General features: G+C 37.4%; 2 long non-coding RNA genes and 1 pseudogene across 2 annotated transcripts, besides 3 other annotated features; 2 read left to right on the top strand and 1 right to left on the bottom strand.

The window, feature by feature from the left end:
• Positions 1–51,428: 51,428 nt before the first annotated feature.
• Positions 51,429–57,754, bottom strand: LINC02737 (long intergenic non-protein coding RNA 2737). The gene is made up of 4 exons (NR_135097.1): positions 57,698–57,754; positions 55,169–55,251; positions 54,099–54,109; positions 51,429–51,683 (listed from the first exon to the last, which is right to left on the bottom strand). It is a non-coding gene; the product is annotated as a long intergenic non-protein coding RNA 2737 (long non-coding RNA).
• Positions 57,755–59,302: 1,548 nt separating this feature from the next.
• On the top strand, positions 59,303–122,898 carry JRKL-AS1 (JRKL antisense RNA 1). The gene is made up of 5 exons (NR_047481.2): positions 59,303–59,450; positions 116,146–116,247; positions 118,717–118,830; positions 118,936–119,124; positions 122,804–122,898. It is a non-coding gene; the product is annotated as a JRKL antisense RNA 1 (long non-coding RNA).
• Positions 77,888–78,682: an enhancer, noted in NCBI's record as "H3K27ac-H3K4me1 hESC enhancer chr11:96220661-96221455 (GRCh37/hg19 assembly coordinates)". NCBI's record gives its function as "activates a minimal SCP1, AML or CMV promoter by ChIP-STARR-seq in naive H9 embryonic stem cells {active_cell/tissue: H9 hESC(naive)}" and the evidence as "EXISTENCE:reporter gene assay evidence [ECO:0000049][PMID:30033119]".
• On the top strand, positions 91,487–91,607 carry RNA5SP346 (RNA, 5S ribosomal pseudogene 346; annotated as a pseudogene).
• Positions 92,665–93,164: an enhancer, noted in NCBI's record as "H3K4me1 hESC enhancer chr11:96206179-96206678 (GRCh37/hg19 assembly coordinates)". NCBI's record gives its function as "activates a minimal SCP1, AML or CMV promoter by ChIP-STARR-seq in primed H9 embryonic stem cells {active_cell/tissue: H9 hESC(primed)}" and the evidence as "EXISTENCE:reporter gene assay evidence [ECO:0000049][PMID:30033119]".
• Positions 93,165–93,666: an enhancer, noted in NCBI's record as "H3K4me1 hESC enhancer chr11:96205677-96206178 (GRCh37/hg19 assembly coordinates)". NCBI's record gives its function as "activates a minimal SCP1, AML or CMV promoter by ChIP-STARR-seq in primed H9 embryonic stem cells {active_cell/tissue: H9 hESC(primed)}" and the evidence as "EXISTENCE:reporter gene assay evidence [ECO:0000049][PMID:30033119]".
• Positions 122,899–123,109: the final 211 nt, after the last annotated feature.

Raw genomic sequence — 123,109 nt, 5'->3', positions numbered from 1 at the left:
TTATTATATAATATATGTTATATTTATAATATATATTATATTACATTTATAATGTATAATATGTTATATTATATTTATAATATATATCATATTATATTTATAATATATATTATATTTATAATATATATCATATATTTATAATATATGTTATATTTATAATATATATTATATTATGTTTATAATATATACTATATTATCATATATATTATATTATATTGTACTATAATATATTTATTAAGTAATATATATTAAATTATATTTGTAACATAACATATAATATTATATTTATAACTATATAATATATTTATAAAAATATATAATATTATATTTATAACAATATATAATATTATGTTTATACATTAATATATAATATTATATTTATAACAATATATCATATCATATTTATAACAATATATAATATTGTTTATACATTAATATATAATATTATATTTATATTATAATATATAATATTATATTTATAATATACTATATTATCTTATATTTCTAATATAATATATTATATTATATTTATGCTATAATATACATTATAATATATCATATTATAATATATATTATAATATAATATATATAATATAATAATATATAATATAATATATATAATATAATTAATATTATAATATAATATATATTATAATATAATATATATTATAATATATGTTATAATATAATATATATTGTATTATAATATTAATTATATTATAATATAATATATCTATAATAATATAATGTAATACATATTATAATATATATATTATAATATGATGTAATATATATTATAATCTAATATAATATATATTATATTTATAATGTAATATATACTATATTTATAACGTAATATATATTATATTTATAATATAGTATATATTATATTATATATAACATATATTATATTTTGTATATTATATAATATTATATTTAATAAAATATATTATATTATATATTATATGTAATATATTATATATAATATATAATTATATATTATATATAATATATTATATATAATATAATAATATATATAATATGATATATAATATATATCATATTATATAATATATAATATATATTATATTATAGAATATATTATGTATTATATATATTATATGTTATATAATATTATATATGAATTATAAAATATATATTATTATAAAATATATAATATATAATAAATTATATAGTATATATACTATATATTATATGTAATATATTATAAATTACATATAATATCTATTGCATATAATTTAATATTATATATAACATATATTACATATAATATAATATTAAATGTAAAATATATTACCAATTATATATTATATTTAACATAATATGTATTCAATATAATGTATTAAAATTAATATAATATATATTTAATATGATATATTATGATTATTATAATATCTGTTCAATATAATATATAATGTAATATATATTGAACATAATATATACTTAATATATTATATTGAACATAATATATACTTAATATATTATACTGAACATAATATATATTTAATATATTATACTGAATATAATATATATTTAATATATTATACTGAATATAATATATATTTAATATATTATATTTCATATAATATATACTTAATATATTATATTTCATATAATATATACTTAATATATTATATTTCATATAATATATACTTAATATATTATATTTCATATAATATATATTCAATATATTATATTTAATATATTATATTGAATATATATATTTATTATATGTAATATTATATATATTTAATATATTATATGTAATATTATATATATTTAATATATTATATGTAATATATATTTAATATATTATATGTAATATATATTTAATATATTATATTTAATATATATTTAATATATTATATTTAATATATATTTAATATATTATATTTAATATATATTTAATATATTATATTTAATATTATATATTTAATATATATTATATTTAATAAAATAGATATTTAATATAATATATATTTAATGTATTGTCTTTAATATATTATAAATTTAATATCATATATATTTAATATATTATATATTTAATATATTATATTTAACATATATTTAATATAAAGTATTTAATATATTATATATTTAATATAATGTATATTTAATATATTATATATTTAATATAATATATATTTAATATATTATATTTAATATATTATGTATTTAATATTATATATATTTAATATATATTATGTTTAATATCCTATATATATTTAATATATATATTTAATATCTTATATATATTTAATATATATCATATTTAATATCTTATATATATTTAATATATATCGTATTTAATATCTTAGATATATTTAATATATTATATATATTTAATATATATTATATTTAATTATATATAATATAATATAATTTGATATAATACATAATATATAATATAATATCTTATTTATATATTAATATAATATGATAATATATGTTATATATTATATAATAAAACATTATTCATATATTTATATATGAATATATTATTTATATTGTATTATGAATAATATAGTATAATAATAACATATATCATATAATACATCATATAATATATTATTTATATTATATGATATATAATATAATATAACAATAATGTATATTGTTATTATATTTATATATTATATTTATATATTGTATATTATATTGCATATATTTATATATAGTATGTTATATATATTATTTATATAAATTGTATATTATATATATATTATTTATATATTGTATATTATATTGTATATATTGTGTATATTGTAATATATTGTATTATATGTATATCTATTTATATATTGTATTATATTATATTTATGTATTGTATATTATATTTAATATGATATATCATATTTTATTTAATATAACCTATCATATATATAATATGATATATTATATTATATTAAATTTAATATATCATATATATTAATTAAATATAACATATTAGAGTAAATATATATTAATTGAATATAATATAGTATATTAAATGTAATATATTGTATTAAATATATATTAATGATAATATATTGCACTAAATATATATTAATGAAATAAAGTATATTACATTAAATATACATTAAATAAATATAATATATTATATCAAATATATATTACATATAATATAATATATTATATTAAATATATATTATATAAAATATAATATATAGTAAATATACATAATACTAAATGTATATTTAATATATATTATATTATATATTTAATAGAAAATTATATTAAATAACATATATTTAATATAAAATTATATTATATAGCATATATTTAATATAAAATTATATTAAATAACATATATTTAATATAAAATTATATTAAATAGCATATATTTAATATAAAATTATACTAAATAGCATATATTTAATATAAAATTATATTAAATATAATATATTATATTTTTATTATATATTTATATTGTATAAAGATAATATATATAACATATATATTATATATTATATATTATATTATTATATATTAATATTTTATATAATGAATTAATATATTAGTATATATTAATATATTATATATTATATTGTTATATATAATATATATTATATATTAAATATAAAAATAATATATCTTATAATATTACATATTATATATTATATGTAATATTATTGTATATGATATATTATATATAATATTATTGTATATGATATATAATATATCATATATCATATATTATATCATATAATATATCATATATCATATATTATATCATATAATATATCATATATCATATATTATATCATATAATATATCATATATTATATCATATATTATATAATATATCATATGTTATATCATATATTATATAATATATCATATGTTATATCATATATTATATAATATATCATATATTACATTGTTATATAACGTATCATATATTACATTGTTATATAACGTATCATATATTACATTGTTATATGACGTATCATATATTACATTGTTATATGACGTATCATATATTACATTGTTATATGACGTATCATATATTATATTGTTATATATTATATTATATATAATATATGTTATATATAATATATATATTATATGTTATATATAATATATATATTATATGTTATATATAATATATATATTATATGTTATATATTATATGTATTATTATTATATATTTAATGAAATATATATAATATATATTATATTAAATATAGTATATTACATTTAATATACTATATGTAATATATATAATATTTTATATCTATAATTAATATACAGTTATATATACAATATTATATATGTGATATAATATGTATTATATATAATACATATACAATATATTATATTATATATTATATAATATATATTAATTGTATGTATATTATATATAATATAATATATAATTTATGTGTTATATTATATATTAGATATATTTTTTTAATTTTTATTTTTATTATTATACTTAAAGTTTTAGGGTACATGTGCTCAATGAGCATGTTAGTTACATATGTATACATTTGACATGCTGGAGCGCTGCACCAACTAACTTGTCATCTAGCATTAGGTATGTCTCCCAATGCTATCCCTCCCCCTCCCCCCACCCCACAACAGTCCCCAGAATGTCATGTTCCCCTTCCTGTGTCCATGTGTTCTCATTGTTCAGTTCCCACCTATGAGTGAGAATCTGTGGTGTTTGGTTTTTTGTTCTTGCGATAGTTTACTGAGAATGATGATTTCCAATTTCACCCATGTCCCTACAAAGGACATGAACTCATCATTTTATGGCTGCATAGTATTCCATGGTGTATATGTGCCACATTTTCTTAATCCAGTCTATCATTGTTGGACATTTCGGTTGGTTCCAAGTCTTTGCTATTGTGAATAGTGCCACAATAAGCATACGTGTGCATGTGTCTTTATAGCAGCATGATTTATAGTCTTTTGGGTATATACCCAGTAATGGGATGTCTGGGTCAAATGGTATTTCTTGTTCTAGATCCCTGAGGAGTCTCCACACTGACTTCCACAATGGTTGAACTAGTTTACAGTCCCACCAACTGTGTAAAAGTGTTCCTGTTTCTCCACATCCTCTCCAGCACCTGTTGTTGCCTGACTTTTTAATGATCACCATTCTAACTGGTGTGAGATGATATCTAATTGCGGTTTTGATTTGCATTTCTCTGATGGCCAGTGATGGTGAGGATTTTCTCATGTGTTTTTTGGCTGCATAAGTGTCTTTTTTTGAGAAGTGTCTGTTCATGTCCTTCGCCCACTCTTTGATGGGGTTGTTTGTTTTTTTCTTGTAAATTTGTTTGAGTTCATTGTAGATTCTGGATATTAGCCCTTTATCAGATGCGTAGGTTGTAAAAATTTTCTCCTGTTTTGTGGGTTGCCTGTTTACTCTAATGGTAGTTTCCTTTGCTGTTCAGAAGCTCTTTAGTTTAATTAGATCCCATTTGTCAATTTTGGCTTTTGTTGCCATTGCTTTTGGTGTTTTAGACATGAAATCCTTGCCCATGCCTATGTCCTGAATGGTAATGCCTAGGTTTTCTTCTAGGGTTTTTATGGTTTTAGGTCTAACGTTTAAGTCTTTAATCCATTTTGAATTGATTTTTGTATAAGGTGTAAGGAAGGGATCCAGTTTCAGCTTTCTACATATGGCTAGCCAGTTTTCCCAGCACCATTTATTAAATAGGGACTCCTTTCCCCATTGCTTGGTTTTCTCAGGTTTGTCAAAGATCAGATAGTTGTAGATATGCCGAGTTATTTCTGAGGGCTCTGTTCTGTTCCATTGATCTATATCTCTGTTTTGGTACCAGTACCATGCTGTTTTGGTTACTGTAGCCTTGTAGTATAGTTTGAAGTCAGGTAATGGGATGCCTCCAGCTTTGTTCTTTTGGCTTAGGATTGACTTGGCGATGCGGGCTCTTTTTTGGTTCCACATGAACTTTAAAGTAGTTTTTTCCAATCCTGTGAAGAAAGTCATTGGTAGCTTGATGGGGATGGCATTGAATCTATAAATTACCTTGGGCAGTATGGCCATTTTCATGATATTGATTCTTCCTACCCATGAGCATGGAATGTTCTTCCATTTGTTTGTACCCTCTTTTATTTCATTGAGCAGTGGTTTGTAGTTCTCCTTGAAGAGGTCCTTCGCGTCCCTTGTAAGTTGGATTCCTAGGTATTTTATTCTCTTTGAAGCAACTGTGAATGGGAGTTTACTCATGATTTGGCTCTCTGTTTGTCTGTTATTAGTGTATAAGAATGCTTGTGATTTTTGTACATTGATTTTGTATCCTGAGACTTTGCTGAAGTTGCTTATCAGCCTAAGGAGATTTTGGGCTGAGACAATGGGGTTTTCTAGATATACAATCATGTCGTCTGCAAACAGGGACAATTTGACTTCCTCTTTTCCTAATTGAATACCCTTTATTTCCTTCTCCTGCCTAATTGCCCTGGCCAGAACTTCCAACACTATGTTGAATAGGAGTGGTGAGAGAGGGCATCCCTGTCTCACGCCAGTTTTCCAAAGGAATGCTTCCAGTTTTTGCCCATTCGGTATGATATTGGCTGTAGGTTTGTCATAGATAGCTCTTATTATTTTGAGAAATGTCCCATCAATAACTAATTTATTGAGAGTTTTTATCATGAAGGGTTGTTGAATTTTGTCAAAGGCCTTTTCTGCATCTATTGAGATAATCATGTGGTTTTTGTCTTTGGTTCTGTTTATATGCTGGATTACATTTATTGATTTGCATATATGGAACCAGCCTTGCATCCCAGGGATGAAGCCCACTTGATCATGGTGGATAAGCTTTTTGATTTGCTGCTGGATTTGGTTTGCCAGTATTTTATTGAGGATTTTTGCATCAATGTTCGTCAAGGATATTGGTCTAAAATTCTCTTTTTTGGTTGTGTCTCTGCCCGGCTTTGGTATCAGGATGATGCTGGCCTCATAAAATGAGTTAGGCAGGATTCCCTCTTTTTCTATTGATTGGAATAGTTTCAGAAGGAATGGTATCAGTTCCTTCTTGTACCTCTGGTAGAATTCAGCTGTGAATCCATCTGGTCCTGGAGTCTTTTTTGTTGGTAAGCTATTGATTATTGCCACAATTTCAGCTCCTGTTATTGGTCTATTCAGGGATTCAACTTCTTCCTGGTTTAGTCTTGGGAGAGTGTATGTGTCAAGGAATTTATCCATTTCTTCTAGAATTTCTAGTTTATTTGTGTAGAGGTGTTTGTAGTATTCTCTGATGGTAGTTTGTATTTCTGTGGGTTCGGTGGTGATATCCCCTTTATCATTTTTTATTGCATCTATTTGATTCTTCTCTCTTTTTTCTTTATTAGTCTTGCTAGCGGTCTATCAATGTTGTTGATCCTTTCAAAAAACCAGCTCCTGGATTCATTAATTTTTTGAAGGGCTTTTTCTGTCTCTATTTCCTTCAGTTCTGCTCTGATTTTAGTTATTTCTTGCCTTCTGCTAGCTTTTGAATGTGTTTGCTCTTGCTTTTCTAGTTCTTTTAATTGTGATGTTAGGGTGTCAATTTTGGATCTTTCCTGCTTTCTCTTGTGGGCATTTAGTGCTATAAATTTCCCTCTACACACTGCTTTGAATGTGTCCCAGAGATTCTGGTATGTTGTGTCTTTGTTCTCATTGGTTTCAAAGAACATCTTTATTTCTGCCTTCATTTCGTTATGTACCCAATAGTCATTCAGGAGCAGATTGTTCAGTTTCCATGTAGTTGAGGTTTTGAGTGAGTTTCTTCATCCAGAGTTCTAGTTTGATTGCACTGTGGTCTGAGAGATAGTTATAATTTCTCTTCTTTTACATTTGCTGAGGAGAGCTTTACTTCCAACTATGTGGTCAATTTTGGAATAAGTGTGGTGTGGTGCTGAAAAAAAATGTATATTCTGTTGATTTGGGGTGGAGAGTTCTGTAGATGTCTATTAGGTGTGCTTGGTGCAGAGCTGAGTTCAATTCCTGGGTATCCTTGTTGACTTTCTGTCTCGTTGATCTGTCTAATGTTGACAATGGGGTGTTAAAGTCTCCCATTATTAATGTGTGGGAGTCTAAGTCTCTTTGTAGGTCACTCAGGACTTGCTTTATGAATCTGGGTGCTCCTGTATTAGGTGCATATATATTTAGGATAGTTAGCCCTTCTTGTTGAATTGATCCCTTTACCATTATGTAATGGCCTTCTTTGTCTCTTTTGATCTTTGTTGGTTTAAAGTCTGTTTTATCAGAGACTAGGATGGCAACCCCTGCCTTTTCTTGTTTTCCATTTGCTTGGTAGATCTTCCTCCATCCTTTTATTTTGAGCCTATGTGTGTCTCTGCATGTGAGATGGGTTTCCTGAATACAACACACTGATGGGTCTTGACTCTTTATCCAATTTGCCAGTCTGTGTCTTTTAATTGGAGCATTTAGTCCATTTACATTTAAAGTTAATATTGTTATGTGTGAATTTGAACCTGTCATTATGATGTTAGCTGGTTATTTTGCTCGTTAGTTGATGCAGTTTCTTCCCTAGTCTTGATGGTCTTTACATTTTAGCATGATTTTGCAGCGGCTGGTACCGGTTGTTCCTTTCCATGTTTAGTGCTTCCTTCAAGAGCTCTTTTAGGGCAGGCCTGGTGGTGACAAAATCTCTCAGCATTTGCTTGTCTGTAAAGTATTTTATTTCTCCTTTACTTATGAAGCTTAGTTTGGCTGGATATGAAATTCTGGGTTGAAAATTCTTTCTTTAAGAATGTTGAATATTGGCCACCACTCTCTTCTGGCTTGTAGGGTTTCTGCCAAGAGATCCGCTGTTAGTCTGATGGGCTTCCCTTTGTGGGTAACCCGACCTTTCTCTCTGGCTGCCCTTAACATTTTTTCCTTCATTTCAACTTTGGTGAATCTGACAATTATGTGTCTTGGAGTTGCTCTTCTAGAGGAGTATCTTTGTGGTGTTCTCTGTATTTCCTGAATCTGAATGTTGGCCTGCCTTGCTAGATTGGGGAAGTTCTCCTGGATAATATCCTGCAGAGTGTTTTCCAACTTGGTTCCATTCTCCCCGTCCCTTTCAGGTACACCAATCAGACGTAGATTTGGTCTTTTCACATAGTCCCATATTTCTTGGAGGCTTTGTTCGTTTCTTTTTATTCTTTTTTTTCTAAACTTCCCTTCTCACTTCATTTCATTCATTTCATCTTCCATCGCTGATACCCTTTCTTCCAGTTGATTGCATCGGCTCCTGAGGCTTCTGCATTCTTCACGTAGTTCTCGAGCCTTGGCTTTCAGCTCCATCAGCTCCTTTAAGCACTTCTCTGTATTGATTATTCTAGTTATACATTCATCTAAATTTTTTTCAAAGTTTTTAACTTCTTTGCCTTTGGTTTGAATTTCCTCCTGTAGCTCGTAGTTTGATCGTCTGAAGGCTTCTTCTCTCAACTTGTCAAAGTCGTTCTCCATCCAGCTTTCTTCCATTGCTGGTGAGGAACTGCGATCCTTTGGAGAAGGAGAGGTGCTCTGCTTTTTAGAGTTTCCAGTTTTTCTGCTCTGTTTTTTCCCCATCTTTGTGGTTTTATCTACTTTTGTTTTTTGATGATGGTTATGTACAGATGGGTTTTCGGTGTGGATGTCCTTTCTGTTTGTTAGTTTTCCTTCTAACAGACAGGACCCTCAGCTGCAGGTCTGTTGGAGTTTGCTAGAGATCCACTCCAGACTCTGTTTGCCTGGGTATCAGCAGTGGTGTCTGCAGAACAGTGGTTTTTCGTGAACCACGAATGTTGCTGTCTGATCGTTCCTCTGGAAGTTTTGTCTCAGAGGAGTAACCGGCCATGTGATGTTTCAGTCTGCCCCTACTGGGGGGTGCCTCCCAGTTAGGCTGCTCAGGGTTCAGGGGTCAGGGACCCACTTGAGGAGGCAGTCTGCCCATTCTCAGATCTCCAGCTGCGTGCTGGGAGGAACACTGGTCTCTTCAAAGCTGTCAGACAGGGACATTTAAGTCCACAGAGGTTACTGCTGTCTTTTTGTTTGTCTGTGCCCTGCCCCCAGAGGTGGAGCCTACAAAGGCAGGCAGGCCTCCTTGAGCTGTGGTGGGCTCCACCCAGTTCGAGCTTCCTGGCTGCTTTGTTTACCTAAGCAAGCCTGGGCAATGGCGGACGCCCCTCCCCCAGCCTCACTGCTGCCTTGCAGTTTGATCTCACACTGCTGTGCTAGCAATCAGTGAGACTCCGTGGGCGTAGGACCCTCCGAGCCAGGTGCAGGATATAATCTCCTGGTGCGCAGTTTCTTACGCCCTTTGGAAAAGGGCAGTATTCGGGTGGGAGTGACCCGATTTTCCAGGTGCCATCTGTCACCCCTTTCTTTGACTAGGAAAGGGAACTCCCTGACCCCTTGTGCTTCCAAGTGAGGCAATGCCTCGCCCTGCTTCAGCTCACGCACGGTGCACTGCACCCACTGACCTGCGCCCACTGTTTAGCACTCCCTAGTGAGATGAACCCGGTACCTCAGATGGAAATGCAGAAATCACCCGTCTTCTGCGTCGCTCACGCTGGGAGCTGTAGACCGGAGCTGTTCCTATTTGGCCATCTTGGCTTCTATCCCTATTATATATATATTATTTATAACATAATATATCTTCAATATATATTATTTATAACATAATATATCTTCAATATATATTATTTATAACATAATGTATCTTCAATATATATTATTTATAACATAATGTATCTTCAATATATATTATTTATAACATAATATATCTTCAATATATATTATTTATAACATAATATATCTTCAATATATATTATTTATAACAATATATCTTCAATATATATTATTTATAACATAATATATCTTCAATATATATTATTTATAACATAATATATCTTCAATATATATTATTTATAACATAATATATCTTCAATATATATTATTTATAACATAATATATCTTCAATATATATTATTTATAACATAATATATCTTCAATATATATTATTTATAACATAATATATCTTCAATATATATTATTTATAACATAATATATCTTCAATATATATTATTTATAACATAATATATCTTCAATATATATTATTTATAATATAATATATCTTCAATATATATTATTTATAATATAATATATCTTCAATATATATTATTTATAATATAATATATCTTCAATATATAATTTATAATATAATATATCTTCAATATATATTATTTATAATATATCTTCAATATATATTATTTGTAATATATATTCAATATAGATTATATATAATATATATTTTGGAGGCAGAGCTTAAAACAGTTGTTCTGTGCTACCCAGTGAAATAATATTATATATAATATAATATATCCTGAATTATTTGCTTTTTTTCCATCTCCAATAATCTCATGCTAGTACAAATCACCACTCAGCTCACCTGAACAACCACAGGGCAATTGGTCTTCCTGTCTTCACTCTTGCTCTCTTATAGTAAATTTTCCCACTACCAAGATAAATCTGACCATACCACCACAAACTTAAAACTTCGACTTTTCCCCATTGCACTGAAAGTAAAATTTCCACTTCTTACCATGAGCTATAAAATTCTATATAATATTACCACTGTCCAATTCTGTAGCTTTATTTTTTACCTCTCTCTTCCATGCTCACTATTCTTCAGCCACACCAATCTTCTTTCAGCTCCTGAAGCACACGAAGTTATTTCTCACCTTTGAATATTTACACTTGCTTCTCCCTCTCTCTGGAACTCTGTCTCTGAATGGTGACCCCTTTAGTCATGTCAGATCTCAGTTAACATAGCACCTTCGCAAGGACACTTTCCAAGGCCCCTTTATCAAATATTGCCACTTCCTGGCTCACTCTATCACATTACCCCGTATTATCTTCACAGCACTGGAATTATTTTAGGGAATTTCGGTTTTTTGCTTTCCTGATCACTATTGGATTTCTCCAGAATAACATTATATCCATGACAACAGGAATCTTGCCTATCTAAACCATATCTTTATCTTAAGTGCCTAAAACATTCTGGAAGATACTAGTTGTGCAATAAATATTTGGTGATGAATTAACTTCAAGCTTACTAGCATTTCATCACATCTATAAAAGAGAATACTAGAAACAATCCAGTCTAAAGCACATGTGCAGCCATTTCCAATCTTCCTTTAAAATTTTCGCTTTTGGGTACAAATATTTAAGAAACAGAGAGCTGATTTATCTTACCCTACTAGAACCTTAGCCTGAGCTTCTATTGCATGATTTCTAGATACACCAAAACCTCGTGTTCTTCCTACTTCCACACTATATTGTATCTTCTACACCTTCAATGTATCTTCTACATATAAAATAAGGTCCAATTTCATCATAATCTGCTTCCCAAGCTTCCAAAATCACACCTCACTATGCTCATATCTTGTTGGTTTCCAAAATTTACATTTTGCTTATACTGTTCATTTGTTCATGACCTGCTCTTACCCAAACCTTAGTAACTTTTAAAGGCTAAGTTATTTCACAAACTCATAAGACTTTCAACCTGTTCCAGCCTCCACTGATCTCCTATTGCTTTGAACAACACTTGCAGTGGTGATGAAGAATAATATCCGTATCATTCCTTTGATACTAACTTATTTACTGCTGTGTTTTATGACTCAACTGTTTTATGCAACATTTTCTCATTCACTCATTCATTCGTTCATTTGTCATAAACTAGTGCTAGTCTTATGCTGGATGCTAGAGATATATAAATATCAATACTCTTAAAGAAGTCATTAATAACCCACTGGAAGTGAATAATGCATTGTGCTATGTTCATTTAATCTTCACAAAGACTCTGGGAGGTAGTTTGTTGCTATTTCCATTTTACAAATGAGAGCATGTGTTAAACAAAACTTGCCTAATGTCACTCAACTAATAAAAGATTCAAATATAAGGAGCAGGTTCTGAGTGACCACAAAGTCCATTTTTCACGCTGCCACTCAGCAAATGTTTTTCAAATATTAACATAACTTTTACATTATCTTAAAGAGATATATTAAAATGTTTTATATGTCAGTACAACAATACTGCAGAAGCAGACTCTCTTGCTGTAGAATAAAGTAAAATAATGACAACAATAAGAGCCATGCATTCCAATTAAAAATCAGAAAAGATATGCTAGTGTTCACTGGCAAGTGTTCACTAGCACTCTGAAGGAATTTGTTATTTTACATCTATTGACCGACCTGGTGTTCCACAAGACATAAGCCCTCCCTGGAATCTCCCTCCAGTCTGACTAAACAGCACTAGAGTTTAGGTTTCTAGAATACTAGCAGCTTGAATTGGAAACAGTCTCTCTGAATCTTCAAACTCTCCTGAATCAAAGAGTTTCCAGGGCCAGTAGATGGGTTAAGCAGAGAAAATGTCATGAGGCTAAAGGCTTTCTAAGTGTTCCTGCAGAAAGGCTTGGTATGAAATTTTCTCTTCCCTTGGCTGAAAGAGAGCCTGGGAACCAATATTTAGAGTAAGGATATTGAAACAGTGAATGTGTCCTTGATGGAATGAAGAAGAAGCTCAATAGACAGACGAATGGAGTGCTCTGAATCCTGAATGCCAGGAAAGTTTAATGAAACTGGATTGCAAAAAATGTTGCTCTTAGTGTCTTTTAGCAACCAATACACTTGCTGCTATCCCACAGCCCAAGTGAAGAGAGACCACTGCATTGTAACATCCACAGCAGCACCTCTACTTAAGATAGTCTGACGTTTTAACATCAGCAATGAAAGTTGGTAGTTACAGGAAAAAAATTTATTCAATGAACTAAGAGAAAATAACTCTCCATCTAGAATTCTATGATAAAGCAAAACTATTTTTCAAGAATGAAGAAAAATAAAAATATTTTCATATAAACAAAAACTGAATAAATTTATCAAAAGACCCTCACTAAAAGTATTCTCTAGGATGTTATTCAGGCAGAAAAAAAATAATTCTACATATGAAACCTGGAATACAACAAGAAATGAAGTGTAAAGAATTGATAAATATATGCGTAAATACAAACTGACATGATCATACAAAAAGAGCAACAATGTTTAATTCGTAAGGAGAAGAGGGAAAACAGAATGAACCTAAAGGATTTGACATACATATTGGACTAATTATGGCATATATATTGGGAGGGTAGTAATCTGAGTTAGTGTTCTAAATGTACTCAAGCTATGCTTGGGAAGGCGTGAAAGGTACTGGTTTAATTTCACAATTTGCTAACAGGCTAATAAATAAATATAGAAATAATAACTTCTTAACAGGCAGAGCAGAGAGTTGTAATGAGGAAAAAGACAGAAAAATAATTGGCTATCCAAAATAACAAAGGAAAAATAAAACAAAAAGAAAAAAATATTGAAGAGACGAGAGAGAAATAGCACAAAACAAGATTTTAGAAAAAATTCTAAATGCATCAGCAATATCAATACTTTTAACTCACTTCAATTAAAAGACAAAGATTACTTCATTTAAATAAACTTTAGCTATATATATATATTTTTTCTATTTAAGTGTCTTCTTTATTATAGCCTTAATAACAATCATGTTACCATATTCCGTTGAACATTGATTTTAAGGCAAAAGACCCAGAGGAGGTAGCTGCTTCTGCCTGCTTCCTACACCATCCCGCCCCTACCCCAGTGGTGTGCTGGTAAACATTTAACAACCAGATCTGGACGAAAAGAACAGGGGCCCTGATCTGCAGCATTAACCAATTCGCGTGGCATAAACACTCCGACCAACCAGATGTCTCTGAAGGCAGAGCTGAAAAGGGATGCACACAACCAGTTGTCGGAGACATACAGCCAGCTCTGGCATAGCACAGCTGCAACTCATGAAATGTCTAGAATAGTTCAAGTTGCATAACAGAAGATTTTTGTCTCTGCCTGTCTTCCCACTTCTACTCCCACATCCAGGTGCCAACTCTCTCCATTTATCTCAAAAGCAAATGCTCCAAAGGGGAGAATCTGATTCTATCACCATTCTTTTTTTATTTTTTAAATTATGCTATAAGTTCTAGGGTACATGTGCACAACATGCAGGTTTCTTACACAGGTATACATGTGCCATGTTGGTTTGCTGCACCCATCAACTCGTCATTTACATTAGGTATTTCTCCTAATGCTATCCCTCCCCCAGCCCCCTACCCCCCAACAGGCCCCAGTATGTGTTGTTCCCTGCCCTGTGTATACATGTTCTCATCGTTCAGTTCCCACCTGTGAATGAGAACATGTGCTGTTTGGTTTTCTGTCCTTGTGATAGTTTGCCGAGAATGATGGTTTCCAGCTTCATCCATGTCCCTACAAAGGACATGAACTCATCCTTTTTTATGACTGCACAGTATTCCATCGTGTATATGTTCCACATTTTCTTAATCCAGTCTATCATTGATGGACTTTTGGGTTGGTTCCAAGTCTTTGCTATTATGAATAGTGCTGCAATAAACATACATGTGCATGTGTCTTTAAAGTAGCATGGTTTATAATCCTTTGGGTATACACCCAGTCATGGGATGGCTGGGTCAAATGGTGTTTCTAGTTCTAGATCCTTGAGGAATTGCTACACTGTCTTCCAAAATGATTGAACTAATTTACACTCCCACCACCAGTGTAAAAGTGTTCCTATTTCTCCACATCCTCTCCAGCACCTGTTGTTTCCTGACTTTTTAATGATTGCCATTCTAACTAGCATGAGATGGTATCTTATTGTGGTTTTAATTTGCATTCCTCTGATGACCAGTGATGATGAGCATTTTTTCATGTGTCTGTTGGCTACATAAAAGTCTTCTTTTGAGAAGTGTCTGTTCATATCCTTTGCCCAATTTTTGATGGGGTTGCTTGATTTTTTTCTTGTAACTTTGTTTAAGTTCTTTGTAGATTCTGGATATTAGCCCTTTGTCAGATGGGTAGATTGCAAAAATTTTCTCCCATTCTGTAGGTTGCCTGTTCACTCTGATGGTAGTTACTTTTGCCATGCAGAAGCTCTTTAGTTTAATTAGATCCCATTTGTCAATTTTCACTTCTGTTGCCATTGCTTTTGATGTTTTAGTCATGAAGTCTTTGCCCATGCCTATGTCCTGAAAGGTACTCTCTCTGTTTTCTTCTAGGGTTTTTATGGTATTAGGTCTAACATTTAAGTCTTTAATCCATCTTGAATTAATTTTTGCATAAGGTGTAAGGAAGGGATCCAGATTCAGCTTTCTACATATGGCTAGCCAGTTTTCCCAGCACCATTTATTAAATAGGGAATCCTTTCCCCATTTCTTGTTTTTGTCAGGTTTGTCAAAGATCACATGGCTGTAGATGTGTGATGTTATTTCTGAGTCCTCTGTTCTGTTCCACTGGTCTATATATCTGTTTTGGTACCAGTACCATACGTTTTGGTTATCGTAGCCTTATAGTATAGTTTGAAGTCAGATAGCGTGATGCCTCCAGCTTTGTTCTTTTTGCTTAGGATTATCTTGGCAATGCTGGCTCTTTTTTGATTCCATATGAACGTTAAAGTAGTTTTTTCCAATTCTGTGAAGAAAGTCATTGGTAGCTTGATGGGGATGGCATTGAATCTATAAATTACCTTGGGCAGTATGGCCATTTTCACAATTTTGATTATTCCTATCCATGAGCATGGAATATTCTTCCATTTGTTTGTGTCCTCTTTTATTTCATTGAGCTGTGTTTGTAGTTCTCCTTGAAGAGGTCCTTCACATCCCTTGTAACGTGGATTCCTAGGAATTTTATTCTCTTTGTAGCAATTGTGAATGGGAGTTCACCCATGATTTGGCTCTCTGTTTGTCTGTTATTGGTGTACAGGAATGCTGTGATTTTTGCACACTGATTTTGTATCTGAGACTTTGCTGAAGTTGCTTATCAGCTTAAGGAGATATGGGGCTGACATGATGGGGTTTTCTAAATATACAATCATGTCATCTGCAAACAGGGACAATTTGACTTCTTCTTTCCCTAATTGAACATCCTTTATTTCTTTCTGTTGCCTGATTGCCCTGGCCAGAACGTCCAACACTATGTTGAATAGGGGTGGTCAGAGCGGGCATCCTTGTATTGTGCTGGTTTTCAAAGGGAATGCTTCCAGTTTTTGCTCATTCAGTATGATATTGGCTGTGGGTTTGTCATAAATAGCTCTTATAATGTTGAGATACGTTCCATCAATACCTAGTTTATTGAGAGTTTTTAGCATGAAGGGCTGCTGAATTTTGTCAAAGGCCTTTTCTGCATCTATTGAGATAATCATGTGGTTTTGGTCATTGGTCCTGTTTATGTGATAGATTATGTTTATTGATTTGTGTATGTTGAACCCACCTTGCATCCCAAGGATGAAGCCAACTTGATCATGGTGGATAAGCTTTTTGATGTGCTGCTGGATTCAGTTTGCCAGTATTTTATTGAGGATTTTTGCATCAATATTCATCAGGGATATTGGCCTAAAATTCTCTTTTTTTGTTGTATCTCTGCCAGGCTTTGGTATCAGGATAATGTTGGCCTCATAAAATGAGTTAGAGAGGATTTTTTTCTATTGATTAGAATAGTTTCAGAAGGAATGGTACCAGCTCCTCTTTGTACCTCTGGTAGAATTTGGCTGTGAATCCATCTGGTCCTGGACTTTTTTTGGTTGTTAGGCTATTAATTATTGCCTCAATTTCAGAGACTGTTATTGGTCTATTGAGAGATTCAATTTCTTCCTGGTTTAGTCTTTGGAGGGTGAATGTGTCCAGGAATTTATCCATTTCTTCTAGATTTTGTAGTTTATTTGCATAGAGGTGTTTCTAGTATTCTCTGATGGTAGTTTGTATTTCTGTAGGATTGGTGGTGATATCCCTTTTATCAGTTTTTATTGCATCTCTTTGATTATTCTCTCTTTTTTCTTTATCAGTTTTGCTAGCAGTCTATCAATTGTGTTGATCTTTTCAAAAAACCAGCTCCTGGGTTCATTGATTTTTTTGAAGAGTTTTTCATGTCTCTGCCTCCTTCAGTTCTGCTCTGAGCTTAGTTTTTTCTTGCTTTCTGCTAGCTTTTGAAATTGTTTGCTCTCGCTTCTCTAGTTCTTTTAATTGTGATGTTAGGGTATCAATTTTAGATCCTTCCTGCTTTGTCTTGTGGGCGTTTAGTGCTATAAATTTCCCTCTACACACTGCTTTAAATGTGTCCCAGAGATTCTGGTACCTTGTGTCTTTGTTCTCATTGGTTTCAAAGAACATCTGTACTTCTGCCTTCACTTTCTTATTTAACCAGTAGTCATTCAGAAGCAGGTTGCTCAGTTTCCATGTAGTTGTGCGGTTTTCAGTGAGTTTCTTAATCCTGAGTTCTAATTTGATTGCACTGTGGCCTGAGAGACAGTTTCTTGTGATTTGTGTTCTTTTACATTTGCTGAGGAGTGCTTTACTTCCAATTATGTGGTCTATTTTAGAATAAGTTCAATGTGATGCTGAGAAGAATGTATATTCTGTTGATTTAGGGTGGAGAGTTCTGTAGATGTCTATTAGGTCTGCTTGGTGCAGAGCTGAGTTCAAGTCCTGGATATCCTTGTTAACCTTCTGCCTCGTTGATCTGTCTAGTATTGAAAGTGGGGTGTTATAGTCTCCCATTATTATTGTGTGGTAGTCTAAGTCTCTTTGTAGCTCTCTAAGGACTTACTTTATGAATCTGGGTGCTCTTTTATTGGGTGCATATATATTTAGGATAGTTAGCTCTTCTTGTTGAATTGATCCCTTTACCATTATGTAATGGCCTTCTTTGTCTCTTTTGATCTTTGTTGGTTTAAAGTCTGTTTTGTCAGAGACTAGGATTGCAGCCCCTGCTTTTTTTTGCTTTCCATTTGCTTGGTAGATCTTTCTCCATCCCTTTATTTTGAGCCTATGTGTGTCTCTTCACATGACATGGGTCTCCTGAATACAGCACACTGATGAGTCTCAACTCTTTATCCAATTTGCTAGCCTGTGTCTTTTAGTTGAGGCAATCAGCCCATTTACATTCAAGGTTAATACTATTATGTGTGAATTTGATCCTGTCATTGTGATGTTAGCTGGTTATTTTGCCCACTAATTGATGCAGTTTCTTCATAGCATCGATGATCTTTACAATTTGGCATGTTTTTGGAGTGGCTGGTACTGGTTTTTCCTTTCCATATTTAGTGCTTCCTTCAGGAGCTCTTGTAAGGCAGGCCTGGTGGTGACAAAATCTCTCAGCATTTGCTTGTCTGTAAAGGATTTTATTTCTTCTTCATGTATAAAGCTTAGTTTGGCTGGATATGAAATTCTGTGTTGAAAAATCTTTTCTTTAAGAATGTTGAACATATTGGCCCCCACTCTCTTCTAGTTTATAGGATTTCTGCAGAGAGATCCACTGTTAGTGTGATGGGTTTCCCTTTATGGGTAACCTGACCTTTCTCTCTGGCTGCCCTTAACATTTTTTCCTTCATTTCAACCTTGATGAGTCTGACAATTGTGTGTCTTGGTGTTGCTCTTCTCAAGGAGTATCTTTGTGTTGTTCTCTGTATTTCCTGAATTTGATTACTGGCCTGCATTGCCCCTTTGGGGAAGTTCTCCTCAATAACACCCTGAAGAGTGTTTTCCAACTTGGTTCCATTCTCCCCATCACTTTCAGGTACACCAACCAAACGTAGATTTGGTCTTTACACATAGTCCCATATTTCTTGGAGGCTTTGTTCATTTATTTTTACTCTTTTTTCTTTAAACTTGTCTTCTCACTTTATTTCATTCATTTGATCTTCAATCACTGATACCCTTTCTTCCAGTTGTTCGAATTGGCTATTGAAGCTTGTGCATGCATCATGAAGTTCTTGTGCCATGGTTTTAAGCACTATCAGGTCATTTAAGGTGTTCTCTACACTGTTTATTCTAGCCATTCATCTAACCTTTTTTCAAGGTTTTTAGCTTCCTTGCCATGAGTTAGAACATGCTCCTTTAGCTTGGAGAAGTTTGTTATTACCGACCTTCTGAACCCTACTTTTGTCAACTCATCAAAGTCATTCTCCGTCCATCTTTGTTCCGTTGCTGGCAAGGAGCTGCAATCCTTTGGAGGAGGAGAGGCACTATGGTTTTTAGAATTTTCAGCTTGTCTGCTCTGGTTGCTCCCCATCTTTGCAGTTTTAATCTACCTTTGGTCTTTGATGTTGGTGACCTGCAGATGGGGTTTTGGTGTAGATGTGTGTAGATGTCCTTTTGGTGATGTTGATGCTATTCCTTTCTGTTTGTTAGTTTTCCTTCTAACAGTCAGGTCCCTCAGCTGCAGGTCTGTTGGAGTTTGCTGAAGGTCCACTTCAGACACTGTTTGCATGGTTATCACCAGCAGAGGCTGTAGAACAGCAACTATTGCAAAATAGGAAATATTGCTGCTTGATCATTCCTCTGGAAGCTTCATCCCAGAGGGGCACCTACCTGTATGAGGTGTCTGTCGGCTCCTACTGGGAGGTGTCTCCCAGTTAGGCTACAGGGGGTCAAGGACCCACTTGAGGAGGCAGTCTGTCCATTCTCAGAGCTCAAATGCTGTGCTCGAGAACCACTGCTCTCTTCAGAGCTGTCAGACAGGGATGTTTAAGTCTGCAAAAGTTTCTGCTGTCTTTGGTTCAGGTATGCCCTGCTCACAGAGGTGGAGTCTATAAAGGCAGTAGGTCTTGCTGAGCTGTGGTGGGCTCTGCCCAGTTCGAGCTTCCCAGCTGCTTTGTTTACCTACTCAAGCCTCAGCAATGGCAGACGCCCCTCCCCCAGCCAGGCTGCAGCCTCGCAGGTCGATCTCAGACTGCTGCACTAGCAGTAAGCAAGGCTCCGTGGGCGTGGGACCCTCTGAGCCAGGCATGGGAGGGAATATCCTGGTCTGCTGGTTGCTAAGACCATGGGAAAAGCACAGTATTTGGGCAGGAGTGTACAGTCAAGCCAAAGTACAGTCTGTCACGGCTTCCCTTGGCTAGGAAAGGGAAATCCCTGGATCCATTGCGCTTCTCGGGTGAGGCGATATCCCACCCTGCTTCAGCTCACCCTCCGTGGGCTGCACCCACTGTCCAACCAGTCCCAGTGAGATGAACCAGGTAGCTCAGCTGGAAATGCAGAAATCGCCTATATTCTGTGTCTGGTGTGTAGCTGGGAGCTACAGACCAGAGATTTTCCTATTCGGCCATCTTGGAATGGAAAATGCTATATTTTATTTCAAGAGACACTGAAAACTTAAGAAACAAGAAAATGTTAAAGTGAAAGGATGGAAAATATATACGAGTTAAATTTTAACCAAAACAAAATTTGTATTATTTTGTATTATCTAATATAATAGGTAAAATTTGTATTACCTCATTATTAGATTTTTAAACAAAAACATTTCTAAAAATAAAAAGTTTCATATCTTATGAAAGGGTTTGATTCACAAAGAAAATATGGCAATTTTGAACTTACACAGTTATAACTCAGCTTCAAAATATATGAAGAAAAAAACTAATAGAAATACAATAAGACAACTGAGAACTTTTCAGTAAGTGATAGACTAGGCAGACAAAAATCAGTTAAGCTATAGAAAGTTTAAAATAACACAAGAAGTTTGATTTAATGGACATGCATAGAATATTGCATACAACAGTAGGGGATATGTTTGGAAAGTATATCTTTTATCAAGCACATCTGAAACAATTGTATCAGAAATTACAAGTGCTAGCCCATAAATCTGGTAACAACATTTTTCAAAGACTATCATATGAAAATGAGTTATTATTCATGAATTTATTATCATATAAATGATAATTTTAAAAATCAGTAATCAAATTATGATAAGATAACCGAACACTTTTGAGAACTGTAAATATAATTCTGAACAACTCATGGTCAAAGAAGCAAAAATAGAGATTAAAAATATTTATAACCTAAAAATAATGAAAATATTATGCATCATTATTAAATAATCAGGTAACATTGGCTTGAACACCTGTAAAAATAGCTTATTATAATCATTCTGGTAATTTTATTTTGTTTTAAATGACAAAACAATATTGAAAGAAAAGTCTTTTAATTTGTTTTATTTAACATGTCTAGCCACTTGTGACAAAATTACCAAAAAGTCTTTATGTGAAAACATACGAGCTAGGGGGAATAGAAAAGATGTATGCAAGAAAAGGTTATCAAGCATCACATATTCATAACAAGAGAATAGTCAATACTATAGCATAGATGTATGCTACCCAGCTGCAGACACTCAACTGTGCTACAATGATGTTCCTTCAATTTACTGTTCCAACGCTCCTGTCCAAAGCAGTCAATTGTAACAGCAAGCACACAGTGCAGAACTCAAGAGTAAATGGGCAAGAATATGGCATAAAACTCACATTATGATGCAATATGAATAAAATTTAGATTACTAGAAAATCCTATGTGTATGTGCACAAAAATTCCTAATATTTTCTTAGAAAATTTACACACTTAACTATCAATTCCAAAGCATCTACCCTACAACCCTAAGTACCACCCTAATACTGTTTCCCTAAGATCCTTTGGGTGTTCTCTCTTCTAGGTTATGGTATACTTGCCTTGAAGCATGTATGTGTATATGTTTTCCTTGCATTATACAATGAGTTTTTTGCTGGCAAACATCACCTCTGAATTCAGCACAATGCCTAGCACATGGTTAGTACTTGAAAACTTTTGTTTTCAATTTTGTTTTAGAACTTCAATAATCGGACTTCTGGTTTTAAAATAGCCGTGTAGAAACAGAATGGTTTCAACCCCTGCACTCCCCAGAAACAAAAACAAATATACAGTGCAGATATTTGCACCAGCAACAACTGAGAACTCAAATATGAGGATGAGACAGATACCAAGGCCACAGTGAAGCGAAAAAACTGAGCAAACTGTAGAATAATTGAACTTCCACATCTATGACACTCCTCCTCCCTTTCTGCCTGGCAACAAGCAAGCAGAAAAATCTCCCAACTTACAGTTTCCATACTGCAAAAAGTGAGATGAAGGTGGTCAAGCAGCTTTCCCCACATCTTGGGTTCCCTGTTAGAAAGACCTGTCCTTATCCTAACCAGTGGAAAGTATCCTGACTTCCTGAAGAGAGAAATACCCGTGAGGGCAGGCAGAAACAAAGACTATAGGTGGGACTACCTCCCTACATCCCCAGCCCTGGATACTGTTCTGTAACTTGGCCAAAAGAGATAGCAAATTTTTGACAGAGTGAGACCCTCTCTCAAAAAAAAAGCAAAGAAGCATATGATTATTTCAATAGATGCCAAAAAAAGCACTTAATAAAATTCAACTTTCCTTTATGATAACAACGCTCATCAAACTGCATATGGAAGTAACATATCTCAAAATAATAAAGGCCGTATATGACAACCTCACACTGTGAGGTTACGCTCCACAGGGAAAAGTTGACAGCCTTTCTTTTAAGATCTGGAACAATATCAGGATGCCGAGTTTCACTACTTTTATACAACGTAATACTAGAAGTTCTGGACAGAGCAATTAAGCAAGAAAAAGAGAAAAAGGGCATCCAAATTTGACACAAGTAAGTCAAATTGGCCTTCTTTGCCGACAACATGATCTTAACCTAGATAAACTTAGACACTGACATAAAAAAAAAAACTGTTAGAACTGATAAATGAATTCAGTAAAGTTCCAGGATGCAAAGTCAACATACAAAAATCAGTGATATTTATATATGCCAACAGCAAACAATCTGAAAAAGAAATCAAGAAATCCAATACTATTTACAATAACGACAAAGAATGCAAAATACCTAGGACTCAACCTAACCAAAGATATGAATGATCTATACAAAAAAAAACTCTAATGAAAAATTGAAGAGGAAACAAAAAAAATGGAAAATACCCCATGTTCATGAATTGGGAGGATTAATATTTTTAAAATGACAATACAAATTCAATGCAATCCTTATCAAAATGTTTCTATTCTTCATGCATATAAAAAATCCTAAAATTTATATAGAACCATAAAAATCCTGAATAGCCAAAGCAATGCTGAGTAAAAATAACAGAGATGGAGGCATGACATTATATGACCTTAAAATGTACTACAAAGCTATAGTAACCAAAACAGCATGATGATGGCATAAAAACAGACACATGGACCAGTGGAACAGATTACAGAACACAGATATAAATCCATGCATTCATAATCAACTCATCTTCAACAAAGGTGATAAGAACACACAATGAGGAAAGGACACTCATCTCAATAAATGATGCTGGAAAAATGGATAACTATATACAGAAGAATGAAACTTGACCCCTAGCGCACACCATACAAAGAAATCAAATCTAAATGAACCAAAGATTTAAATCTAATACCTGAAACTATGAAATTACAGAAGAAAACATTGGGGAAATGCTCCGGAACGTTGGCCTGGGCAAGATTTTTAACATAAAGCCTCAAAAACACAGGCAACCAAAAAAAAAAATAGGCAAATGGGATTACATCAAGCTAGAAACCTTCTGCAAGGCAAATGAAGCCAACAAAGTGAAAAGACAACCTACAGGATGGGAGAAAATATTTGCAAACTATACATTTGACAAGGGACTAATAACAAAAATATATAAGGAGCTCACACAACTGAATAGCAAAAAAAATCCAATTTAAAATGGGCAAAAAATTTAAAAAGACTTTTCTCAAAAGAAGACATACAAATGGCCAACTGGAATATGAAAAACATGTTGAACCTCACTAATCATCAGAGAAGTGCAAGTCAAAACCACAATGAGATGTCATCTTACCCCAGTTAAAATGGCTTGTATCAAAAAGACAATAACACATGTTGGCATGAACATAGAGAAATGGGAACCCTCATACACTGTTAGGGAGAATGTAAAGTAGTATGGCCACCATGGAGAATAGTATAAAGTTTCCTCAAAAATCCTAGAAATAGAACTACCACATTCTCCAGCAACTCCTCTACTGGGTATATATTCAAAAGAAAGGAAATCAATATATCAAAAAGATATCTCCAATCCCATATTTACTGCAGCACTATTCACAATAGCCAAGATATGGAATCAACCTAAGTGTCCACCAATGAATGAGTAAATAAAATGTAGTTTATTACACAATAGTATACTATTTGTCCATAAGAAAGAATGAAATTGTTTCATTTGCTGCAACATAGATGAAACTGGAGGCCATTATGTTAAGTGAAATAAGCCAGACACAGAACGACAAATATTGCATGCTCTCATTCATATGTGGGAGCTACAAAAGTGGATCTCATGAAGATAGAGAGTAGAATGTTGGTTACTAGAGGCCAAGAAGGTATAGGGGAGGGGGTAATGAAGGAAGAAAAAGAATATAAATGTATTTCTTACCACTGAACTGTACACTTTAAAATGGCAAAGATGGTAAACTATATATGTGATATAATTGATTAAAATAATTAATTTTAAAAATAAAATTCAATAATGAATTAATGTTAAAATTATATAGGATCTCATTCAAGGCAGGAAACACCTTTTTCAGTCTATACAACTGAGTTAATACTGACACAGTGTATAAAAATGTGCTTAGCAATATATTAGGCCTTCAGTAAGCACTCAATAAATGCTAACTGTTGGAACTTTTGATGTTGCTGACAATCAGTGACAAAACAAGGAAGAAATTTTTTAAGCAGGTCTATCAACTACATATCACAGAACAAGGAACTTACATACAATACTCAAAATTCAGATAAATGTGAAGCTGATATTGAAAAAAGACACACTATGAATTCTATATTACTCCATAGCTAGAAGGCAGGAGGCATTATCTAGTTAAATTACAGTTTGCCCAAATCCAGAAATGAGAAGCTCTTCATGTCAGGCTATCTGTGTTGGAGATACTACGAGTAAATTTAATTATACCTGAGGAAAAATTTGGGATAAAATATATGTAAATGTTTTGTTGACCATAAAATAAAATTTATCAACTTGCTTTTGCAAATTTAGAATATTTCTGTCCTATTTTCTTATCTTCCTATTCTTATGTATAGAAATTTCTCAAGTCCTTCTCATTAAAAAATATACATCTCTCTTTCTCTATAAAGAGATATGTTTAATGACATACAATCAACAGATCAAGGAATAATTTTTGAAGAATTTTTTTAGTTATGAAGCATCCTGTATCACAAATTTACAAGCAGATTGTCTAAAATTTTCACCTACAAAACTAACAAATATACTCCATATATTAAAATGTAGGGCTTTCTTGGCACATTAATTTTTTTACTAGAAAATTATTTATAGCATAATGTAGTGGGAAAAATAGTCTTTGGATCAGGCCAACTTGGATTCAAATCTAAGTTAATGTCTTAATCATTAAAAAGGCCAACTGGAATATTCTACCTCTCATGATTGATTTTGAAGATGGAATAAAGTATTAATACGTAAGGCAATTAGGACATTGGTTGCCATCTAAAACACTTTGAAACTTGTTAGCTTTCCTTCTTTCAATAGACAGTAACATTAACTTTTCCAAGGTAGGATCTTCTAAATTTTTTCTTCTAATATAATGAAATATCTGGGCTCCTTTGAGATTTGTGTCCACTTTAGCATCTCAACTTCCTGAACAAATGAGTTAGATCCCCATCTTAAGACAGAATTTTTAGTAACTAGTACAAGGAAAAGTTCTCTAGCCTTAGTTTTATTTTTGGCTCTTTGCAACCACTTTCTCTTAACAAAGCATTTCTTTCTCAGGTCCTGATATGCTTGACATTCATTCAAGGTTTTATGCTCTGACCTGATGTAATTTAATTTACTACAATTCTACTATCAGCGTTATTAGACAGGAACATTTCATTTTCTAACATCTATGTAGCCATTTTTAAACATTTAAATGCTTTAACAATTTTTATTTAAATAATGATTTCCCAGAATAGCTCTTTGTAATAGTTAAGCTTTATTTAAAAGAATGTGGAGAACCTGGAAATAGTCCAAAGAAGAATAGGCAAAATGATTAAAGGGACAGGAAATAAATTATCTCAGAAAAAGCTGGAGTGAGTTAAAAGGAGAAAGCAATGGTATTATATAACCGGTCTGATTCACCAAACCTTCTTACAAATAAAAGTTGGTGGCCTTCGGAAGTTATACTGGAAAAGCCGGCACACACACTTGTGAACCACAAAGGATGAAGGAAGTCTTCCAGGTCTACTTCCAACTCCTGATTGCTCTAGTTTTTTTCTGATTTCTCATAAAACTTAAAGTATAAATAAGAAATGAGAAATAGGTTGCATTATATGACCTAACTCTGATTAAACTGGTGGAAGTTGTTTTGAGAATTATGAATTTTCATTTCTACAATGATTAGGATCTCCTTTTAAAAAAAAATTGGTAGGAGATTAACATCACATTCAGCTATGACTCATCAAGAGGCTAGAATCTATGAGAATTCTGTGGCAGTTAGTTCCTGAGTCTTCCAAGGAAAAGCTTGGAAGACTATCTCTCAAACACACATCTTTATTTTGGGAACAAGGGAAGCTATATATTAATAACTGAGAGAACTCTCTTAGATCTTGTCCCCAGAATCAGTGTCTATACTAGCTATCTCATACTTGCCCTCTGCCTTTTGTCACCTGGGAAGCTATATCAAACAGTTTTCATGCTTTCTGGCTTTCAGATGGGTATATCCAATGGGAGATACTGGCATATCAGAGAGCAGGAGGAGAATGAAATTAGGATATTTTCCCCCTTGACTCCCTTCTGCCACATAGCCGTGGATTGCCTGAGGCTGCATTTAAGCCCGCAGTTCTTCTTAAGTGATGCTTTCCATGTAGGTCTCTCTCCAAATTCTGGTAACTGTTCTATCTCCTTAGTAACCACTCCCCACAGTTACTAGGCCTAGGGCACTGTACTCTCCCTTGGTGTTTTTTTGGTTTTGGTTTTGGTTTTTTAACCCTGGTCACAACTTTGAAAGTAGTTGCTTTCTTAAACTCTGCTCAAATTAACCTAGTTTGAAAGTGCAACCTGTTTTCGTCCCAGGATCCCAACTGATTGAGTACCTCCTAAGTATAAACCTCTACATATACATAGTCAACGAATTTGGATGCTTATTTAAGCTTTTCTTTAAGTTCAATAATGGAGAATTATGTATACTTGTCTATATGCTGCTGAAATGGTCAATAACCTAAAAATAAACTTCAAAGTGTTGTCTGGTTTTAGATTAATACACATATCAGCCCTCATTTTATTTTGCATATCTCCAGATTATTCTGTGTATAAAGTTTAAATAATCATTAGTTGGTACAGTTCTGTGTCTTTCTGAAGCATCTACTCAAAAATAGTTTTGGTTTCCAGGGGTTGAACAGTGTACTGGATGATTTCTTAAATCTTCCTACCAGGTTTGGAAGGAAGATCTCAAATGTGTCCAAATTCAACCAAAGTTCACTGTACTCCTAATATTACCAGGTAATAAATTGGAAACAGGGCATAGCGACAAGGCAAAGATCCAAAACAGAAAAAAATTGTCATTTTTTCTGGCTCCCCTTCTACTTCATTTCCTGGAAAGAGCTCACAATCTAGGAAATGAGGTAGAAGAATAAATAATCAAATATAAGTAAATTATCAGAAACAGAATGCTTCAATATTCATTCATTGAACATTCACCATATGGCAGGCAAAATACTAGGTATAAAAGTGGAAAAGATGAAAAAAGTGGCTCCTACTCTCAAAATAATCAAGATCTGGCAGGAAATCAGACACACAAATCATTGCAATTCAGTATGATAAGTACTTACAGAGGTATAAACAAAAAAAGCAATTACTTTTCATCAGGGACCATTTGAGAAGATGTTATGAAGAAGATGGCACTTAATGAAGATGAGGAACTTGCTTAGGAGAAATCAAAGAAAAAATAATAAAGTTGTTTCTAGAATAAGAAGAGAACTGGTATGAGTGGAACATGAGATGGGGTGAGAGAGATGAAAGTATATGTAGGTATTTGGGGTCTAAAATCTGGAGGAATAGATGGAATATATAAAATCATCACCAAAATCACCACCAAAGGCAAATTATTCATTGGGCTACTGTTACAGTTATAAGAAAAGTAACAATGATGTGTATTCGAATAAAATCAAAATAAAGCAACCAGCAAATGAATTCAGTTTTTCCTTCCTTGTTAGACAATTTATCTGTACTCCTACTTAACTTCTTCCCTCCTATATGGTGAAGAAACAAACAGGTAGGGGAAAGCAAGTAAAAGACCAGCACATATCCAGATGAATGATTTGACTTTCATTTCACAAAAATACTGAGACCCTACTATTTCTGAAACACTATGATAGACACTGAGGGAAGTACAAAGACACAAGATATCCTTTTTGCACCCTCATTTTATAAAAGAAAAAAGAAGAACGCTGTGAAATAACTTGTTCAAACTCATTCAGGTATGTGAAAGCATCCTTAGTAATATTCCACCTACTAGGATGCTGCAAATAACATTGCAAACATTTATCACCTTGCTTCCTTAATTGCTTTGAAAGTATCTACATTTTATAAACAATACGTATCAAGAAATGATATAATTCCATCACTAACTAATACCTATGATAGTAATAAGTGAAGACTCCCAAAATCTTTCCAAGTTGAGGAATATTCTCAGTAATTTTTAAAATTAGCATACTATGTTGACTTTTTTCTTGCAGATATTCTGATCACAGAAACTCTCAGCCAAGAACCAGCAAGAACAATAAAATATTCTCCATTTGCTTTCTGTATTGGTCAGTGCCCAGCCAAGAAAACAAAATTACTACACAAGGTAATTCAATAGAAAGAATTTAATATGAGAAATTAATCATAAAATGTCTGGACTACTGAGAGAACAGCTAGAAGGTGAGGCAACTCTGAGATCAGTGACTGCAGGAACTATAGGAAGGCACTAACAACCCTAACATCCACTAGGGCCAGAGGGCCTAGGAAGGCAGAGGAGTTGCTGAAACTCCAAAGCTTGGCCATTGGTGAAAGCTAGATTCAGGAGCTGAGAATTGAGAGGAAACGGCTGACTACAGGGAGCTAGAACCACTTAACCGTTGCAGTCACTGCCAACGGTGCCTAAGGCAAAGAAAGGGAGAAAAATACCCTACCGGCCTTTAGCACGAACTAATCCCTAGAATGGTCAGCATCATTCTCTACTATAATTCCCTGTATATTTCTCCATCTATGTCAGTGCTTCCCAATGGAAAGCCTAACTGGAAGGCAGCACAAAGAAGCCTGAGAAATGCAGTTTGCAGTGGGCAGTTCAAAGCAGGGAAATGGCAGAGAATGGATCTAAGATCAAACAAGCAAACGACTTGCAGTCTAAAATTTCACGCTTGCTGTTAGTAAGATGTTTTACTCTTCTTGCCCCTCTTTCTCCTTATTTGGATGCCTTTTTCGAAGGAAAGTCAAAGGTTGTGTTCCTTGCTACTCATTTGTGAGGAACCACTGAATACCTGGTCAGTGCCAGGTATATCTAGCAATTATACCTAGTAAGAGACTTTTTTGGAAACTTCTTGCTGGTACACCTAGCAAGGGGTTTATGGTGAAATCACATTTCAAAAGGTCAGAGATTGTTTAGTTGACAATTTTGTATCGTCAAAAAGAGTGCTTAATAGCTTCATCAAGCTGTTTCATGAATATTTGGTCCAAAGAGCATGGCAGTCACTAATAGATTTGGGACATTAAAAAAATCTCCACCATTTTTTTGTCAACTATTTCTTAAAGCAATCTTTCAGACCCAGTTGACCACTCACTCCTGTGAAAGTTAACTGTGCACTCTGATATTATCATAATCCCTAGCATTCCGTGAGCACTTTGGGGTGCCACATATTTAACTGAGCACTTTTTGTCAATCATTTAATAATCACGACCACCCCCATGAAGTAGGTAATGGTAAAACACACAGTCTATAGATTTAAAAAAAAGTAAAAGAGAATAAATGATCAGTCAGGGTTACATGGTTTGGTAAAAAATTACTCTAACCTGGGATTTAAAGACATTAGAACCTTCCTTTTAACCATTACACCTGCTAGTAAAATGCCATACAACATCTATTTGTTTGCATACCTCTCTTTTCCAACAGAATACATGCCATGTAAGGGGAGGATCCTGCCTTTTTGATATTCATATTTCCCTCATTCACCAATGCAGTAGCTCTCCATTAGTGTGGGTTGAATGAATAAAAATTCAATATGCTTTAATCTTTACACAAAAGTGAACAAAGTGAAAGACCAACACAAAAAGTACGTGCTCATCAAAGGTACTAACCCAAAATATTACAATTGCCCGCTTAACCTCACAACAGATTTATTCTAAAACTTAATTTTCTCTTTAGTAACTCTCAAACTATCTAATTTTGAAACATTTATTACCAAAATGCATTTAAGTGCCTATTTGTGCATTCTAAACCCAAGCTCTGCAGATCAATAAAACTCAAATTGCTTTTTAAAAAGAGATTCTAAAACATTTTTAAATACTTCAAAAGCAAGGGTAAGATTACAAATTGAGTTCAAACACAGAAATACTCTGAGAAATATCAAAGAGCTTTCCCCAAACAAGCTAACTTGTGCTTGGCAATTAGGAATTTAGGAATAAAGAACACTGTTAACTAAGTAAAACAACAAGCACAAAAAAATATATACATCTAAACTGGCATTGTCTTTTTAAATCATCCTTTGAAGAATGTACACTTAATTCAGTCATGCTGAAACAGTTGAAATTATTTTTTGAGCTTCATTACCTTCAGAATCCCACCAAAAAAGTTTTGCTCATTAATATACACCTCGCTATTCATTTTCACTATTAGTCCATCAGAATCAGTGGCTACATCTGGTTCAATATTGTATTCCCAGCAACCAGCAGAACAACTGTGAGTCACAGGCAGTGTGTGCGGAATAAAAAATTAAAGAATAAATGCATTCGCACCTGAAAAATACTGAGATATTCTTCCTTCTGAGTTAAAAAAGGGTGTAACTTGATGGAAAAACTTTTCGGCCATCCATTAGCTCTCATCTTCACTTTCATGTCAACCATCCCCTGAGGTAAGCACTATTTTTTTTTCTTTTTTTGTTTACATTTATTTGTTTTAGGAGCCCACTCTCTCACCCTGGCTGGAGTGCAGTGATGCAATCATAGCTTACTGCACTCTCAGTCTCCTGGGATCAAGCTTCCTGCCTCAACCTCCTGAATAGCTGGTATTACAAGTGTGCGCCACCACACCCAGCTAATTTTTTTTTCTTTTTTCTTTTCTTTTCTTTTCTTTTTTTTTTTTTTTTTTTTTTTGTAGAGACAGACTCTTGCTATGTTGCCCAGGCTGGTCTCAAATTCTGTGCCTCAAGTGATCCTCCCTCCTTATCCTCCCAAGGTGCTGGGATTACAAGAGTGAACCACTGCAACCAGCACTGGTGTTATTTTCTTTCTTTTTTTTTTAAGTGTTATTTTAATCTCAGAGGTACATGTGCAGGTTTGTTACTTCAGTACATTTATGTTCATGGGGGTTTGTTGTACAGATTACTTTGTCATCCAGGTGTTAAGCCTAATTCCCATTAGTTATTTTTCCTGATCCTGTCCTTCCTCCCACCCTCCACCCTCCAATAGGCCTCCTTGTCTGTTGTTCCCATCTATGTGTCCATGTGTTCTTATCATGTAGCTCCCACTTGTAAGTGAGAACACGTAGTATTTGGTTTTCTGTTTCTCCATTAGTGTGCTAAGGATAATGGCCTCCAGCTCCATCCATGTTCCTGCAAAGGACATAATCTCATTTGTTTTTCATGGCTGCATAGTATTCCACGGTGTATATGTATGACATTTTCTTTATCCAGTCTACTGTTAATGGGCATTTAGGGTGATTCCATGTCTTTGTAATTGTGAACAGTGTTGCACTAAATATACACATGCATTAGTCTTTATAGTGGAAGGATTTATATTCCACTGGATATATACCCATTAATGGGATTACTGGGTTGAATGGTAGTTCTGTTATTTGATCATTGAGGAATCACCACACTGTCTTCTACAATGGTTGAACTAATTCACAATTCACATTCCCACCAACAGTTAATATGTGTTCCTTTTTCTCCGCAACCTTGCCAGCACCTGTTATTTTTTGACCTTTTAGTAATAGCCATTCTGACTAGTGTGAGATGGTGTCTCACTGCAGTTTTGATTTGTATTTCTCTAATGATCAGTTATGTTGAGCTTTTTTTCATATGCTTGTTGGCCACATGTATGTCTTCTTTTGAAAAATGTTTACTCATGTTCTTTGCCCACTTTTTAGTAGGGTTGTTTGGTTTTTTCTTATACATTTGTTTAAGTTCCTTATAGATGCTAGATATTATACCTTTGAAAGATGCATAGTTTGCAAAAAAATGTTTCCCATTCTGTAGGTTGTCTGTTTATTCTATTGATAGTTTATTTTGATGTGGAGAAGCTACTTAGTTTAATTAGATTCCATTTGTCCATTTTTACTTTTGATACAATTGCTTTTAGCATCTTTGTCATGAAATTGTTGCCCTTTCCTGTGTCCAGAATGCTATTGCCTAGGTTGTTGGGGTTTTTTTAAAAAATATGTTTGGGTTCTACTTTTAAGTCTTTACTCCATCTTGAGTTGACTTTTGTATATGGGGTAAGAAAGGGGTTCAGATTCAGTATTCTGCATGTGGCTAGCCAGTTATCCCAGCACCATTTATTGAATACATAGCCCTGTCCTCATTGTTTGTTTTTGTCAGGTTTGTCAAAGATCAGATAGTTATAGGTGTATGACCTTATTTCTGGGCTCTTTGTTCTGTTCCATTGGTCTATCTGTCTGTTTTTATACAAGTACTAAGCTGTTTTGATTATTGTAGCCCTGTAGTATAGTTTGAAGCCAGGTAGCATGATGCCTCCAGCTTTGTTCTTTTTGCTTGGGATTGCTTTGGCTATTTGGCGCCATTTTTGGTTCCATGTGAATTTTAAAATACTTTTTTCTAGTTCTGTGAAGAATGCCATGGTAGTCTGATAGAAATAGCATTGAAGCTATAAATTGCTTTGGGCGATATGGCCATTTTAACAATATTGACTTTTTCTACCCATGAGCATGGAATGTCTTTCCATTTGTTTGTATCATCTCTGATTTCTTTCATCAGTGTTTTATAGTTCTCCTTGTGGAGCTCTTTCACCTCCCTGGTTAGCTGTATTCCTAGATATTTTATTCTTTTAGTGGCAATTATGAATGGCACTGCATTCCTAATTTGGCTCTCAGCTTGACTGCTGTTGGTGAATAGGAATGCCAGTTATTTTCTACATTGATTTTGTATCCTGAGATGTTGCTGAAGTTGTTTATCAGCTGTAGAAGGCTTTAGGCCAAAACTATGGGGTTTTCTAGATATAAGAATATGTTGTCTGCAAACAGAGATAGTTTGACTTCCTCTCTTCCTATTTGAATGCTCTTTCTCTTGCCCGATTGCTCTGGAAAGGACTTCCAATGCTATGTTGAATACAACTGGTGAGAGAGGGCATCCTTTTCTTGAGGCAGCTTTCAAGGAGAATGCTTCTAGCTTTTGCCCATTCGATATGATGCTGGCTGTGGGTTTGACATAGATGGCTCTTATTATTTTGAGGTATGTTCCTTCAATCCCTCGTTTATTGAGAGTTTTTAACATGAAGGGATGTTGAATTTTATCAAAAACATTTCTGCATCTATTGAACTAATCATGTGGCTTTTGTCTTCAGCTCTGTTACATAATGAATCACATTTATTGATTTGAATATGTTGAACCAACCTTGCATCCCAAGAATGTATCCTACTTGATCATGGTGGATAAGCTTTTTGGTGTGCTTCTGGATTCAGTTTGCCAGTATTTTGTTGAGAAATCTTTGCTTTGATCCTCATCAAGGATATTGGCCTGAAGTTTTATTTTTTTGTTGTGTCCCTGCCAGGTTTTGGTATCAGGATGATGCTGGTCTCATAGCATGAGTTAAGGAGGAGTCCCTCCTCCTCAATTTTTTGGAACAGTTTCAAGAGAAATGGTACCAATCCTTCTTTGTACATCCAGTAGAATTCAGCTGTGAATTCATCTGATCCTGGGCTTTTTTTGGTTGGTAGGCTATTTATTACTGCCTCAGTGTCAAAGCTCATTATTGGTCTGTTCAGGGATTCAATTTCTTTCTGGTTCAATTTTGCAAGGGTGTATGTCTCCAGGAATTGATCTATTTCTTCTAGATTGTCTAATTTATGTGCATAGAGATGTTCATATTATCTGATAGTTATTTCTATTCTTGCTGTGTCAGTAGTAATATCCCCCTTGTTGTTTCTGATTGTGTTTTTCTTAATATTCTCTCTTTTCTTCTTTATTAGCCTAGATAGTGTTCTATCTATTTTTATTAGTTTTTTCAAAAAACCACCTTCTGTATTTATTGATCTTTTGAATTGAAGTTCATGTCTCAATCTGTTTCAGTTTAGTTCTGATTTGGTTATTTCTTGTCTTCTGCTATTAATACCTTTGTGGTTGGTTTGGTCTTGGTTCTCTACTTCTTTTAGTCGTGATGTTAGGTTGTTAACTTGAGGTCTTTCTATCTTTTTGATGTGGGCACTAAATTTCCCTCTTAACACTGCCTTAGTTGTTTCCCAGAGACTCTAGTATGTTGTATCTTTGTTCTGATTAACTTCTTGATTTCTGCCCTAACTTTATTATTTACCCAGAAGTCTCTCAAGAGCAGGTTATTCAATTTCCATGTACTTTATTGGTTTTGAGTGATTTTCTTAGTCTTGATATCTAATTTTATTGCCATGTGGTCTGAAAGAGTGGTGGTTATGATTTCAGTTCCTTTGCATTAGCTGAGGAGAATTTTCCTTCCGATTATGTGACCAATTTTAGAGTATGTGCCATGTGGCGATGAGAAGAATGTATATTCTGCTGTTTCTGAGTAGAGTCTATCAGGACCATTTAATCCAGTACTGAGTTTGGGTCCTGAATATCATTAATTTGCTGCCTTGATCATCTGTCTAATACTGTTAGTGTGGTATTGAAGTCTCCTACTATACTTGTGTGGGAGTCTAGGTCTCTTTGAAGGTCTCTAAGAACTTTTGCTATATGAATCTAGGTGCTCCTGTGTTGGGTGGTTTTTTGAGACAGAGTCTTACTCTGTCACTCAGGCTGGAGTGCAGTGGCACTATCTCAGCTCACTGCAACCTCCATCTCCCAGGTTCAAGCAATTCTCATGCCTCAGCCTCCCAAGTAGTTGGTATTACAGGTGTGAGCCACTATGCCCAGCTAATTTTTGTATTTTGAGTAGAGACGGGGTCTCATCATGTTGGCCAGGTTGGTCTCAAACTCCTGACCTCTGGTGATCTGCCTGCCTTGGCCTCCCAAAGTGCTGGGATTACAGGTGTGAGGCCACCATGTCCGGCCAGGGTGCATATATATTTAACATAATCAGATCTTCTTGTTTAGTTGAACCCTTTACCATTATGTAATGCCCTTGTCTTTTCTGATTTTTGTTGGTTTAAAGTCTGTTTTGTATGAATTTAGGATTGCAACTTTTGCTTTTTTTGGTTTTCCATTTGCTTGGTAGATTTTTCTCCATGCCTTTATTTTGAGCCTATGGGTGTCATTGTATGTGAGATGGGTCTCTTGAAGGCAGCTTACCCATAGGTCTTGGTTCTTTATCCAGTGTGTCACTCTAGGCCTTTTAACTGGGGGTAGTTAGCCCATTTACATTCAAAGTTAGTATTGATATGTGTGGATTAGATCTTCTCATCATGATATTAGCTGGTTATTTTGAAGACTTGTTTATATGGTTGCTTTATGGTGTCACTGGTCTGTGCACTTCCGTGTGTTTTTGTAGTGGCTGGTAATGGTCTTTCTTTTCCATATTTATTGCTTCCTTCAGGAGCTCTTGTAAGGCAGGTCTGGTGGTAACAAATTCCCCCAGCATTTCCTTGTCTGAAAAGGATCTTATTTCTCTTTGGCTTATGAAGATGAGTTTGACCAGATATGTAAATGTGGGTTGAAATTTCTTTACTTTAAGAGTATTGAATATTGGTCCCCAATGTCTTCTGCCTTGTAGAGTTTCTGCTAAGAGGTCTGCTGTTCGTCTGATGAGTTTCCCTTTATAGGCTACCTGACCTTTCTCTCTAGCTGCCTTTAACATTTTTTCTTTAATTTTGACCTTGGAGAATTTGATGATTATGTGTCTTGGGGATGATCTTCTTGTGAATCATATTACTGGGGTTCTCTGCATTTCCTAAATTTGAATGTTGGCCTCTCTCACTAGCTTGGGGAAGTTCCCTTGCATGATATCCTGAAATATATTTTCCAAGTTGCTTACACTCTCCCCAACAGTTTCCAGGACACAAACAAGTCATAGATTTGGTCCCTTTTCATAATTCTATATTTCTTGGAGGTTTTGTTCATTCCTTTTTATTCTTTTTTCTCTATTCTTGTCTGACTGTCTTATTTCAGAAAGCTGGTCTTCAAGCTCTGGGATTCTATTCTCAGTTTGGTATATTCTGCTATTAATACTTGTGATTGCATTATAATATTCTTATATTGTGTTTTTCAGCACTATCAGGCAGTTACGTTCTTTTTCGTATTGGCTATTTTGCCAGTCAGCTCTTGTATTGTTGTGTTGTGATTCTTAGCTTCCTTGGATTGGGTTTCAATGTACTCCTGCATCTCAATGATCTTTGTTCCTATCCGTATTCTGAATTCTATTTCTGTCATTTTAGCCATCTCAGCCTAGTTCAGCATCCTTGCTGGAGGGGTTACACAGTCATTTGAAAGAAAGAAGGCACGCTGGGATTTTGAGTTGTCAGAGTTCTTGAATTGGTTTTTCCACATCTTTGTGGGCTGTTGTTTCTTCTACAATCTTTGAAGTTGCTGACCATTGGGTGGATTTTTTTTTCTTTTATCCTATTTGATGACCTTGAGGGTTTGATGGTGGTATAAGGTGGGTCCAGTTGACTGGAAGATTTTAATGGGCCATGGCTCAGCTCCCAGTTGCTGGAGTGCATGCTGTAACTCTGGGGGACTTGTATCAGGCCTGACTTTGTTCTATGGCTCTTTTAAGTTAGGAATCCATTGCAATGGCAGCACCAAGGTGTTCCCTGACTGCTGGTCACTACACTCTGATGAGTGGTGCCAGCCAAAGCATTTTGTAGTGTGGAGGTAGTGGGATCGTTCCTTGTTCATATGTGCCAGCAGTGATAGTGCAGTGGTGTGCATGCTCATTGGCTATGGCAGGGTGCTAGTGGGTGCCGTTACCTGCCTCCATGTGGGCGTTCACAACAGTGATAGAGGCATCATGGCTCAGTGGGGAGGAGGATCCTGCTGGCGACTGTGCATGCAGTTGTGCTGGTGGTGGTGCCAGCACAAGGACTAGGTCTGGCAGATGCTGGTCTCTTTTTCTTCCATTATTTTTATTTTGTATTGTATGTATTTAAGGTATACAACATGATGTTCTGATATACTTATCTTTATATACATTTACATAAAGAAGTCATTACTACAATCAAGCAAATTAATATAACTATCATCTCATATAGCCCATATTTTCATAGCAATTTGAAAAATAATTTCTCCCTTGTTGGACTACAATAGTCAGTCCACTAAGTCCACTAAGAAAGGTGTCTGCAGGGAGCTTTAAAAAATCAAAGAGCTATAGATATTCCTAGACCTACTAATTAGCACTTTAGATTATAGTGATAAGAAGTGGTAATAATCTGAAACAAAGGGATTTGAAAAGAGTACTTTAATTAGGGGGATCATCCATCTCTACCTGACTGGCACAGTTCACATATCACCTGTGATCCAGACAGAATTATTTGCCATGCCCCTTTCAGTCTCCAAAGTACCTTGTTTTAGGAGGCTAATGATATGTTCACTTCAATTTTAATTCATTAATAATTCAAAACATCTCAAGTTTTCTTCTGAATTGGTTCTGTTCTCTATTTTTCTAAGCAGTTGTTCTTATTTCCCTGACTTCCTTCCTCTTCCATTGCATGTTTATGTTACTGCTATTAAAGTGAACAAGCAATGAAATAAATACTGTTTATTATTACAACAAATTGCCAAAACATATGCTTTTCATAAATAAAGGTGGGATATTGGACTATTTAAACCTCTGTAAATGATCATGAAGGTAATAGGATTTAATGAGCTCTGGCACAAATGAAAATACTCATTAGAAAATACAGCATCAATTTATGGCCAAAAGTGGATAGCTCACAAAACTATAAAGATTTCTAGCTTTGCTTAAACAAAGGATTTTTTTTCAGCACTACAATTTTAAGGCCAATTTTGCCACAAAATTAAGAAGGCTGCAGCACAGTTGATTCATTCATTTCAACTATCTCAGCCATCCATGCAGATTACTCCAGGGATAATGAGACCATGAAATCAGTATTGATCATAAAGACAATTGAAATTAATAAGTCAAGCTCATAAGAAGATTATACACATGACATTGCTTCAGTAGAGAGATAAATATGTATTTCTAATGTGGCTTTATAAGGATGTCTCATAGGTCTTTGATAAAGAATGTTTTCTGAACCCGTTCAGTGGCAGAGTATGTAGGTTATTTCTTTCATTCTCATTTGTTCATTCATTCTTGCACAAACTCTAATTTTCTAATGCCCTAATAAGTGCCAAGCATGGTGAGCACAGATGATAGCAGAGCTATCCTCTAGGAACTCATAGTAAAGTAGAGGAGACAGATCCATGAATATCACATATGTTAAAGAGAAATATGCTCCAAGTGTTTCGCAAGTACAGGAAGAAGTGACTGGCTGCACCAGGGGCGAGATAATGTCTCACCAAAAAATAAACAAACAAAAACACACACACATTTGTCTATCTTTGAGGATCCTCCTTCATCTGCTCAGCTTTCTGCTCTGTCTTCACCTATTCTTACCTTCCCTTCAATTCCTAACCTTTGCAATTTTCCAAATCTACCATGCTTTTTATACCTTCATACCTTTGCACATGAAAATTCCACTGACTGCTGTGTCCTTACCCAATACCTGCCTACTGACATATTTCTTTTAAGATACAACTTAAGCCTTTTCTGACCACAAATCCTGAGAGATTTCACCTTTGAAATTTTTGCCTTATTTTTTCAGTGTGCTTTAGGTTATGGCTTGTATTATATTCACCTACGATTCCTGAGTATCTTGCACAGCACATTGCATAACTATTCATTGAATGAATAAATGAAAATTCGAGCTATATCCTAAAGGGTGCCAAAAAATAATTAAAAGATAAAATGTCATAAGTATTTACTATTCATAAGACCCAGAAATTCCACTTCTAGCTATTTGGCCAGGAGAAATAAAAACATATGTCCACATAAAGACATGTGCGTGAATAGTATCTTATTCAAAATAGGCAAAATTGAGCATATCCCAAATGTCCATCAAGAAATACTATTCAGCAATAAGAAGAGATTAACTATTGACTCTTCTAAAATCATTGATGTATCTCAAAAACATTAAACTGAGAAAAAGAAGCCAGAAACAAAAAATTACATAAGTATGATTTAATTTATATGAAACCCTAGAAAAGACAAGCCTAATTTATAGTGATAGAAAGCAGATCAGTAGTTGCCTAGACCTGGGGATGAGGAATAGGTATTGACTGAGAAAGGCCGCAAGAGAACCTTTGGAAGTAATTAAAATATTTCATTATCGTGACTCTGGTGGTGGCTACATGAATATGTACATTTGTCAAACATTATCAAATTCTACAAATAAAAAGTATGCATTCTATTATATATAAGTTATACCTTCATAAAGTTCATTTGTAAAAATTTTGTGGTAATTTGCATCTAAGGCATGTCAGGTTTTTGGGAGTCTAAAACTTACAGAATTTGGGTAACCTCCTTAACAAAAAATATAAAATTAAGTTAAAGACATTTATTTGGAATATGAACTAAAACCACCAAAAATTATAGATATTAAAAATTTGACAAATACTACAAACATTACAAAATACAGAAAAACAAAATATTGTTTTTATTGATTAATTGCACTGTGCACCTCTAGAGTACCTTTTTCCCTATATTTTTTGGCTACATACTCTTTGATTAACTCTTCATAGAATAATGATTTTCTGTAGAAAGAAAGAAAAGATAATTCTGTCTTTAGCCCAGAAGATTAAAATTTGGTTTTATTATTCAGAGTTTATAAGAGTTTTGTTTAGAATCATGATTCATCATTGAAAATGTCATATGACCTTTTTTGAAGTTGTCAAATTTGGAGAATATGTCTGTCACACTATTTTCATATATGTGCTATTTCATACATATATGCTATTTCATATATGAGCTATAGATACACTCACTGTTTATAGTCATGCTAAATGTTTGTGCTTCTATGAATTCTGATAAATCTTATTTTATGAAATTATCATTTAAAAATCAAAATGTATGGTATATCTATAGTTACATATTTCATTACCAAGTATATTACTGAAAAAAGAGAGTCATTTTTAATAGGATCAATGAGAATCAAATCCTCTACATAAAATTTTGCACCACCTAGTGTTTGAAAAATTCTCCCTAAGTTAGCTTCTAGCTTTCACTTTTAAAATATTGTGTTTTCTCTGCTACCCACACATTCCTTGTACCAAGTACTACAGGGAGCCTTCATAACACCATGAGATCTCTGACATTGCACTCTCCTGACATAAAACAGAGTGAGTTGGCACAGGGGCCAGTAGTAGACTGGAAGCCATTCCCGCACTGACAACTAGCAATAATGTATCTATACTCAGAAGTGACTAAAAGCTACATAAATATCTCACCAAACCCAAAATAAATGTGTCTGCAACTCCATTTGTTCTTAGATTTCAAAAATGCTCATAAGGATTCCAGTGCCAATGACAAAAGGGTGACAAAGGGAAAATTAATTAAAGAAGAAAGAGGTGTTAATTAGGTTCTACCCCATCGCTCTTAGAAGGTACAATTTTGTTTTCAAATTGTTTATAAACATACAACCATATAATTACATTGCTAAGGCTCATTCATTAGCTGCACAGTAAATCCACTAGCATGCATCTAGTAAAATTTCTTATTCATTCATTCAACAAATATTTGTTTTATGGAAAGTCCTAACCAACAAAAGTTTTTCCTCTAATTCTGATAGTTTTGAGAAACAGATCTTGAAAAAAATATGTGTAAACTTTATTTCTAGCAAAGAAAACTTGCAAAGAATTCTTTCTGGACCTACTCATGAACTTAGAACCCTTAGTGAAATTTGGCATGAAGCTGTATAATTCTAAATTGATGATGTAGGTCAAAATGTTTCATATAGAGGACTGAAGAGGCCTGAAAAATGAGTTTCTTGGCCGGCTTCAATCATGATAGTTACATTATATCTGCCAAACATCTGAACATTTCACATGCATCTTATGTCAGGCTCATAACAGCTTCACAGCAACATTGAAAAACAAAATACTTACTGTGTAGCAAGGGAAATATATTTTGTGAGATTTAAAGTCTAGGGACAATGTTCTCCAAACAACTTAAAGAAGGAAATGACCCGTTTTCTGAAAAGATTTTTCCAGCAAGCACTTTTCAAGAGGTTAGACAGCAATCTATATATATACTATATTGATATATAACATATACACATAATCTTTTTTCATTGTTTCTGGGGAAATTATCTTTCTCTCAGATTGTAAAGTGGGTGATAGAAAGTGGATAAGCTGATTGATCAATCTGAGGAGACTAGAATGTGTGAATTGGAGCAATATTTGCAATAAGTCATGTGTTTTTTTGCAATGCCTTGGGAGAGAGCCACACTCTGCTTACTACAGTTTGGTAGCTTCAGCAGGTATTTCACTTCCTTGAAGCTATAGATTTGTTTGAATTAAATTTTTTGTCTTCTTAAAAATTTAGTTAGCAAATTTTATTAAATATTCTATCTCAAAAATGTAGGTTAGCCTTTAAAACCACAAAGTGTTCACATCAAGTAATATCACAAAACGTAGATGCTTCATATCTCACTAATTTTAAAGATTAGAAAAATATAAAGCAAGAAAAATAGCAAGTATTTTCTCCTCTAAAAGAAATATCTTCTTTGGTGTTTCTCTGTTTCCTTCCCAATCCACCCAAATAATGAACTAGGGCCCCTAATTGTGGAATTTGTCTGCACCAGCACCATTTAGTTGCTGCATCTGAAATATATATGTATATACATATACATATATATATATATATATATATATATATATATATATATATAGAGAGAGAGAGAGAGAGAGAGAGAGAGAGAGAGAGAGAGAGAGAGTGTCTGTGTGTGTGTGTGTGTGCACTTAAGCCTGCCCAGGCCCTGCCCAAGCTCAATCCTACCCAAGGAGTGGAGAGGGGCAAGTTATGTCTCTTATTAGAAACTCACAAACCACAAGTAAAGGGAGGTAGACAATAAGTTGCAGCCCTCTTCAGTTCCTGTTTTTAGAAAACCCCACCACTCTTACACATTGTGTCTGGACACACCTGAATCCTGAAGGGAACATAGCTGAGCTTTAAGGGAGGAACCACGCTACATTAAAATTGAAAAGTTGAAATAGCAAAAAGCTTCCAAGCAAATAATTTTTATAAACAAGATTAATGAAAAAGAGGTTGTGATTTTGTATTTTAAATTAATGGAGTTTATGTGTAAATCACTTAAAAGCCTTGCCCTTTAAACACTGGAAGAAATAAAACATTTAATTTAGTAAAGTACCTATTAATATAATGTATACTTGTTCTCTTAAAGCCCCATTTGTCTAGTATCTCTTCTAGAAAACTGATTGGTACTCCAGAGCCCACAAAGAAATCACAGTTCCTTCCAGTGAGTGGTTAACTCATCTTAGCTCAATGCTGAATCTGATGCTTTACAAAATAAAAATAGTAATATCCACAAAAGCTACTACTCCTTCTATGTATGTTACAAAACAATATTGTTGGATGATAGCCCTACTACTACTAATAAAATAATTCAAAAATCAGTTGTAGAGAAGGTAAAATGGCCAACTACATGCAGCCAGGTGGAACAGCTCCCACCAAGGGACTGAGATAACTGGTGTGCTTTTAACAGATCTTCACAGGGAAGATGCCAAGTGGACAGAGGGAAGACACAGAAGCTGGGCTGAAGGGGAAGAAATCTGGGAACTCTGCATGGCTACAGCACACTGGGACTCACTTTTGAACCACAAGAGCTCCAGGGGAATGGGTGAATTAAACTGGCAAGGAACAACCCATTCTTGCCATGAGCCTCTGGAACTCCAGCAGGAGGAACCCCTTGACTACCACAGACACTCAAGTTGTCAGGGAGATCTGCTGAGAGAAGTGGTAGGGGCAGAACACCAGCTGATGAGTAGCTCAGAGGCTTAGTGCAGGAGCATCTGTAGCAGAGCACAGCCAGGGACAGCCGTCCCCCTAGGCTTGACTTGCTCCTATTGGAGACTACAGCCCTAGAAGAAGTCTGACCTGATCTCTGCAGGGCAGTCTTACACATTAGGTGGGGCTGGTCCAACCTGAGCACCCCTTGGTCTGCTGGCCTCTATGGGCAACCCATTCTGGCCATGCCTGTTTACAGGGCAGTCTGGGGTGCCTTGGGGTCTCACACCATAGCTTCTGTGCTAGCGGACCATGCATGACCAGTGGAGAGCTCCAGTGAGGTGGCTCCTATAGCCACAGAGCAGCCTACATGCTTCTTTCCCATGCTGCAGGTTACCCCAGCCCCACAGCATCTCTCCACATCACTTTGCTGGTACATTCTGCAAGGGCAGGTTTTGCTTTACTTGCCTGGCCAGCACATGGGAATGCAGTCCACCCCCAACCCTACCTGCTAACCACCATTGCAGACAAAGCTTTGGCAGGCACAGAGATAGCAACCCCACCCCCATCAGTACCTTACCCTTCCACTAACACTGCATGGAAGACAGCAGATATTCCCACAAACTGAGCAATTATTCCTGCTTGTGGGGCACAGAGAAGGCACCCAGACATGAACAGACCAGCACCCCACCCACAAGCCAGCACCACCTCCAGTGCAACCACCCACACATCTCCAGCAGGCACCCCCTGCCCCCCATCTGTATTGGTCTACCACTGTGGTGAACACCTGCAGAGAGGCAGGCACCTCTGCATGTGTTAGCACTCTGCTGCAGAACAAAACCTCTGAGAAATGTGGGATTATGTAAATAAATCAATCTATGACTCATTGGGGTTCCTAAAAGAGATAAGGAGAATGAAAGCAACTTGGAAAACATATTTCAGGATATCAACCATGAAAAATTCCCCAACCTAGCTAGAGAGGCCAACATTCAAATGCAAGAAATGCAGAGAACCCCAGTAAGACACTCCTCAAGATCCTCCCCAAGACACATAATCATCAGATGTCTCCAAGTTCAAAATGAAAGAAAAAATGTTAAAGGCAGCAAGAGACAAAGGTCAGGTAACCTATAAAGGGAAGCCTATCAGACTAGAAGAAGCTCTATCAAGCTGAAACTCTACAAGCCAGAAGATACTGGGGACCAATATTCAATATTCTTGAAGTCAAGAAATTTCAACCCACAATTTCATATCTGGCGAAACTAAGCTTCATAAGCAAAGCAGAAATAAGATTCTTCTCAGACAAGCAAATGCTGGGGGAATTTGTTACTACCCGACCTGACTTACAAGAGCTCCTGAAGGAAGCAATAAATATCGAAAAGACCATTACCAGCCGCTCCATAAACACAATAAAGTACACAGACCAGTGACACTATAAAGCAACCACATAAACAAGGCTTCAAGATAACCAACTAATATCATGATGAGAAGATCAAATCCACATATATCAGTACTAATCTTGAATGTAAATTGGCTAAATGCCCCAGTTAAAAGGCCCAGAGTTACACACTGGATAAAGAACCAAGACCCATGGGTAAGCAGCCTTTGAGAGACCCATCTCACATACAATTACACCCATAGGCTCAAATTAAGGCATGGAGAAAATCTACCAAGCAAATGGAAAACCAAAAATGCAAAGGCTGCAATCCTAACTTCATACAAAACAGATTTAAACCAACAAAGATAAGACAAGGGCATTACATAGTGGTAAAGGGTTCAATTAAACAAGAAGATCTAATTATGTTAAATATATATGCACCCAACACAGGAGCGCCTAGATTCATATAGAAAGTTCTTAGAGACTTTCAAGGAGACCTAGACTCCCACACAAGAATAGTAGGAAACTCCACTACCCCACTGACAGTATCAGACAGATCACTGAGGCAGAATATTAACAAAGATATTCAGGAGCTGAACTCAGTACTGGATCAAATGGACCTGATAGACTCCACCCAGAAAAAAACAGAATATACATCCTACTCATTGCCACATGGCACACACTCTAAAATTGATCATATAATCAGAAGGAAAATTCTCTTCAGCAAATACAAAAGAACTGAAATCATAACCACCACTCTCTCACACCACACAGCGATAAAATTAGATACCAAGATTAAGAAAATCACTCAAAACAATAAAATTACATGGAAATTGTTATAACCTGCTTCTGAAGGACTTCTGAGTAAATAATAAAATTAAGGCAGAAATCAAGAAGTTCCTTGAAGCTAATGAGAACAAAGATACAACATATCAGAATCTCTGGGACACAGCTAAAGCAGTGTTAAGAGGGAAATTTAAAGCCCTAAACGCCTGCATCAGAAAAGAATTAATCCCAGCACTTTGGGAGGCCAAGGCAGGCGGATCACAAGGTCAAGAGATTGAGACCATCCTGGCCAACGTAGTGAAACCCCGTCTCTACTAACAATACACAAATTAGCTGGGCATGGTGGTGAACGCCTGTAGTCCCAGCTACTCGGGAGGCTGAAGCAGGAGAATCACTTGATTCTGCTGTAAGCCGAGACTGTGCCACTGCACTCCAGCCTGACAACAGAGCAAGACTCCATCAAAAAAAGAAAAAAAAAATAGAAAGATCTCAAGTTAACAACCTAAGATCATAACTAAAAGAACTAGAGAAGCAAGAGCAAACTAACCCCAAAGCTATTAATAGGAGAAGACAAGAAATAACCAAAATCAGAGCTGAACTGAAACAGACTGAGACATGAAAATCAATTTAAGTGATCAATGAATACAAAAGGTAGTTTTTTGAAAAAATTAATAAAATAGAATGCTATCTAGGCTAATAAAGAAGAAAAGAGAGAAGATTCAAGTAAACACAATCAGAAATGACAAGGGGGATATTACAACTGACCTCACAGAAATACAAATAACCATCAGATAATATTATAAACACCTCTATGTACATAAACTAGAAATCTAAAAGAAATGAATAAATTCCTGGATACATACATCCTCCCAAAACTGAACTAGGAAAAAATTAAATCCCTGAACAGACCAATAATGAGCTTTGACATTGAGGCAGTAATAAATAGCCTACCAACCAAAAAACAAAGCCCAGCTCCAGATGGATTCACAGCTGAATTCTACCAAATGTACAAAGAGCTTATACCATTCCTACTGAAACTACTCCAAAAAAATTGAGGAGGGGCTCCTCCTTAACTCATTCTATGAGGCCAGCATCATCCTGATACCAAAACCTGGCAGAAATACCACAAAAAAATAAAACTTCAGGCCAATATCCTTGATGAACATCCATGCAAAAATCCATAACAAAATACTGGCCAACTAAATCCAGCCACACCTCAAAAAGTTTATCCAACACAATCAAGTAGGCTTCATCTACTGTATGCAAGTTCAATACACACAAATCAATAAATATGATTTATCACATAAACAAAACTAAAGACACAAAAAACACCACCACATAATTATCTCAATAGAAGCTGAAAATGCTTTTGATAAAATTCAACATCTCTTCATGTTAAAACCTCTCAATAAACTAAGTATTGAAGGAACATATCTCAAAATAATATGAGCCATCTGTGTCAAATCCACAGCCAACATTATACTGAATGGGCAAAAGCTGGAAGCATTCTGCTTGAAAGCTTTCACAAGAAAAGGATACCCTCTCTCACCACTCCTATGCAACATAGTATTAGAAGTCCTGACAAGAGCAATCAGGCAAGAGAAAGAAATAAAGACATCCAAATAGGAAGAAAGACAGTCAAACTATTTCTGTTTCTGTTTGCAGACAACATGATTCTATATATAGAAAACCCCATAGTTTCAGCCCAAAACCTTCTAAAGCTGATAAACAACTTTAGCAAAGTCTCAGGATACAAAATTAATGTGCGAAAATTACTAGCATTCCTATACACCAACAAGAGTCAAGCCAAAAGCCAAATCAGGAAGTCAATCTCATTCACAATTGCTACCAAAAAATACCTAGGCATACAGGTAACTAGGGAGGTGAAAGATCTCTATAAGGAGAATTACAAAACACTGCTCAAAGAAATAAGAGATGACACAAACAAATGGAGAAACATTCCATGTTCATGGATAGGAAGAATCAATATGGTAAAATGACCATATTGCCCAAAGCAATTTATACATTCAATGCTGTTCTTATGAGCCCAGATAGCCAAGGCAATCCTATGCAAAAAGAACAAAGCTGGATGCATCACACTACCTGACTTCAAACTATATGACAGGGCTACAGTAACAAAAACAGCATGGTACTGGCATAAAACCAGACACACAGAAGAATGGAACAGAATAGAGAACCCCAGAAATGAGGCCACACAGCTACAACTATCTGATCTTTGACAAATCTGACAAAAACAAGCAATGGAGAAAGGACTCCCTATTCAATAAATGGTATGGGGATAACTGGCTAGCCATATGCAGAAGACTGAAACTGGACCCCTTCCTTTCACCACATAGAAAAGTTAACTCAAGATGAATTAAAGACTTAAATGTAAAACCCAAAACTATATAAAGCCTGGAAGACAACCTAGGCAGTACCATTCGGGACATAGGCACAACCAAAGATTTCATGATGAAGATACCAAAAACAATTGCAACAAAAGCAAAAATTGACAAGTGGGATCTAATTAAACTAAAGAGTTTCTGCATAGCAAAAGAAACTATCAACAGAGACAACATACAACCCACAGAATGGGAGACAATTTTTGCAAACTATGCAGCTGACAAAGGTCTAATATCCGGAATCTATAAGGAACTTAAACAACTTTATAAGAAAAAAAAGACCATTAAAAAGTGGGCAAAGGATATGAACAGACATTTTTCAAAAGAAGACATGCATGTGGCCAACAAGCATATATAAAAAAAGCTCAACATCACTGATTATTAGATAAATGCAAATTAAAATCACAATGAGATACCAGCTTATACCAGCCAGAATGGTTATTATTAAAAAGCCAAAAAGTAACAGATGCTGGTGAGGTTGTGGAGAAAAAGAAACACTCATACACTGTTGGTGGGAGTGTAAATTAGTTCAACCATTGTGGAAGACAGTGGAGTAATTCCTCAAAGACCTAAAGACAGAAATACCGTTTGACCCAGCAATCCCAAGACTGGGTATATACTCAAAGAAATATAAATCATTCTATTATAAAGACACATGTGTGAGTATGTTTACTGCAGCACTATTCACAATAGCAAAGACATGGAATCAACCTAAATGCCCATCAACAATAGAATGGATAAAGAAAATGCACATATACACCATTGACTACTATGCAGCCATAAATAGAATGAGATCACATCCTTTTCAGAAACACAGACAGAGCTGGAGGTCATTATCCTTAGCAAACTAATGCAGGAACAGAAAACCAAATACCGCATGTTCTCACTTGTAAGTGGGAACTAAATGGTGGGAACACATGGACACATAAAAAGGAACAACACAGACTGGGGCCTATCAGAGGGTGGAAGTTTGGAGAAGTGAGAGGATCATGAAAAATAACTAATGGGTACTAGGCTTAATACCTGGGAGATGTAATAATCTGTACAACAAACCCCCATGACACAACTTTACCTATGTAACAAACCTGGATGTGTACCCCTGAACTTAAAATAAAAATTCAAAAAAAAAACTTAAAGGGGCACAAGGAGATGGAACACAACTCTCCACTCACTGAGTAAGTGGTAAGTGACTTTCAAAGAAACTTTACACTGGAGAAACAACACACACTACCTTGGCCAGGTGATAAAAGTTAACATCATCAGTGGTAAGTCATGTTGAAATACGTACCCTTGCTAGCATGCTGAGAAGGGCACTTCACCTCTGAAGTCATTCTCTCAAAACCCTTGTCTAACCATGAGAAAAACATCAGTCAAACTCCAACTGAGGAACCTTTTACGAAATACTTGACCAGCCCTCCTCAAAAATGTCAAGGTCATAAAAAAAAAAAACAAGGAAAGTCTGAGAAATTGTCATGGATCAGAAGAGGCTAAGGAGGCATGATAACTACATTTAAGATGGTATCCTGGATGGGATCCTAGAACCAAGAAGGAACACTCGGTTAAAAATAGCAAAACCTGATAAACTGTGAAATTTAACTAATTATAATATACCAATGTTGATTCCCTAGCTGTGACAAATGTATCCCGAAATGTGAGATGTTAACAAAAGAGAAAACTGGTTGATGCAGTATATAGGGGCTCTGTAATATCTTTACAACTTTTCCTAAAATTTAAATCTAGTCTAAAATATAGCATCTGTTAAAAATTTAAAAGTGGTAGAGCTTATATAATTGCCCACATGTGCACAAAATATCTGTGGAAGGATAGGCAATAAACTAGTTATTTCAGTTGCCTACCAAAAAATCAGTCGTATTTCCCCTTCCAGCAGGAAAAATAAAATATAACAACATGGAAATATTTAAACTTTCCATAAGAGAAATCTAAGACTTTTGCTCAATAGTGCCATTTACACACAGGAATGGAAGATTTTTGTGAACTCTGATAATTTATCTTTATTTCTACTTTTAAATTGGGTTTTGTGACTATTGCTATCTCATGATGAAGTAAATGACAAGGTGGGGTATAGTTAAGTAAAACCATGTAGTTTTTCCTCTGCCTTCTTTGATATAGCTCATTGAAATTGATTCTAAGTTCATTAACTACATAATAACATCAAGAATTTCCAAAAGTTTACAAAAATGAAGAGAAATAAAAGCTAATATAAAATTAATATTATAGTAATTTATATTAATTTTCTATTTTAATTTATATCGATGTATTAATTTATCTTTCCCCAAGGAAAACAAGGAACTAACATGTATAAAGCAGATATCATGTGCAAAACATTTGCAATACATTTTCTCAATTCTTGGCACAATACAGGTGAGATTATTCTGGTTTAACAAATGAAAAAGTGAGATTTTAAAAACTTTTTCAAGTAATCTTTCTATGTTATATAGATAATGAATAGCAGAGCCAGAATTTGACAGAATTTTGCTTAATTCAAGATACAGACTTTCCCATCACACTATACTACCTTCAAGAATATTAACCCTGGGAGGTAGTCAAAAGGTTTTCAAGGTTAACTGTTGTTATGTTTTGATTTATTTTGATTTATTTTATAGGTTACAAAGCACAATAGTGGGTAAAAGCTTTTTTTAGACCCCAAAATGCCAAGGTTAGATAGCTTCTTCTCTATTGGTTTCAGTTGCATTAATGTGTTGACTTCAGCAGGTTCACTAAATATCCTCAAGTTCCCATGTTAGCATTTGCTAAGTAATGTGTTCAACTCAAAAGTCCCAATGTGGGTCCTCTGGTGCAATTTTCTCATTGATCATTTTTTCTAAAAATAAAATAATGAGATATCATGGCATTGATATGCATTACTAAGGCAAAGAAAATGTAATTTGCTTTAGGATTTTTTTGTTGTTGTTGTTAAATTATACTTTAAGTTTTAGGGTACATGTGCACATTGTGCAGGTTAGTTACATATGTATACATGTACCATGGTGGTGCGCTGCACCGACTAACTCGTCATCTAGCATTAGGTATATCTCCCAATGCTATCCCTTCCCCCTCCCCCCACCCCACCACAGTCCCCAGAGTGTGATATTCCCCTTCCTGTGTCCATGTGATCTCATTGTTCAATTCCCACCTATGAGTGAGAATATGCGGTGTTTGGTTTTTTGTTCTTGCGATAGTTTACTGAGAATGATGATTTCCAATTTCATCCATGTCCCTACAAAGGACATGAACTCATCATTTTTTATGGCTGCATAGTATTCCATGGTGTATATGTGCCACATTTTCTTAATCCAGTCTATCATTGTTGGACATTTGGGTTGGTTCCAAGTCTTTGCTATTGTGAATAATGCCGCAATAAACATACATGTGCATGTGTCTTTATAGCAGCATGATTTATAGTCCTTTGGGTATATACCCAGTAATGGGATAGTAATGGGATTTTCAAAAGACCAACTGAGAAACTCAAAATGACTCCTCTGAGTCTCTCACACATCCATTCTCTCTTCCATTCATTTGTTTACATACTAAACAAAACTTATTGAGCACATCCTACATACCTGGTACTATTTCTTCTAGACATACAAATAAATGAGACAAATAAAATTTCTATACCTATAGAACTTATATTTTAGGAGATCAGAAGGTGGGGAAGACTGAAGGTGGGGTATTTACTCACCAGCTTCCTCCCCACAGGGATTGTGTGTTGGCTATGTCCCTCCAAGTCGATTGCTCCTTCAGGTGGCCCTCTCTACATAACTACTCTCTCGATGCTAGAGCTTACAGCTATTAACTTGTTACATAGCTGAGGGTACTGCAATACCCTTTATGAGTTATTTTAATTTTGCCCATACCTTTATTAAACTCACCTTATGACCCTGTTGGAGTGTACCGTGTATTTCCCACCCAAGCCTTGATACACACAGCCTAATACCCTGTCTATGGCTATCTTAGAGCTTGTGATTCCTGTATTTTTCCAAACTCTGCCTTCTCTGCTGTCTGCCAACACTTCCAAAAATTTACATGCGGAAGATAGAGGTATGCTAATTATAAGTGTTACATCTTCAGAAAAAGAGATAAAGAACTTGAAAGTGAGGACAAAAGGAGAGCAGTTAACCAAATGATATAATAAAAAGGAGTCAAAGAAACAAGGGAGTTATGGCACTGATATGAAACAGGCTCTCCTGGTTTACTGGTCCCTTCCCAGGGGCCTTTCCCAGGGGATAGTCATATTATAAACCTGTATCTCTCTCTTTATCTCTCTCCCTCCCTCTGTGTGTGTGTGTGTCCCTCCTCTTATGTTTGGCCCTGTCTTCTCTGAAAAGCTCTGGCATTTTCTTTTACAACTGTCATAAAGCTGCCTAAATCTGTCAAGCATGTGTCTGCTCTTCCATGCCGTTCCATCACTTCGTTTTAGGTCACATGCCACTCAAAACAGTGATAATACCTTAACAGAAGAATGCTTGCTAGTAAATGTACACAGAATAACAAAATCAGAAAAATCACCATTTTCTAATCCCAATGTACTATTTGACTTAAACAAGGGCAGTCAATGGATACAAAAAGCATTGGTAAAATGTTGTTAAGGAAAAAGAGATTCACAAATTTCAAAGCATTACACAATGGATTATTTAAAATTTATAAAGGAAAAGATATACTTTTACAATTGGGACTTCTGAGAGTCACCACCTTAAATGAGTGATCAAAATTATCATTACTAATAAAGGAACAATCTGATATATGTCTCAAATGTGACGTGCTTTGAAATACAGATAATCACCTACCAAGCACTCTTGTCAAATTGTTTAACTTGTATCTTACCAAACTCTAGACCTATCTTCCCATTTCCAAGAAAGATAAAGGATAGAAAACAATTTAGTCAACGTAGAAGACAATCAGACGAAAGGACATTTTACAAGACAGCTGATCAAAGCTCTTTAAATAATTAGTGAGAAAAATAATATGAGAGGATTATTCTATATTAAAAGAAAGTTACATATATATAACAAAATCAAATGTGTGCACCTCAATTGAGTCCTATATTTTTAAAAAAGTATCTATAAAAGACATCTGGTAATATCTGGATAAATTTTAAATATTGGCTGGATGATATTATATAATCATTTTTATTTTCTTAAGTGTTATAATAATATGGTTCTATAACAGGTTGTCATTATTCCTAGGAAATACATGGTAAAGTACTTTAATTTGAAAAATCCCAAAGTCTGGAACTTACCTCAAATGGTTCTGGCGTATACATCCAGAAGGGCAGAGGGGGAAGCATGCATAAAAGTAAAAATATATATATTTTAAAATCTGTATGAATGGCATATGGATATCTAATGTTCATGATACAAATGTGTTAAGTATCAGTAATCATAGGACACTGTCTAAAGATATTTCTTTGAGTGTATTTTCTGGAACACCAGTTATGTGATATGTCAGGAAAAAAAAATAATTCCATGGTCAGATATGTTTATGGAAACTGCACAGTAAATTGCTCTTGCAGAAATTCACAATTGTACATTAATGATAATAGTGCATGCATTAATTTCTAAATGCTTCATAAAACTGTGTGAGGTAACCCAGATTACAGTCCTAGAAATTAAAGCACATAAAGGTTAAGCCATGTATCCAAGGTTCAAGATCACACAGCTCATAATGGAGTTAAGATGGGAACCGAGGCAGTCTGGTTCAGGAGCCACAGCTACATGCTACAACAGACGTTCAGAGAAGCTCTGCACTAAAGAAGCTTGCTTAACTCATAAAATACCCAGTACTTCTCATCCTTAATATTTCTATACTTTTTCTGTGTAATACTCTTCAGCTTCCTTTAATATCTGAGAAACTGGTTTATGTCCTGCTTTCAAGGATCATACAGTTGGGCTTGGAGGTAAGACTTAATATACATGTAGCAGCAAACAATAAAACAACACCAACTTAATTGATTAATTGTATAGAACAATCCACAGAGGGTTAGTTATTTAAAGAAAGATCAATCTCCACCTCTTAAACTAGAAAGCTATCTTAGACAGTCTTAATAGCCAAGGAAAAAGAAGACATAATTCAAGAATCATGATTTAAAAACTGACTTTTGAATTACGGTATAAAAAAAGATGGGTTTTACTCTGCAAACTTTTCCTCAGAATTTAAGGCTCTACTTATTATTGGTTTCAGCTTGATTTTTAGCAATTTGAATAACTAACCAAGTACAGTTTTTTTTTTTAGAGAGGTAAATACAAATATATCAAGATGATAAAGAAGACCATTAGATACCCTTCATTAACCAAGAAGAAAGTTTCTTACCTCATCAGCAGCCTTACCATCTACTTTACAGGTATGCTTGCCAAGATTGAAGACCAAATATTCTTTTCAGGCTTAAAATTGCACTGCAAAGAAATGATGAAGAACACTCTTTTCATATATATAAATGTACACTAAAACAAAAATGAGAAAAATGCCATATCTAGAATTTATGTAGAACTATTTGCCTGTTCAAAATACTCACATGTGTATTAGATCATTATGCTAAAACTGGCAGATCAAAGGAAACCATGAGCAGCAACATTAGAAATATATCCTCAGCTGCAGAGAACCGTGTGTTAGTAGGAACACTCACATCACCAATGCATTTTTAAAGCATTATGTTCCAGAAACCTCATAGGAAGAAGCCTATAATAATTTAAAACCGTAAGTCTCTAACAAAGATTTCTTTCCACATCATGAAGCATTCCAAAATTGCTTACCTACTTTTTGATTGGCCCTGAAGTGGGGTTGTGAGCTGTGATATTAAGTTTTCCATTAAATATTGTTCTCAGAAATTAGTTCTAAATTATATATTGAGTCTCTCTCCTTATTTTGATGCCATTCTGCTTCCAGGCCATAATGTAAGCCTCTTTCTTTATATAATGCTTTCTATTTTCCCTACAGATAAGTTTCTGCTACCAGGGATACCTAGGCAAGATTAATATGACTTTCCTACTTAATATAAATCTTTTGATTTGCTGCTGAATGGACTATTCTTCAGGATTGCTATCTAACTTCAAGAAATAATGCTGTTTATCATCTGGTCCTGAAAGCAGCCGACCACATCTGGATATTTTTGCAGTTTGAATTCAGAAACCATGAAATATAAATGTGCTACTATCAGCAGTGAGCAGAAATCAAATGAATAATGTTGGTTAGACAACCGAAGTGGTTTACATTTCCTTTACATTCCTGATATTTTAGTTAAATAGAAAAGACTATTAATGTTACAAGCAGGGATATTTTTGGCAATCAGACTTCAAGCCGAATAAACTCAGGAAACATAATTAAGGATTTCTAATATTTCATGTTTTTTCTTTTCCCCGCAGGGTTTTTGGACCAGAATGGCAGCTACTCTGTGTGACACTGCAGCAAAACGTAAGGCAGTTGTCAAATGTTCATCACCCACATATATCCCTGGATATTAAATTGAAGTCAAATTTTATGAGACTGTCACCTGACAGGATTTAGGCATTTTTGTTTACTTTTCCCATCTTGTATTGTCTATAATAGGATATATGGAAGACTGTCTATAAGCAAATTTATGATGGAGGCATTATTTTGCTCCACTAACAACTCATTAAACTTAGCAATTTTTGGCAAAAAGCAACATGTGGATAAGAAGTAATTAGACCATTTTGCTTATTCAGGCCGTAGACTGTTTCTGAATGCAGTTCTGAGAAAGGATGTTAAAAGTGATTTCATATATTCATTCTTTCTTTCATTTATTTCAAGAAGTGCCTACCCCTGATATAGGTTCTAAAACTTTTCAATCTAAGTGCTTGCCATCATGAGCTACATTATGAATCATAAGGAAGGAAGGCAATCACTAGTACACAAATTTGCAATAACAGCAGCTTCATTGTAACAAGCTTTATAATCTAATGAGAGTGCTTTCGAGGACTGTGCCAATTCAATGTATAATTTAGTCACTCAAAAATACTAAATGAGTATCTTCCATGTGCCAAATACTGTTCTAGACTCCAGGGAATAGAAATGTCTATGACACAGACATGAATATCTAATCCACCCTTATAGAACTTACACTCTGGAGCAGAAACCAACAATAAGGTTTTTTTGTTTTGTTTTTAGATAATAGTAAGTGCAAAAGAGAAAAATGAGCAAGGGAATGAGATATAGTGTCAGTAGGGAGCAATTTTAGTTAGAGTGGCCAGGAAAGCCTCATTGCAAACATGACATGGGAGTAAAGACCAATCACATCAGTGTTGATCTTCATAAGTTATGGCCCTGGAACATGAGAGACAGAAAGGCAGAGATAAGCAAAGTAACTTTCGAAAGGTTCCTAACAAAATGTCACCTTACCCCTGGAAAGAGACCTGTAATGCTGTTTGCATTTTAGCCTTTTAATGTAAGGTTTTATAGTGCAGACACGTAAATATATTCTAATGTAAGCAGTGTTAGTTTCCCCTTCTCTCTCTGTAAAGAATGGTTTTCTCTCAGGGAACCATAGGTGATTTGGACCAGGAGCACCAGAAGCAAACCTGGGCTGCTTCCCAGCTCAGTAGAAACAGACCTACAGGAGACCATCTCCAAATAGTCACAGTGATATGAAAAATCTGGACCTTATCAAATAGATTTTTTACCCGAAGCTAAAAAATTCTAAAACCTCACTAACTGGAACTTTTAGAACACTTCTAGGATTATGCTGTTCAAACTAATCCTGAAGTCAGGTTCAGTACACCACCTTTGTCCTAATAATTCTTTCTATAATTGACATATGGTTCCTGTTCTCTTTTAAGCCACCTTTCCATTGCCCTCAAGTTGCTTTTCTTAAAGAAGTAAACTCACTCATCATCCAGGATGCTGTCCATTGTTTACCTAGGCCCTTGGGCTTTTCTCTTGCAGAGGCAGAGGAGTGAGTGTTGTCTTCAACTGACATCATAATTGCTTAAACAGAGGAGTGGAACCTTCTAAAGTCTTCAAATCCCACCCCCACCCCCAAACACACACATATACTCCTTGTGATACTATAGGATAGCATAAAATAGAAATTAGAAAATCTACTTAATATCTAACGATGCAACCTAATTGTAGAGACACAGCAGCAGAGCCAGTGGAGACAGTGGGATTGTTTGTCCTGACTAGCCAGTGAACTCCAGCCTGACCAAATGACCTTCTAAACTTAATAAGAGTACATACCACTCTCTCACTGCTCAATTTTATAAATCATTTCCTGAATTACTCTTGCATTTGGGAAACTCCTGAAATCTTGCTTTATCTTCCCTTTTCAACCCTGTAATTGTGTTTTACATCTGATATGGCTTCTCTGACCCATAATTCTTAGAAAGGATCAGCACTTGCCTACAGATGCAATTGCTCTTTCTGCTCCTTTGAATTTCCATTTTTATTTTTTTTCTTTCTTTTTTTTTTTTTTTGAGATGGAGTCTCGCTCTGTCGCCCAGGCTGGAGTGCAGTGGTGCGATCTCGGCTCACTGCACGCTCCCCCTCCCGGGTTCACGCCATTCTCCTGCCTCAGCCTCCCGAGAAGCTGGGACTATAGGCGCCCACCACCACGCCTGGCTAATTTTTTTTGTATTTTTAGCAGAGACGGGGTTTCACTGTGTTAGCCAGGATGGTCTCGATTTGCTGACCTCGTGATCCTCCTGCCTCGGCCTCCCAAAGTGCTGGAATTACAGGCGTGAGCCACTGCACCCAGCCGAATTTCCATTTTTCTTAACAAAAATTAACCATCGTCCATTGTCTATCATTCATTTATTCAACAAGTAAGAATTGAGTGCTTACTGTTAGGTTTTGAAGGGAGACGAGGGTTAAAAAAAGACACAGAGAGGGGGCAGCTCAAACAGCAACACAGGTATATTGCAGACACCTGCGGAAGTTGAGGGCCAACTAACTTAGGGCCAGACAGAGCTCACCGCCGCTTACAGGCTGGGGTACTTAATGGGTCTGAGCGGCAGAGATCTGGGCCATATAGCTGGCTGCCCGGCAGGATATTCATAAGATGTTCCCATGATGAGGCAGTTCTGGCTCTTATTCCTCCAGAACGTGGTGTTTCTTTGCACTTTCTCCCAACAGAATATGATAGAGATGTTTCTTTAGTTGAGCCTTTGCCGAGTAGGGTATGATAAGAATGTTTCTTCCGTTGGGCCTTTGCCGAGTAGGGTATGATAAGAATGTTTCTTCCGTTGGGCCTTTGTCTGCCTTGTGGTCAGGTGGGTAGGCAAGATGTTTCTCACAGCCTGAATCTTGGTGAAATGTTTCACTTTGGCCAAGGTCTGCAAAACAGCGGGGGGGGGGGGGGGGGGGGGGGGGCGCTTACAAAATGTTACAGTTTGGAGTAACATTCTTGCCTCCTACTTTACTATAAAAGAAAGATGAGAGTTGTTCATTATGTGGCTGCTTCCTGCTGAATAGGGGCACTGTAGTCAGGGTTTGGGTTTTGAAGTACTGCGTGTCGTCTTCAGAGTTGTTTTCCTGGAGGCGCTGATACCGGACTTGGTGGAGAAGGATGGTATGAATGTGTTTCTAGGTGGCTGCCTGGACAAGGGAGTTCAGCCTTTGGGAGATAAAGCAGAATATAAAGGTGAGTACACAGGAGTAGTTTTTAGTATTATGAGGGAAGAAAACTAAGGGCTCTAAGAAGGGGTTACCAAGGCATCCACTTTAGAAACAATGACCCCTGCCACCAAGAGTTAGTAACTTGATGGATTTCTGCAGCCCTGTCATGGAGCCTTAGGGCCGCGTCATGAATAATGCTGGATTCATTAACATAAAAACAGCATTGGTTTTGGAAGTATACACATATGTCCCCCTTCTCAGCGATTAACAGGTCTAGAGCCCTTTGGTTTTGAAGGACGACTCCCACAAAGGCGTCTATCTGCCTTTGGAGGCTTGTCATGGAAGTGTGCATGTCCTCTAGGGTATCATAGAAAACTGCAGAGATTTTGTTATATAGGGCAGTTGAGGGTGATATCCCTGCTATTCCAGTGCCAAGTGCAGCAGAGATGCTTAATCCTGTTACCAGAGGAATGAGATGTAGAGCCCGCTTAGTGCATGTAGAGGAAGATGAGACAGAAGCTGCTAAAGGAACCTGGATGCTCTGGTTGTTTGGTAGGATGTTAATGTTTGGGGACTGAAATACTAGGGTGCCTGTTCCTGACCAATTGGCCAGTAGGCAGAGATAAGAGTTTGTTTCACACAGAAGAGACTTGGGGTGGACAGGGAAAAGTTGTAAGTGAAGGTAGTGAGCCATGAGAAGGAGGGGTTGAATCCTGAATAAACATTTTGTCCCAACTTTCTGTTTTTCCAAGTTGAATAGTTGGTAGCAAGGGTTGTCCCTGTGAGGGCCTGATAGGGAATATTGATGGGGAAGGAGGTGAAGGCTTTTTGGTTTTGGAGAGAGAGAAAGAGATGGGTTTTGGTAACTAATAGCCATTGTGGTTCTGACAGGGCAGAAGGATAAAGGTTGCAGTTGAGGGAATCATGTGCATTTTTTTTTTCCAGGAAGCACACTTGAGTTTGATACATGGAGAGCTGCACCAGCAGAGAGGGGCAGGGTTGGTAAGGAGGTGTTTTATGAAATCCAGCTTGAAACATGTTTCGTTTAGAGGCCATGAAGTAAAGGAGGGCGACATCCCAGTGTGTGACAGTGTGGGTTTATTTGATGGATTGGGGGAAAGGTGTTTAGCTGAGCAAGATTATAAACAGGTTTTGGGAATGGATTGGCTGAGTAGGTGAGATGCAGGTTTATTTTGGACCAGGTTTATGTGGTTAGGTTAACAGGAAGGGCTGTGATTTGCTGGATTTATGTGGACAAATAAATTTAACAGTTGGAAGAAAGAGGGAAGTGTAACTGATTAAAAGGTAATGTGTGAGGTTGACAAAGGGGCCCCAACTGCCAAAGGTTGGGGGTGGGGACTTAGAGTATCCAACAGACAAAGAAGACAAAAAGAAAAAATAAAAACAAAAACGGAGATTTGAGTAGGAGTGATATCCTGGAAGGTGTCCTGCAGCCATAGCTCCTGGATTAATGTGAGGAACTGGAGTGGTCTATCCAGGGACACGGGAGGGAATACTGGGAAAGATTTGAAACAAAGTATGAGATAAAAGATTTGAAATTGGAGGCAGAGAATGTCATGGACCAGGGCCTTCTGGATCGGCAACTTCTGGAATTTTTGTAAGCGCAGCAAGTCAGTCCTGTGAGGGAGGAAGAATAATTTGGGGATGAGGAAATTTCTGGAAGTGGAATTGGTGGTCTTTTTAGTTTGGAATGGTGTATCCAATATGGATAGGATGTTAGCTTTGCTGCCATGAGAGTAGTTAGGATTACCTGGTGAGGACCCATCCACTTTGGTTGGAGAGAGGAGGAGGAGGAGTCTGTGATTCAGACCCAGTCCCCTGGTTGTAGGGACAGGGAGGAGTGTCTGGAGGATGGGCTTTCAGGCTGGGGCAAGTAAGCATTTGCACACTGTCTTGTTAGATGTTGAGTGAGGTGTAATGCCAGCCAAGTATCCCATATAGAAGGGGGAGGAGATGAAGGAAGATCCTGGAGGATAAAGGGGCATCTGTACATGAGTTCAAATGGGCTTAGGCTGAGGGGCTTGTGGGGAATGGCTCACAAATGCATGAGGGCCAATGGGAGAAGTGAAGTCCAGGTCGTCTTAACCTCAAGGGAGAGTTTGGTTAGTTGTTGTTTCAGAAGGGCATTGGCCTGTTCAATCTTACTGGAAGATTGGGGGTTACAGGGAATATGGAAAGCCCATTTAATGTTTAGAGCCTTTGCTTGCTGTTGGTTAACCTGTGAAATAAATGTTGGCCCATTGTCTGACTGGATGGTAGAGGGGAGTTCAAACTGGGGGATAGTATGAGTGAGGAGAATAGAAGTGACAGTGTGTGCCCTTTTGGTGGTGGTAGGAAAAGCTTTTATCCAGAGAATATATTTACTGCTGTCACAAGGTATTGGACTCTTTTTATGGGGGGGCATGTGGGTGAAGTCGATTTGCCAGTCCTGCCCTGACAGGTGTCCTCAGGCCTGGTGTGCAGGAAAGGAGGTGATTTGATAGCTTCCTGAGGGGAAGTTTGAGTGCAAAGGGAACATGCCTTAGAAATATTTTTGAGATTAGCAGCCATGGTGGGAGAATGTATATAACCTTTTAAGAGATGGAGTAGTGGGCAGTAACCAGCATAAAAATTGTTGTGCACTTATAAAAGTACAGAAGTTTTTTGTGACTTGAGTAAGACAATTTTATTATTGAGGTAGAACCATTTTAATTCCTGAATGGTGCCAGCCTAGGTGACTGAGATTTGTTCCTCTTGGGTATATATAGGGTGTATGTTGGGAAAAATGGGCAATAATGATTTTTTAAGGGCTGTCTGCTGGGCCGCCGAACTTGCTAAAAACTTTCCCTTGTTTATGGCATTTGTAGCCTTTTAGTGTCCTTTACAATGGATGATGGCAGCCTGTGATGGTAGTTTAGCTGCCTCCAGCAGCTTGTATATGAGTTTGCCATTTCCTATGGGGGTTCTTTTTGTAGCTAGAAAAACCCTTTCCGGCTAGCTTAAGGCGTGAGAGTGTAGGATGTGGTATGTGTATTTGGAATTCATGTAAATATTAATTCTCTTTCCCTTTGCTAGGGTGAGGGCCGTGGTTAGAAAAACTAGCTTCACCTGTTGAGGGGTAGTATGAGGCGGGAGAGCATTGGATTTTAGGAGTTTGTTTTTGGCAATGATGAGTTTGTTTTTGGCAGCTGCTGGACATGGCTCCCTAAAAGAGCTTCTGTTAATGAACCATGTAGGGGTTCCCTGCAAAGGGGCTTCCAAAATGTGTTGGAAGTGGGAAGAGAGGGAGTCTAAGAGGTCCAGGCAGGAGTGAGAGAGAGCTCAGAGTTGGAGGTGTTTACAGGGAGAAGGGTGGCCAGGTTGAGAGCTTTACATTTCTGGAAAGTGATTTAGAGAGTTTCCTATGAATAAGGCATGTACCTGCTGTAAGCAGGATGGTGAGAGGGATAGAAGAGAATGATGGCTTATGAGGTTCTATAGGTTATGGGAAGATGCATTACACATAGTAATGTGTTGTTAGAAAGTGAGTTTCTGTGCCTCTGAGGCCAGCAATGTGGCCACACCTAAGATTTTTAGGCACAGTGGCCAGCCTTGAATGAGAGTCCGGTTGTTTTGAGAGGTATGTAACGGCTTGTGGGGCATTGCTGTATGTTTGGTAGTCCATAAGCAAGGCCTTGGTCAGAATGTACATACAGAGTAAAGGGGTTGGTGGGGTTGGGCAGTCCCAGTGCTGGGGCCATTAAAAAGGCATTTTTTTAGTTTTTTAAAGTGGGAGTTGATGGGGCAAGCTGGGTTCAGGGATTTTAGGATGGGCCCATGTGAGGCCGTGTAGAACAGCTTGGACAGCAAGCCAAACTTGGGAATCTACAGCTGGAAGTATCCCACAAGACCCAAGAAGGAGAGGAGGTCCTCCTTTGTGTGGGAAAGAGGAATATCCCAATTTAGCTCATTTCACTGAGTTGAGAAGGCCTGAGAATTAGGCGGTAGAGTAAGCCCAAGGTAAGTGACCTGGGTTTGGGCTACCTGAGCCTTTGTGGGTGAGACCCGATATCCTTGACTATGGAGGAAATTTAAAAGCTGAGTGGTGTGTTCAAAGGACAGGTTAAGGGAGGGGCTACAGAGAAGGAGGTTATTGACGTATTAGAGGAGGGTGCTAGGAATAAGGGGAAGTTCAGCTAGATTCTTGGTGAGGGCCTGTCTGAATAGGTGGGGACTATCCTGGAACCCCTGTGGGAGTATGATCCATGTTAGTTGGGAGGATGTGTATTAGGATTTGACCAAGTGAAAGCAAAAAGACTTTGGGAAGCAAAATTTAAGGGAATAGTGAAAAAGGTGTCCTTTAGATCCAATACAGAGAAGTGTGTGGTAGATGAGGGAATATGGGAGAGTAGAGTATATGATTGGGACCACCAGATAGATAGGCCTAGTTAACAACTCAGAGATCCTGGACCAAGAGGTAAGACCTGTCTGTCTTATTGACCACTAGGATAGGGGTGTTGTGGGGAGAGGTGACAGGCTTGAGAATTCGAGCTTATAAAAGTTTACAGATAATAGGTTTGAGGTCCCTAAGACCAGCTGGGTTAAGGGGATTTTGAGACTGACGAAGGAAAATGGAGGGGTTTTGGAGGGTTATTGTGACTGGGATGTGATGTGTGGCTATTGTGGGTTTAGAAACGTTTCGAACTTCAGGATTAACAAAAGGTAACAGGGTGGATAATGAGGATGAGGGGAAGGAGAGGGAAGCATCTGGGCGGCAGAGTAAAATAAAAGGGATGGAATTGTAGGAGGCAAATTGTATGGAGACCTGGGATTTACTTTGTATGTCCTGCCCCAAGATAGGGTAGGACACTGAGGGATAATCAGGAATGGGTGGGTGAAGGGGGTGTTGAATAGGTTGCATAATAGAGAACCAGTCTGTTTGTGCCTAGAGGGGATTCCATTGACTCCCACAAATAGAGATAGAAGAACTGAGGAGGGGTCCAGAATATCCTGGTAAAACTGAGTAACTAGTCACATATTTAACAGGAAAAGCATAAGCTTACCAGATACTGACAGTGTTACCCTGGGTTCCAAGGCGGTGATGGCAGTGGGGGGAGTGGATTCCAGGCCCCATCAGTCTTCAGTTAGAGGTGGTGAAACGGGATGAAGAGTTTCGCTGAGCACAGTCCAATGACCAGTGTTCCTTGATACCACAGATGGGGCAAGGTTTTGAGGGTGTCCTGGGATTAGGGCAGGCTTTTGCCTAGTGACCCTGTTGGCCACACTTCAAACAGGCTTCCGGTGGTTTGTTGCGAGGTTGAGGATTTTTGTATGCATTGGGAACCCTGTTGAACGGCAGCTGCCAGCATCTGGTGTTTAGCTTGGTCCCTTTTTGGCTTTTGGGTTTTCAGTTTTTCCTCTGTATTGTTAAAGACCTTAAAGGCCACTTTGATTAAGTCTCTTTGGGAGATTTGAGGGTCATCCTCCAGTTTTTAAAGTTTTATTTATTTATTTATTTCTGGGGCTGACTGGGAAATTAAGTGTAAATGAAGGTAGATTCTGCCCTTACTGGTATTAGGGCTTAAGGTGGTATATTTAGTCATGGCCTCTGAAAGGCAGGAGAGGAAAAGAGCAGGGGCAGCTTTGTTCATGCCAGCTAGGAGGCATGATATTATATGGCCCTGTTTCTGTCTGTCTGCAGAAGTTGCCTGATAATCCCAGTTGGAATTAGTTCTGGGGACAGCTAGGGTCCCTACTGGGTTATGGGCAGCATCTTGTTGGTGGAGGGTGTTTGCATGGGCCTGGGCAGCTGTCGAGATGCATTCCCTGTGCTCCGGGGTGACGGTGGAGGACAGCATGACATATGTCATGACAAGTAAGGTCATAAGATTGAGTGATATTTAGAAATTCCTTGCAGGAGGTGGAATTTGTGGGAAAAAAGCCGAGCTTCTTTTCAAGCTGGGAGAGGCTGGCTAGGGAGAAGGAAACATGAACTCAGATTGTGCCTTAGGCCCCCACAACCTCCCACAACGGGAGTACTTTGGAGGACCTTTGGGCATGTGCCTGGTTTTTGGCAAAAGGGGGTTGAGTGTGAGACCTGGTATGCAGTGGAGAAGGAGGGGGCGAAGGGCAACAATAAGGGAGTAGAGGAGCCACAGCTGAATGAGAAGGAGGAGGGGTGGGATGGATACAGAGGGAGGGGGTTTGTTAGCCAGGTTGAAATTAGAGAAGGAAGCCTTGTCTGGAGGAGGAGGTGCTTTTGCAAGATATTTGTTGAGGAGGAGGATTTGAAAAGGTGAACAGGGTTGGCAGAGAGACAACCACAAACAGAGATAAGCAAAGCACCTCAGATCATTTACCATTGCACAGGAGGAAGTTTTTTACATTATGTTGAATTTGGAAATTGAATATTTTGTTGTTTGGCCATTGACTATTATTGTCCAGTTTACATTGAAGCTAGGCCACATTACAGAGGAAGGTACAGAGGCAAGTAAGGTGCTGAGTTTTTTTTTTTTTTTTTTTTTTGAGACGGAGTCTCGCTCTGTCGCCCAGGCTGGAGTGCAGTGGCGCCATCTCGGCTCACTGCAAGCTCCGCCTCCCGGGTTCACGCCATTCTCCTGCCTCAGCCTCCCGAGTAGCTGGGACTACAGGCGCCCGCTACCACGCCCGGCTAATTTTTTGTATTTTTAGTAGAGACGGGGTTTCACCGTGTTAGCCAGGATGGTCTCGATCTCCTGACCTCGTGATCCGCCCGCCTCGGCCTCCCAAAGTGCTGGGATTACAGGCGTGAGCCACCGCGCCCGGCCGGTGCTGAGTTTTAATAGAGTCCACCAAGCCCTGGGCTCATAGGTCCTGCAGGAGACATACGAGAGGAGTGAATACGGCATTCGGTTTTAATGGAGTTCGCCAAGCCCTGGGTTTGGAGGTTCCAGACGAGACATCCAGAGTGGTGTCTCGAGGAGGTTTTGAAGAGCCTTGCCCCATACTGGTGGCCAGAAGGGTGAGAAACTTAGAGGAGGGGAGCGAGTACCCCAATTCCTCCTGTTAGAAGGGAAACGGGAGAGCCAGAGCATCCCTGCAGCTCTTTGCGTTTCCCTGGAGACTGGAGTGGCCGGAGCGGCGAACATCGTGAGGGCGTCCCCTGAGAAGGCAGGCCACGGTCACCTGATGACCAGAGAGACCTCTCACCCAGCGCTGGGATTTTCTGTCAACAGGCAGGAATATGTGAGTAATCAGGACAGGAGGAGAAGGAAGACTTGCCCACTAATTGGAGACCAGTTTGGGTTGTGATGTCCAGCAATGGGGGTGATCCTTGTTGGAGCTGCCCAGAAAGGGGAAGGAAGGAAAAAGAAGATGGAGAGTTTGATCAGGATCTGGAGGTTAGCCCAGGGCTGGAGAAGAAGAGAGAACAAGGGAATGGGGCTGGGAACAGGGAGTTCCCTCAGGACCTGGAGGCGGGCCCGGGGCCAGCTTTTGCCGCTTGCTGCTTTCCAGGTAGCAAGAGAAGACTTACGCGTTAGAACCCAATCCCCATCCCTGGCTTTGGCACCAAAATGTTAGGTTTTAAAGGGAAGGCGAGGGTTAAAGAAAGACACACACAGGGCGGCTCAAACAGCAATACAAGTATATTGCAGACACCTATGGAAGTGGGAGACCAGCTTAATGCCAGAGCCCACCTCCACTTACAGGCTGGGGTACTTAAAGGTTTGAGCGGGAGGGGTCTGGGCCATATGGCTTGCTGCTCAGCAGGATATTGATAAGATGTTCCCATGATGAGGCAGTTCTGGCCCTTTTTCTGGTGGAACATGGTGTTTCTTTGCACTTTCTCCCAACAGAATATGATAGGGATATTTCTTTAGTTGGGCCTTTGTCTGACTTGTAGGCAGGTGTTAGGCAGGATGTTTCTCACAGCCAGAACCCCCATGAATGTTTCACTTTGACCAAGGTCTGCAAAATAGTGGGTGGTTTACAAAATGGTGCAGTTCGGACTAACACTTATTATGTGCCAGGCACTGATCTAAGTGTTAAGAATACAGTGGAGAACAAGACAGAGAGGGAGCCTGCTCTCATGAAACTGACATTCTAAGAGGGAGATAAATTCAAATCAAGTAAACATAAGCAGATAAGATGATTTTAAAGAGTGGTAAGCTTTATAAATCAAAGCAAACATGAAAGGAAATGCCTGACAAGTATTTTTCTAGATTAATTGGGTAGTCGAGGAAATCCTCTGAATAGAGGACATTTGACCTGAGTCTTGATGTTCAGTGGCCAGCCCATCCTGCTGGCTTGGGATAGGCTTCTCAAAAGAAACCCACCCAAATCTCACATAGAAATGTCATCTCCAGTGCTGGAGGTGGGCCTGGTGGGAGGTCATTGGATCATGGGAACGGTTTCTTGCGGTTTAGCACTATCCTCTCTTGGTGCTATCATCACGATAGTGAGTTCTTTTGATATCTGGTTGTTTTAAAGTGTGTGGCACCTTCCCTGTCTCTGCCTTCTTCCTGCTCCAGCCATGTGAATTGCCAGCTCCCCCTTCACCTTCTGCCATGATTGTAAGTTTCCTAAGGCCTCCCCAGAAGCTGAGCAGGTGCCAGCATCATGCTTCCTGCACAGCCTGCAGAACCATGAGCCAATTAAACATCTTTTCTTTATAAATTACCCAGTCTCAGGTATTTCTTTATAGGAATGTGAGAATGGACTAATGCAGAGGGATATATGTGTATATATATATACATATATGTATGTATATATATATCTTCATTGAAAATGAAAATGACAATAGACATAATACGTATAAACATAATAGCAGAAGCATTGGTGAAAAAGACAATTTTTCATAAAAATGAAATTACAATTAATTATTATGAAAAGAAGAAATAAAAAGGTGCCTCATTTGTCATTTTTAAATTATTATAACAATATAAACAATATCTCATCATTGTAGCAAATCTGAAAAAGGAAAAGACAAATATATTTTTTGAATCACACCTAATCCCACCACTCAGGAACAACCACTGAGAATATTTTGATATCCTTCCATCTAAATTTTTCAATTCTGATTATATTTTTACATAGCTGAATTAATATATATCATTTAAAAATTATATAAATTTTTAATATCTGATTTTTTCTCATTATAAAGGAAATTATGTTTGTTGCTGCAAAATTCTAAGCTTACATAAAATTGGATAAAAGGTAAAATAAAAGAAACTCAGGAACGCATCACTCAGAGATTTCTATGACAGCAATTTTCTTATTTTCTTATGATATTTCATGAATGTGCATGTGTGTGTATGTGGATGTTTGTGTTTGTGTTTAATCTACTAGCTATTATATAATATATCCTAATTTTAGTCAGTTACAGTAGGAATATTCAAAAACCTTTATTGGATCATGATATAAAGAAGAGCTTAGTAAAAAAAAATAATTGCTTGGCAGGGAGCAGTGACTCACGCCTGTAATCCCAGCACTTTGGGAGGCCAAGGCAGGTGGATCACTTGAGGTCAGGAGTTCGAGACCAGCCTGGCCAACATGGTGAAAACCATTTCTACTAAAAATACAAAAAATTAGCTGGGCGTGGTGGTGGGTGCCTGTAATCCTAGCTATTTGGGAGGCTGAGGCAGGAGAATCGCTTGAACCTGGGAGAAGGAGGCTTCAGTAAACTGAGATCAAGCCACTGAACTCCAGCCTGGTTGACAGACCGAGACTCCATCTCAAAAAAAATTTAAAAATTAAAATAATTGCTGTTATTGTGTATTTTCTTAGTCTTTACTGATTAAAATCTTCTATATAAGATACAAAAAAATAAACAAGAAAAACACTACTCTAGTTGCTTGGCAAGTTGCACAAATTGTGTGGCTGTAGACACCTCTACTGTTACAGAGTTGTGATAGCCATTAGTGCCAACTGCCAAATATTTTCTGTTCTTTGCCTTTCAGGTACATGGTAGGTTCACACTTTCTTTCCTCTTTTCTTTTCTTTTTGTGGTCTTGCCACTAATTCTGGCCAATGAATTGTGGAGAGAAGTGGTACACATCATTTCTGAGAACAATTCATTTAGTTGCCAGTACCAAACCCTCCAGGGTTCTCTTTCCCTCTCCATGAGGCTGGAACATCTGCTATGTTCCAGGTGATGGCTGCTCTAACTGCCTGGGTCCTGCAGTATGGACGTGTGAAGCATAGGCCCTAGACATCCTGTGATGGGCATGGCAGTATGTGTGAGAAATAAACCTTTCTTGTTTTAAGGCACTGAGATTTTGGCTTTGTTTGCTACTGTGGCATAACATAGTCTATACTAACTAATACCTAAATTGGTACTGAGAAGTGGGGAGTTGCCATTAAAAAAATCCAAAATATGTGGCTTTGGCTTTGGGCTAGACAGCCTGTTGTGAGAAACATGGAAGGATGATGCTCCATATTAAGCAATGGCAATGCTTTTGATAAAATAATCACCTGTATTCAGTGGTGTGCTAGAGCTGGTTTATGCCCAAGACAGCTAATTGTGAGTATCTCTTCCCAACTCCAAGTTTTATGATGTGATGTTGTTAACTTGGATCCATCATAATAGAAGAATTTATACCACTGAAATTGGGAGCACCATAAATCATGGAGTTTTTGCTTTTGTTTTCCTGGAGAGCTGGCTATTAAACATTTACCACCACACATTGACTGCAATAATTTATAAAGCAGATCCTGCACCTGATGAACTTGTATTTCTGAGGGACAAATTGGAGCATTAGCAATGTGTCCCAGCTGCTGTTTGTTGCACTTTGCAAAGTATTAAAAGGAAAAGATGGGCTCAGAATAGAACTGGTTCAGCTGTGAGCAGGAATAACAGAGAATAGAGAGAAACCACAAATTTAGGGACCCATAGAGTTGGAAGAGGCAAGTGTTTCTCAGTCCTGAAGAGGAAAAAATAAAATGGAGACACACTCTGAGAAACAATGCTTAGATAAAACTCAGTCTAAAAGTACAAAAACAAGGAAGTGCCCTTACACTTATTGTTAAAAGTCTTTAGATAGATTAAGATGAAACCCAATAAATCCCTTCAATTGTTCAAAATTGCTCAAGAAAAAAAAAGAAAAAAGCCTGAAGTCTGTCACTCCCTCCAAGTCAAAAATATATATGTACATATGCACATACTCACATACTGTGAGTATTTCTATGGACAAATAGACTAGAAGCAAATAAGTAAGAAGCCTGCTAAGTTTTTCAAACATTTATAATCCCAAATAAATTAGAGGTATGTGGAGAAGGAGGCAAAGAAGGAAAAGGAGGAGGAGGAGAAGGAGGGGGAGGAGAAAATATTGAAACTTCAAGACTTAAAATGACTTTTGGATTTCTAACTTCCTATGCAAAAGAAAACAACCGATAAGCAGCTTAAACAAAGGGAAAGCATATTCTCTAATCCCCATTCTAGACACAGTCAAAGAGAATAATTGGAAAGGAAGAACCTCAAAGAGAATAGAACTAAGAGCTACAAAGAACAATGGACTGGGGAGCTTCTCTCCTAGCAGAATCAGAACTGAGAAAAAGAATATTTGTTATCCTCAGAATAGCAGGCCCTTGAAAATTATCCCTAGTAGAATTTACAAATTGCTATGAATCAGTAACTACTGTGAATCTTCCTTACTTTCCACTTCCAAACAAGAATGTTTACTTTATTTATCCTGCTCAATCATTGTATATTAGGTTGGGAGAAACAGACTAATTATTCTTTTTAGTTCACAGATCTATGGATAGCAGGAGCCACATCTGGACCTGTGGCTCTGCTCTCATCTCTGCAATTTAGAAACCACCATGAATTATCAAAAATCCTAGACTCTGATTTGATGTTATGAATGGATAAAACTTTTCTATTTTCTCCAATGGGAAGACAGAGAATATATGTTGCTTGCAAGAAAGAATAAAGCAAATATTTGGAACCAAATAGGTAGATTGTGATTGTCTTGAGTGAATTCACTGTAGATTTCTAATTTCCCACTGTCCAGTCACAAGTAGAATTATATGCCTGGCTTTCATCTGGTTGGATTAGGCTATAAAACTCGATCTGGCAAATAAGTTGTAAATAAAAGTAACACGAATCACTTCTGTGTCAGAACACTTAAGTGCCTAGACATGACCATCCAAAGGTAATTTTTCCCTCTTCCAGGATGGCTGGCAATGTCCCAGTAGTGACTGTTTTACCAGCCTAGATCCTGAAATAGGATCTTTTCTTGCAAAGTCCCCCTTGCCCACCCAAGATGGACATGTGGTATGAGTGAGAAATCAAACTCTGTAATTTTAACCTACTGAAAATTAGGGATTATTTTTTACTGTAACATAAATTAACATGTCCTTACTGATATATTTTGAATTAAATTCTCCTCCCATAGTATCCTAAATTTGTAAAACCTCTGGCTATTTTAACAAATGTTTTATTAGCTTTTCATCCAAAAAGTGAAGAGATTTCACCTAAATTGTGTTACAACAGATATAGCTAAAAAAAAAAAAATACATTTCCTAGCGTTATAAAACATGAGGATGTAGAAGAGGATCAGTTAAGCGAAACACAGGAGCATCAAGCTTTGCCCAAGAAGATGATATTAAAATGTGTCCTTGCAATCCTTCCTCAGATCAACCATCTCAACTGTTCTCTTCTTATGACTACTCCTATGTCAAGAACTATAATATTAAGAACAAGAATTTTTAAGTTATTCTTTTGTTACCTATAGTAGATCATTTTCAAAACTATGTTCTTTCTAAATTTTCTTTCCTTTTCCTTGCTTTGTATTATCTACATATAAATGATACGGATTATTTCTTGTCTTGAGTAAGAAGAAAGAACCGATAATAGAAAAAGTGTATAGATGTCACTGGATTAGTTCACTGTTAATTTTTGTGTTCTTTGGGCAAACTGTCTTCTTAAATATTAATACTGAACATAATATATTCCTAAATATATTCAATTCCCAGGATGTAGCATGCTTTCATCCATACTGCCACTGGTTTTAATGAACAGAAGATGGAAATTCAGATTATGACACAGTATGATGTTCTAATTATGAAGTTCATGAAAAAAACTGTAATCTTCAGAAGGCACTGTTTTCAATCAATTCCTATCCTAAATGCAATCTATTATTTGTGAAAACTATACTTCCCAGAATATAAGAGATCATTGTTAGTTTCTTCCACATTCTGCCCTGTTATCTTCTCAAAGTTGCAGTCTTTTTTAAAAATATAGTAAAATGGTGCATGGGAATACAGAATTATGGGTGAATCAGATAAATGACAGTCTCAAACAGAATATCTTTATAATGGAGGAGCCAGTGCTCAGTTTTCTGGTAGTCACTGGTCCAGATTCTCTCTCCAGGGGCACATTTCAGAGTGGAAAACAAGTAGCTTCTAACATTCTTCAGATAGAAGGGGCTGCTCTGTTTCATGAAGCAAAGCATGTGGCAGACAAAATTATTTTCTTAATCTAGTTTTATGACAGATACTGTTGTTTGTTGACATAGTAGCCATATTCGCATTCTTCATTTCCAAAGGAACCATGACTGTGTGTGTGTGTGTGCGTGTGTGTGTGTGTGTGTGTTTGTGTACACATATGTGATAATGTGCCTATCCCTAGACTAATTATTGGTCACAAAAAAATCTATTTATCTTTGAAAGTGATGGACCCACTTCTTTTTTTTAATACCTTAAGTTCTGGGGTACATGTGCAGAATGTGTAGTTTTTTTACATAGGTATACATGTACCATGATGGTTTGCTGCACGCATCAACCCGTCACCTACATTAGGTATTTCTCCTAATGCTATCCTTCCCCTAGCCACCCACCTCCCTACACGCCCCAGTATGTGATGTTTCCCTCCCTGTGTCCATGTGTTCTCATTGTTCACCTCCCACCTATGAGTGGGAACATGCGGTGTTTGGTTTTCTGTCCTTGTGACAGTTTGCTGAGAATGATGGTTTCCAGCGTCATCCATGTCCCTACAAAAGACATGAACTCATCATTTTTATGGCTGCATAGTATTCCATGGTGTATATGTTCCACATTTCCTTAATCCAGTCTATCATTGATGGACATTTGGGTTGGTTCCAAGTCTTTGCTATTGTGAATAGTGCCTCAATAAACATACATGTGCAAGTGTCTTTATAGTACCATGGTTTATAATCCTTTGGGTATATACCCAGTAATGGGATGGCTGCGTCAAATGGTATTTCTAGTTCTAGATCCTTGAGGAATCGCCACACTGTCTTCCACAATGGTTGAACTAGTTTACAGTCCCACCAACAGTGTAAAAGCGTTCCTATTTCTCCACATCCTGTCCAGCAACTGTAGTTTCCTGACTTTTTAATGATAGCCATTCTAACTGGCATGAGATGTTATCTCATTGTGATTTTGATTTGCATTTCTCTGATGACCAGTGATGATGAGCATTTTTTCATGTGTCTGTTGGCTGCATAAACGTCTTCTTTTGAGAAGTGTCTGTTCATATCCTTTGCCCAATTTTTGATGGGGTTGTTTGATTTTTTTCTTGTAAATTTGTTTAAGTTCTTTGTAGATTCTGGATATTAGCCCTTTGTCAGATGGGTAGATTGCAAAAATTTTCTCCCATTCTGTAGGTTGCCTGTTCACTCTGATGATAGTTGCTTTTGCTATGCAGAGGCTCTTTAGTTTAATTAGATCCCATTTGTCAATTTTGTCTTTTGTTGCCATTGCTGTTGGTGTTTAAGACATGAAGTCTTTGCCCATTCCTATGTCCTGAATGGTATTGTCCGGGTTTTCTTCTAGGATTTTATGGTTTTAGGTCTTAAGTTTAAGTCTTTAATCCATCTTGAGTTGATTTCTGTATAAGGTGTAAGAAAGGGGTCCAGTTTCAGCTTTCTGCATATGGCTAGCCAATTTTCCCAGCACTATTTATTAAATAGGGAATCTTTTCCCCATTGCTTGCTTGTATCAGGTTTGTCAAAGATCAGATGGCTGAAGATGTGTGGTATTATTTCTGAGGCCTCTGTTCTGTTCCATTGGTCTGTATATCTGTTTTGGTACCAGTACCATGCTATTTTGGTTACTGTAGCCTTGTAGTGTAGTTTGAAGTCAGGTAGTGTGATGCCTGGAGCTTTGTTCTTTTTGCTTAGGATTGTCTTGGCTATGCGGGCTCTTTTTTCCTTCCATATGAAGTTTAAAATAATTTTTTCCAGTTCTTTGAAGAAATTCAATGGTAGCTTGATGTGGATAGTATTGAATCTATAAATTACTTTGGGCACTATGACCATTTTCACGATATTGATTCTTCCTATCCATGAGCATGGAATGTTTTTCCATTTGTTTGTGTCCTCTCTATTTCCTTGAGCAGTGGTTTGTAGTTCTCCTTGAAGAGGTCCTTCACATCCCTTGTAAGTTAGATTCCTAGATATTTTATTCTCTTAGTGGCAATTGTGAATGGGAGTTCACTCATGATTTGGCTCTCTGTTTGTCTGTTATTGGTGTAGAGGAATGCTTGTGATTTTTGCACATTGATTTTGTGTCCTGAGACTTTGCTGAAGTTGCTTATTAGCTTAAGGAGATTTTGGGCTGAGATGATGGGGTTTTCTAAATATACAATCATGTCATCTGTAAACACAGATAATTTGACTTCCTTTCTTCCTATTTGAATACCTTTTATTTCTTTCTCTTGCCTGATTGCCCTGGCCAGAACGTCCAATACTATGTTGAATAGGAGTGGCGAGAGAGGGCATCCTTGTCTTGTGCCAGTTTTCAAAGGGAATGCTTCCAGTTTTTGCCCATTCAGTATGATATTGGCTGTGGGCTCATCATAAATATCTCATATTATTTTGAGATATGTTCCACTGATACCTAGTTTATTGAGAGTTTTTAGCATGAAGTGGTTTTGAATGTTGTCAAAGGCCTTTTCTGCATTTATTGAGATAATCATGTGGTTTTGGTCATTGGTTCTGTTTATGTGATGGATTACATTTATTGATTTGCGTATGTTGAACCACCCTTGCATCCCAGGGATGAATGATGCCAACTTGATCGTGGTGTATAAGCTTTTTGATGTGCTGCTGGATTCAGTTTGCCAGTATTTTATTGCAGATTTTCACATCGATGTCCATCAGGGATATTGGCCTGAAATTTTCTTTTTTTATTGTGTCTCTACCAGGTTTTGGTAACAGGATGATGCATCCTTCATAAAATGAGTTAGGGAGGATTCTCTCTTTTTCTATTGATTGGAATAGTTTCAGAAGGAATGGTACCAGCTCCTCTTTGTACCTCTGGTAGAATTCAGCTGTGAATCTGTCTGGTCCTGGACTTTTTTTGGTTGGTAGGCTATTAATTACAGCCTCAATTTCAGAATTTCTTATTGGTCTATTCAGGGATTTGACTTCTTCCTGGTTTAGACTTGGGATGGTGTAGGTGTCCAGAAATTTATCCATTTCTTCTAGATTTTCTAGTTTATTTCCATAGAGGTATTTATAGTATTCTCTGAAGGTAGCTTGTATTTCTGTGGGATCAGTGGTGATATCCCATATGTCATTTTTTAGTGTGTCTATTTGATTCTTCTCTCTTTTCTTCTTTACTAGTCTGGCTAGCGGTCTATATATTTTGTTGACCTTTACAAAAAACTAGATCCTAGATTAATTGATTTTTTGAAGGGTTTTTCATGTCTCTACCTCCTTCAGTTCTGCTCTGATCTTAGTTATTTCTTGTCTTCTGCCAGCTTTTGAATTTGTTTGCTGTTGCTTCTCTAGTTCTTTTAATTTTGATGTTAGGGTGTCAATTTTAGATCTTTCCTGTTTTCTCTTGTGGTCATTTAGTGCTATAAGTTTCCCTCTACAGACTGCTTTAAGTGTGTCCCAGAGATTCTGGTATGTTCGTATCTTCGTTCTCATTGGTTTCAAAGAACATCTTTATTTCTGCCTTCTTTTCATTATTTACCCGGTAGTCATTCAGGAGCAGGTTGTTCAGTTTCCATGTAGTTGTGTGGTTTTGAGTGAGTTTCTTAATCCCAAGTTCTAATTTGATTGCACTGTGGTCTGAGAGACTGTTATGATTTCCATTGTTTTGCATTTGCTGAGGACTGTTTTACTTCCAATTATGTGGCCAATTTTAGAATAAGTGTGATGTGGTGCTGAGAAGAATGTATATTCTGCTGATTTGGGGTGGAGAGTTCCATAGATGTCTATTAGGTCTGCTTGTTCCAGAGCTGAGTTCAAGTCCTGAATATCCTTGCTAATTTTCTGTCTCATTGATCTGTCTAATATTGACAGTGGGGTGTTAAGCTCTCCTGCTATGATTGTGAGGGTGGCTCAGTCTCTTTGTAGGTCCCTAAGAACTTGCTTTATGAATCTGGGTGCTCCTGCATTGGGTGCATATATATTTAGGAGAGTTAGCTCTTCTTGTTGCATTGATCCCTTTACCATTATGTAATGGCCTTGTCTCTTTTAATCTTTGTTGGTTTAAAGTCTGTTTTATCAGAAATTAGGATTGCAACTCCTGCTTTTTTTTGCTTTCCATTTGCTTGGTAAATATTCCACCATCCCTTTATTTTGAGCCTATGTGTGTCTTTGCACGTGAGATGGGTCTCCTGAACACAGCACACTGATGGGTTTTGACTCTTTATCCAATTTGCCAGTCTGTGTCTTTTAATTGGAGCATTTAGCCCATTTACATTTAAGGTAAATATTGTTATGTGTGAATTTGATCCTGTCATTATGATGCTAGCTGGTTATTTTGCCCGTTAGTTGATGCAGTTTCTTCATATTGTCAATGGTCTTTACAATTTGGTATGTTTTTGCAGTGGCTGGTACTGGTTGTTCCTTTCCATGTTTAGTGCGTCCTTCAGGAGCTCTTGTAAGGCAGGCCTGGTGGTGACAAAATCTCTCAGCATTTGCTTGTCTGTAAGGATTTTATTTCTCCTTTGCTTATGAAGCTTAGTTTCGCTGGATATGAAATTCTGGGTTGAAAAATCTTTCCTTTAAGAATGTTGAATATTGTCCCCCACTCTCTTCTGGCTTGTAGGGTTTCTGCCGAGAGATCTGCTGTTAGTCTGATGGGTTTCCCTTTGTGGGTAACCCGACCTTTCTCTCTGGCTGCCCTTAACATTTTTTCCTTCATTTCAACCTTGGTGAAACTGACAATTATGTGTCTTGGGGTTGCTCTTCTCAAGGAGTATCTTTGTGGTGTTCTCTGTATTTCCTGAATTTGAATGTTGGCCTGCCTTCCTAGGTTGGAGAAGTTCTCCTCAATAATATCCTGAAGAGTGTTTTATAACTTGGTTCCATTCTCCCCATCACTTTCAGGTACACCAATCAAATGTAGATTTGGTCTTTTCACATAGTCCTATATTGCTTTGGCTTTGTTCATTCCTTTTATTCTTTTTTCTCTAATCTTGTCTTCTAGCTTTATTTCATTAAGTTGATCTTCAATCTCTGATATCCTTTCTTCTGCTTGATCAACTCAGCTACTGATACTTGTGTATGCTTCATGAAGTTCTCTTGCTGTGTTTTTCAGCTCCATCAGGTCATTTATGTTCTTCTCTAAACTGGTTATTCTAGTTAGCAATTCCTCTAACCTTTTTTCAAGGTTCTTAGCTTCCTCTCATGTGTTAGAACTCTGGTTCTGGTTTCTCCCCATCTTTGTGGATTTGTGTACCTTTGGTCTTTGATGTTGGTGACTTTAGGATAGGGTCTTTGAGTGGACATGCTATTCCTTTCTGTTTGTCAGTTTTCCTTCTAACAGTCAGGCCCCTCTGCTGCAGGTCTGCTCGAGTTTGCTGGAGGTCCACTCCAGACCCTCTTTGCCTGGTTATCACCAGTGGAGCCTGCAGAACATCAAAGATTGCTGCCTGTTCTTTCCTCTGGAAGCTTCATCCCAGAGGGGCACCTGCCAGATGCTAGCCAGAGCTCTCCTGTATGAGGTGTCTCTTGTCCTCTACTGGGAGGTGTCTCCCAGTCAGGAGACTTGGGGATCAGGGACCCACTTGAGGAGGCAGCCTGACCCTTAGCAGAGCTCGAATGCGTGCTGGTCTGCTGCTCTCTTCAGAGCCAGCAGGCAGGGGTGTTTAAGTCTGCTGAAGCTGTGCCCACAGCCACCCCTTCCCCCAGGTGCTCTGTCCCAGGGTCATGGGGGTTTTATCTATAAATCCCTGACTGGGGATGCTGCCTTTTTTTCAGAGCTGCCCTGCCCAGAGAGGAGAAATGTGGCAGTCTGGCCACAGTGGCCTTGCTGAGCTGCAGTGGGCTCCACCCACTTTGAACTTCCCGGAGGCTTTGTTTACACTGTGACGGTAAAACTGCCTACTCAAGCCTCAGCAATGGCAGATACCCCTCCCTCCACCAAGCTTGAGCGTCCCAGGTTGATCTCAGACTGCTGCCGTGCTGGCAGTGAGAATTTCAAGACAGTGGATCTTAGTTTGCTGGGCTCCTTGGGGATGGGAACCGCTGAGCCAGACCACTCGGCTCCCTGGCTTTAGCACCCCTTTCCAGGGGAGTGAACAGTTCTGTCTCGCTGGCATTCCAGGCGCCACTGGGGTATGGGAAAAAAAAAAAAACAACTCCTGCAGCTAGTTCACTGTCTGCCCAAACGGCCACCCAGTTTTGTGCTTGAAACCCAGGGCCCTGGTAGGATAGGCACCAGAGGGAACCTCCTGGTCTGCAGGTTGCGAAGACCGTGGGAAAAGCACAGTATCTGGGCCAGAGTGCACAGTTCCACAGGCTCAGTCCCTCACAGCTTCCCTTGGGGAGGGGAGAAAATTTTCCAACCCCTTGTGCTTTCCAGGTAAAGCAACACCCCACCCTGCTTCGGCTTGCCCCCCATGGGCTGCACCCACTGTCCAATCAGTCCCAATAAGATGAACTGGGTACCTCAGTTGGAAACGCAGAAATCACCTGCCTTCTGTGTTGATCTCACTAGGAGCTGCAGACCAGAGGTGTTGCTATTCAGCCATCTTGCCAGCAATCGGCTTTTGTTTTTTTTGTTTTTTTTTGTTTTTTTGTCGCCCAGAGTGGAGTGCAATGGCATGATCTTGGCTTACTGCAACCTCTGCCTCCCGGGTTCACATGATTCTCCTGCCTCAGCCTCCCAAGTAGCTGGAATTACAAGTGCACACCATCACACCCGGCTAATTTTTTGTATTTTTAGTAGAGGGGGTTTCACTATGTTGACCAGACTGGTCTCGAACTTCTGACCTCGTGTTCTGCCTGCCTTGGCCTCCCAAAGTGCTGGGATTACACGCATGAGCCACCACACCCGGCCATGATTGACCTACTTCTAGGCAATGATGTAAAGAGAAGTCCACTGAAGACTTAGGGTTGGGGTATTTTTCCTTCCACATAAGAAAGAAACATAGAAGAAAATGTTCTATTTTTGCCCCTTCTCTCTTCCTTCCTGCTTGATATGATTCTGTGTTAGAATGTAGTATCTGGAGCTATGGCAGCTATCCTGAGATGATGAGATGAAAAATCTGAGGACAAAATGTCAACACATTGAGAATGCAGTGAGAATAAATGGAAATAACCTAATTTCTTGATGGTGATGTTGGGTGCTTGAAGTATACAGAGAACATCTAACATCAGGCTACTTGTTAAACAAACAAGAAATGTCCTCATGTTTTAGTCACTATTAGAGTATTCTCTTATTTGAAACTGAATCTAAGTAATAGAAGCACAATTATCCTCTAGGTAAGAGTAAATTTCTCCCAGATTTTGAATTTTTTTCTGTGAGTCTTTGTTCTCAATATTGCTGTAGGGTTTCATCTTTTTTCCTTTATCTTCTCAAAGTTTTTAGTAAAAATTTAGAAAAGTCTACTACACTAGGAGCAACTAGAAAAATTCTAGTTTAAATTAAAATTTTATATTCAGATTTTAATGACTTCACTCTCAAAGAGATTTTAAAGTCTCTGGAGTGGGTTTCCCCCTCCCGCCCTCCTCTATTTCCCTTCCTTCTCTATATATGATGACTCAAATAATCATATTGTCTTTCATGTGGCTAGTGTCTTACAAAAAGATGTAATATGCATTAACACATTTAATCTTCAGATCAACTCAACAAATATTTATTGTATAATTAATAATCTCAAGTCCCTGTGCTAAATACTCTGAAGAATAAAAAGATGAGGTAGAGTTCCTGCACCCATGCAGCCTACAAGCTGGTTGAGCTGGCAATACATATCCACCTATCTCCAATATAACTGTGATTTGTGTAATTTGAAATATAAGCAATACATTTTCAAAGCAAGAAGAAGGAATTAATTTTCCAAAGGAGAAAATCATTGAGTTCATAGCACAAAAGGACATATCATCCAGACATTAGCTACTTCCTTGTCCTCTTTAAGCTACCACCGAAAGAGTCTATTCAATACAACGTAGTGAACAATGTAACACAGAAGAGATGATTAGATAGCATACACCTGAGTCCAGGTTCTATTAGAACTGACTAGACAATTTAGCATAAGTTAAAATGACCTCTATAAATGTCTCTTTGCTCGTCTAACAAGGAAATAACATCTACATTTCAGGGTTTATTGCAAGTTTCAAATGAAGAAACATATAATGCTCTCAGTACAAAGTTTGTCTTATGATGGAATTTTAAAGTTATTTTTCTGTTGCTGTTATCATTATCACTAGTAATACCAAAATGAGAATGAGTTTCTTTATGGCCAAGAGCAGCACACATGCCAAAAATGGGTTCAAATGTGAGATTAAAGGAAACAGATGAGGGATTAAAGTGTAAAAAAAATAATAAACCAAAAAAAAAGTTTAAAACTGAAAGAACACATTTTACCTTGTTCTCATTTCCATCTAAGTTTGTCACACTTATATATTGCTTACATTGCTTGGCAAGAAGTTATTTATCCAACCAATAAGTTACAGCCTATAGTACCACCAACATACGTGATTATAGAACCTCCCTTCTGTTCTAGCTTATTACTCTTGTGCCTGCTATATTTTAGGAAACTGGAAGTTTGAACCTTTTATCTGTGTTCTAATAAGATTTATTATTACATAGCTCTGGTAAGGCCAACAGATCAGGGGACAATTGCCATTGAAAAGATAGTTTGTGATCCATAGTGTTCAAGAGGAGAAGGCACATCACACCATGCAGGGACCTAGCATGGGGCTAGTCAAAAAGCAGAGGAGGAGGGGGAAACTGTAGACAAGATCCTTTATCATAGTTTCTACAGGAAGGAATGGGCAAGGCAGGATAAGCAAGCTTCATTTTGTCTAATTTGAACAATTTCAGCAGACTCCAGGACAGAGGGGCCAATCCTAGTTGTCATGTAGCTGGCCCTGGGGTGATAGGGTAGGTGGATAGTGACCTGGAGTGTGAGAGCTCAGTAAAGTAGGTGATTGAGGTTGTGGACTCTGAATTAATTGGTTGGTATTTGAAAAGCATGCTGAAGAAGGCAAGTGATTTATTCTCTCTAGGAATTGGCTAACCCTGGGAGAAGCACTCCCTTTAGGGCCAGCAAGGCCGCAGATGTCAAAGTTGAAAAGTACAGAAAATAAAAGGCATAGTTAAAACAGTAGGTGAAGTAAAAACAAATACAGATTTAGTATGGGTCATTAGAGACCTTCCCAATTTTTAAGCATAAAGTGCTTGAGATCTGGCCCATAAAACACTCTAGTCAGGACTTTTGGATGCTTATTTTCTAGTTCTCTTTTATGTTTCAGATGGTAGAAGCTGCTGATTAAGTAAAGTACTTTGATATAGTGTGTCACAGAAAATACCTTTATTTCCATTCAGAGGACTAGTCCAAATATACTGACCTAAATATTCAACACTCAATTGCTGCAAATAAGCTTCCTAAGTCTACATACTTAAGACATCCCCATACCTCATAAGAATATTTTTGTTTTAATTAATTTTGAGCTGCTTAAGTCACTGAAATCTCTTAACTAAAATTCATGCAGAAGACCATCCAGTGCCTGCAGCTTTTAAACATTTTCTTTCATCACTTATCTAGGGATGAAAAAGCTCTTCATCACATCCACAGATGACATGGCCACCAGAGGTGGAAAAGAAGGGTGAGTCATTCACCCTTAGAAGATAAATTAGATTTCCAAATGACCCTGGCAGCAGAAGGAGGCAGAAATAAAAATAATGACTTTCAACCAGCACAAAAGTGCATTTTGAAATGAGAAACAAAGTGCAAAAACTCCAGATGAGAAACAGCTGACATTATGCAGCTACAAAAAGAGAGTTACAGATAGAGCTGACCTCAAGCTAAACAGGTGTCAAGAATGGTTCTGTCATTGGTGAAAAAAAAAAAAAAATGTGTTCTCAGGATGCATAAATAAAAGAAGCAGTAACATGAAGAATTCATGCAGCATTTCTGGACTATGTAGCTAAACTAATTCAAGGGAGATGTGTGGAATTTGGAGTGGATTCAAAGGAGAGCAACTATGATTTTGGAAAAGTTTTTTAAAAAAAGAACTGTTTAAACTTGGTAAAAGAAAGTTAATTAGGATTCTCAGGTGTCAGTTCATGTATTCCCAGAAGAGGTAGTTGCCTACATGGAGGGAAGGTGCTCTTGCCTAAAAATATTTCTGCCCAGTTGCCACAGCTCTGAAATTCTAACATTAAGATGTTATTCATTTAATAACAAAAGAGGTAATCTAGATTGAAGCTATACTGTCTGCATGAATATACTAGTCACTAACTTGAAAGTAGCCTCTGATTCAATTCCTCTAATGATGGAGCATTTCCTTTCTCATGATAATGGTAATCAGATGATGATGAAGATGATCCTTTATCATTCACTGACAACCTGCTGTGGGCTACACATTTTGCTAAATGTTTTAAAAGCATGGTAACATTCTCGGTGGGGCGTGGTGGCTCCCGCCTGTGATCCCAGCACTTTGGGAGGCCGAGGTGGTTGGATCACGAGGTCAGGAGATCGAGAGCATCCTGGCTACCACGGTGAAACCCTGTCTCTACTAAAAATACAAAAAATTAGCCAGGCGTGGTGGCACGTGCCTGTAGTCCCAGCTACTTGGGAGGCTGAGGCAGGAGAATCACTTGAACCAGGGAGGCAGAGCTTGCAGTGAGTCGAGCTCGCACCTCTGCACTCCAGCCTTGGCAACAGAGCGAGATTCTGTCTCAAACAAACAAACAAACAAAAAAGGATAGTAACATTCAACCCTATTTTTCAATGGGGAAATGGCAGCCTAGAATGGTTTTAGTACTTACCTAATATTGCACAAGTGGTGGAATGGATAATCGAATGTGTGCAGTAAGATTTTGGAGTCACTGCTGTTGACTACTACACTATGCTGCTTCCCATTCAATTGATAAGGAAACCAAGGCTCAGAAAAATTAAGCCACATTCCAAGGTTACATGCTGATAAAGCCCAGAGCTTGGCTCTGTACACAGGTCTGCCTGACTCCAGAGCCTCAGCATGTTCACCATCAAGCCACAGTCCTTTCTTGCTGACATTGAGGAACAATCTTATACATGCGCCATGCTCTCCTTCAAGCTTATTCTGTATAGAATTATTACAAATTGAAGAACATGGGAGGCTCTTAATAAATTTCCTTGAATAAAATAATTGAATTTATGTAACAGCAAGCTGCATTATGAAAAAAAGTGAAAGCTATAAAAATTAAGTTTCATGAACAGAAACAAATCTAAAAAAAAAATACTCTCTTTTGCCACAATTTGTTTCCCAGAAAAGATAACAGTATCCAAGTCCTTTATAGCTATTTGTGTAACCTTGAAAGGGTTTCCTCTAAATCTGGTCACTGCATCATGGCCAACTCATTTAATATTTGGTTTTTGTTATGACAAGGAGATGGCAGGAATTCAAAGTCCTGTCCACTAGGAAATGGATAGAGATAGCCAAGTCACTGCTATCAACAGTCAATTTCACTCACTGTTAAACTGGATTCTGACCAAGGCTTAAGTAAAAAAGACCTTGAAAACTTAGCCATTCGATTCAGCTTTGAGCCTGACTTTAAATATTCTCCACCAAGATTACCATGTTTAAACATTTGGTAAAACCCTCCCTTCAATAAGAAGTGTGAATCAGGGAGCGCTCAAGGAGTCCTAAAGGAAGACGAAGTGGACTGTGAAATTCTCAAATATAATTATAAACTTAATAGTGTGTATATTCAATTCTGATTGGTGTATAATCACTTAACTAATAGAAAGAAACTAATTTGCCATTACAGCTGTTTTGAAATTACATTTAAAGGCAAAATCACAGTGCACTGGGAATTGCAGCCACAGAGCCACTGACTAGTTTTGCTTTGGAAAAAAAAAAAAAAAAAAGACTATTTCTCTCTCATTTCTCCATTAATACTTGCTAGTTGCTACAAACAGAAACTAAAAATAGAATTAGCATCGAAGTCCTGCAACAGCAATGACTAAATCAATGGATTGGCATGTTACCACAAGCTTGTTTCAGAGATCAGGGGCTGAGGTAGCACTTACTAAGCTTTGATGAAAACTGGTTTGTGGAATTACTTTTCACTAGGACCTAAATGCTGAAAATCACTTAAAACAGGTTCAAAGAATTGGGAATACTGACAAAATCCTTCTTATTCATGTTTATGTTTGACAAAAACAGCAGACCTATTCATGAGTCGTCACACCTCTTGAAAGCAAAACATCAGCTTATAACTTTGACAAATTAAGAGATTGTGACAAGTGAGATCAACACAGTATCTGACATTCAGTATTTAGAGTAGATTAATTCATGTATATTTAAATTATCAGTAATGATTCCTATATATATGTATAAGGTAACATCTTTATGTAAATCCTAATTATAAAACAGGATTACTCAACTTTAGCACTATGAAAATTTTTAGTCAAATAATTCTTTTTTGTTGGGGGCTGTCCTGCACATTGTAGGATCTTAGCAGGATCCCTGTCCTCTACCCACCAGATGCATGTGGTACATACATCCCTGCACCACCAGTTGTGCCAACCAACAGTGTCTCCAAACATTGCCAAGTGACTCTTGGGTAGCAAACTAGTCCCTAGTTGAGGACCAATGGTATAAAGTAACATTAGTTGCATATTACGAGTTAAAATGGCAGTACCACCACCATATCGTATATGCGGACAAATTTAAGGAAGAATAATTAATTTTAACTGACTTGTATAGTAGCCACAAAATGGTTTAATTTCTCAGGAGAAAATATCAGCTGTTATTATTAGAACTTCAGAGTCTCAGAATCTATTTATGGACCAAAGCTAACAGCTTTTTTTAAAAAAAAGATTAAAATAATAGAGAATATACTAGTCCAGCAGTTAAGGGACAGCCCAGAACACAGGGGGCAGAGAATGGTGCTCATCTAGTGATATTTGGTTGAAAACAAGCTGACTTGGCCCTGCTGAATCTAAGTCCCCTTACCCCTGCACCCCAAAATTAATCGATGGCTGAAGTCAACATTTTTTATTTTTATCTTAAACAAGAGAAATGTTAATCACATCACTTCTTCATTTCTAAAAACATAATCTATACCCTTAGACCAGGCAAAGTGTATGCAGCTGAATCCAGACTATAAAGCTGGTTTTTCTCTGCTGATTTACAATAGATTTTTACGACCTTGAACTACTTTTTCTTATTTAAGTTCTTCTCGTCTCTTAAAAATTGAGCTAATAGCACAAGCATATACCATTCTCCTTAATAATGATCATATATACTGGTTTTAAGACCTTCTTGATAAGTTCTCTAAGGTATTTTGAGGTGTTCAGTGATAAATGAAGAAATAAACTTTAATATTAAAAAGGATCTTTTATTCCACTGTGCAGACTGCAGAAATGTATAACTAATCATTAAAACATGGCCACCTTTGTTAGACTTAATATTGTTTTAAGCCAGTGCTTTCCAATCAACCAACCAAAGACATGTGGCAGGAAAAAATATACTTGCCCTGGAAGTCAGCAAACCTGGTTATAGGCCTCGTTCTGCCATTGGCTGCCTGGGTGAGCAGTTATCAGCTTTTAGCCTTTACTTTCACATAGGTATAATTAAATGGGCAAAATAAATGGTCTCTAAGTAATATTCAACTCTAAAAGTCCACAATTCTTTGTGTTTATTTTCTTCTTATATATATTTCACACTACACTTTCAGTTAGGGGAGAAGGAAATGACACTTCCTCTCAAATATCTCAGAATCTTTTTTGTTGTGGTTCTTTTTTATTGATACATAATGTTTGTACATATTTACAGGGTACTTGTGATATTTTATTACATGCGAAGACTGTACAATGATCAAGTTAGGATATTTGGGGTGTCCATCAAATCAAGAATTTACCATTTCTAAGTATTGGGAACATATCAAGTCCTTTCTTCTAGCTGTTTTGAAAAATACAATACATCATTGTTAACTATAGTCACCCTGCTCTGCTATCAAATATTAGAACTTAATCCTTCTAACTGTATGTTTTTACCCATTAATAAACCTCTTTTTATCCACCCCGCACTCACACATCCTTCCCAGCCTCTGGTAAATATAATTCCATTCTCTCTCTCCATGACATCAACTTTTTTAGTATCCACATACGAATGAGAACATGCAATATTTGTGCCTGGCTTATTTCACTTAACATAATAATAACCAGTTCCATTTACCAGTGCCATGATTTCTTTCTTTTTATGGCCAAATCACATTCTATTTTGCATATAAACCACATATTTTCTTATCCATTTGTCCCCTGATAGGTACTTAAGTTGATTCCATATCTTTACCATTGTAATCAAACAGCAAAGATTACAATAAAGAGAAGAGTGCAGGTATCATTTTGATACACTGATCTTTTCCTTTGGATGAAGAACCAGTAGTGGAATTGCTGGATCTTATGGTAGTTCTATTGTTAGTTTTTTGATAAAAAAATTTTTAGTTTTTTGATCGCCATGCTGTTTTCCATAGAGGCCATATTAATTTACATTCCCAGCAACGGTGTATGAGTTCTCTTTTCTCTGCATCCTTGCCAGCATCTGTTATGTATTGTCTTTTTATTAATAGCCATTCTAACTGGGATAATATCTCATTGTGGTTTTGATTTGCCTTTCCCAGATGATTAGTGATGTTGAGAATTGTTTCAATACCTGTTGGGCATTTAAATTTTCTTTTAATAAATGTCTATTCACATTTTTGCCCACTTTTTAATGAGACTATGTGGTTGGGGTTGTGGAATTGTTTGAGTTTCTTACACGTTTTGGATTTTAGTATGTTCTCAAACAAATATTTTACAAAATATTTTCTCCAATTCAACAGATTGTCTTTTCACTTTGTTAATTGTTTCTTTTGCTAGGCAGATGTCTTTTAGTTTAATATAGTTCCATTTGTCTATTTTTTTTTTTTTTTTTTGAGATGGAGTCTCACTCTGTTGCCCAGGCTGGAGTGCAATGGCGCAATCTCGGCTCACTGCAACCTCTGCCTCCTGGGTTCAAGCGATTCTCCTGCCTCAGCCTCCCGAATAGCTGGGATTACAGGCACGTGCCACCATGCCCCGCTAATTTTTGTATTTTTAGTAGAGGAGGGGTTTCACCATGTTGGCCAGGCTGGTCTCGAACTCCTGACCTCAGGTGATCCACCCATCTCGGCCTCCTACAGTGCTGGGATTATAGACGTGAGCCACTTCCCCTAGCCTATTTTGTTTTTGTTGCCTGTGCTTTTGAGGTTTTAGCAATAAAATATTTGCCTAGAACAATATCCTGAAATGCTTCTCCTATGTATTCTTCTAGTAGATTTACAGTTTCAGGTCGTACATTTAAGTACTTAAACCATCTTTATTTGGTTTTTGCATATGGTGAGTGATAGGGGTCCAGTTTCACTATTCTGCATATAACCATCCAATATTTCCAGCACCACTTATTGAAGAAGGTACTCATTCCCCAAGTATCTTCTTGGCACCTTCGTTGAAATCAGTTGGCTATAAATACATGAATATACTTCTGGGTTTTCCATTCTGTTCTGTTGGTCTATGTGTCTGATTTTATACCAATACCATACTGTTTTGGTTACTATAGCCTTGTAATACATTTTAAAGTCAGGTAGTGTGATGCCTCCAGCCTTGTTCTTTTTCCTCAAGATTGCTTTGGCTATTTGCATTCTTTTTTGGTTCCATATGAATTTTAGAATCATTTTATCTATTTCTGTGAATAATGGCATTAGTATTTTGATAGAGATTACATTTAATCTGCAGGTTTCTTTGTGTAGTATGGCAATTTTCATGATATTAATTCTTCTGATCTATGAGTATGAGATGTCTTTCCATTTGTTTGTGTCCTCTTCAATTGCTTTCATCAGCATTTTGAAGTTTTTCTTGTAGAGGTCTTTAACATCCTTGGTTACATATATTCCTAATTTTTTTCTACTTATTATAAATGGAATTGTTTTCTTGATTTTTCAATCAGGTAGTTTATTATTGGTGCATCGAAATGCTACTAATTTTCATATGTTGATATATGTTGCAACTTTACTGAATTTATTTATCAGATCAAAGATTTTTATGGTGGAGCCTTTACATTTTTCCAGATATAAGATCATATCATGAGCAAAAAGAAAAGATTTGATGGCCTCTTTTCTAATTCAGATGTTTTTCTTCTTTCTCTTGCCTGATTGATCTGGCTATGACTTCCAGTACTTTGTTGAATAGTATTGGTAAAAGTGGGCATCCTTATCTTATTCCAGTTCTTAGAGGAAAGGCTTTCAGTTTTTCCTCCTTCACTATGATGTTAGCTGTGATTTTGTCATATATGGCCTTTATTATATTGAGCTATGTTTCTTCTATGCCTAGTTTGTTGAGAGTTTTCATCAGGAAGGAATGTTTAATTTTATCAAATTTTTTTTCTGCTTCTATTAAGACAAAATATGGTTTTTGTCCTTCATTTTATTGATAAGGTGCATCACATTTATTGATTTGTGTATGTTGAACCATCCTTGCATCCCTGAGATAAATACCACTTGATCATGGTGTATTATCTTCATGGTGTGCTGTTGGATTCAGTTTGCTCATTTTTTGTTGAGAATTTTTGTGTCTATGTTCATCAGGGATATTGACTTGTAGCTTTTTTTGTGCATGGTATCCTTGTCTGGTTTTGGTATTAGAGTACTGCTGGCTTCATAGAATGAATTAGGCAGAATTCCCTCTTCTTCAATTTTTTTGAATAGTTTGAGAAGAATTCTCTTTTTGTTTCTTGGTCAGTCTAGCTACCAATTTATCAATTTTGTTTACATTTTCAAAAAACCAACTTTTCATTTCATTGATCCTTTCTATTTTATCTCTAGTTTAGTTCTGCTTTGATCTTTATTATTTCATTACTTCTACTGATACTGGGCTTGGTTTGCTCTTGCTTTTCTAGTCCTTTGAAGTGTATTGTTAGGTTTTTTCTTTGAGAAATCTTTCTACTTTGTGATATAGGTGTTCATTGCTATACACGTCCCTCTTAGCACTGCTTTTACTGTAACCCATAGGTTTTGATATGTTGAATTTTGATTTTCATTTGTTTGAAGAATGTTTTTTTAAATTTCCTTCTTAGTTTCTTCCTTGACCCAATGGTTGTTCAGTAGCATGTGTTTAACTTCCATGTATTTGTACAATTTCCAAATTTCCTGTTGGTATTGATTTTTAGTTTTATTCCACTGGGTCTGAGAAGAAATATGATATGATTTTGATTTCTTAAAATTTGTTGAGACTTGTTTTGTGTCCTAATATGTAGTCTATTTTGGAGAATGTTCTATGTGCTGATGAAAAGAATGTAGCTGTCGGATGAAATGTACTATTAATGTTTGTTAGGTCCATTTGGTCTAAAATGCAGTTTAAATCCAATTTTTTGTTGTTGTTGTTGATTTTCTGTCTAGATGATCTGTCTAATGCTGACAGACAGGTGTTGAAGTCCCCAGCTATTACTGCATTAGAATCTATCTCTCTGTCTAGATCTAATAATATCCGCTTTATATATCTGGGTGCTTTGGTGTTGGGATGCATTTCTGTTTATAATTTTTTGTCCTCTGGCTGAATTGATCCTTTACCATTATATAATAAATTTCATAAATTTATAAGGTCATTTTACATTTGTCTTGTTATTACTGTTTTTGTCTTAAAGTTTGTTTTATCTGACATAATTATAGCTTCTCTTGCTCACTTTTGCTTTCTTTTTCTATCCTTTGCTTTCAGACTATATATGTTTTTACAGGAGAGATGAGTTTCTGATAGGCAACATATAGTTGAGTAATTTTTTTATCCATTCATTCATTCTATATATTTTAAGTAGAAGGCTTAATTATTTACATTTATGGTTATTCTTGATATGTCAGGGCTTATTCCTGTTATTTTATTAATATCTGATTTTTTGGCATATCCCATTGTTACTTTTCTTTTTATCCTATTGCTTATTATTGTAAATTGGTGATTTTCTTTAGCTGTAATATTTGAGTCCTTTCTCTTCCTTGTTTGTGTTTTCTCTACCTGTGGGTTTTATACTTTAGTGTGTTTTCATGATGATAGATATCATCCCTTTGCTTCAAAGTATAGGACTCCCTTAAACATTTCCTGTAGACCATTCCAGTGGTGATGAATTCCCTCAGTTTTTCTAGTCCAGGAAAGACTATTTCTCAATTTATGAAGAATAACTTTTCTGGGTATAGTATCATTGACTGGCAGTGTTTTGTCATTGTTGTTGTTGTTGTTGTTTTTCTCAGTATTATGAATATATCACCCCATTCTCTCCTGTCCTGCAAGGTTTCTGCTGAGAAATCCTCTGTTAATCTGATAGTGTTACAGGAAAGGGGTCCCAATCCAGACCCCAAGAGAGGGTCCTTGGATCTCACAAGAAGGAGTTCAGGGTGAGTCCATAGAGTAAAGTGAAAACAAGTTTATTAGGAAAGTGAAGGAATAAAAGAATGGCTACTCCATAGAAAGAGCAGCCCCAAGGGCTGCTGGTTGCCCATTTTTATGGTTATTTCTTGATGATATGTTAATAAGGGGTGGATTATTCATGCCTCCTCTTTTTAGACCATATAGGGTAACTTCCTGACATTGCCATGGCATTTATAAACTCTCATGGTGCTGGTGGGAGTGTAGTCACAAGGATGACCAGAGGTCACTCTCATGGCCATCTTGATTTTGATGGGTTTTTCTATGGCTGTACCACCCTGAATACACCTGATCCCATCTGATCCTGGAAGCTAAGCAGGGTCAGGCCTGATTAGTACTTGGATGAGAGATTTTGGTGGGTGTTAGCTGGCTTCTTCTAACCTGTTTTATCAGCAACTTGTTTTATGACCTGTATTTTGTGCCAACCTCCTATTTCATCCTGTGACTTAGAATGCCATCACCATCTGGGAATGCAGCCCAGCAGGTCTTAGCCTTACTTTCCCAGCACCTATTCAACATGGAGTTGCTCTGGTTCACAAGCCTCCGACAATAGGGATTCCCATATGAGTGACTAAATGCTTTTATTGATTTTAGAATTCTCTCTTTGCCTTTGTCTTTTGATAGTTTGACTATAATATGCCTTGGAGAAAGTCTTTTTGCATTGTATTTATTTGGGAATCTCTGAGCTTCTTTTATCTGGGTGTCTAAATCTCTTTGCTAGACTTTGAAAGTTTTCAGTTATTATTTTGTTAAATAAGTTTCTATCCTTTTTATTTTCTCTTTACCTTCTGGGACATCAAAAATTTGAATATTTATTCACTTTGTGGTGTCCCATATGTCACACAAAATTTGTTCATTGCTTTTTATTCTTTTTCTATATTTTTGTCTGACTGGGTTATTTCAAAAGACCTGTCTTCAAGTTCTAAAATTCTTTCTTCTGCTTGATCTATTGTTGAAGTTTTTTTAATGTATTTTTTATTTCACTTAGTACATTCTTCAGTTCCAGAATTCCTGTTTGTTCTCTTTTATTATGTTTGTCTCTTTGATATATTCCTCATTCATATCCTGAATTGTTTTTCTGATTTCCTTGTATTGCTTTGGTTTTCTCCTGCTTCTCACTCAGCCTCTTTAATATCATTATTTTAAATTCCTTTTTTAGGATCTCATAAATTTCCTCTTGATTGGATTCTGTTTCTGGGGAATTATTGTGTTCCTTTGGAAGTGTCATGTTTTCTATTTTTTCATGGTTCTTGTGTCTTTACATTGATATCTGTATATCTGGTGTAATAGCTGCTTCTTCCAGTTTTTTTAAATTTGCATGCATAGGGAAAACTTTTTCCTAAAGATGTATCTATGGTGTTGGATGCACAGGGCACTTTAACTTTGATTGTAGGTGCAAGCAGGAGTGTAGTGTTTATATGATTTATTTGATTGTACACAGCATCAGTGGTGTCTGTGATTTCCACAGTGGCTTAGGGTATGGTTGCTAGTGAAAGCTTTGGTGAAGTTTTTCTGAGGATGGGGATGTCAGATGGGGATTTCCTCAGACTCCAGTTCTGTCAGCAACAGGCCAAACATGCCTGTCCTTGGGCCTCAGCATGGTGTATACTGCCACTGGTGTTAGCAGGTCCAAGCAGGCTGATTCTTGGACTTCCACGTGGCTTGCTCAAGTGCCAGTTGTAGCAGCAGTGGTCCAAGCAGGTGAATAGGTTCTCAGGCCCCTGGACAGCAGGTGTGACATGGGCAATGGCAGCAGCAATGGCAGGACAAACCTCTGGATTTCAAGCAGTCCATTCTGATGTTGGCAGTGGCTGCAATGGGCTGGGCCAGCCAGTCATCAGGCTCCCAGGTGGCACATGCAGGTGGGTGCCAGCTCTGGTGGTAGTGGCAGGCTGGATGGGCTAGATCTTGGGACCCCAGGAGGAGTATTCAGGTGGCAACAGTGATGGACTGGGCTGGGCAATCCCCAGGCACCTGGGCAGCATGCTGAGACACTGAGGAGGTGAAGCCAGGTGAGGAGGACCTGTCTTCAGACCCACCGGTGGTGTCTGCAGTAACTGGCTGTGGCAGGCAAAGGCAAGGTGATCCCCAGGCCCAAGGCAGTATGTCCAGGGGAGGGCAGCAGGGGCTGCACTGCAGCTCTTCTACTGAGGAGGTTGGAGTTGCTTTTAATGGTAACAGCCATATGCAGGTGGCTGGGAAGAGTGCACTTCACTCGCACTTCAGCCCCCACAGTGACAGCCAACAGCATGCAACTACTGCTGCTGGCAGGAGTTTGTTTTGGGGAGTGCATGAATGTGCATGATGGCTTTACTGCTGGAGGCAGTGGAGGTATTTGCCAATGGCTCATGCTCTAGCCCTGGCAGCAGTAGTCAGCCAAAGTGGTGGCTGCAGGTGGGGGATGTCAATGGGGCTCCAGAGATATGGAAATGCAAGGGCTGTTGGGTACCCAAGCAAGATGCAGTCCATTCTGGGCTGGGCTCTCAATATGGTGGCTTGCTGCAGCTGTTTAGGACTTGAGAAGTGTGTAGGACCCAGTGTGAGCTCCTTCTCTGAAGCAATGCCTTCACACAGTCTCCAAGCAGCTTCCTATGTTAATCTCGGGGACCACAAGGGTGCTGGGGCTTCCCCATGGCTGAGATGCATTCAATGGTTGGAATGTGGGCCACTAGGGGTCACTCATTTACCCTTTCCCTGCACTCAGGAGCCTCTCTAGCCTCCCAACCAATCCCAGATGAGCTGGCTGCTTCACTTCCTTCTCCTTTATCCTGTCACTTCTCAGCTGAATTCCAGTGTTCTCTCTTAGATGATTTATTCAAAGTGTGATTATCTACTCACTATTTTGGTTCTTATTCTTTGAGGAGGTGAGTACCAAATGCTTCTGCTCAGCCGTCTTGAAGCCTCTATCTTTGTCTTGGAATTTTTGAAAGGCTGAGTCAGTGAGACAGAAAATATGACAGAATATAAGTCTTCTTTTACTAGGAAAGCTACTGAGTATAACAGGAATCCAGGAAAAAAAATAACAGAAACAATGTTCAAGTGGACAATAAGGAGCTTACAAGTTAGTGGGAGACTTTAGATTCCTAGAATTGAGATGGTCCTCAAAGTTCATCTGAACAAACTGCATGTGAGGAAACTGAGTCTCACAGTAACGGGCTTTTTCAAAGCTTATAGCTTTTAGTGACAGAGCTAGAACCCAGTCTCTCACCCTCTGCTTCCAATTTTTCTGAAAATTATTCCAAATTAAAAGGTTAATAACATCTATGGAATTATTGACCTAATTATCCAGGATCATCCGTGTCAAAATAGTATCAAGGAAGAGGCACGGGAATAGGAGAAATAGCTCTTTGAAAGAAAATATATTGAAAAATTAACACAGCACTCTATTCCAATAATAAGCCTGAAGATTGTAGTCACTCATAATTCATGTAATACCCTAGCCACTGATTTTCTTTGTGGAACTGAGCAGAAAATAATCTTCGTGTTCTGCTCCCTGCATATTTCCCAGGGATGCAGTGAAGAAATAGAAAATCAAATGAAGCAAGAAAGTATTCATATATCGTGAAAAATAAATTAAATTTATGATTCTCCACCTAGCTATAATTTAGAATCACTTATTGAACCCAGTTACCATCTAAGACCTATAAAGTAAGGATCTTGGGGTGCTGGGCCTGGGAATCTGTAATTTTAAGTCTCAAAAAATGATTCTGATGCATGCCCCAGATAAGAAATCATTGGATTAGATTTTATTTTAATGAAATTCATTCAAATCCAAGATTCCCTGATTCTATGATGTATCTAAATAGACTTGAGTGAGATTTTGCAGCCATGTCAAGTCTTAAAGGAAACAAATAGTAATTGAGTACCTTTCCTGCTTCTGAACCCCATCTGGCTTCTGGGCATCATTAGAAAACATGAGGGGCGGTGGATGTTTATTTACCCTGAAAAGACCCTCTTATCAGAGCGTCATCCCTTAGGGATTTGAGTTCTCAAAAGAAGTCTTTATTTCAGAACGTTTAGGGGGAAAGAAGATACTATGAATGCTTGAAGGTATTATGTCCCTTTTTCCCATTTCCCCTTTCAAGAACGAATATGTTATCTAAAATAGTGCATATCCTAAGTACCATAGTCTCTAACATTAGAGATTGTGATTCACTCATTAGTTTTCAGCAGAAAACAAGGGCCTGAGGAAGAAGGGCAGCATGAAGGAGGGGGGAATTCTGGGTAATGGCAGGAAACAGAAAAAAAAATGGCATGACACAGAGGAAACATATGAGTCAGAACCACATAGCCCAAAGTTTGATCCCAAATCTACATGCTACTTTTTCTGAGATGGGTAGCTTTGAGCAAATCACATAAACCATATGATTTTCAGCTTTCTCATCTAGAGATTGTTAAAAATAGTACTGGTCATATATCATGATACTTTTATGATAATTAGACATATGACATGTCTGGTGCCCTCACTACAGTATTTGGCCCAAGGAAGTATTCAATAAATGGCAACAATTATTAACAGTACTAGCACTTTCCAGTGAAGTATGACATTGTGGAAAACCAAAGAACAAACAGGTAGAATAGGAATGTGGAAGTACCTGCTAAAGGCAGAAAATCTCCAAATAATGCAGAGATGCATTTAGTAGACAGTTTCAGCATTTAACCTAGCCTAAATGTATTTTAACATTGCATAACAGAGAATACCTATCTCTCATATGTCCCTCTCTCTCCCCCTCTATTCCTGTCTCTCTTTTTCTCCCTCTATATTAAACACCTACACTCCCCAATAAAGAAATAAATAATAGCACATTTATAGCACAACAACAAAACTACAAAACTAGTGTATCTGGCAAAAAAGCAAAGCCTTCTGCCACCAGCATCGCCAGGCATTTTGCACCCAGAAGATGCATGACAGCAGAATCCCCAAACAATGCTGCTTTACAAGCCAAAGTGGGGGTAACCTCAAGGAGGTCAAAGCCAAGGAAATGTACCATGCACATGAAAGCACAGCTTTGAACAGGAAAAAAAGCTAAGAAACGTTCATAACACTTCTGCAGCCAATCTGGCATGCAAAAGTCAGAAAAAGCAAGTTTTTTCAATCCAAGGCAATCAACATCTTTTGTAGGTAAAACGGCAGCACTCCAAGAAGCCACACAAGCTCTCCAATAACTGCTGTGTCTGTAAGTCATAGGATAAGGTAGGCAGCATGGAAAAGACTGCTGACCCCACACCCACTGCCAGCCACAATCAAACATCTAATATGAGGGAGAGTTATTTACAGGCACTAAAATCTACTTAGCACTATTGTCATATACCAAAGTCTACAAGCGAAATAATTCCCAAGGGCATCTGGGCCAGCTGTCACCCTGACTTCACAATGAATGGAGTTTGTTTTGACAGCTATCTGCTGCCATTTTTGCCTCTATATAACTTTTCTAATATCTTCCCTCCTCTTCTTTCTACTCCACGAATTAGCTTTTATTGAGCACCCATTTTGTATGTGCATGATGCTGTGGCAGGGACACAGATAAAAAAGCCTTGGGTCTTGACCTCAATACATCCATAGTACACAAATAGATAATGAGAGTATAAAGTGAGAAGTATCTAGAAGAATAAAACTAAAGTGGGAAGGAGGGAGCTTAATTCTGCCCAGGGAATCAATCAGAGATCATAGAGGTAGAGACATTTGAAATGGGCATGAAAGGATCTATAAGTATTTATGTCTGAGAGAATGGAAAAAGCAACCCAGGCAAAAGTCTCGTAATAGGAGATATGTGCGGGGCATTGACCATGTTCTATGTGGGATTTGGTAAAGAAAATGGCATGATGTGAGGCAGGAAAACTAGTCTGCGGGAAGATTCCCAAATCCCTAAGCATTCGTCCTAGCAACCATTGACATGGTCTGTCCTTTCATTCACCCCCATCTGCTCAGTGCCCAGCACGTGCCTGATGTGGCATAAACCTGGGGTTGTAGCTGTGTACAGCTCTTTATAGTACCCTCACCCAGATCTGCCTTATACCTTAACACTTCTAACTCCAGAAAGATCCCCCTCTGTGGACTCTGAGCCCTCCAAGGAATTACTAACTAAAGCATTAGAAAAGTTGAGGCCAGGCGTGGTGGCTCACGCATGTAATCCCAATACTTTGGGAGGCCAAGGCAGGCAGATCACTTGAGGTCAGGAGTTCAAGACCACCCTGGCCAACATTGTGAAACCCCATCTCTACTAAAAGTAAAAAAAAAAAAAAAAAAAAAAAAAAGCTGGGCATGGGGCATGGTAGTGGGCATCTGTAATCCCAGCTACTTGGGAGGCTGAGGCAGGAGAATCACTTGACCCAGGAGGTGGAGGTTGCTGTAGCCGAGATCACGCCACTACACTCCAGCCTGGGTGACAGAGTAAGACCCTGTCTCAAAAAAACAAAAAGAAAGAAAAAATAAAAGAAAAGTTGAATGCCTACTCTTCCAGTGGGTTTTTGCATTTTAGAAGAAGACATATTGACTCAAATGGAAAAATTGGCATGGAAAAAATTTTGAGCAGAAGAACCATTCTGCCCTTCATAGCTTACCCTTAGGTGTCACTCCTCATTCTCTCTGCTTATCCTTATTTCTGAATTAGAAGAGCAGAGGTATACCTGCTTATTTGCACCCCACTCCTGATCTTTGATTTCTCTCCACTAGAAGTCACGTCAGTTCTCACAGGAATTCAAGAGGTTTCAATCTCACCCCTGCTACACATTCACGTGACAGATGAGGTTCACATATGGAACACATTTTCCAAGTGCAGCCTATATAATGGCCTGAAACACAAACAAAATCAACCTGAGATTTTGTAGGGTTACTAGGATGCTACATATACTAGGATACTCCATTACCCTCCCACATAAGAAAGCATGCTGGAATGAAAGTAAGCCTGGGGTTACAATAGGGATAGTCTTGAATCCATTCTAATTTGTAAAGGAAAAATTGTAAGCAAATGTTGTTACTTCACTACTAGTATCACATCACATGAGGCATGCTTCTAAATGATCCTGTTCCTCTAGTATGACACATTACCAAGCTGGAAAGTCACTGGCAAAGGTTCATACATATAATCTGACAGTTCTCAGTAGTACACTGTATGTCAGTAATGCATCTATAGTTTTCAAAAGTGTCCAGTTCACTCTTAAGGCCTACATTACAAATAGTTTGATTCGACTCATTAATGTGCTATACATACACCACAAAGTCCTACTAAACAAAACCAATAACCTTACGGAATTGTCTTTCTATTTTCTAATTTCTAATGTTCTAACTTCCTGTGTGTTGAGGTTTCAACATCAGCAAGTGTTTGCTTCATTTTAATAAAGAAAAATACTTTTAATTTTATTTGGCATATAAGCTAAGGTTTTTTGGAATACTATAGCTTAAATGATTATTTTTTAAATAACTAATAAAATTTTTATGGGCACTACATCCCTTGAACAAAACTGCAAAGGAAATTTCAAACAAGATCTTGAGTCCTTCATCAGCGAGCTTGCCATGAAGGAAACATTCTAAAATCTCAGTGGCTTGTAGCAGCAAATATTTGTTTACTACTCACATGTCTGCATCTGTGGAATGGATGGGGTACTAGAGCTTTGCTCAACTCTGTACTACATTTCCTTTCATACCGGGACCTCAGGGAAAGATGCTTACTTTTGTGGCAGAGGCTAACAAGAAGCAATCACTTTTGAAGTTTCTGTGCAAATATAATGTTTGTCTCATTGGCTCACATACTGTTGGCCAAAAAAAAAAAAAAAAAAAAAAGTCACATGGAGTAGCCCAACATCCGTGAAGCAAGAAAATACATTTTTCCCATAGCAGGAGAGGGAAATATACATTTGCAAAGAATAATACAATCGGTCAAAGAACACCTTCTCTGGATATTCACTTTCCTTCCTTTCTCACTCAAAGTTACTCGCTCCCATTAAATATACCTTGAAAATTGCATCCGCTTACGGCATCAGGTGCAAAGTTGAAGATCTTGTGGTACTCTCTAAGTCAGGAATAAAATAACTCATACACACTCACATAAAATGGTGAAACAGGGACAGAACAACTACAATGAAACCTCCATTCATGAAGAGGAAGGCAGACAGACACTTAGCCATCAGTAATACACAGTAATTTTGAAATTCTGCTGAACAAGCATCATGAGGCCTCCTAACCTAGAGCAGGGAATATTTCTTGAGTAGCCTCTGTTCAGCTCTTGAGGAGGTAGAAGTGGAGATACCCTCAGTCCATCATTCTCTGTGTCTTGAATCCACCCTCTGGAACATCTTCTCTTTTTGGTTATTCTTGTTGGATGCACCTGAGGAGAGCATTGGAGACAATGCCATTCTAGGGGAAGGAGCAGCTTTCTCAGCCTGCCTCTTGCCCAAGAAAATTGGGGCACAAATCATCTCAAACAGTTACAGTCTCTTTGAATTGAAGATGACAGTGCTTTTGGCAGTACAACTCTTTCAAAGATATAGCTATTTATCTATGTGATTACATTTCTGTGTGCCAGTAGCTGCTACCACAATTATTTTGTAGATGTATGTTTTTCTTTAGACTTAATTAAAGATATTGTGTGCTTATCTAGTTATGGCAGAACTGTGCCCTTAGGATTTGTGGCCACACCCCTAATTTTAGCTGTACCTATGTCTTAATCAGTGTTTTTGGCTCAAAACATTTCTTAATTTTATTTTTTATCAATTGATGATTGAAAACAGTTTCACTTTTCAACTCTGAAATCCCAAAATTTGGGACTCTGTGTTTTCTATTTCACTCCTTCCTACAAACAGGCCAGTTATTTTCTGTATTTATTTCCTTTTAAAAATATCTTATCAAATGTAGCTAATAACCAACTCACACTAGAAATATTCCTTTTAAATACCCCGCCAGCCAAAGCTACAATTTCATGAGGTATACTCTCTGCCTCCAAACTTATCACCATTGCAGAAAAACTATATTACATCGATCACCACTTTTTTTCAATTTCCTTTACAGTTTTCTTACCACCTACTGCTTTATCCTGAAGCAATTGTGACACCATTTTTATTTTCATAAAGTAGTTCCCCACTCGTCATATCAATTTCTATATGAGTCAGTTTGCTGCACAAAAAGCAACCCTAAAACTCTAGTGGCTTACAACAGTAAACAGGTTTCTTGCCCAAGTAACATGCCAGCGAGTGTCACTTGGCTCTGAAAACCTTGGCTCTGTTCCATAGAGCTTCACATTCAGGGACCCAGGCTGACAGGCAGCCACTCATGCATTCTCATAACACATGCATTCTCATGGCAAAAGGGAAAGGCAAGAGGCTAATGCCTTTATTCTTAAATCATATTTAAGGTCTTTCCTTGAAATTGGCATCGTTATTCTTCTCACATTCCATTGACCAAGCTCAGCATGATGGCATGGGTAATTTTCCTCCCATTGGGAAAAAGGTGGAGTAAATATTTGCAAATAATAATACAACCTGACCACATGCTGTACTGAAAGACCTGAGTAATAAAATTTTAGAGTTGGAGATATACTACGCAACACCAGAAAACTGGTGCAATTAGAAGGATTTTCACGAGATTAATTATTTTTTTCATCATTCTGCAAAGAAACTATAAGAAACCAATGTAGCAGTTGATTTTATGCTGTGAAACATCACAAAGATGTCGTTCCAAAGTGATTAATATCCAGAATTGCTTCTATAAAAGAAAAACATAAAAAGAGAAGCATAAGTGTTCTTAAATTTTTACTTTGCTTTATAAAAATTAAAAATGTATGATAGTAAAGTACATTTTATGTATGGTTGCAAAAGCAATCTGAATTTGCTAAGTCCCTCTAGTTTACATTTGATGCAGTCAAGGACTTTTCGTCACAATCAGAAGAAGCATTAGAAAGAAAAAAATCTGTCCAGAATTATGGGGTGTTTCTAATTATTCCTAAATAATTCACAAATGTTAGTAAATGCAGAGATTCCGTTTGAATGGGAGCCCTGCTGAGCTAAAGGCCTCAGAAAGATAACAGGGTAATGAGTGCCCTCTAGTGGTAAATCAAAGCTTTTGACTTGTAAACAGAACAGAGAGAGAATGTCGTTTTCCTCATTTTGCTGCTTAAGCTGTACTCTGCGGACGAAGGGGAAAATGTTGAATCTCAACATTCTAAGACTCCTTTTTCCTGTGCCTGAAACTTGTTTATTTGATACTTAAAAGTATTAAGCAATTCAATTCTCCTCACGTAAGAATAATAGATGTTATATGTCTATTACTTTCTTATCCTAAAGCTGTCACAAGTATATATTCAATTTTATTTTTAAAAAGAAATAAAATTTTTACCCCGGGGATGTAGCTTGAAGAATAATTTGCAATTTAGATTTTGTTTGTATTGATTACAGGTCAGCACAATCACCAAGAAGAAATATCTAAGTAGTTTCCAACTCCTGATATTTCCAAAATGATTACAGATTTTATTATTCAAGGTCACAGTCACCTCATTTTACCAGTGTCAATGAAAACCTGATGTTATCTGTTAATTAAGAATCTCCATGGCGGCCGGGCGCTGTGGCTCACGCCTGTAATCCCAGCACTTTGGGGGACCGAGGCAGGCAGATCACCTGAGGTCAGGAGTGCACGACCAGCCTGGCCAACATGGTGAAACCCCGTCTCTACTAAAAATACAAAAAATTAGCTGGGCGTGGTGGCGGGTGCCTGTAATCCCAGCTACTTGGGAGGTTGAGGCAGGAGAATTGTTTGAACCTGGTAGATGGAGGTTGCAGTGAGCCGAGATCGCGCCATTGCACTCTAGCCTGGGGCAACAAGAGAGAAACTCGGTCTCAAAAAAAAAAAAAAGAATCACCATGGCAATGAAAATGGATATCTTAAGTGCTGCTGCTGCCGCCGCTACCACTGATGCCACTGCAATTTATGTGTGAGTTCCAAGTGCCCTCTACTGGGCAAAATACAGTGGGTGAACAAGCTGTCTGGATTCTAGTCTGGATCAGCCCTCTCCCCTTGGAGTTCCTAATCAAGCTGAAATACCATTTTAAAAATGTAAAAGCTCAACCTATGTAAAGACCATAGGATCAGACTTTATGCTAAAATCGTGGAAGGAAAAAATCATTAAAGCTTTATTGTATATGGATGAATAGTTTGCAAATACCATGCTTTTCCTTTTTACTCAAATCTCATTTCAAATACGATTGCCTCCATGAGAAATTAGAAGCTATTAGAAAACAAGTCATGGACAATATTTTAAAACCTGACTTTTCTTCTCGGCACTTAGATAAATTTCTTTTTCTTTTTCTTTTTTTTTTCTTTTTTCTTTCTTTCTTTTTTTTTTTTTTTTTTAACTTAACAGGCCTGGAATCCAACTTGTGCAGGTTTTCCACCCCCTGGGGAGATATAGAAAGTCTGCTGAAGTTCTCGCTAAGCTCCCAAAAAGGCAATGCCTCCCCTGTGTAGTTGAAAACGTTAACATTTGCAATTATCAGCTCAAGTTTTAGGATAGAGTAAAGTGATCTAGTCTTGGAGAGAAAGGGTAAGAGGGCTACTTTTTGGCTTCCAGGAGTTAGACAGTACTCTGGTAATGGCAGGAGCTATTATTAATCCTCTTGGTCAAACTTCCTTCTGTATGCCTGGGATCACGCCCTTATGAACCCCAGTCCACTTTGTTGGGTTTTTTTTCCCTCCTCCCATGATCTCTCTAAGCTATTAAAGCCCTAAATTCATTCGTTGGAGTTCTGGGGGGAAAAACGGTCCTTTTTTGTAAAATGAAGGAGAAAGACAATCTATAGTCCCTGAATTCAAGAGCAAAGCATCTTTTGTCTACAAACCCTTTTCTTCCGAGAATTGTATGTATTACCAAAGCATGAGATCATAGCCCAGCTCCTAGTAAGTCAAAAGAAATATATCTGCATAAATAGAAATTCAAATAAACTACTTCCAACAGGGTTTAAACTATTTGTTTAGCTTCTAAAATATTAACAAAATAATCTGAAATATGATGACTTCTGTACGTGTTGCCTTTCTGTAATAAAAGTGTTATGGGCTGAATCATGTTCCCTCAAAATTCATATGTTGAAGTCCTAATCCTCAGTACCTCAGAAGGTAATCCTATCTTTATAAAGGTCATAAAGTTGAAATAAGGTAATTAGGGTGGGACTTTATCCCATATGACAGGTATCCTTAAAAGAAAAGAAGATTTGGATACACACACACTCAGAGGGAGGAGCATGGGAAAACACACGAAGACAGCCACCTGCATGCCAAGAAAAGAGGTGTCAGAAGAAACTGACCGAGCTGATTACTTGATCTCAGACTTCTAGCTTCCAGCATTGCGAGAAAATACATTTCTGTCATTTAAACCACCTAATCTGTAGTACTTTATATGACATCTCCAGTAAACTAATACAAAAAGTGAGGTTGGCATTACTTCCATGGCTCTAAACTGTCAGGATAAATATGTCAGCATTTCTGTTAGCCTTTGCCTCAAGATTTTTGCCTCCAGGTGGATATCCAACTAATATAGCTCCAGGCATCATGTCTAAACTCAAGAAAGAAAGAGGGGAGAAAATACCCTTCTTTTTATCAAAAACTAATTATTTTTAAAGGATCCTTTCTGTTGCAAGTACCTGAAAACTCAAGACTCAAACTCAGAATTTATTAGCTCAAGAATTAGAAAATCCGGGGTTGCACCAACATTAGGCATGGCTAGACTCAGAGATCACATACATTATCTGGATTGAGATTCTCCATATCTTTTTATTTTTCTGTCTTTGTACTGCTTTACTTTTCTGCTCATGCTTATCACTAGAAATTCCAGGCTTTTTCCTCATGGCAACAAGATTCTGGCTGCTATAGCTTTAGCAACACAGTCTTTCAAGATCCAGTCTAGCAAAAATGAGTTCCTGTCTCCCAGAATCCCTACGTACAAACACACATATGATGCTTCTTTCTTGGGCACACCCTCATGGTGTAATTATGTAAAATGCCTCTTCATACTCTTTTATCTTAGCCTAAGCACTAGGAAGTCTGTATTTACGTAATAATGTTGATAATTATCAACATTGTAAAGAGTAAAGGGCTACTCTTTATTAAGCACTTTATTCCAAGCATGGTTCAGTATCTCCTTGAATCATCACACTATCTAATGTAACAAGAACAATTACCCCACTTCCAAAATATTACTGAATATTTTTTAAAACTTTTTAAGAAGTAACTAGTCATGAATAGGTCAAATAATTTGCCACATATCACTAAGATAGAAAATAGAGCCAGGAATTAAATATACTTTTGTCAGTGTCTAAAATCTTCAAACTCTTAACCACGATCTGAATCCACTTGATTCCATATTGTTTTTCAGAAAGGATGAAGCTTCTAGCTCTTTGTCTCCATTTCAAGAACTTCCCCTGCAATCACTTCTACCCAGTCAACCAATTCCCACTTACTCGGACTATGCCTATTATCAATTCTTCAATCATGAAAGGTTAATTTTTAACAAATAAATGCTCCCTTCTTCCCCAACCACTCTAATTTTAGGAAAGAAAGATTTCCGCTTATCCTAGTAATGAGAAGCATTTGAATTCTACATAGTCACTCAAACCCCTGCCCCTTTACAAGCTAACCCATCTTTTTAAAATTTCTCTGACTTTTTTATTATGCAGTTTTACTCTCTTTGAAGCATATTTAGAAGTCAGTCCTTGAAAAACACTGGCATGCAAAACAATTGAAAATAAATAGACAGCAATTATGCCAATAGATAAGGATAAAAATGAGGGTCCCATTTTACATTGCCTTCTTTTCAGCAAAGATCTATTTTCAGTGCAGAGGTCAGATGAATTCAATAGTATCTCTCTGCTGAAATCAGAAGCTAGCTGGCATCATCAGCACCAAGTAGAGCATGGAGCTGAGTGCACTTACAAAGCATGTTGGAAGATATGGACCCTGTCTCTTTAGAGATGACAAATCAAGAGGATACACAATCTTATTTGATGGGTGCTTTACTCAAGGCCACATCAGCTAGGAGATACAATTTGGAACTAAAATGATGTTAAAATATAATTTAGCCTCATCTGAAGGTTTGAAGGAGTCCATCTGTACCCCAATTACCCCCTCAAGCAGAGGTGCCCTTCCTCTAAGATCATTTATGTAAGTGTAACCCCCATTAGATTAAGTGGTCCATGAGGACAGTGGCTACATTGTATTTCTTGTTAAATGTGGCTGGCCTGTGGCTGCAGAGTAACCATCATACAGAGGATCTGTGTTAATCGGGATAGGCTAGGTCTTTTTATTGTAACAATAAACCTGGTAGGCTAAACACAAAAAGTAGTTTATTTCTGGCTCAGGTTACATGTCCCTTGTGGGTGAGCAAGAGGCTCTGCTCCACACAGTCACTCAGGATCTCAGGCTGACTGAGACTCCACAGTTAGCAGCCTTACCATCTGGAATAGGCAGCACTCTTATGGCTGCAGCCAGAAAACGGAAAACCACATGGGCTTTTCTATACTTCAGGCTGGAAGTGACACATGTCACTTCCAGAAAGTACTGCTCTTTAACCTGGGCCCCACACCTCAGGGGGATCTGGAATTTAGAGGGCCGTACCAGTGCCTGGGACTTAGCTAGGCCTGGCAGTGTAACACAGGAAGAGCACCCCAAGCCAAGACCAGGACCTACATGAGCTCTCACCCCCATTTTTACCCTTTAATATGCACTCTGACCCTCTATCCCATACATAGAGTTAACCAGAGTCCCAGAGCTCTAGGAAGCTCTGGGACTTGCACCTAGAGGGTCATCCTGGCACCACATGTCTGACTCTGGTTCTGGGGCTCGGGGGGATAGCCTAAAGGAGATTACTCCCAACAAGCAGTGTGATATTTCGTTTATGGAATTATACAAGACTGACTGCCAGAATGGTAACAACATGCTATTTTGGGTGATTCTCACTCACATTGGACACAAGACAAGCTCTGTGTTCTGAGCTACCATCTGTCCCCCACCATCTCTTGGGTTTAAGCCCTGTGTCTACCCCTGTGTCAGCTCTTACCCATCTGTGTTCAATTCACAACATCTCCGGTCTACAGCATCCAAGGGTGACAGAAGGCATTTTTTATTCTGTGTACCTCCCACTGCTGTCATGCAGTGCAATCATGTCACCCTTTTTGAAGGCTCTGCATCACATGAGAGAGAAAGTCTTGAAGAAAGGTGGAGATTGCCATTCTCCTTCAATGGATTTTTAGATCATTGCTGCTCAAAGTCAATAGGGTCTCCCAGTTGATGTCTTTTCTTGCTTCCAATTGTGCTGATATCATATTCTACCAGGTCTGTCTTAAGCCATGTCACATTAGGGACTAAACACCCCTTATGTGAATGGTACTGCACTTCTCACTCTACCTTTCCTGCCAGTGTCGGTGTGTGGAATTCAGGGATATAGTCAACAATGAAAGCAATAGTATTCTAAGAATGAAGTGATTATAGCCTAAGGAGTTTAAGAGAAACGTGGTTGGAAGATGTGCTATAATTCATTTAGACTACAAAAATCAGAACAGTACATTTAACATAACCAAAATTGAATTATCATTCACTCTTTCCTTCATACACTGGGTTAGACTTGCATGTGTGGTTATCATCAAAGAAGCACAGTAACAACTTTTGAGAGAATCATTCAAAGCCATTATTCAGGGTTGGTGGGATGGATAATGCAGCATCAGGAGTGATGCTGTAACCAGCATTGAACCCATGGAATTAGAAAACTGAAGAGGCATGAAGATCTACATTGTTTCAATACAAACAGCTTCCAATGGACCATGGCATTGTAAGTAATAATATTATTACCTTTTTCTCCCCAGTAGGAAATATAAAATTAGCCAAAAGTGGTGCATTTGCTAATAAAGAAGGCAAAAGATAGTTCCCCAACTTGAATCCAAAGAGATGGTGCCTGAACACTACAAAAAAATCTTCACTTGCTCTGACTTGACCAGCAATCAGGTACCTAAGTACCTCTTCTCTAATTGCTATTCTAAATCTTCGCTGATAAATAACTATAACTTACATGAGCCCATGAATTATATATACATTTTTAGATCAAATTGTTTATATAGAGCAAAATAGGTCCAGGGCACCTCACGCTTTGGGATGGCTCTGCTTCCTTTCACATTGGCCAGAACTAATCTCATGGCACTACCCAGTTTCAAGGTGGCTAATAAGTCTATTCTTCTGAGTGCTCAAAAGGAGAAGAGAACCAGATATTGGTGGTCATTTGTAATGTTTGCTAATGTTTGCCAACCACAAGGATGGAACTGGGTCTGTGGCTTCTGACAGTAGCCACATTTTAGCAACTATAAGTTGCTCTCTCTCTGGGTTGCAATTCCCTCCACTTATCCCACAACTATCTCCAAAGCCTTGTGAAATGGCTTTAAATCCTTGCCTTAGTTTTGCTATAAAGAACTAAGGATTTATCTCTCTCTCTCTCTCATCCTTCACCTCCCCCATACCACAGTCTATCATAGTGATAAGAGCATAAATACGGCATAAGGGAGAGACCCCAAGACTGCAGGAAGCAATTAGCAGAAACATGAGCTATAGCCTTAGACAGCCTAGAGATCAGGCTTTCAAAGCCAGGCAACCTAGGAGACAAAGGAATGATAGAACTGATAGAGAAACTTCTGAAGAATTTCCTACAAACACTAGAAGAGAGAAAAGAACCTCTAAGAGAGCTCTGAGGTCCTGATAATCTGAGGAGTAGGACCAGAAGCAATTATAAATTGGGGTACACTTGCAACAAAGTATCTGAAATTTGTTTTTGAATGCCTGTCTCCTCTCCAGAAGCCTACTCGTGGCTTAGTTCCTCAAAGCTGGATGTGACAGTTAGACTCCTGTATAAGGTCATTCTTGCGTTGCTATGAAGAAATACCTGAGACTGGGTAATTTGTAAGAGAAGAGGTTTAATTGGCTCATGGCTCTGCAGGCTGTACAGGCAGCATAATGCAGCATCTGCTTCTGTGGAGGCCTAATTAGGCTTACGATCATGGTGGAAGACGAAGAGAGAGCAGGCCCTCACATGGCGAAAGCAGGGGCAAGAGAGAGAGTGGGGTGGGGTTGGGGAGATGCCACACTTTACAACAACCAAATATCATGAGAACGAATTCACTATCACGAGGACAGCACCAAGCCATGAGGGATCGGTTCCCATGACCCAAACATCTCCCACCAGGCCCCACCTCCAACATTTGGGATTACATTTCAACATGAGGTTTGGGTGGGGACAAATATCCAAACTATGTCATTCTGCCCTGGGCCTCCACAAATCTCACATTCTTCTTAGGTTGCAAAATACAATTATGCCTTCCCTATAGCCCCTCAAATGTCTCAACTTGTTTCAGCATCACCCAAAAGTCCCAAGTCCAAAGTCTCATCTGAAAATGAGTTCCTTCCACCTATGAACCTGTAAAATCAAATCAAGTGATTTACTTCCAAGAGGCAATGAGGGGTATAGGCATTGGGTAAACATCCCCATTCTAAAAGGGAGAAATCCACAACCCATTTGGATTCTTCATCTGAAAATGAGCTTTGCTTTTATACCACATGGCCAGGCTACAATTTTTTAAAACTTTTACACTCTGCTTCACCTTTAAATGTAAATTCCAACTTTAAGTCATTTTTGCCACATCTAAGCATAAGTTGTTAGAAGCAGCCGCAGGTTGTTAGAAGCACCTCTTGAATGCTTTGCTTCTTAGAAATTTCTATCACCAGCTACCCTAAATCATTGCTCTTTAGTTCAAACTTCCACAGATCCCTAGGGCATGGACACAATGCAGCCAAGTTCTTCGCTAAGGCATAAAAACATCATTGACCTTTGCACTAGCTCCCAGTAAGCTCCTCATTTCCATCTGAAACCCCAGCTTGGCTTTTGCTGTCCATATCAGCATTTTGGTCACAACCATTTAACCAGGAAATTCCAAACTTTGCCTCGTATTCCTGTCCTTTTCTGAGTCCTCTAAACACTTCACATCTCTTCCTATTACCCAGTTCCAAAGTTGCTTTAACATTTTCAGGTATCTTTATAGCAATGCCCACTTCTTGGTACCAATTTTCTGTATTGGGCAATTCTTGCATTGCTATACAGAAATACCAGAGACTGGGTAATTTATAAGAAAAGCAGTTTAAATGGCTCATGGTTCTGCAGGCTGTACAGGAAGCACAGCTCCAGCATCTGCTTCTGGGGAGGCCTCAGGAAGCCCACAATCATGGCAGAAGGCTGTAAACCAAAAGTATCTGAGACAGGTCTCAACCAATTTAGAAGTTTATTTTGCAAGGTTAAGAACATGCCTATGACATAGCCTCAGGAGGCCCTTGAGAATATGTGCCCAAGGTGGTTGGGTTACAGCTTGGTTTTATATACTTTAGGGAGACATAAGTCATCATTCAATACATGTAAGATATGCATTGCTTTGGTCTAGAAAGGCAGGAAAACTCAAACTGGGGGACTTCTAGGTCACAGGTGGATTTGAAGATTTTCTAATTGGCAGTTGGTTGAAAGAATATACCTAAAGACCTAGAATCAATAGAAGGGAGTGTCTGGGTTAAGATAAGGGGTTGCAGAGACCAGGGTTTTTATTATGCAGATGAATCCACCAGGTAGCAGGCTTCAGAGAATACAGATTGTCTTAAGGTCTCTGTTTTAATGTTAATGCCAGTCAGTTGTGCCTGAATTCCAAAGGAAGGAGGCCATAATGAGGCATGTCCAGCCACCTATTCCCATCTTGGCCTGAACTCATGTTTCAGGTTAACTTTGGAATGCTCTTGGCTCAGAGGAAGGGTCTATTCAGTTGATTGAGGGGGCTTAGAATTTTGTTTTTGGCTTATAAGGTGAAGAGGGAGCAGGCATCTTACATGGCGGAAGCAGAAGCAAGAAAGAGAGTAGGGTGGAAGATCTGCCACACTTTATAACAACCAGATCTCATGAGAACTCACTCACTATCATGAGGATAACACCAAGCCATGAGGAATCCACCTCCAGGACCCAAATACCTCCCACCAGGCCCTACCTCCAACACTGGGAATTACATTTCCATATGAGATTTGGATGGGGACAAATACCCAAACTATATCAACTGACTTTCACCTTTATAAAGTTAATTCTAGCAGAGTGATACGGGGCACCATAAATGAGAAAGTGTGTTTATTTCCATGCTATTTATATGTTTTGGAAGACATTTTAAAGTACAGAATGGTCTTTGAATGGTGATCACTAGAAACAGTTGACAGCAAGTGGACAAGATATTGAGGTGGTAGACTTCTTGATATTCCTCCAACCTCACTATTTGCAGTTCTTCATCATCATCATAGTACTGATATATCCAGTCATCCTGAAATAATTTGCAGCTTAGGTATTGATCCTGGCCCATATAGCCCAGTCTGTTCTGCTTCCCTCACACTTTTGGGTTAGGTTCTAATATAAATTTTTTAATGCTCTAGAAGCACAGAGGGACATGTCTCAATGGCACTGATGGCTTGGAGAAATTCAGGCAACCACAATAATTATAATGGAAAGTAAACCTTTGAGTGGAGAGGGGAAGGGCAATGAGGCAGTGGGCAGAGGGCACGAGACCAAGGGAACTTGCGTACAGATGCAAAGCTGCTGGAACAAGTTGTACCTTAAAGATTATTTTCATGTGTGAAAAGAAAATAGAAGCTTGCATATTTAAGAGGAAGAGATTTCAATGTGTAAAAGTGAAATGTATACAACAAGAGTACAAGAATTAAATGAGGAAGGGCACATTAAATATGTGGCAATGCTTGAAGCTTTAAAATTTGCTATTTACAAAGACGTGGAATCAACCTAGGTGTCTATCAAGGGTGGATTGGATAAAGAAAATGTGGTACATATACATCATGGAATACTATGAAGCCATAAAAAAGAACAAAATCATGTCCTTTGCAGCAACACAGAAGCAGCTGAGCCAATACCCTAAGAGAATACATGCAGGAACAGAAAACCAAATACCACATGTTCTCACTTATAAGTAGCAATTCCCTCCACTGTCTCCAGTGGAGTACATGTGGACATAATGATGGGAACAATAAACACTGGGGACTATGACAAGGGGAGGCAGGGAGGCAAGGGTTGAAAAACTATTAATTCCCATGCTCACTACCTGGGTGATGAGATTAATCATATGCTAAACCTCAGCATCACACAATATATCCATGTAAAAAACCTTCACATGTACCTCTTGAATCTAACATAAAAGTTGAATTTTGTTTTAATTTGCTATTTAGCTCCTAGTTCAAATCCTGTGACCAGCCAGAATGCAAGTATCCCTCTAGTACACAATACCAATTTTTTAGAAAAATTGTGCTTCACTATAGCAAAATCAACATGTGTGATATGGTTTGGCAGTGTCACCACCCAAATCTCATCTCGAATTGTAGCTCCCATAATTCCCATGTGTCATAATTCCCATGTGCCAGGGACCTGGTGGGAGGTAATTAAATCATGGGGGTGAGTCTTTTCCATGCTGTTCCCATAATAGTGAATAAGTCTCATGAAATCTTATGGTTTTAAAAAAGGGGAGTTCTCCTACATAAGCTCTCTTCTGCCTGCTGCCATGTAAGATACAACTTTGCTCCTCATTTGCCTTCCACCATGATTGTGAGGCATCCCCAGACAAACTGAACTGTGAGCCACTTAAATCTCTTTCCTTTATAAATTACTCAGTCTCTGGTATGCCTTTATTAGTAGCAAGAGAACAGACTAATAGAGTGTGCAATCAATTTTCATGTTTCATGTCAGGTATAGTGTACAACAGGAGAAGGTCCTGAGACCAGTGCAACAGAGTTACTAGAGAATGAAAGAAGGTCATTGAAAGCAGCAGGTCAAGTATTTATTTATTTACTCAATAAATATTTATGAAACATCTACTATGCAGGCAGTATGCTGGGTGGGGAACATGTAGAAAAAAATAACACATAGTATCTCCATTAAGAAGCTTACCATCTGGAGTGGGGAGCCTGGGCAAGAAATACACAGATAAACTCTAATTATAATAGAATGTAACAAAATCACAGAACGCTATGAGATTAAGCAAGAGGGGAACTTAGTATAATTTTATGGGTTCACAAAACAATCCCCAGCAGTAGTAACTGGACTGAGAAAGGAAAGAAATGTAGGGCTTAACTTATTAAATGTGTAGAACTTGATCCAAGCAGAGGGAAAACCATGTGCAAAGCACAGAGACAATCAAGTACTTAGTGTGTTTGCAAAATGAATCTGTGTGTGTATAGAAGAGTGTGAGGAGGAGAATGCATAAAATAAATGTAGTCGTAAGCAGAGGTAAGATTATATAAAGGACATTGGAAGATATAAATTGGAATTTATAATGAGAGCAATGAGGAACCATAAAGAAGTATTGACCAACCTTAAGCAAAAAATTTATTCTGCTTTTGTCCAGAAATATAGTAGCACTTAGCACAGTTCATGGGATGAAGTCTCCACCTAAACAGATGGATAACACCTCCCCCATCACTCAAAATTTTGATTCTGCCAACAGCTCTTACCCAAAATTATTTGATAAAATTTTGTCTGTGAAAAGTAAATGACTTAGTTAATTTGTGCTCTTACCTATACAGCATTTCTCATCAATCTCCAAATACTGTCTTAGGGGAAATGTGGCTGCAGTAACTTCATCAGAATACCACAGACAAAATTACAGCAGTCCCTGCTTACCCATGGAGGATATATTCCAAGATGCCCAGTGGATGCCTGAAACCACAAATAGTGCCAAACCCTATATATATATACACACTTTTGTCCTATACATGCATACTATGATAGTGTTTAATTCATAAATTAGGCATAGTAAGAGATTATCAAAAATAACTAATAATAAAATACAACAATTTTAAAAATATACTGTTATAAAAGTTATGTAAATGTGCTCTCTCTCTCAACCTGACCCTAAGCCCCTCTCTCTCTCAATGTCTTACTATAATATACTCAGCCATTTTCAGACCTCAGTTGACCATGGGTAACTGAAATCTCAGAAAGTGAAACTGCCGTAAAGGGGACTACTATATATTCTGAACAGTAGACAGTCAACCCTAGTTTACAGCAGAAGATCATTGACTATCAGTTCTCCTCATTAAAAACACTAGAAAAATCTAGGACCAAGGCAAGCTACATTTGTTAGACTTACTGCAGTAAAGGAGAACATCACCTTGAGAGATCTTTAATAATGTCTCAAAATAGAAAATTAGGGCAGGGTATTTACAGAGTTTTAGGGTCTTGGTTGAGTGTTTTTCAGGTGAATCTTGCAATTGGAAAACTGGCTGAGATTGGGCAGAGGTTATTTTGTTTTGTATTTTGTTTTGTTTTGTTTTGTTTCAATAGCTTTGGAGTGGTAAGCACAGTGAGGCAGGGGTCTTGAAGCAAATTTTGGTAAATGAATAAACTTTTAGTCCTCATAAGTAAACTGTTTCATTGACTTGGTCTTTTCTTCCTTGAGAAGGCCTTTCTTGAAAGAAACAAAATTATGTTTACCTGGTCCTATGTTTACAGTTTCATATAGATGTATATGAATTTAATAGAGTTTCAATAACTAATAGATGTAATAAACAAGTGAAATATACAGTGTGTAGAGTCAAGGAAGAAAGTCTATCCCCAGTATTATGCAAGGGACAAGGAATATTGTTGATTTCAGTTCTCAGTAGCCACATAATTTCTTTTGACCATAGTCCCGTTTAAGCAATATAATCCCAGGTAATAAATGAAGAGAAGGAACATTCATGCAAGTTAACATGTGTAACATCCATCCTGTCATCATTAGCTACCATGAATAATTGAAAATTAAATACAGATAAATTTAAGAGGAAGGATAAAGGAGGGAATAACATAAAATGACCAACCTTTTAGTAAAGTCCAATATGTTACAAATATTCAGCTGGACACAGATTATGATGAGGATTAAATGAGAAAAGATAGGTGAATTCTATCATTACTCATCAGTGAAATTCCTAAGACATGAAAATAATCACAACACTCCACTTTTTACAAGCATATTATGTCTCTTCCTCCAAATCCCTAAAATATAACACAAGATCATTCCTGGTCTGGCCTCTCAGTCCATTATCTTTAGTACTCTACTCTCAGAAAACGTCATTCTACATGAAGTTCCCCCAAAATACATGTTGTTTTTTTTTTCAGAATTTTGAACACTGATGTGCTGTTCCTTCTGCCTACAGTGCTTCACCAATATTCCAGTCTTTCCCCACCCACCTGGATAGTTTCCATATATCTTTCAACAGTCAACTTAAGTATTGTGTCTTTAAGAAAACTTCTATGCTACCCCCCAATTATGTTGAGTTAAATGTTATTTTGCTTTGTTCCTGTAGCACCCCATGAATACCTGTCTCCCATAGCCAACTTCACACTGTGTTATAATTGTTATCAAACTTGCCTGCCTCTCCCTGCTACTCATCTGTGAGCTTCCCAAAGCCAAGGACTATGTTTTGTTCATCCTGATATTCCCCAGGGCTGTGCAGTATGACTGATATGCATTTGTACTAAACTATCTTTATTGAATATAATTGGAGAGTTTAAATCTCCTACATGAAAAGATATTGACTAGAATGGGTTTAAGTGAATTTTCATACTGTAGTAAATATATTTTTTATGTCTGTGTTTTATACTTTGAAAATTTTATTTCTGAAAAATATTTTATGGAACATTCTGAATTGTGATAAACCAAATGGAAAAATATTGACTCTTGAGAAAACTAAGTTTATTCCTTATGCATATAATGATTTAGCCTGTAGGGCTCTTTGTCAACCTGGAACAGTCAATTCTAATTAGGGTAAATTCACGTATCTACCTACTCAAATGGAAATAACAATATCTAATTTGGAAAATAAATCTCTCAAGCTGCAGGAAATTTTATCAGTGCTAAACAATCAATATGCTGATAGTAAAAATAAAAACCACACATGGAGAATCACAACCCATACCTCAAGTAAAGGACAATCATTTGATAGGATTGCCCAGAGATTAATTATAAAAGAGATTATATAAATATCTCAGTAGTATTTTAGAGAATTTAGTCCACTATATATAACTAAACAATTACTTTCAATTCTACTAATTGTATATAAATTTTTTAAAATGATAACAAACACGCAACTATAATGATGAAACAACCAAAGTTTTAATATGCAGTGATGTTAGGTTTGCCTTTAAAAACTGTAAGATCTAGTGGAAATAAGCACTTCATAGCTGAAGATAATGAAAAGCCATTGTTCTTCCCTCTGCTTTGGGCTCTAGTGCCCTTTCTGTTTAAGCTCAGTTTTGTCTGGCTCATCAACAACATGTGAGCAGAGAAGAAAGTGTAGCACGTATCTGTGCCCTCCTTTAACATCTGGTGTCTAGAATGAGTCTGAGTGAGGGTGAGTTGATCTCCCTTCGTGCTGACCATATGCCCAGTCCATTGCTGTGTCTTCCACCTTAGATTTTGAGCAGCAGTCCCATTTTCTGCTGTAACAAGAGTCTTTCCTGGAATCCCAGTCCAATTGTAGGATTCCTTGCAATGCACGGGGCTTGACAAGACCCTATATCCAGGATTTGAAATCTGCCCAGTGTGACCCAAACACTGACTATGAACCGAAGGATGACCTAAAACTCCACTCTGTGAAAGACTATTGGATACTATCTTATTCAGTGTGGGCTGCCCTAACAAAATACCCTAGAGTAGGTAGCTTAAAACAACAAAAATTTATTTCTCACAATTCTGGAAGCTGAGAAGTTTAAGGTCAAGGTACTGGCCCATTTGGTTTCTGGTGAGGGCTCTCATCTTAGTTTGGTGGCAGCTGCCATTTTTGCTGTGTCCTCACAGGGCACAGAGGGAAAGAGCAGGCTTTCTGGTGTCTCTTGTTTTCATACAGGGTCACACTCTGTCACCCAGACTGGAGTGCAGTGGCGCAATCTCAGCTCGCTGTAGACTCAACCTCCTGGGCTCAAGCGATTCTCCCACCTCAGCCTTCTGAGTAAGTAGAACTACAGGCGCATGCCACCATTCCTGGCTTATTTTTGCATTTTTTGTAGAGTTGGGGTTTTGCCATGTTGCCCAGGCTTGTCATGAACTCCTGAGCTCAAGTGATCTGCCTGCCTCAGCCTCCCAAAGTGCTGGGACTACAGGTGTGAGCCAACACACCTGAACAGTGTCTCTTCTTGTAATCACACTAGCCTCATCAGATCAGAGACCCAGCTTTATGACCTCACACAATCTCAGTCACCTCCTTACAGGCCCTGTCTCCAAATACAGTCATATTGGAGGCTAGGGCTTCAACATATGAATTTGTGGGAGGGGGGACACAATTCAGCCCATAGCAGATGCAATCTTTAATATAAATCAAGCATAAATCCTCCATGTACATTCAAGAACAACAATAATTGCTGCAACATCTACTATTTATTAAACACTGACTTTGGCCAAATTATTTTTAATTGTTAGGATATTTCTAGAGCAGATGTTACTTTTCCACACTTTGAAGTAGGGGAAACTGAAGGCTTGAGGTGGAAAACACCCTACCCAAGGCCACATAGCTACAAAATGATAGAATTGGAACTCAAATCCATGTTTGTAGGAATTGAAAACCCAAGTAAGATCCTTCTAAGATGCCCTTTTACATCGAAACTATAATTCAGATGACTGACCAATCCTCAGTCCTAGTCTCTTTTCCTTCTGGAACTGCCAGCATCGTGAGATTATAGTTTGCCTTATAGACATACCTGAATATTGACTATTATGGAGCTAACAATGAGTCAATCACAATATATTTATTTAACTTGGATGATCGGGTGCTGGGTAGAGCACTAGATTACTACTTATATATATCTACATATGCCTGAAAAGATGAACATAAAACCAACAGGCTCAGATGGTTCTTTGTTTATTCTAATCACATTTTGCAGGGCTCTGCATCTTTAATTCATCCTTTTATTTACAGTTCCATATTGCTCTTTGTGATATACCAGCTTTTTAACTGACCCCACATTTTTCTTTCTCTTTGTCTTCCCCAGCAAAACATCCATTCATTCTTTAATTCAACAAATATTTAATGATCCCTGCCCATATGAAACTTATATCTTAGCATAGTGAAACAGAAAATAACTAATAGATGTAATAAATAAGTAAAATATACAGTGTGTACAAATTATGACAAGGACTAAGGAAAAAGAAAAGGTACAGGAGATGAGGAGTGTGAGAGGAGAGGGACAGTGTGAATCTCTTTGATAGATTGATATTTGAACAAAGATATAAGGAGGTGATACATCTGACGGAAGAGCATTCTAGACACAGGACACAATGTGCACAAAGACTTTGAGGTGAAAACAGGCCTGGCACGTTTGAGGAACAGCAAAGAGAATAGCATTGCAAGAACTGAGTGAGCAGGAGCCAAGCCAGAGAGCTAATGGGATCACCAGGTACTGAAGGGCTTATAGGCCATTTTAAGGGCTTCTGTTTTTGCACTGAGTGAAATGGGAAGTCACTGCAGGACTCTGAGCAGAGGAGTGAGAAAGACCAGACTCATGTTTTTAAAGAATCAGCCTAGCTGCCGTATATAGGACAGACTGCAGGGTAATGGGGAAAGAAGCCAGAAGGCGAGGCAGGAAGCTATTACAATAATTCAGGATAACAGAAGCTTGATTGACCAAAGGAAGGGGTACTGGTGATGGGGATAAGTGGTTAGATACTAGATATATTTAGAAATTAAGAGAAGTCCGGTCTACTAACCCACCTCTGCCTCAGTTCTTGAGCCAGGGGACGAGAAGTGCATCGGCAAGCTTAGCCTTCAATGGAGAAGGCTGCGGTGCTTTAAATAACATCTTACACGCATAAGCCGTTATTACCTACCAGTAACACTCAGAGTGCATCTTGTAAGACAGGAAATCAAAGCACAGAAATATTAAATGACTTTGGCGAGTAAGTAAAAGAGTTGGGATTATTCTATCTGGCATAGCCAAAGTTGAACTCTGCATGCAGCCTTCATTAAGGCACACATTGCGGACTTGAGATCTGATGAATCAGGGACAAATAGCTACGGCTGGTGCAGCAAGGGTGAACCAGGCTGACCCCTTAAGTGCAGCAGTCCCCAACTCACCACTGAGGCAGAAACACAATAATAAAGCAATGACTGCTAATGAGCTTAATTCTGAAATGAATGAATCTCTGGGCACAAAGTGATTCTATACTGTAATGACCCCTAACTAGAAATACGAAAGTTTTACACACTCCCCTGTGTGCTTAAACTGTGTATGGCACATGATTTAACACTTTCTTAATGACTGGAGACAACGCTATGAACATTCACTGGGGCCCTGGGATCCAAGGAGCAGAGCCACTTAGCTTTAGGGGAGGTTTTGGTGAGGTTCCTTTTTTAAAGAGTATATTGAAGTTTGAAATGAGAAAAAGGGATTAAGTAGCTGGCAGAACATGAGGAGTGTTTTTGCAGCTTTGCCTCGGGAGAGAAAAAGAGAGTCGATTCCGAGTACAGCTGGGCCACTGGGACTGCATTCCTGCCTGTGAGGAGGACAGCCTGTCAATGAGCCAGAAGGGGCTAACAGAGGTAATGCTTCCTTATGATGGGCATTTTCCTGGGGGGAGCCAAAACCATATGTGAGGTTAAAAAAACAAATAAGGGCCCTCCTCTGCTTATAGAATGTGCTTATAGGTTGTACTTACAGGTTCTCAAGTTTTGCTATCATAAACACCCAAAGTACACCACGCCGGCAAGCTGAAGGCTGACAGGATAGAAAACTTGCACAAGACAGTTAACATTGTAGCGATCATCTTGCCAAACAGAGGGCAGCAATGCTTGTGTCTTGGTCGGAAAGGAGTTGGAGTGAAGTCACACAGGCAAGTGTCATTACTTGGTGTTGGGGTTTGACAGCCTGAGAGACCTCGGCAACATTGGAATTTGAAACAGAGGGCTTTAACTCCCAGTTAGAACAGTTTAAAGTCAGCTGGCCATGGTGGTTCACACCTGTAATCCCAGCATTTTGGGAGGCTGAGGCGGGTGGATCACCTGAGGTCAGGGGTTCGAGACCAGCCTAGCCAACATGGTGAAACTCTGTTTCTACTAAAAATACAAAAATTAGCCAGGCATGGTGGTGCACACCTGTAATCCCAGCTATTCTGGAGGCTGTGACAGGAGAATCACTTGAACCTGGGAGGCGGAGGCTGCAGCGAGCCGAGATCACATCACTGCAGTCCAGCCTGGGTGACAGAGTGAGAATTTCTCAAAAAAAATAAATAAATAAATAAAAAATAAGTAAAAAATAGTTTCAGGTCTTCCAAATGACCTCTCATTTGGATTCAGAATCCTATTATTTTTAAATGAATTTTTTTAATTCAATCATGATACATTTCGCTGCTGTAATAGGCAAAATTCTAAGACATTCTAAGACAGCTCCCAAGATTCTCACCCCTGGTGCATACAAACTTTCTCCCAGTTATTCTATTTGATCAAACATTAATCTAGGTGATTATTAATCTATAAAGGATTATACATATATAATTAAGGTCCCAAATTAGTTGCCATTAAGACAGAGAGATTCCCCTCAGTTGGACCTGACTTCATCAGGTGAAAACCTCAAGAGTAGAAGAGATTCAAAGTATGAGGGGAGCTCATTAAGAGAAAGATTCTCCGTTGCTCTCTCTGAAGATAGAAGGGGCCATGTAGCAAGGAATGTGGCTGGGATTAGGATCTGAGAGTAGTTCCCAGCTGACAGCCAGGAGACAAATTGGGACCTCAGTCGTACAACCACAAACAACTGAATTCTTCCAACAACCTGAATAAACTTGGAAGTGGAGGTTCCCGAGAACCTCTAGAAAGTAACACAGCACAGCCAACACTCTGATTTCAACCTGTGAGAACCAGAACAAAGAACACAACAATGCCATGCCTGGAATTTGTATACAGAAGTAAACTAAAAAATGAGTATTGTTTTAAGCTACTGAGTCTATGGCAATTTATTAGAAATCAATAGAAAATGAATACAATTGCTAAAAGCACATTTTGGAAAATAAATCACTAGTAGAACTATATACTTAATAAGATGATTGATATTTCTAAAGGAAGCTTTCCTTTACCTGGACACTTTCCTTCATTTGTGTCATACATCAGAAGATTATATTTTATATATTGGAGTTTCTTAAAGCAAGCTATATTTTTCTTACTTATGTTGCTACTATATGGTAAGCCTAAGACCTAATTTTTGCTGCAACATTTAGCCAAAATCAACTAGCAACAAAAAAAGAATTCGAAAAATTATTTTAGTAAATATGTTATAATTCAGAAACAATTTGTGAATAATTTAGTTTACCCCTTTTTTTTTGAGACAGAGTTTTGCTCTGCCGCCCAGGCTGGAGTGCAGTGGCGTGATCTCGGCTCACTGCAAGCTCCGCCTGGGCTACAAAGCGAGACTTTGTCTCACACACACACACACACAAAAAGTTTATCTCTAATTGATGTCTCTGATTTAAACTATTGCCTCCATTTTCTTCTTTCCTAATGAAGGCAGTTTACACCATTTAAATTTTTAAAATAATAAAAATAATTTTTAAATATTATGAATAATTTTTATGTTTATATATAAAATCCATTCATACAATTACCAGAAATGAAATATATTAGAAAGCCTTTTCAGAACTCAAAGGAAACAGGATATATAAAAATATAACAGCATTGTTCATAAAGGTAAAAGAAATCCCATCTAATTACAAAATTTGTCAGAATCAAGGACTTTTTAAAACTATAAATAAACATTTCAATTCTGAAATGTTGGCTTTCACAGCACAAATAGCTAAAACAATGTGGTTATACTCAAAATATTAAATATACTCAAGTTTTTAATTAAAGTTCTTACTGACAGGGATTTCAAAATGGTAAAAGGAAAAAAACCCTCTCAAATCTAAAAATGTATATATAAATGCATTTGCTAAGTGAAATATGTATGTCTCCCCTCCTATCCATTGTTTTAAAGGCAGGGATGAAAACAGAAGTATTAAACTCAGGCCTAGAGCTATGGGGAGAAGCCTGACTACTGTTGCTTAGAGATAGAAACTTCAAAGGCAAGGGTCCAGATTCCGTGATCATAATAAGATTTCCGACATTTCTTACAAGCTAATGAGGCACCTCCAGATCAAACCCACCAGCAACATGGTAGTATGTTAAAGAAGTTTAATTGCCAGAGAAAATTCAAACCTGGTCAAGAAGGTCCTGTGATTGCTCAGCTCCTAAAGCAATTCCTAGACTAATATAAACTTGCCAACAGACCTCATTCAGCTAAAGCAGTGAAGCCCTCATGTAATTAGGTACAACTCTTGACTACAAATGACAGTATACTGCTTAAGCAATAAGAGAATATTTTGAACTCATTCAGCTGAAAATTACATAAGAAACACTGAATTGTGACCCAGCTGGATGAAATGCACAAATGCTGGCATTGAAGCTCTCTCACTCTCTCCACGTAGCAGGCACAGGGTCTCCAGGGCCCCAAGACTCACAACCCACCAACCTTACAGCTGCAGTCATAAGAGAACATATTCTCCAAAAACCCCTGAAAAGGAGTTCTGAGGAGGAGTCTGACCCTCTGGTTTAGGTTCATGTGCCCATCCCTGTAGCTGGGAGAAGAAAGAGAAGAATGGGAGGTTTGGTAGGCAGAAGGGGTGTAGCTATGTCTCAAATATATGGAATGTGTTTCCTTTAGAGAGGCGAGATTTTGTGATCAGGAGAGGACTGTATGCTGGGAGACAAAATAAATAGAGGTCTTCAACACTTCAGAAGGTGAATCCTCATTGATGCCACTCTTGGGAATTGCCACTGGAAATCACAGACCAGGAAGATACTCCTGGCAAGCAGAACCTGAACAAAAATCAAGTCTATCCTAATACAGGAAATCAGACCACTACTAGGGCAAAGAGATCTTTGACATACCTATCTAGCAAATGTAATACAACCTGCAGGAGAGCAACTTCACTGTATTCATTCCCTTCTATAAAACAGAAAAAAAAATCATAGTTAAAAATGAGTGAGGGCAAATTCTGCAATATCATAGGTAAGTTTATAAGCAACTGGATTTATTGGGAAAACATACAAATCAAGGATTAAATTTAAGAGGCATATAGTCTGCATTGTCTTATTATCACAAAGAGAGGTCTAAAAATCAGTTCAGCATACTGATGGACACACCCCAGGTCCCTGCCCCCAGGAGAGGGATCCTGACTCTCCACTGTCATAACATGCAATCATGATAAATTTCAGATATGGGGTATAAATACAAAGGATGTAGACACCAAGTTGTCTGAGTATAAATGCCAACATGGCTAGGAGCCGTCTGAGAATGCTAGCTGCCATCACCTGATAATTTCTGAGTGGTGGGATGCTGCTGCTGCTGCCATTCCTGCTGCTGGAAAGGGGTTCCTGTTACAGTGGATAATTGGGTTCAGGCATAGCCCTTCCCTCTGGGAGAGGGCCAGCCTCTGCATCTAACTTGCTGAATAACCGTTTTCCTTCCAACATTCAATTTGGCATCTAGCCTTCAGTTGCAGGGTCAAGAAGAGCCACATTCAAACCTGACTATATGAAATAATTATCACCCAGAGATATTGGACTTGGAATAGAATAGAGAAACCAAATGCTATTTCTACGCCATCTCCATTTAGAGAGAGTGTAAGTAGGGGCTTTTGCTCTTATTCTTGGTGTTGAATGTGGGATCATTTGTAATGTTACTTGGGATGTTATTAGAACTGAGACGGAAATGCAGGTTTGCTGTAGGGGGGTCACAAACAGTGATATGCTGGGCAGCCCAGGCATAGCAAATTGTGGGCAGTGGCAGCTATTG

This window comes from Homo sapiens, chromosome 11 (genome assembly GCF_000001405.40).
Source record: "Homo sapiens chromosome 11, GRCh38.p14 Primary Assembly".
Classification (NCBI taxonomy): domain Eukaryota; kingdom Metazoa; phylum Chordata; class Mammalia; order Primates; family Hominidae; genus Homo; species Homo sapiens.
Note: the sequence above shows the minus strand (reverse complement) of the source record. Positions and strands in the feature narration are given on the sequence as shown.